Genomic DNA, 135,963 nt, shown 5'->3' on the forward strand with positions numbered 1-135,963 from the left:
TTGCTGTTCAGGTGTTTCTTTGCCAGCGTGGGAGTGTGTCTGTGTGCGTTGGGGTGCTTCAGCGTGTGTTTATACTGACAAGCTGATGTCCCAGAAGCAGAACAAATGCTAATTTAATCAATTGGCTATAAATCCTACTGGCCGCTGACTCATGGGTCTGCTGCCCTGGGGACTCCGACAAAAAAACCCTACCAGCGCATTTTGCCTGGGGTACACACCCTCCGATGCCAGCACGCACACACATCCAAGCATCCATCTTCCATTCTCATCTTCCTGTTTGCGTCCCTGCAGCACAAGGAAGAGGAGCCACAGAGTACAAGCTGATATGCATATGTTGATATACTGAGATAATTGCTTTTTTTTTTTCGCCACCCAGTTTAAGTTCCTCAGCTGTCCTCAGAAACTTGGAAGATGTACAGAGCCAGACTACTACTTTTTCAGTTAAGATGTGTGGGAAAAAATTCAAAGACGTTGATCAAGGCTTTCTGAAAACAAAAAAATAAATTACTTTCCTCAGTCTGTACTTTCCATTGTCTGGTTGGAACAGCCAATTGTATTCAAACTATAACTGTCTAGTTGATGACTGGAGATAAAGTTGAAGAATTTGTTCTTCGATTTGACAGCCTCACTGATCTTGGTTACAATCCTCCCAGTCCATGGTGATGTGAAACTAGCTTACGGGTGTTTTCGCAGCTGATAGTCCTGTAGATTTGATTCGACTGGGGACCAACATTGTAACTGTTAGGTTCGAATCACCTAGAACATTGAAAAAATGCAAGAAACAGGAAAAGACAAGAGAGTTATATTCTTTTCACTCGTGAGGAGAACGGACAGAGATGTGCTTCAGTTACAATCTCCACCTATTCTGAAAATACATTCTGCTGCACCTCTTTTTATTGAAAATCATCCCTAGTTACAATCCACGTTTCAGCTCTTATCAAAACATATGCAACTGCAACGTGATTCACAGTTTCATAAGATAAACTAGAACATTTACTACGAACAGTATGACTGAATAAGGCTAATCAGCAAAATTACGCTATAAACTATCTTATTATTAAACATGAAGAATATAATGTCCTTCTGCTGAGCAGCCGTCTGATTAGAACAAGCTGGCGGCGGCTGTCTCTGCATCCTTCAGCAGGGCCTCCTTCAACATACTCAGAAACATACTGATTAGTATTTATATACAACCAAACCTTTTGAGCAACCAGTTTGACCCCTCACCTGTGGGGTCGCTGTACCAAGAACCACTGAACCACAACCTGAAAACCTTTGAAGAAGACACTGATCACCACTTCCTTCTTCACAAAATGTAAACAAAAATGGAGTGGGGTCAGATTTTAGTGGGGGTAAGATTTCTTTCTTGCCTTTGGCAAAACACCACAAGCGATTTCTCCCACTAACACTAGACTCACAGGTTTGTTTTGGTTGTATTTACCCAGAATGCTGTAGTTGCTTGGCATTCACCTATGCATTCGAACTGCACAGCAGAGAGAGTTGGACTAAAGCGGACAAAGAGAACTGGTGTGAAGGAGAGTGGCGCTGGTGATTGAGCAGTTTCAGTTTAAGTGGTTTCTGGGTTTTTGTTAACAATCAAAACAAATTTGGTTGTCCGGGACATTTTGGGTTAACTGATGGTGCAGTTCTATCTCCAGTGGGTGTTCCTTTGTCTTCCATTCAAGACAATGAAATGGCCTTATTACAAAGCAAAAAATAAATATGTGTTCTCTCACCAAGAACATTAGTGGGAGCTTCAGGCAAAATTATGCCAGAAGCTACATAAAGTGTGTGGGCCGAACACAACTTCCAGAGGGACTCCTAACCAAGTATTGGATGGGGTGAGCCAGTATGCTTGTTGCTTACCATGAGTGCGTGCAATAGATCCAGATTATATGTCCTGGTTAGCATCCCAAAACTAATTTGGACAGCAGAATTATTTATTGGGAGCATATTCCCTTGTAAATTTGGCCTCTGCTCTTCACATATTTCTGACACACCTGCAGTTTCACAAGATCCACTTTTGTTAAACTTGCTGATACGGCGTCTCCAGCGGGAGTCGACTTGGGGGGGGGGGGCTTTTTTGGGCAGCGGAAAATAAAAAACGGAGATGCAGAAAAGCGACAGAAAGTAACACAGAAACAGAGGTGACAAAAGAGAGGAGGAGGAAGCCGCCTGCTGCCAGCAGCGCTGCTGGATGATGCCCACAGGCTCTGTTCAGAATTCTGCGGGGCCTCTGCGGCCCCCGTGCTCCCCATCAATCTCCGCCTGCTCTGGCAGGCGCCAACGGCTGCATCTTAATCTGCAGGGGCCCGACGTGAGGACGGACAGGTCGCCTGGGCCGCGCAGTAAATAACCCGTCTGTCCTCTTCGGTTCCTCTGTGCGAACACGTTCACAGAATATTTCTCCACAAATATTCCTCAGTTTCTGACTTTTGAAAACATCCAGAGGATTTGTGTTTATTTTGTGGCAGTGATTTTTTTTTTCTCCAAATCTTACATTTTGTTCTGAGAGAATGTATCATTTCCAGCAATACAAAAATATTGTACTTTGTGTAAATCTATATGTCTGCATCAAACCCTGAGATTGGTGCCATAAATTCATCTGATGACAAACTATTCTGAAAGTTGTTCCATCCATCTGTGGTTCTGTTACTCTCCCTACACAGAGACTCAGAAGGGTCTCTGACCACCATATCAAACCCTCCTACTTCTCAGGTTGCTTCAACAAGGTTCACAAGGTTAATTGACCCACATGGTGACATGATATTATTGACATCTTGATGTGCAAATGAGTGATGGAAAACCAATGTTGGCCCAAGGTGCCTCTGACAAGATGAATGACAAAGTGTCATGGCACAAATCAGCAGTCTGAGGTTTGCAGAAATGCCACAACTGTAGTTCTCCTCAAACTATTTGGATTAGGAAATACTTGTGATAATGTATCTTTCTGTCATTTTTAGGGATTCTGTTGCATAAAAATGACTCCTATATCTAAACTGATTGTAGGTAAATGTATCAGTGTGTGTGATGAAATCCGGTCTTGACCCAGATATCCGTCAGTTGGAATCACGCTCACAAGCAGAAGTACATGCGTGTCATTTCCTGTCCGGTGGTAGTCTTACTCTCTGCGACGATATGACTTTGAATGCACCTTTCACATCTGTCAGTTGTGAAAGGTGTGAAATGTGTACCTCTCTGTTCCTCTGTCACACACAAGCGTGTACACGCACCCTCGCACAAAGCGGCCATCGCCGTGCGTACCGGCGACGGTGGCAGCGGTGTAGAACTGACACAAAAGATGCTCCATCACAGCGACACGGTGGAGGCAAGCTGAGACGGCGGATTAGAGGGCGGCTATCTCTGGCGCCCAGGGCCCTCTGGAAAATCCGGGATGCGACCCGGCACGAGTCGCTGAGCTCTGAAGCTGCTCCGCCCACAACCTTTGGCGCCGGCCCCCAGAGAGGATCAAACCAACCTGCAGCCCCGCTGCGCTGATACCCCCCCTCCCCATCCTGCTTCTGTTCCCCACCTTCATGGGTCAAAGGTCATCGAATCCTCCCCACCCACCACCCGCACTTGCTCCACTTGCTTCGGGGCAGAGCACATTGTCTACCCACTAGGATGCAGGTTACCATGGCAACCTTTGAACTCTGTAGCAGGAGTCGGGGAGGGATAACAGCAGGGTTTGCTGGGTAAAAGGGCTCTAGATGTGTGAATTGGCAGCTTCTCATCATATATATATATATATATATATATATATATATATATATATATATATATACATGCTATATATAAATATATATAAAACAAGCCTAGCTGGCCACAGTTCTACTATAAAGACACACTTTGCTCCTTTTTGCTCCTGTTTGACAGATGACCTTATGGTCTGTGTCACTGAGCTGAAGCGTCTGCCTCTGTTGGGAATAATAGTGTCTAAAATGACATGTTATGACAACGAGAGGTCTAACACACTCGCACACAAAGGACTGTGGATTTCCATCTGTGTATATGTTACCTATCGCATTCCTACTGCATGAGGTGACTGGAAACAAATAAAAAGCTTCCGCTGAAGGTTTCGTTCACAGCTATTTCATTTGTATTTCATTTTTACTATGCTGTCTGTGCGCTATGCGCTGTTTGTGCAAAAAAAAAAAAGAAACTGAAAAAAAGAAGTGCCAGTTGGGATAATAGTTTAGTTGAATATTTCCCCCAAAATGCTGCCGCTCCCAAATATGAGGAACGTGTCGCTTCAGTGTCTGAATAAGACAAGACTGATTATGAACACCAACTCTGTGTCTGAAATATGAATATACCTGAAATATTACTATAGCTCATGTAACTGTTTATATTCACCACCTTGATTTTTACTGACTCATTATGTCACCAAGCTTATTCAGGTGTGATTTTAATTTGAATATTATTACATGGAAACAGCATAATTGCAAAATTGTGTTTTTGCGACATGAGCAGAATATTGAAGACGTTTTGTCATTCGAAAGTCACCACCGTTTTCTGATGAAACCCAACACACAGGACATCGGTAGCTCAAATTGAGCTGCTGCTCGATTGGTTATGAAATCAGGGGGAATTTTGACATTTTCAAAGCAGTCAGACAGACGTGGGGTCGAGGATGAAGGGTGAGAAGATTTAGCTAGAATTGACCAGAATCTTGCTGTTCATGCTTCACAAGAACAAAAAAAAGACAACGTTGGGTTCATTCTGCACTACAGACAAGGTCCCACAAGGCTGCCTTTAAATATATATCTATAATCACTGCATGAAGTCTCAGAGAGTCATTTTGACCTCATCATTTGTTCTTATAGGGGAAAATGACCAGACGTAGGCGGTTCTTATTACCTGATCCACTTTCACCTTGAAGCAACTCCTGCTGCCTCTAATCTTAAACCTTCTTGATGGCTCTTTGCCGACTGATTCCCAGCACGTTGGATGTTTTCCTTTTCTGACGGACTTTGACCTCACTGGCCTTCTTAATTACGTCCTCTAAGACATTAATTTCCAAACTTTTCAGCCTTATTTCAAACCAAATAGCTGTCATAAAGATGGTCATAACAGTCAGTTACTCAACAGGGGCTTAATTTATCTGGGGACAAAATGCAATATTTTTTCAATCTAATTTCGCCCTGAGATATAATCTCCCTCTATATACAGTGACGCCCCTTTGCGGTAAGCACTGCTCTAGGGAAACATTTGGGTATAATGAACTCTACGGGGTTTTTTCCCCCTCTTACTGACCCACTGTCACCATGTTCTTATACTCAGAATGAGGAATTAGTGCTGAGTTGATAAGTGGATTTGTTTTCTGACTGAATTTGATTGACTTGAACTCATCATGGACTGCCACGGTGGACCTTAGAGGGCCAAACTGCAGACCACCGCTTCCGTGTCGCGTTACACAAAATATATTTTCTAAAAAAAGAAGAAACCCCCCCCCCCCCCCAAACTTAAACAGTCTTAATCAAATTAAAGAGAATAAAGAAGCCAGGAATCTAAGTAGCTGGTGAGATTGGTGAGTGGAATAACTAAGGTGGAGAAATACAGTTGGGTTCAATGAGCTTGATTTCTGGGACAATTAGCTGGACTAAGAAACTGGAACCAAAAGGAGAAACAGGCTTAAAGAAAAATCTATAAAAAAAAAAATATATATCCATGGGCATGCCGTGGTGGCGTAGCGGTTAGTGCGACCCGTATTTGGAGGCCTTGAGTCCTCGACGCGGCCGTCGCGGGTTCGACTCCCGGACCCGACGACATTTGCCGCACGTCTTCCCCCCTCTCCTTCCCTGCTTCCTGTCAGCCCACTATCATATAAGGGACACTAGAGCCCACAAAAGACCCCCTGGAGGGGTAAAAAAAAAAAAAAAATCCAAATACACAGGAAGCGTAACATTAAGAAGGACATAACCCTTACTAAACGTAGAAATGAACGCCAAACCTAAACGGCACTAATGAGAATGAATAAGAAAACCAAAACACTGACACAAGAACGTGACAGGAATAATCCAAAAGAAAAAATTCATAATCAGGACAAATGAATAAAGTATGAATCTAGACATGGCAAAACCTACCAAAAATAAATAATTTCTTTTGCTTTTGACTTTTTGTTGTTTGTTTGTTTGTTTGCATGCGTCGTCTTCTGTGGTCATGGCTTGACTGTTTCGCCGTTGCATTTCGTCTAATTTGTGTTCATCACATCAGGAAGTGAAAGGTGTAATTTATTTCCCGCAGCCGTCTGTCTGTCTGTCTGTCTGTCTGTTTGTACGGAAGAGTGGAAGTGACTGACAAAGCAGTGATTGTTTCGCAATGAAACTGAAAACGAAATCACATTTACATTTTAGACTTTCTCCGTGTCTCAAGATTCGGTCGAGGAAAGAGAAAAAAAAAAAAAAGAAGAAAAATCCTTACCTTGATATATATCCACTGAGAGGTGACTTATTTAAAGTGCTTATGGCGATGTGATTAGACTTGAACATATTTAACCTTTAAGTAAAAATGGGAGTGATGGGGGAGGGGAGCTGCTGGGAGGAAGAAGGGGCCGACTGATTGAGATTGGCTGATGTGGCCTGCCGCCTCCGGCCAGATTAGCGGGAGGTTTGGGTCGGTCAGCCATCGCCGGCTCCGTGTTCAGATAAACTTTCCTGCCTCACAGCTGCCGCTTGAAACCGAGCCACAGTTTTCCTTTCTATCTCTGAAACTCACATCTTCACATTTAAGGACCTGGCTTATGAGATACAGAGCCAGAGAGAGAGAGAGAGAGAGAGAGGGAGAGTATGAGAGTGGGGCCCTGTATCCATGGCAACCCCAGCCAGGTGCGCTGGTTCATATGCAATTCAGGTAATTCAACACCACAATGAAAAGCAGCATGCATATAAGGTCAGTGGTATTCAAATGCACCACGTGTTCCTGAGCTCTGTGTTGACCTCCCGGCGCGGCCATGTGACCTGATCTCTGCCACGGCGCCCCCTGCTTGACTGGCATCTAAAGGCAGACGAACAACGTCGACGGAATATCATTCATTCGCTGGGCATCGCAGCATCAACGCAGAGACGGTTCACCTAACGCGAGACGCGCGTGTTACATACACCGCCAAGAATTGGACTGGGCCGTGATTTTTTTTCTCTCTATATATTTGCATAACTGCTTGATTAAAAAGAATACACGGTGTGAGATACACTGTACAAATGGAGGAAGAGGAGATCAAAAGAAGGGAGAGACAAATTAAGGAGAGTGACATGGAGGGCTGGATGTCGATGGGGGTGTTGGAGACTTGCTTTAAGCCGGGGGCTTTAACAGCTGGGTTTAAGGGGAGAGGAGAGGGATGGGCTTCGGATTGAAGTCAGGTTTCTGCTTCATGTTCCCATCCTCCTCCCACTCACACAGCGCAGTGCCTCCTTTCAGATTTCTCTTGATTCATTTTCTCGGTTTTGTCACAGTTAAATGTTTCAGGTCAGCGAATAAATTTGCAAACTGCCAAACAACATCGTGCCAAACAAGTAGAGCTGCGTTTGGTATCGAGTAAATACTTGGCCAGTATAAATAGTATGATGCTTTTTATTATTTAACTGTCCCTCCAGGGTTTTTCTTTGTTTTTTTCTGAGATGATGTTGATCACGCAAAATCAACAGATGCCCACATTTGTTCCTTGCGCAACTGTGAGTTTATTGCAAATTTACTGCAACAATGGTCAAAATCATGTAGTGATGCTAAATCCCACCTGGAAGATTTAGGAAACAATTTCTGTCACATCCTGGGTTGGTTTGATTATTTGGTTCTAGTCTTTTTTTTTATTATCTGTGTTCCTTAGTCTCCATCTTTGATTAGATCAATTTGGTTTCTGTTTTACATTAGTTCAGTTCTTCTTAGTGATTCTAGTTTATTATGTTTTATTTCTTGTGTCTAGTTATTCCTTGTTACTCTTAGGTTACAAGGAATAACTCTCTTCCCTGACACCTGCGGCCCGTTAGCCAATCAGCCCAGGTCCTTTGTTCCAACATTCACCCTCAAAGTATTTAAACCTTTCTCCTGCTCACACTCCTCCTAACCATAATTAGCCCAGCATCAGAGGAGAGCTTCCCTTTTTTTTTTTTTATCAATGAATGTTGCACCTGGAGATTCTCTGTTGCAAATTCTATGCATGTTTTCAGTTTAATTATATTTTGACCATTCATTCACAAGAAAAATGAATGAATGATTGCATCCTCAACTGCACCTTTTCGTGTGCTTGCAGCTGCGGTTTAGTCGTAGCAGCTAAAATCGGGAATACATCCAAAAAAAATAAAATAAAATTGCCTCAATTTTCTTGAAGAAAACGGAAGGGTTTTTTCTTTAAATATTATCTATATATATCTTCCAATGTGGTGTAAGGGTGGGTTTATTAAGCCCAAGTATTAATAGAAATGTTTAAAAGTTCTAAGTTAGACTTGCTCCGAGTCATTTAGTACAAATTTTTTTTACAAAGAACTATAATGTTAAAAAATATACTGCAAAATCATAAAAGACTGATAATATCCCCAATCTCCTAGTTAAGGTAGATCAAGCACTGCACAGAGCTGCAGGCTTTTTAAAATGGGCTCTATAATTTGTTTTTCTATTGTTTCTGCTTATCATGTTAAAATATTAAGTCTTTTGTAGACCCCTATAAACTTCTGTTCTAAGTTTTAACAAGACAATTCCAAGGAAAAACAACAAGAACATCTAAAAGTCAGAAGTTCGATTTCTAAAACTTAAACCGCTCCTGAATTTTGCAACCAAAATAAAAATCCTCGACGTCACAGGTTCAAATCCAGGCCTGATGTCTTCCCACCTCTCTCATTACACACCTCCCTGTCTGACCACTCTCGCGTAAAGGCCACTAGAGCCAATAAAACCTTCAAAAAATAAAAAAAAGTGACAAAGAAATTGCCCTGTTGTGCGTCTGTTGATGGACCCAAATGCAGAGAGACAGAGGCAGCGAGTAGATGAATGTTTTAATAAGATAAACAAACAAAAACCACAGGGATCCAGAGTCAAACAAAAACAGGAACCCATGAGCAAAGAGAAAAAACAAAAAGTCAGAGAATCAAGGTGGTTAGCTAAGGCTATCCTAGCCGGTGGTCATCATTACCGGAAATCAATGCACAATCAAGTTTCTGACATGCAGTCTCGCAGTAGAAAAAAAAAAGGCAGCCTGGTGACGGATGTTTATCAGATTCGCTGTGAGCTCTCGATGATAACCAGGTGCTTCATTATCAGGGCTGGAAAATGCAGATTTTAAGATTTTTACTTCAAGCTATTTTCTTAACAGCAAGGTCAGATCAAGATTATTTCCACATTGATGGGAGTACATCAGCCAGGAGGAGAAGCTGAGCACGTCCACAAGTGTTGCTGGTGTGCGTGCAGGGCGCCTGGAAATGACCTCGTACATATGAACGATGGCCATAAATTGGACTGAAATCCCATTCCCGTCCTCGCAGGATTTGGACCAGCTGTAGCTGCTTAGGACCAATTTCATTCCCGCAGAAAGCATCCTCCTGCGCCGAGCGGCGAGAGTTAATGAGCACATTTCATGGCTCAAGTCAACAAGCACAGGAAGAGCAAGCATGTTGCGGTTTATTACCTGATAAATAATGCAGCCGTGGTCTTCTCATTCAAATAACCTGCTAATACAAAGCCTTGTCAAGCATTTGAAGGATGACTCGCGTGTATTTGATCATATTAGGCGAGGATTAAAGTAATTTGACGCGACTGGAGCGGAAAACGAAAATAAGGAAAGATCTTGCTGCCATCACATGGCCAATAATTGCAACTACAGCTCAATGGTTTGTTTTATGAAACTGAATGATTGTATATGTATATTCTAGTCTTAAATTGTCGCCACCACGACCCAGCGTGCAATGTATGTACCTCTACCAATTGCTAAAAAGGTTTCCTTTCCCCTTAAATGAGATGTACTTAGTTAAATGGATACAGTTTGTATATACAAGATGTTTTTCTAGCTCTCAATGTGGAGCATTAAGAAGACGAAGAACAATGGTGAGGACAGAGAAACATTTTTATTCGTTTTCAAACTAAACTCTTTAGTTTTGTAATTTTCGTGCACTTTTAGCGTCCCAGTCCTCCCTCCACTCCAGTAGGTGGCAGTAGAAGGAAGAATAAATAATAGCTTTTTATTTATTTTTTTCCGAGACAAACATGAAACGTTAAAAATTAAAACGTTTATATTTGCTGTTTCGTTGCATTATTTTAAGTAAAGTAAGCTAGAAAAGGCTACATTCTCGGTTATCCTCGTGTCGGCATTTTCCGTAACCTTTCGGCTTCACCCGCCGACCCTCGGAGCCTCTCGCCAGAGCTGATCCTTCGCTGTCGTCGTCCGCCTCGTCCTCCTCTCCGTGTTGTTGTTCTCGGTGACGCGACGGAGGTGTAGCCTGACGCGGTCTCTTACGTGTCGGTCTGAATAAAAGTGGAGCTCCGTAGACCCGGGAGTGACGAAGCGAGTCCGTGTTGGTAAGAGGACACGCGTCCGATGTTTGCTAAACAGATAATATATATGGCTGCCCGCTGACGATATTTGTAGCCAAATTTCCGCACAGGGCCAACAAAGAGATCATGGCGGCGGCTGTTGCAGCGGCGGAGGCTCACAAAATGAGTCAGTCTCTGCAGGCTGAGACATAGGTATTAATGTGGGAGTGGGTTGTTTTTTTTAAATTTAATTTAATAAAATGCACAGGAATTGGTTTCTGAACCACATTGCTCTTCAACGTTAACCTAGCCTTATTTTCAACCAGTAATGGCTCATGACGGATGAAATAAAGTAGTAAATGTGTCCTCTTGTAAAGAAAACAAAACTGGCATGCAGACATTTCCCTCCATGCAAGCTTCCAGCTAGCAACATAGCGGTATCGGCTAACACGAAAGCTACATTGAAATGCTAACACCAGGTTCCAACCAATGAGATATATATATTAACATTAAGGCTATGTAACTGAAGTATTAATATATCACAAATGAACTTTCGCTAAACTCTAGCGTCATTCATTGCAGCGATGTTAGCCACATAGCATGCTAACATTAATAGCAATGCTATCCCTAGCTGTTCGTTTAGCTGCAGGCTAGAAATAAAATGATGCGTAGTTCTTAACGCCATTCAGCAGTTTTGTTTGTTGTTGTTTGTTTTTTTTGCCGAGTTTTCCTGTAGCCCAGGTGAACTTTGGTGCAAAGTTTCAACTGTGGTTTTTCTGCAGCCACACCCTCCGTCAGAGCCACAACTCAACATTTCCAGAGCAATGTGGACGCAACTTTATCACTGGGTTTTCCTGATTGTTTCAAGCTTTGCTGTGTTTTTTTTTTTTATAAAAGCGTTGAGGGAAAAATCCCCCAAATGCACCAACCGATTCTTCTCACTGCCGTTACGTTACAATTGTAGCGCAACTATCAATGACGTCATTGCTATTTTGATGTTTGAAACGGACGAGAGGGAAATATGTAATTAACGCCCATAAAATGAAGTGCCAGTTTTGGAGCGACTAAGAGGCGCTGAATTTATTTAGGTCTTCAGCGTATTACTAGCCTGCAGTCGTCTGTTTTACAGACGTGGAATTTATTTCTTGCCGATTGTAGTTTTATGTATGCATTTAAACTTTTTCTTTTAAGTTTTCACCAGCAGAGGGCGTCACATTTTTCCCCGAGTGAAAGCACGCAGGAAACGGTCTTTTTCACTTTTCCGCCTGCCTTGTTACTTAAATATTGAATCATGTTCTTGCATATGTATAGCATATAAATAAACGTTGCAGCAAACCATTGGGCTGTTTCAGTGCTTCGTAGTAGCAATTAAACACTTAATAAAAAATAATAATAGCAGAATACTTTTAAATTATTATTGGAAAAAGTAGGTCTGTATTATCTGGGTGGCTATAATCCCAAAATGATATTAATTTTAATATGAATATTTCAGGCTAAAGTAGTTTTCAAAGATTTATTTGTGATTGTACAAAAATAGTAATAATATAACTGCTTTTTTTTTTTGGAATTTGTTTAGCTTGTAGTGTGTGTCATAATGTGGGGAAAATGCTGATAATATATATATAATCATTCCTATATATGTATTTCATTGACGGATTTCCTGAATAAAACTAAGCACTTGATTTCCTTAAAGATTTCAGGACGTTATGAATTAATGACAATATCTCATTTAGTAATAAATTGATGAATAAAACCCATTTGCAGGACTGTTTTATTAATAATAATAATAATAATGTAAATATTTCAGTTATAGTGGCACCACATGGCGTATTGTTGATTTTTCAAGCCGACCTTTTATTATTAGTTACATTTTCTGTACTGCATATAACTAATAATATCAACCAACCTTCCCCAAACAGTTTATTGTGAAGGATCTGTGGAATATGCCAAACTTGTTCCGGTTTTAAAAAGGTTTTGATTCGGTTTCAGAGCTGTACCGCCGTGAAACTGGATTTAAACCAAATTAAAATCACAGGTTGTTTTTTTTTGGTGGAAGCACATTAGATTTGTTCATGAACCCAACGAATCTTCAGTTTGTGGAGCAATTCTGTCTTCATGGTGAATTCATGGTGAAGCAAAGCAGTCCCAGAGCACCACACCGCCACCACCATGTTGAATTCTCAGTGGTTTTCTTCCACCTGGAAAGTGGGTGAATCAGAGGGAGGTTTTGGTTTTGATCAGCAGTAGTTTGTATTTTAAACTCATGTTGGTTCGGAGCCCTTTTTTCTCTGAACTCTTCCTGGTACACAAACCAAACATGTAAGAGCGCATACTTTCCCACAGCACTGTAGGACCTGATGCAATGTTTCTGTTCACTGCTGATTCTAGATGAAGATGGAAGCTGGTTCAGAGGTGCAGCAGAGCGGCGAAGCAGCAGTCTCTGAGTCCGAGGCCCAGCAGATCACCCTCGCCCAGGTAATCCCCTCTTTCCCTCCTTCCGTCCACCGTGGCCGACTTCCAGACCGCCGCTCGGGTTGGTTCGTTAAAGCCGAGCCGTTGGCATGCTGCTCTGTCTGCAGGCGTCCATCACAGCAGGCCAGGTGACCTCCAGCAGCCAAGGGGTCACCATCGTGCAGCTCCCCAACGGTCAGACGGTGCAGGTGCACGGCGTGATCCAGGCGGCTCAGCCCTCCGTCATCCAGTCGCCTCAGGTCCAGACCGTTCAGGTACGCCGCTAACTCGCCTCGCCGCGCCCGCCCAGGCCTCTGCCACTCAAAGCCCCTCTGCTCTTCCAGATCGCTACCGTGGAGAGCGAGGACTCCCAGGAGTCTGTGGACAGCGTCGTGGATTCCCAGAAGAGGAGAGAGATTCTATCCAGACGGCCGTCCTACAGGTCAAGAGAGGAGAGAAGAGGAAGACTTCTCTGATGTTTCAGCACCAAACCTTCAACATTTGCTCTGATCCTCCCAAACAGGAAGATTCTCAACGACCTGTCGTCCGACGCTCCCGCCGTGCCTCGCATCGAGGAGGAGAAATCTGAAGACGACTCGGGTCCAGCCATCACCACGGTTACCATGCCCACCCCCATCTATCAGACCAGCAGTGGGCAGTACAGTAAGTTTAATCGTGGGATGGTGAGCTTTGTGTGGAGGAGGTTCAGGTGTGGTCTGTGGAAGCTGAAGCAGCAGTTCCCTCTGCAGTCGCCATCACGCAGGGCGGGGCCATCCAGCTGGCCAGCAACGGCACCGACGGGGTCCAGAGCCTGCAGACCCTCACCATGGCCAACGCCGCCGCCTCGCAGCCCGGCACCACCATCCTGCAGTACGCCCAGACCAGCGATGGCCAGCAGATCCTCGTCCCCAGCAACCAGGTCGTCGTTCAAGGTGAAACCAGGGACACTTTGCTAGTTTACCAAACAACTTTACTGTGTTTCACTGACTAGATCAGTCGTCACGGCGCTGCGCCACTTCCTGTTTGTCTTAAACATATCCGACATGTCTGTCGGTTTCCTCCAATCAGCTGCTTCCGGCGACGTCCAGGCCTATCAGATCCGGACAGCTCCAACCAGCACCATCACGCCGGGTGTCGTCATGGCAGCGTCTCCTGCGCTGGGAACAGGAGGCGGCACAGAGGAAGTCACACGGAAACGGGAGGTCCGGCTAATGAAAAACAGGTGCTGGTTACCGTCTGGAAGTGATGCCAAAAAAAAAGTTTTGTTTTTTTTTTTATTTTATTTTTTAAGTAATACGAAACTTTATTGGGCCGTGTGTGTGACGCAGGGAGGCAGCCCGGGAGTGTCGCAGGAAGAAGAAGGAGTACGTGAAGTGTTTGGAGAACCGCGTGGCCGTACTGGAGAACCAGAACAAAACCCTCATCGAGGAGCTCAAAGCCCTCAAAGACTTGTACTGCCACAAATCAGAGTAGAGCGCCCACCCCCCACCCATGTACAGAGACTCCGCTCAGAGCCGCACCCGGAAGCCACTCCTCCTTTTCTACGTTTCCTGCTTTCTTACAAAAAAAACAACAAAAAAAACTGCTGAAAAATCTGACGGTGGGAATTACTGAGACATAAAACACACCTGTCCCCTCTTTACGCATCGCTTTTCCTTCATAAGAGGACAGTGAGCGTTTCAGAGCTCATGGAAAGCATTCCAGTCACTTGGGCCCAATCAAGCTGGGCTGAATCACCAGCAAAGAGGAAGTGACATCAGCCACCTCCCAAAAGGCCGGTCGCATGATAACTCAAAGGTTATGTTTCTATTCCTAACTTGCATTACTCTGTTACCTAATCACGCTATGAACTGTAGGTGGGTCGTTTTATCTCTGGCTTGTATTTTGTTTATTCTCAATTTATTTGCTTCTGTGACGCCATTTTTTATTTTTATTACTATTTTTTGACATATGCCTTTTTAGGACAAACAGCTAAATATGAACTGTAAAATGCAGCTTTAAGAATACAGTATTGAACTTGGGAAACATTTGAGACACCATTTGTCTTTTTCCCCCATTTTTACTAGAAGATAAAAATATCATTGCTAAATCAATGGTTTTTCTAGCTTTGGGGGGTTTTGTTTTCTTCTTTTTGGTTAAAAGTGAATTTAAATAACTGTCATGAACATTTAATTTTAAAGCTAGTTTTACTTTTTTTTTTTTTTTTTTACAAAAGACCTTTTGCAGTAAAAATGAATATCTGCATATAGTAAAGTTAAAAGTACACCTGTAAATAAGGGTTTTTTTTCTGTATTAAGACATAATTGGCAGGGTTTTTTTTTTTTTTATCAGGTTCAAAAATTTATTTAAATCTAACCTAATTTGAAAAAGTCATAATTTAATACAGAAAAATGGAGAAACAATGTGGAAAACTGAAATGTAGCCTAATAAAAGTTCAGACAGGTGACCTCGCATGTCACATGTCCAACTAATCACCCCTCCACCACCGTGCTGAACAGTTGATGCACTTAGTTTTTAACTCTCAACTTTTGAAATTGGGCCATAACTTTGATCAATGACATTATGTTTTAAAGACATGACTTTTAGGGCCAGTCTAAGAGAATGCCTTTTTTTTTTATTATTACAAGAATAGACTCATAGTATGAGAATAAACACAATTATTGTTATCATTATTGTTAAATTACAAAAGAAAAAATTATAATTTTAGTTAAGATCTGATGTGACCATTGTGGCAAGTTACTTTTTGTTTTTTTTCCTCTTCAACGTAGACTGTTTTTTTGTAATTAAAAGATTTTTTACTTAGTCTGGTCTTAACAATCTATATAAATACTTAGAACCTGGTAAAAAAAAAAAAAAAAAAATACTTGAAGATTTAGAGGGTGTACTTACTATTCATCATAACTTTATTTGCAAGCCCACTGGATAAACAGATTGCTTGTTTTATAATGTACAATATGCCTGGTTCCATATTTGGACAGTTTGGGAGGGAAGATGAGTCTCTGCAGTTTAACGTTCCATTTTATCCTCAACAGGAGCTTTTTTTTAAAAAAAAAATAAAGACGCCCACGTCTCCCCCTCTCATCTGAGGAGTCTGTAAGACAACAAAGCAGTGTGTGCACTTTCCTTGCTTTTACAATCCCGAGACATTTTTAAAAAAGAAATTTGAGAAGCTCAGAGCTAACCGCTCCCTGAACCAAACGCTGACGGGTGTTTGGTTAAAGACGGGATTTGGTCCAAATTTTACAAAACCCTGAAAACGAGATGTAAAGTGAGTCCAAATCGGAACAAAGCTGTAATTTTTATGAAACAGCATGCCATATTGTACTCTTATGTATGGTCATCAATTGGTATGCTTTTTTTTTTTATGTTGCTTTTTAATTTTTTTATTCACATTTTCTAAATGTCAACATTAACATGTATAACAGTGCATTTATGTTAGAGCCATATAAATGAGAGTTTTGGCAGCTGAAAATAAACGTGTTCTTGTTCTTTTCTTCCTTTTTTTTTTATTCTCTTAAACCCTCCTGGATTGCTTTGTAAAATATAAATCTGACTTGTCATAAATCCCTTCTTCTAGGGAGTCTGGACGCCTTGTACAGACGGATGTCCCTGTCTTTGTCGTAGTGGACCTCCTCCACGGTGAAGCTGCGCCTCAGCATGCTCAGGAAGCGTGCGTCCCGTTCGTAGCGGATCTTGCAGGCCAGCAAAACGACGGTGCTGCCCGAGCATAAATGCTCCAGGGTCCGCAGCAGGGAGGGGAAGGTCTCCTCCAGGTAAACGATGTCCGCTCCCAGAACCACGTCAAATCCTCCTTCCGGGAAACGCTCCAGGCCCTGACCCCAGGTCAGCTCCGAGACCACCACCAAGTCACCGGCCGGTGGGGGGAGGTTGGCCGCAACGTTGGCAGACAGGAACTCCAGGGCAGGCTCCCTGTCTGTGATGGTCACTTGAGCACCTGGGGAAAAAAGGGATGTTTTATGAATTATTGTTCAGCCTTTTTTTCCCCCCAATAATCAGCATCAGACAAATGCTATGATGTACACTTTAAATGCATTCATTTTCCAAAACATGAATGCTAACATATATATATATATATTTATCTGCTTTTAAAGACAGACTTGTAGGGTGTAAACCTAACATAAAGTGCTAAATATCGGCTTGGGTACTGGCCTTGGTAAAACACCAATCAGTCAGCTATGAGCTTACCCAGCAGAGCTGCCACGATCCCCACCAGTCCCGTCCCAGCTCCCAGTTCAACGACCTTCTTCCCCTTCAGCTCCACTGCTCCCAGCTCCAGATACATACACATAACAACCGCCTGGAAAGGGGGCAAAAAAAAACAGGATATTATCTCGAACCCCAATGGAGTTGCGGCAAAGCGAGTCACTTACTGCGTCCCAGACAACTGCAGCCACCCCCAGCCTCTTCCAGTCCTGAGCCAGACGGAGCTCCTGGTTGGCAAAACGGAATTGTGCTGAGGAGTTATGGAGTTTGGAAAACGCAGGAAGCGGGTTTTCCTCGTAAGGAACAAGGGCCATGCTTCAAATAAACAACATAGCCAGTGTGAAAACTCTTCTTCTCGCATCTTCATAGTTTACTGACTCAGTGGTGCCATCTTCTGTGACTTTTTAACATCAGCACCGGTCCACTTTTAAGTGTACATTTGTTTAGTTCTGCTGATGTTTCGGTACCAGTCCACGACAAAATACGGACTTCGGTCCAGACCGAACATCTATCATAATAAAATGTCTTAGATTAAACAGCACAAAGCTGTCTGCAGTTAATCCCATCGATGAACGAGTCGACCAATCACGTTACATCTTAAATAATATTACCCAATGAGAGAGCGTGTTTTTCTGAAGGCCGTTCGAGAGGCGTGGTATCTTCATTAAATTAATCATTAATCAATTAGCTTTGAAACGTTGTCGCTTCCGTTTAATTGGCGCTAGGTATTCAGACTAATAGCATAGTAATTAAATGTATTTAAGATGACGAGCTGAATATAGACATTAATATTTTGTCAGACAGCAAGTTTAAGCAAATTTCATGTTAAAGAACCATTCAAAAAGTGATTTTAATTCTGACCGCATCACTTTTTTTCCTCATTGCTGATTTACAATGTGCGATAGCCAGCTGCTTGCACATCTTTCTCTAATAAAACGGCCTTTGAGCGAACACATTAGGCACACGGCATTTTATTTTGAAATCCCAAAGTCGGAAGCTGCGTCTGAACGCGGCTGCTACGCTACCACCGCTGTGACATAGAGGACGTGTCTCCTGCAAATGCGACGAGATGGACGTTCTCTGTATTATTAATAGGCGCTTCCTTCCTGTGCTCCCGGTTGTGTTTGGAGGTTTTCCCCGCTGCTGAGTCCGTGTTCTGTTCCGGTGGGTCAGCCCGGGCCTGAGGCAGGTCCTGCGGCTGCAGCGGACATGGATTGACCCATTATTCCTCGGAAGGGGGAGCAACCGAGCCTGGGTAGAATTAAGCGTTAGCCGGACAGCCATGGAGGCAGATAGAAGAGCCTGGGACTGCTGTATCACTAGAAACTCCGCTTTGTTCAAGCAGATTGTATTATAAATAGTTATTGTTGGGGAAACTGGTGGTTTCATATATGCAAATTTTGGGAAAAGCATGCAGACGCCCTGAATATGTCGGCTGTCTGTGCAGAAGAAACCTTAGTGGTTCCATGCACCCCTTTTTGCAGCTAGAGAGTAAAATTTTCACTACACTGAATGTTTGGCGCCACGAAACTGATATAAAACCCATCTGAAGTTGTTATGTGTTTTTAAGTACCCCCCTCCCACCCCCTTTCCTTCCTAAAAGGTTTAGGTTGAACTTTGACCCCTGGAGTGCAGCGTTGTCAGCAGGAGGCCCAAGCTTTTAGTTATATGGGAACCAGCTCTGGCTGCAGCAGGACAGCTGTAGGTCAGCAATGGGAAGCTCCGTGTCCTGCTGCTTCTCTCCAGGGGAGAGTCCAAAACTCCGCCGGAGACACGTGGACCTGGACGAGTGTCCCATCACCACCACAGAGGACGTGAGCGAGGACACGGGCACCTACCTGCAGCACATCAGCGACAGGGAGCTCCCTGATGGTTGGTTTGGCTCGTGGGCAGGAGAATGCCCTCTGATGTTAACGTGTCACCATTAGTTCAATGAAATGTTTCCTTTGCAACAGAATTGGCCCAGGAGGCGAACCCATCAGACCATCCCAGAGCCAGCACCCTCTTCCTCAACAAGTCCCAGACGGATGGTCGGCATTCCTCTCTGTTTAGTGCTTAGTTATTATTTACTTGCCTGTCTGACTCATTTTGTCTCGTTCCAGTGCGGGAAAAAAGGAAAAGCAACTACATGAACCACGTAAGTTCATCAATTTAACCTTCGGAAACCCCCAAAATAAACCCGAGGCAAAAATTTTTTTTAATCAAATGTATAATTTCTTGCTTACCGTAAGCATGATTTAAAAATCTATTTCAGTCGTTCGTCTTATGTCTCAATATTTCAGATGATCATAACATTTTAACATTGGAGTTGGGTGCACCGATTGCAGTGATTGGCCGATCACCAGATCGTCTGACCTGATGATTCAGATTTTGTCCGTTAACAATTTTTTACTTTTTTTTTTTTTCTTCTGAAAAATGACTAAATGTAGCGACAAAGTCTCAAAGTTGGCAACAGTGGGGTGACTACTATTAACCGTACATGTGCAGGCGTGACCCAGTGGGCGGGCATCTCAGTCGGCCCTCTCCCACGGTATAGCAGAAGGGGACTGGCTGATTTTCAGACATTTGCAGAGGTAGAAAAGATCGGTGGATAAGATCGGTTTCACATGTAGGTATCGGCCGATCTCCCTAAATTCAGCACCATTTGAATTTTCTCCCCAACACAAATGGCGGCCCAGTTTTATCTTATGTTTAGGAGTAGCTGATGTGCATTAAATCCCAGTATTATCAGCATGAAGCAGAAAGTAAGCATTTGATAATGCTGGATGGAGATGTTTCGTATAGGGAAATAGGCATGTAAAAAAAAAAGCTAGGACTTTGTCAACTTGAAAAATCCTTGTTTTAATGCCGATTGTCGTTAACGTCCCAGATGTCCCCAGGACTCCTGACTAAAAAGTACAGCTCTTGTTCAACAATTTTTATCGACGACAGCACAGTCAGCCAGCCAAACCTTAAGAGCACCATCAGATGGTAAGCATTCTCACCCCTTTCGGTCAAAAGGCTACTAATAAATGCAGAGATATGATAGAAGCTTTTTTCTTTCCTCCTCGTGTTTTTTTTAAATTACCGTAATTCTGTCTTTTCCAGTGTTGCTTTGGCCATATACTATCACATCAAAAACAGGTAGGAAAAGTTTGGAATGGTGTCATGTATCTCTCTCCTTACAGCAAATACTCCCTGCACAATGCTACTTTGACATGCTGGCATTTGCAAAGCAGCCAATCCAGTAGCACCATATATTTTGCTTGGTGCTGATTTGCTAGGCAGTTATAAATGTTCTCGGTGGAGGTCTTTAACCACCACAAGTACAGGGGGTTTATGGTATTTCTTGTTTGTCCCATTTTTAAAGACAACTCTTGACGTTTAAAAGTTTAGCTCTTTGTGGTTTTGGGTATATTGTATCATCATCATATTGCTGTTCCTGCAGAGATTCCAACCGCTCGCTGGATATATTCGATGAGAAGAAGCACCCTCTGTCGGTAAGTCTGTAACCAAAGGTCAGGTCACTTGTTCAGTGGGATCTGATGAAACCGAGTCTCCCTTCCAACAGAGAGAAAAGGTTCCAGATGATTATTCTGTGGTTGATCCCGAACACAAACTCATCTACCGCTTCATCAGGACGCTCTTCAGCTCGGCGCAGCTCACGGCCGAGTGCGCCATCGTTACTCTGGTAAGCACACACATCTTGTATTTCTATATGTAAGATGGAAGGCTTCACAGTTTGGTTTGGGACAGTGGTATTCCCATTTGGATGATTTGTCTCCTTTCAGGTGTACCTCGAGAGGCTTTTGACGTATGCCGAGATGGACATCTGTCCCTCCAACTGGAAGCGCATTGTTCTTGGCGCCATCTTGCTGGCATCCAAAGTCTGGGACGACCAGGCCGTCTGGAACGTCGATTATTGCCAGATCCTAAAGGACATCACAGTGGAGGACATGTGAGTGCTGCTCCTCAACTGGCTTTCTTTTAAGATGGACTCTAGTTTTGAAACAACTGACGAGATCTTTGCGTTGGTCAGGAATGAGATGGAGCGTCACTTCCTGGAGCTGCTACAGTTTAACATCAACGTTCCGGCTAGCGTCTACGCCAAGTATTACTTTGACCTGCGCTCTCTGGCCGATGACAACAACCTCAGCTTCCCTCTGGAGCCACTCAGCAACAAGCGAGCCCAGAAACTGGAGGTGTGTAAAGTTGTTGTTTTTTTTTTTTTCTTTGGTGTGCCTTTTGGCCTTATTTTCGGGCACTAAAAGTTTTGTGCTTACACTTTCCGTAGGCCATATCCAGGCTGTGTGAAGACAAGTACAAGGACTTGAGCAAATCTGCCATGAGGAGGTCAATGAGTGCGGATAATATGATCGGTATCAAGAACTCTCAGGCTGTGCTTTCCTGAATCGGTCAATCATTGATCTTCCTAACCGGACGGAACTACTGAGAAACGATTTTAGAGAAGACAAACACCCCCTTCAGAGATTAATTGTTAATTTTAGAGGCTAAATATACAACACTATAACATTATTAATCATGTCGTTGTGTTAACTAAAAAAAAAAAAAAAACTTCAGTGGTTTTCTTTTCAAAGCATGACGATTTGGTGACGTATATTGGAGGAAAACGGTATAATTGCTTCCTAAAGTCGCACAAGTTTCTTTGTATCTCCTTTTTAAAATTATTATTATTATTATTATTATGTAATAGGGAGCAATATCTGGCTGCTGCCATCATGTCCCCGGCAGTATTGACGCGACAAAAACCGTCACGGACTACCCTGTGGCGTAGTTCTGCACACGGACAACAAGACGTTCTGCTTACTGTGTAGGCTCCTATAGCTGTGAGATGTACCAGACTTTATTTAATTCAAATAAATTTCACTCGCTGTTTCAAGTTAGGTGGAAAAAGTGTGTTCAGGTGTTTTTGTTGTTTGTTTTTTTAAAAATATTCAATACGTAGGTGACTGAAAGAAGATCCACAACAATGGATTGTGGATATATTGTGAAATTTCTTTGACTTTAATAAGTAAATAAATTCTGCAATGTATCAAGTTTAGATTTTTCATAAATGATCTTGTCCTATGTATTGTAATTAGGTACAATTGGCTAAAGTGTTTTGCGTTCCTTATGGATTCAGGTGGGTACATTTCTAATAATGAGCTAGTAGCAGAGTTAATTCTGTAGCGGTTTAAAATTTTTACTAACTTTTCAAAACACTTAGCACATTTAACTTCCACAAAGTTAATTGTTCTGGACAAATGACAAATCGCTAGTTTTGCAAACGTTGAGCTGAATAAAGTTCAACATCTGTGTCGAAGTTTTAGCAATTTCAAGTAGTCAGATGTGGAAGTTGAAGATTGTTTCTGTCTTTTTCTTCTTTTTTTTTACCCAGGAAGTTTAAAACATACAAACAGACAAAAGAGAACAAGATGTAAACATAAATGCAATATAATATTTTAGGGTGTTGTAAGACGTAACTTATGTTAAAATTAAATTGGTGCTCAAGGATTGTCATTTTTCAAGGGCAGATATAATTTGAACGAAGCTAGCTCTTTAGCATTATATTCCACTAAATACCTTGTTAGAGTAGCATGTTAGTGGAACTAATGTTTAGTACTTTAGGGTTAGCAGAACTAACTTTTAGTTAGAGGTGCCCACCATTGACAAAGGTAAAGGAGACATTTTCTGGATGATCTGAGATTAGCTTGTGATTTAAAGAATAAAAGACATGAATCATTGACTTCAGTCAGACTTTTCTTCTTGGTAATGGTTCTGCATTTGATAGCCATGAACAAAAATAAATTCCACAAATTTCAGGAAGAGAGGCAGCACCCATCCAATCTGGAAAAAGATTTAAGTGTTTGGGGGGGGAAACATGCTTTTGTTTTTTTGAATGTCTAAAACACCGCAATGGGAGGTAACAAATTAGATATTTACATATCAATTAAACATCAAAATCCAAAGTTTATTTTTTTTAATCTTGTGTGTTATTCTGATCCAGATAGTTCCTAAAGTGCATTTCACCGTTCAGGTAAATACTTGACCGCAAAGCCAAGTAAGGTTGTAGTACATACGATCAGCCACGGGGGGCCAGTGTTGTTCTGCGAAAGCAGATGACCTGACTGCAGGCAGGCGATAAGTCCATGTGTTAATGCGACATCCTTCTGACTCTCTGAGATGTGCTGCAGCTTGCTTATATCACCACTGTGCTCGCATTGCTAAAAGACATCCTCAAAATGTCGCTGAGGATGTTTCGTTTCTGACTTGACCTTAATGACAAATGCATAGAACTGAAAGGATGTGTCGAGTTTTATCTGTGGAAGGAGAAAAAAAAAAAAAAGAAGGAAACCCTTGGATATAAAACTGCTGGAGTGAGGTAGATGAAAGCTGTGATAATCTAGAATGAATAGTCCTTGTATGCCTGTGACTGTGTGTCCTGTAGGGATCACAGTGCCAGAGCAGCTTCATTAATCTCCTATATCATGGGACTTGTCTGAACTCTAAAAAGAGGGCCAGGGAGAACAAGCATGGCCTCCTCCTCCTTCCCCCCCATCTCTGAGGGACTCTCTCCGTTTACCCTCCACACAGTGGGGTCACTCCTCATATCACACGCTGCTCAGCTTCACAATGTCAGACTGCTGCTGCTGATCTGGCACAGAATGAGTGTGATGTGCCGCCGGCGCACATTTTCAGATCTTTTATAACCTTAAAAGTATAACCTTTTTGACTCAGGTTATGCTGAGTGTGTTGCGTGATTTCTATAAATTAGAAAAGGCAGAGATGTGGGGAAAAACTGCAGCATAAATATTGCTGTCCCTTCTGGAATCTTGAGGGAAGGAACTTTATAGACAATTCATAAAATAATCTTCAGACGCAGAAAGTTAGTGTTGGGGTTGCTTGGAAAGCTACTTTTTGCAGACGATGTAATGTTTGCTTCTTTAAAGGGGACAAATCATGTAAAAATCTACGTTTTTAGCCCTTAAATACATTTTTTTGTACTATGAGTGTCCAGGAGTAGAATTTTTTAAAATGTTTTCTCTTTATGTTCTTCTTCTTCTTTTCTATTATGGCGGATCGCAAGCAACTTTCAGGTGCATACCGGCGCCCCCTGCTGTACACGACTTTGTAGCAACACTACGTCCATTAAATTCTATTTATTTTATTTTGTATGAACAAATAATGCTTTTCTTGTTGGGTCATATTTTTTCAGTCTGACAATTTCCCTCTACTTCCTACGTTTTCTTGGCTATGACATCACCGCTGTGGAACATGACTCCTGGCTAAACGAGTTTTGTGAATCCGCCATTTTTTTTCCTTCCTCACAGTAATTTTGTAGTCCCACGTTCAGTTGTGTAGAAGTTGCTAACAAGTCCAAATGTTCGGTTCCTTACATGGCCCCCGCCGGCATCGGAGCCTCTTCGAAGTGTCCGGTTAAATGTCACTTCTCTCGGGAATGTTCCCACGTCCGTGGGGAAAGTCCGTTAGAGCAGCGCGCTTTGACGACATGTCTTCGCCAACCTCCGCCGGTATCAAGAGGCATTTCCCGAAAGACTTCATCTGGTTGAGGGTCAGTTCCTTTTCTCTATGGAAGCAGGGGACGCAGAAAAGCGGTAAGCTGCTAATAACGCTAAAAGGACAGCGAAGATAATTGTAGACATTCATTTTGTGCGTTGATAATAACGTTGGACTAGAAAAGGGTCAAGTGCTCCTTCTGTTGGCGAGAATCCATCCAGCCATCTCTGTGGATGGTAGTGGAAGACTGGGATGGTGAACTTGTGTGAAAAAATATCTGAGCCAGTAAGCAATGTTTTCTTCTTTTTTTCCCCCTTGCCTTACAGCTTAAAGTTGGAGAATGCCCAAATCTATATCTAATCTAAATGTAATGTTTTTTTCTGGTAAAAACATTAAATATGTTTTTTTGTGTGTGTGTGTCATCATTCAACACAGCTTTCTGATCCAAACTTCCACTGACTCATGGCAATGCTTCCAGCTCTACTCTGGCCCTGTCCACCGCTGAGCCAACTTCTGATGGTTCATCTCTTCTCCAATGAGCGCGACGTACAATTTGAATCTAGCTTTGCGCCCCTGGCTTCAGGCACTGGAGAAAAAGCAAATACCAGGACGACCAATCTGTCACCACCCCAACAGTCATTAGCCAGATGCCAACAGTCGGCCAGATCCAGAGAAATGCTAAATGGACCTGAGTCTGTAATGGAGCAGAGGGGAAGGTGAGGAGACTGTATGATTTCTCTGTTTTTACGACGGCGAAGCAGAGTAGCTGAGATGTAACGGCGGTCTGAACTATTGAAACGTCACACGTGACTGCACTGCGCTGCTGTGCTGGCTGCTGAGAGTAAACAGTTCGTTTTACAACTGCTTTGTCATCACAAAACCACTAATCTATAGACATGTTTTCATGCGCACAGCAGATAAGAAATGTTGGCTGGGCTCTTTTGCTTTATATGTTGCCGTAAAGACAGAATTGCATTACCCTCTAGAGCAGGGGTGTCAAACTCCAGTCCTCAAGGGCCGCTGTCCCGCAACTTTTAGATGTGCCTCTGCTGCACCACCTGAATAGAATAATTAGGATATTAAGGCTCTGGAGAACTGATCTACACAAGGAGGAGGTAATTAAGCCATTTCATTCCAGTGTTTTGTACCTGTGGCACGTCTAAAAACTGCAGGACAGCGGCCCTTAAGGACTGGAGTTTGACACCTGTGCTCTAGAGCAGTGGTCCCCAACCTTTTTATTACTGTGAACCGGTCAAGACTTGGCAATTTTGCTGCGGCCGGGGGAGGGGTGGGGAGGAACTGTCAGATAAGCTTTTTTTGTTGTTTGTTTTTTGCCCTGATTTTCCCTTTACGACAATCTTACAACATCCTCCAGTGTGTGGTGTGTTACTTGGTGGTGTGTTGAATATATTCAGCATTGTCTTGGCCCGATTATCCAGCCTGTGGGGTTTTCCCTGACGGGGAGCGAGAACGTAGCCTGTTGAATGTGACAGTTAGCCAATCAGAAAGCGCGGTGACGTAAGAATGGAGGGGAATCCTAAACAGTTGACATGGCGCAACTGAGAGTCCGGTGGACATCGGAGGTGGTATGTGGAAATGTTTATTACTATATGTAAAGGTTATTTTTATATATGTTTATTATATGTGGTTATGTTTATTCAGTTAAAAATGTTAACTACGAAAAAACATAACTCACCTCCAAATCATAGCGCAGTAAATAGAGCGGCTGCTCCCGCCTCTTTTATCAAACGCCTTTTCTTTATGTTACGTCTTTTATCGTTTAAATTAATCCACAAACTAACACTGCTGCTTCTACATCGTCATCCGTGTTTGATTATTCTAAATTCACGTATGGTATGTTGGTGGTTTTACTGGATTTTCTTGTGGAATCGGGATGTTCGTGAGTGGAATCGGTTCGTGTGGTGTGTTGCTCCTGCCATGTGAACCGATTGAACCTGTTGGACTTTTATCGGCTCTGTGGTCACTGAGGTTTGGAAAATTGGCCGACAATCCTTAAATCGGGCCGTGTGAACAAGACCTAAAACTCACAAGCTCTACTTCTCTCCCCTCGTCTCGACCACTGCCCTAACGTTCTCTGACTCTGGTCGCTATGGTGACGTTTACATATTGCTTCAAAATAAGATGCAGATGCGCCACTAAAAGGAACATTTTACTGTCCTGAAATTTTTAACTCACAATAACGACGAATGGGAGCCCTGAGCTTGTTTCTCTGCAACGAGACGGTCCCATCTGGGAGTGATGAGACAATGACACCCAAAGTGTTGCTTATGCACAGGGTGCCTGGTCTCTATGTGGCGAAGCAGTTTGAAGCTTCATTCCCTCATTAACGAGTCGGTCACCATATCATGCAGAGCTTGTAATGTGGGAATCACCTACCAGGATAAATCCATTCTCCTGTCTCTTCTCTGGGCCTTTTCACCTTCACAAAGAAACTTTCCAAAGACATCTGATCTGTTTCTTACTCATTATGCTGCTTGTGGGCCAAATGTTGGCGCGCAAGACGTAACCGAGAGAATCCGGTTAAAGGATTTTAAAAATAAAAGATCCTCCAGACTCAAATAATACATAAAACGGAAATATTTAATTATTTCTTGCGCGGCCCGGTACCAATTGGCCTGGGGTTTGGGGACCACTGCTCTAGAGCATGCAGTGCGGCTCGTCGTGGTCACAGTTTGGTTTTCACATTGTTGAAGATCTATGAGGTCAAGTCAAAGTGGACAGAATTCATAAAAAGGCCCATCTTCCCTCAGGATCTAGGTTTAATGGTCCCCTGTGTGCTGGGATAAGCAGGTGCATTAAAGTTTTGATGACCTGCTGAGCTGTTTTCTAGTGCTTATTTCTGCATAGTTCAACTAATTTTTATTTGATTTTTTTTAAGTATCTAAAGGAAGAAACTTCAGATTTTATTATTGTTTGGTGCGATTCTACCACAGCTTACCATGGGCTCCGAAGTTAGATTGTGAGTAGGGCTGCACTGATTGCGGTTCTCTGGCTGATCAAAGATTACAGATCTTTAAACAGCCTGACCTGCTGAATCTTTTGGCTAAATATAGCCAAAAGCCAGTAAGTCAGGAACAATGGGGTGACTATTGCTCACTGCAAAGGTGCAGACATGAGCTGTTGGGGGGATCTATCAGTCAAACCTTTCTCACAGGAGAGCAGAAGACGACAGCGGTTGATTTTTAGTCTTTTGATAGGGAGGTAAGATCGACTTCACAGGTAAGTATTGACTGATAACCGTTCTCCCAAAATTAAGGAAATCAGAGCCGATAAATCGGTGCACCCTTGTGAGGGCATTTTTTGCCCACAGCCATCTTCAGGTGAAAAAACAGACTTTGGAGATGTGTGCGAGGAAGTTGGAGTACCCAGAAAGAATAGGGAGAGAACCCATATCTATCCACCACAATGTTTCAATGCTGTGAATCCACCACATCCCCAAGTTCCTCAGCTGGACTAGGTAATGGTGACCATGGAGACTTTTGGAGTACAGTGAATTCAATGTCTTGTTCAAAAAAACCAGTTGCATTATTGTGCTGAAAGGGGCCAGTAGAAGATGTGTATACTGGTGTCGTAAAAGGATGGACATGGTCAGAGAGTCATTGACTTTTCATTTGACATTGACAAGTTTCGGTGAGAATTATCCTCAGTTTCTTGTTCCTAGTGGTCTAAGTTCCTGTGGTCTTCCTCTGGTGGGCATATTAACATTTTCTGTTTCCATAAACCTGAGAGGTGCTTGTGCATCAAAATCCCAAAAGATTGTGAGGTTTTTGATTGTGAGTACTCAAACCATGCCACGTTCAAAGTCCCTTAAACCCCCGTTCCTTCTCATTCTGATGCTTCGTTTGACAAGCATCAAACGGCAATTTGCCTTCACCAAATCTAGATACATAGAGCCATAGGGTTTCTGCCATGTAATAAGCTTATGAGCTGCTTCTGTAAAGAAGCAATTGATCAGGTGCACCTAATGAAGTGGCTGGTGAGTGGATCTTTATGAGACCTAAACGCTCCATCGAGAAGTCTCATCGTTCACGTCTGCCTCTACTTTAGTCATTTTGTTCCACTCCCACTCGCTCCCCTTTCATTCTGTATAATCCTCTTTTGTGTGACTCTTTTAAACACTCTGCTTGTTTATTGTAACAATTGGACCTGCATCCATTCCCTTCACAGAGGAAGTAGCCGGATACTTTCGTTTACCATTGCCTGTCACGAAAGAGGCTAAATGTGCAGGTTGTCTTTTCCTGAAATTGCCGATGGTGAAGAGTTTGCTGTAAGAGAGAAAAGCTGGGATGTCTTTCTTTTTGGCCTGTGTGTACACTTGTGCATCTCTGCAGCCTAAGCTACAGCTAACAGGATTAGACATGGCTTACATAAACGTCTCCCATGGCAACAGTGCACAGACACCAGGAAAAGACCAATTCGTTACCGGAAAGCGTCGTCCTCACGTTTGGTCCGCTGACTGACGGTCGGTTTTCACACATCTGGAAATTTCCTTCCATTTATCCCATAAGCAAAATGACTGTTATAAATATATATTGTTGGTGCAGAAACTGGATGGAAAAGAGCTTCAATGTGTTTCTCCTAGCTCTGTGTGCAGCTTGCCTCTGTCTGCTTGTGTACACGAGTGTGTTGTGACAGTCTGACAGTGCTGCCTCAGGTTCTGTCCCATTGGATAAACCAAGCGGTTAGAACGCTTCATTTACTAGAATTCCCTCAGGGAAGACGCATCGCTCACTGACTCTCCTAGACTCAGACTCTGAAGGACAATCTCTTCTCTCTTTCTTTTGATCACTTTCACTGTTAGTGGTATCAAAGTCCCTGCTACTTCCTTTAAATTACAAAGTCTTCACTCATTCTCTTTAATATTTGGCAGAATCACTTTTTAAATTTTATGGCTTGGGTCAAATGTTTTGGGTATGGATTTAAAGGTTTTGTATTTAAATAGTTTAGTAATTTTTTTTTTGTTTAATTCAATGCTCAATTCAGATTTTTATCCCCTGAAGTTACATTGTTGTTCATACTACTAAATAAGTGTGGCCGCAATCAGACTTCATGCACAAAAGAGTGTAGAGGTCAGACAGCAGCAGAACCGTTTACCGAAGTAATGGTGGACGGCGCTTTCTAATGATCAGTTTTAAAGTTGTTTAACACTAGAAATCACAAGATCATATGATAAAGTTAGCTAAGGAAAAAATAAATCACTGCTTGTTTAACTGGTTTGTGTCAAGATTTACTGCTGTCTTCTACATCTTTTGATGTAGAAGACAGCAGTAAATCTGGCTTCTTCATTGATGTGAGACAACTATTAGATATGTATCTGATTTAGTATGACATATGGAAGCACAAATCTGATTCTTCAGGGGATGAAAAGGTTGGAATTGGGCCATGAAAAAGTCGGATATGTGTCACATATGGGCAAAATAATTGGATTTTGGTAGCATTTGCCTGGTGTGTGAACTTAGACTCTAGTGTTACCTTCCCTCGGTCTGCTCCCTTCCACAGCCGTTAACAATCACCAGATTTCCCTCTCCTGTATCTAATGTGATTTTCCACTCATCTCTCCCATTATTGTCCTTGTTTTCCTTCACAACAGCCTTGCATGTCGTTGTTTTTCTCAGTTATTCAATACTCTCACTTCTGGCTGCATCTGAGGCCTTCTAAAACACAAATATGGCATCCTCCTTTCTCTTCCACCTTGATAATTTTGCTATTCTTTCATTTTAGTTTCATCAAACCACACGTTTTATGTCAGTAATTGTACCTTTAAAGTAACCATGTGGTCTTCAAGTATTAAAAGTGGGAAACAGCTCTTCTTTTGCCTGGTTCTCAAACTCCTTTAGAAAGGGAAATTGATATGTGCATAAGCACCTCTATATATGGGAAGAATGCTCACATTAAAATGGTATATGTCTGGTGAAATAGTTGTGCTTTTAGGAAAACCTAAAACCGTTAATACTGAGAGATTGTAAGGTAGTGTCTTGAGCTGAAGAACATACACACTGAAAATGGAAGTCAAACCAAAATGATCATTGTAATCATAATTGTAAACAGGAAAAAAAAAAAAAAATCATTTTGTTGTTTTAATGACTGAATTCCACCATAGGACTTCAACAACTAACTGCCAAGCATGGGGCAGCAAAATCTGTTACAAATAATAACATCATCAGCATAAGTGACCAACCCAAGTTTGTGTCACACTGGTTGAGGAATTTCATCCCATAGCGGTGTGTGGCCAAGCTAGTGACCAGCATAAGGACAATGTATCAGGCTGTTTTGGTTGTGTACGATTCTATACACAACCGAGTCTCCTGTTTCTTAAATAAATAAATTATGATATTATCAACATGTCTTTCTTCTTCTAACTTCCATCTCCCGATTCAATAAACGAAACCAAACGTTAGTCAGTAGCAGAATGAGCTGTTTGGCATTGGTAGACCCAACGACTGAACTGTTCTGCCACTTAAATGATGTGGCTTCATTTAAGTGGCTTTCCAACAGAGTAAACCCTTTTTTTCCCCTAAGAAGCAACCAACCAAACACCAAATAACTTCTTTATTTTTGTGTTCAGTTCTTTATACCACATAGTAAACACTTTAAAGAACTCTCACAGAATCTTAAATACCAGCTTTTTGATTAGCCAGAAGAAAATCAGTGCTGGCCATTGTTCTCTCCCTCTCTGGCTTTATGGGTATTTCCTCTAATCTTTATCTCCAGCACTGCAAATTGCCTTTATCCCGATATCACTCTGCTGAGTCTTTCTTTACGGATGAACTGCATTGCGCTGATCCGTCACTTTGCCTCACAGTATAACGGAGGCTCTGCAGCCAGTATTCAAATACAAGGCTGTGATCGGTGATAAATTTGTATAATTACACAGAGTAAAAGCTTGTGGTCTTCCTATTGATTTCTTTGCTCATTTAGGGAATTAAGGAGTCTGAAAATTCCTAAGCACAGCAGACAGAGCCAGGGGATTTCAATGTAGAGTCCGTCTTCCAAGGTGCATTCCTACTGTCAAGAAAATCCGAGCTCATCCCACTTCCCCATGCTGGAGATTTTAGTTTAACAGTAATAATAAATAAAGTTATCTTTAAAATGAATCACTCAAGTGACATCAAGGCCCAGCAGTAGACTTAAGTGTCAATAAAGTTAGTTTAACAGTAATAATAAATAAAGTTATCTTTAAAATGAATCACTCAAGTGACATCTAGGCCCAACATTAGACTTAAGTGTCAATAAAATAAATCTAGTTGTGTGTGTTGTTTTTGTCTCATGCAAACTTTGCTTTAATTCTACTTTTTTCTATCTAATCATAAAAAATCATAGTCAGTCAGAGAGAGTCATTAAACAGGAAAAGCAGGTTTCCTGGAAAAAGAGGAAGTTTCCAGCCTGCAGATTTATAAAAATAGCTGAGACTATTTTAAAGCATGAAAGTTTTAAAAAATTAAATCTAAACATTTTGAGTAATTTGATAAGATTCAAAGTAAAATACTTATATTAATATTGATTTACTTGTAATAATACTTACACTTATATTTGTGAGAACTACAAGAAAAACAAGTAACTGTAACTTTAGTAGTAAATAATTAGAATAATAGATTATTCTTGGTTTCTTTTCAGAAAACATCTGTAATAACTCACATTAAGATCATAATAAGAGTAACTAATAAGTTATGGTTATAAAATCATAAATGAATGATAGATCAGAGAAGCTGAAGAAAATAAATGTGATATAAATGTGATTTTGACATTGAACTTGAAATGGTGTAAAAGGTTGTAAAACTGCAATTAAACATCACTGATATGTTGGAGGTAGAGAGTAGGTGAAAGGTGACAGGAAGGGAAAAAGGGGAACTAACAGGAGAGCAGAGATGATCAGCACCTTATATGGAAACAGGAGGTTGAGCAGCCCTGAGACATTGGCACAGACATCATGACATGATGTCTCTTAAGACAGTGACGGATATGAGATCATCTGTCTAAGCAGACAGATAAACCCTATATAAGGTGGGTGCAAAAGAGGAACCTTTTGTTGGATCCTCCGGGCAGCTTCGAGCCAAGATCGAGATGGACAAAGAACTCTGCAGCTGAAGAAGAGCCGGGGCCACGGAGCCGGAGACTGTCCTGCACATGGAGACCAACCCGTCTGGCCCACAATCTGTGGCTTCGAATCGCACTTCTCTCATCGGCTGGGTTCTGACCCCAAAGACAAAGATGAAGACAAAGACAAGGAAGAAGAACTGGTGCCTTTTTTCCTGCCAGCACCAAGTCCTGTGTGACCTCAGCATCCATGCGGAGAAGAAGTTCATCGGACCTGCGGAGATCCTGGCCTTCGCCGATCAACATCTTCCTCCTGCTGCCACACCTTCTTCATCATCAAGCCAGGTCTGGGGTTCGAAACGCCAAACTCCGTCCGTCTCTCTCAAAGGTTCCCTTTTTTAGTTCTCAGTATCAGCAGTAGGGAAAGATAGACTAGATGATTGATTTTACTTATTTGATTATTTCTGCTACTGAATTAAGCTGTACTGACCCTTGCAAAAATGCCTTACTAATAAAATATTTAGCATAAAGAAAATCTAAAAGATGTTGTGGACATTCAGTTAATGAGTCACCTTAAAGTTCTTTGATGGTTGTAAAATAGCTGTGATGTTTGATTCTGGAGAGGAAGAGGTGGAAAATGTTTTTAGGTTGCTGGTAGCCCATATTTAAAACAACATCCTTGGGACTCGACCGAGTCACTAAAACCTACCTGGTTCAATAACAAATGCAAGTTGCAAAATAGAGAACGAGCGACCGTTAACAGGTGTGCTCTGTGAAACTAGTTGGCTGTAGGCTGCTCAGTCTGGCTAATTCACAGGGGGAAGAAGGGTGGGACACCTGGATGTAGGCCGTCAGATAACCAGGCGAATCGTTTCTCGAAACCAGCTTAAACAGAGTTTACTTCAGTTCTGGACAGGGTAAATCCCAGCAGATTTAGGAAACTCAACGGACCCGTTAGACGGAGAGCTGGTAGCACATCTCCCCTCTCAGAAGAGGAAGTACGAGAGTGAGAGAGTAGAGACAGAAAGGAGGGGGGGGGGTGTTGCGCAACAACACTACATACGACAGAAATTCTTACTCCAATTGAAATGAGAATTCAGATTTATTACTCTAAGGTTGGAAATGACGTTGGATGTTTCCTTTGTCCTTTCCCTCTCCGAATAAATCAACAGCAGCTGAAATGTGTCTTTCTGACATTGTCTTTCCTGTCCTTCTCAGTGTTGACAGTACCTCTGAAAGGGAAGTGTATGATCGGAGCACCGTGTTCACCTTGAGATGTCTCCCCTGGCACTGGTGTTTTTGTTGACCACAAGGGGGTCTTTAACCTACATAGGTAGCTACATTAGCGGGGCTAAAAGCATGCTGGAAAACAGCCAAGTCAGCAGCGGGATGTGTGCTATGAGCTGAATCCTTTTACATGGAGGTGTGTGTGTGTGTATTTCTGTTGGTGAGTTGTAGAAAATCTTCCCTCAGGCTTTTTCCAAGCTTGCTCCACATGGAAATGGTTTCGATTCAATGTCCTGCTTCGCGGCAGAAGGCTAGCACCGTGTGATGAACAGAAGGACTGTAAGAACGCAGCATTTTAAGAATTCAGAGTTGTCTTTTGTTTCACTCTCATAACAATCGTGATAAGTTGCCACTGCCCTGACAACTCCTGTAGTCTGAACAGATACACCAACCTTCCCCAACTTGCTCAGCTGAAAACGGCAGAACATGGATCAGTGAAAGACAGAGAGCTGAGACTCTGGTCAATTCTAATTTGGCTTTGGCCTGCAGCTGATGGCGACAACAACGGATCTGTTGAGTTGCATTGCGCTACTGTCATCTGGCTGATACCTGATTGCTGCTTATCTGGGATGTTTGCATCGCTGATGACCACATAGGAAACACTGCTGAGCTAACATGGGTCGCCCTCAGACGAGGAAACTTTAACAATACCTACGCTAATAAGGCTATGACCGTGTAGCATACAAACGCACAAACTGTTATAAGTTGAAAAGAAAAGTCTGGTTTTACGTTTGTTGGAAATTATTTAGGGTGAAAAAGGATTACATATTTGAGGAGATTAAAAGGCAACAATTATTGTCAGGATCTTGGGTTTGAGTTTGTTTTGGGATTTGTTAGTTATTAGTTTGGCCTTGTTTCTACTTTTATTTCAGGCCCTTCTTATTGATTTTATTTATATTGTTTTCTTCTTTGCAGTCCTTTTCTTGGTGATTCTTGTTTTTATTATGTTTCCTATGTCCAGTTATTTTGTTAGATTTGTTTTCTGATCCCCATTGTACTGTTTCTTGCTCCTACGTCACTTCCTCTCTCCTCAGCCTGCCTCCTGCTCTCTCCTCACACCTGCAACCCATTAGCTAATCAGCCAAGGTCTTTCGTTCAGCCTCACAGTCATTCTCAGTCACTTCTCGCTGGTTTCTCCCATTTCTTTTCCGATTCCCATGCATTTTCCCTGTGTCTCCTTCCCTGGGTTTTCATTGTTGATTACTTTTTGTTCAACTCTGGCTTCTCGTGTTTTTTGTAAGTTATTTTTTCCTTTTCAACTTTTCCTTAAATCTTCAAAACCACTTCCGGTTCCGTCTCTCTGCAGTTGGGTCCAACATCAACCGTTGAGAACATGACAATTATAAAATGTGATCACCGATGTAATTTCTGGTGATATTCAAAGCAAGTGCCAAGATGCCCAGGTCTGGCAAGTTACCATTCGACAGAAAGTCCCAAGTTTTAATGACCTAGCCACAACGTAGCGATGGCCTCTGTATCCTCCACCACGTCTCAAGACAAAAATTATGATGTATCTCAAAGATCAAATGCTTGAGAGTGGATCTGTAGTCAATGAACTCTATGTACCTTGGTATCAATACCTTATCAATGAATCCTCCGAGGCTAGTTTTGTTAGTTTGGTAGAAAACGTGACAAAACAACGCTTGTGACAAAAAAAGCGCAACGTTTTATACCTTCCAGTTTATTGGGCTATCGCCCCATCTTCAGGGTTGTGAGGTAAATTCCAGACCACCACCGATCCAGTACACTGAGATCCGCAGCTTACCTGCTAATGTTAAGACTTCCTGTGGTTTCATATCTCTGGGTGATGCTGGAAAGGCTGGTAAGGGTCACGTGTGTGTATGTGTGTTGGTGGTGGGGGTAGGTGCGGGAGGGGAGTAGATGTTTCTAGATAACTGAGTTTCCTTTGGCAGCCAGCCCCAGAAGTGTCACCGCCCATAGACCTCCACTCTAAGTGCACTCAGGTGCCTCCCTGTCCCTGAGCATGATTTGCTCCCGCTAAAAATGGACCTGTCACCTGGAGGATTTTCCAAGAGCAGGCCACAAAATAAGACTGCATGAGAACTGAAGACCCTAATCCTGGCCTTCTTTTTAATTATGAAAAATCATACGTAGGATATTATGGCGATTTAGACAAACGTAAAGTGCCTGCTACTACAATGCTCATGTGCCACTGAGATTGACTGATTAGGGCACCTTCACTTAATAGACCGAGTCATTGATTACAGGCCAAAAAGGGGTCACCTCTGTCTCTGCGGTGCTTTTTGCTGGATTAGATCTAATGAAGCAAGACATTTCAGAAAAAGCACAGTGTTATTTATATTATTATTATATAGTTTTACATATGACCTATGAGTCTGGACTGACTTCATTGTCGTACAATGTCAAAGAAGGATGTAAAATTTGAGTGTGATCCTTTTGTACACCAACTATTTAAAGATACATTTTTTTAAAAACCTAAATATAGTGATTCTGTATGATGAAGAAAAGTAGAAAAACTGCATATTTCTGAGCTTAGTCTGTGTTAGAGAGAAACCTGAAGAAAGGAGAGAAATGGAAAGCATATTAGTGTGCATGTTGGTGAATGATGAGGTGTGCAGTGGGGCCTAATCTGCTATGTGCCCTGTACAGTGCACACTCTGCGCACTGAATGTGAATGGGCTGCTGGTGCACAAAACTAAACCATCCACCTCCTTCTATCTCCTGTTTGTCTTACAGCCACCATTCAAAGTTGCCTGACTGTTTTCAGCATACCTGTACCTTCCAGGCTAAAAATGAAACCTTTCATATCAGTTTAACTGTCAACATGGGTCACATTTTAGTGCTATTCCTTACATTTAAAGACCTCACAGATTCTTGGAATGGTCTTGTCTTTATATCTGATGGCTAATGCTAACAACAACACCTAGCCTAAGTATTGGGATCGTTTCCTGAAGAGTTTTTGCAATGGTAATTTATTTCAAAAATGCTTGAGGTGAGATCCAAGATGATCATCTTTTCATCAACCGGAACATTTGAAAAACTACCACGTGTACACCAAAATGTTAAGTTTATGCTTAGTTATTACTTATGTTTTCCTTTCTGCTATAAGTCAAATTTCTCTAAAAATGAAATTAGAAATGAAAAAAAGTGTCATAAAAATGAAGACTTATGACACTGTTATGCAGATCAGCGTAAAATCACCATAAATGTTTTGACTAATTGTCAAAACGTTTGACTGTCAGACCTGTAAAACTGAATGCTGATGTTTTTATGCTTAATTTTGTTGATTGCCAGAATTTTCCTAAATGCAATACTTGCCTTGCCATTTTAATGTGAAGTCACAGCGCAGAACCTCTATTGGACTGGGAATAATTTGGGAGAGTCATTACTGTTAGAAAGTTGTACTGTGAGACTTTCCAAAGACACCTAAGCATAATTCTTCATCAGTTTGTCCCATTCTACCTCTGTCTGTTTTTGAATGACAGGCTCAAAACAAGCCACTCATCTGTGAACCTTCTGTAATTGTGGCTGAATTAAAACAATTCTGCACAGAAGAGTTGGCCAAATTCTCACACGATGACGTGAAAAACTGGAGACACTGATGGAAGAGCCACTGTACGCAACCAGCCTCAGGTTTAGGACACTTTTTTTTTTTCCCCATAGGTGCATTGTATGTGTTGCAACAATCATTACCCCATACTGTACCCTTGTAAGGTTTGCATGTAATGGAAAATTAAGTCATCATTACACTGAAGACATTGATAATCACAATTAATAATAATATTAGGAGGTTTTAATCTGTGACCTGAAACTTAAATTAATGTCATAACAAATTTAAAAAAAATAAATAAAGGTAGAGCTCAATTGCACAAGTGACTGCACATCGTCCTTCTTTTCTGCATTTGATGGAAAATTCCCATGTTTCCAAAGACGACAATAAAAAGTCACTGAGATGGAAGTATTACTGGCAACTAGCACTTTTTCACAGGCTTTCCAGTCAAAGGCATAGACAGCTTGACAAGCCAGTCAATAGAAGTCAGCAGTGATTATGCAAGTTGCTTATGCCTAATGGGTAAGGTCAGCACATTGCCAGAAATGGGACACATGCCCAGTCTCACACTGGGCAGAACATGTTCCTCGTTCATTCCTCCTGTAGAGAGAGAAACGGCACTGGTGAAAACAGAAAGGAGGTTTAAGTTTGCATAACACCTGTGCAGACCAACCTTAGAAATATATTTTATTTTCACTACATGGCATAGGGTGTCATAGCTGTAGTTAAATATCACTTTGTTGCAGCTTTTGCAAAGAAAGGGAAGTAGATTATCTTGTCATCAAGGACATGACAATTGAAAGGCAAAGTAGAATAAGTTTTAGCCAGAGGATGGGGTTTCTGGGATTGGACAATTGCACTTATAGGACTGTTAAGGTCCCATAGGTTTCCATTAGTCGTTTGGGCGATTGCTACTTATGAGGTGCTTTCTAATGAGGACATCGTGTGAGGTGGTACAGTCACATGTCGAAGGTGTGAATTGTTATGAAACCTCCCTGAGGAGAAAAATCGAGGCTGTTTGATAGAAGACACCTGAGGCCACCTCCTCTCTTCCTGGTTTATGGCCTCCTTAACTTTTCTTTTGAAACCCTTGTTTTTCTTGTATAGCAAGTCTGCATTACTGTTCCCAAAGGAGTGTCTCTCATTTTAGAGACCTAGTCTGAATCACCTGAATCTAAACCCGATGAACTGGCCCTTCTATGTTTTTGTCCATAAGATTCATTCAACCATGCTACACCACAAAGCCTGAATAACGGCCCAATGCTTGAGACCCCCTCTAAAAATGCTTATAACTGCCTAATTTAACTGTTCAAACATGAAATATACCTGAATATACATTAATACTCCAAGTGTAAATCATCTTGACACTTCCACAGAAGCCAGCATCTTCAGGCTTCCTTATCACCACTCTTGGGTTACAGAGAGTCAGCAGCAAGGCAGTTCCCAGTTGCTTGTACCTGGAGTACTATTAATCCCTTTGTAATATTTCTAGTAAAAACTAGGGAAAAACCTAAAAAGAACAAAAACATTGGTTACATCCAGCAAGAAAGGAATAGTTTTTGTTTCGATTTTTACAGTATTTGCCCACTATGACTTGTATTGTTTCCAAAATGGAGCACACTGCATCAGTACATTGTACACAGACCAAACTTGTTCTGTTAGATCATCAAAATTATTTGTTTGCTAAATCCTGGAAAAATAAGACAGAATTAATTTTGAATCTTTCTTTAATATTAAAAGTTTACGTACATTTCCTTAGTTGCTAGTGAATTGCCTTTTAAACTGTATTATTCGGATGAAGTGTTCTGGTTATGTTTTGATAAAATTCTTATAATAGCGAAGAACAAATATGGCTCTTTCTTACTGTGTCAGGTTTGAACGGTGCTTTGCTTGCATCTGTTTTGTGAAGAGCGCCACTTCCTCCTGTAGAAAACGTGATGCTGCCACCACAGTGGCACAGCAATAAGGCTTGTAAGGTTACTGCCCAAGTGTAGTGATGGTCATTATGACCAAAGACAAATTCTCCAACAGTGAAGGTATTTTTCTCTTACGTTTCCAAGCTACAATTGTCTTTTTATGTTGGTTCCGAAATAATGACTTCTTCCTCACTGAGCCCATGTTGGTACAGAACTCAATTCACTGATGATAATGACCCTCTCCTACTGACTTCAGTCAATATCTTGCCATAGGTTTCTTTCAACTGTGGTTTCTTGGCATTGTTCCATAAAGGCAGATTTGCAGAGGCCACAGCTAGTAATGGTTCTGTTGAATGTTTCATCTACCTGGGCTGTAGGACTCTGCAGCTTCTGCAGAGTTGCCATTGGCCTCTTGGCTGCTTCTCTGATTAAATCTCCACACATTCATTAGGTGGCTTCTGCATTTCAGGATACTAAAAGTAAAATCAAAAGGATTTGAACTTATTTTTCTAGGATCAAAGAAGGAACCATTTGTGTTCCCCCATTGACCCTGTAGGCTAAGCAAGCTTTGGTTGACAGAAAAGTCTCCTCTGCATGGTTTATCTCCTTTGCTCATTGCTTTGATGTGTTGTGATTGCATTAGTGTGGCAGTGGTGTGCTGCATGGAAAGGGGTTTGGAGATTGGATGGAGGGGGTGGGGGTGTAGCAGAGGAAAGCGTTCTGCAGTGAGAATGTGCTCCCACTGAAGCGTAGAGAGACTGCAGCAGAGTGAATGAGGCTGTGCACCACCTGCAGTAGTGTGTGTGTGGGGGGGTGCACTCGTGTGTGTGTTTGTGTGTGGAAAGAGAGAGTGTGGGAGAGATAGTAGGAAATAATCACCCAAGACACAATGATTCAACACCATGCCCCTCTCCTCCTTTCTGCGACCCAGTTCTTCTCAGACTACAATCGCCAACCTGCGCCTGCATCGCATCAGCTTCAGCTTTTATCCATCCGTCTGCGTGTGTGCTCAGTTTTCTAAAACACACTCCCCTCTCCTGCTTTTCTTCCAGCGACCTGCTGCTTCCCATTTTGTCATTCCCTTCCTTTCCCGTCCTCTCGCATTCATCCATATTTTCTCCTGTGAGCTGTTTTCCATCCCGTCTGTTGCTACTTGATGCATACTTTTGTTTATGTCATCATTTTTAACTCAAAAATATCCCTGCAAATGCGGGTTCCCCCCCCAGTAATCCATCCTTTTCCTTGCTCCCCATCATTCCCCCACCCCCCACCCCTCCTGACTCTTTTGCTCCCCTCCTCCCGCTCTGACTGAGTAAATGCTGCAGCATCACTGCATGTATGTGTGTGAGAGCGTGTGTGTCGCTGAGCAGCACGGAGCGAAAGAGATGGACAAGTGTGTGTAAGCGGAGTGTGTGAATGCGAAGCACCGGCGATCCTGAGCCTGAAGGGGTAGCCGTGTGATGAGAGAGGGGCGTGGGGTGGGGGCTGTTCTGCCTGCGAACACATTTGCCAGGACAGCGTTACATGCAGGCGAGTGTATGTATGTGTGTGAGGAGGAGAAGTGAGTGAGGGTATGCCAGCGTAGGTGTAGCGGTGTCGTCGATCAGCAACGGGCTCTTCGCATTATGCAGCCGATGGTACTGAACACACTTTGAGGACTGACTCATCCAGACCAGGCTGAGAAGACGAATGGATGAACAGACAGGGAGACATTTTTTAGCTCAAACAATGCTCCAGGTCCTCCAAGATCGTTCTAAGGTCTAGTCCTTTTCAGGGATTTCTGGTAGCCCCCCTTGTTTCCTTCCAAATTGGAATTGCAGACACACAGACAGACATCCAAAATTTCCAAATCCTCCTGAAAGGAACATAAATCCTCAATCATTGTCTGACTCAAACACTTAATATTTGCTCCAAGGATAGGACAAGGGGATCTCCTGTCTTTCCATAGTCTTGAGGACGGTTACAGGATCCTTTCCCAGTACCAAGAGTGGGAGATAAGAAGGCTGGCAGACAAGACGGGACAGACACAGGCATGGCTCGCCTCAACTGGTGCCTGGCTGCAGTCATTAGCTGGGGCAAGTTCCTCTTTGCCTGTTTCTTTCCTCTGCGAGGAGCCAAGCGAAACAAGGTAAGATCTCGATGAATGTGCAAGAAGGGTAGTAGGAAATGACTGACTTAAAGGACTGTTCTCCAACTGCCTCTCTGCTGCTTAGGATCTAATTGAACTGATCAATCTGCATGGAGTCTACTTCAGGATTGGTTCTGTTCTCAATCAAATTACCCAACCGTGACTTGCATTCAACTGGCCTTGCCTAAACCACCGAAATGACGTAGCTGCAAAAAATGAGCTTGGCAATGGACCATTGTCTCTAGAAGACCATTGTCAAAGTGCTCCAAGTGCTGATTCAAGGTCAGTGTTATATGTTCAAGAGGTCTTCAGATGGCTAACTTTAGGTGAATGGAGAACTTTAGTGATTGGATTTAAAGATTTGCCATTGAAACTTCTGGCAAATCCTGCTGCCAAGGAGGGTCACCTTGATTTGAAACCTGCAGAACTGAGATGCACCATTATGGGAGCATTCCATAGAAAATAACTTGCGGTATTCCCTCATTTTTATCCTGTTTAACCTGTTCTTAGTCTGTCATGCTTACAACATACTTTGTCAGTCATGTGTCATATTTGTAAGGCCAAGCAGAGTTCATTGAACAGTAACCAACAAGCCAACATGCTTTAGAGGTAGCTTAACTGGCAATCTACGCATTTTTCATTTATTTGATTCATCAGATTATGAGTGGTGTAGCAACTATTGTTCTGGTAACTTTTCCAGTGACATCAAGAAGAGGGTGCCAGGTGTTATGGAGGGTCTGTTACTCAGGAAACATGAACAAAATCACCGTATCGCAAAACGCCCTTAGCAGAATATAACCACAACCAAATCGTCAATTTTGGAAACATTCCTGTGATTCTGAACATGAGGGTTTAAACTTGCTGTGATCCTCCCGTAGTGTCATTACATAGTCTGCTGGTGACGCTGTAGCTCGCAATGCTGCAGGCACACGTCTCTTCCAGCACCAACACCAAGAGAAAACCCACTCCCCTCCGCGGCACCACCACCACCCTCGCCCAATTGCCGCAGCTCCTTATCTCTTCGCCCGCACTCATTCCCACCACTCTGCCCTTCCTTTCGACGTATTCTCTTGTAGCGTTTGTGTGTGGAAATCCACTCATAGGTCCTGTTTTCCTCAGTTCAATTTCCATAATTTCCATGTTTTTACTTGCCTTGCAGTAATGACGCATAATTCAGCAAAAATGTTGATTGCTTTACTGAAAATACCATTGCTTGTTCTCAAAAGCATAACCTTAACACTCCAACCTTTAGTCTTTTGAGAGAATATTCATGCAGCCTGCATGATCCGTTTGCATGTCTTAACCCTTATATTGTTCAGTAAGGGCAGTGTGAGCTTCTGTCAGATGTGTAGATATTTGTTATGGGGTTTGTCAGTAAGAATTTGTTTTACTAGAAAAAATAATATAAGTAAACCATTTTATTAATAAGTTTGGGTCTCGGCGAGAGACTGCTTTGTCTGGACAGTTTTCTTCACCAAAAATGGATCAGGACACAACAGGTCCAAGGGTACAATGATCATTTCATGTCAAGTTTAGCTTCTCTCGGCTTGTTTTGGGTTTTCATAAGTCTTGTTTGCATTTCAATCGACATTTTCCACGTCTCCTGATTGTAATTTAAATTTAGATGTAATTTTGGTCATTTTCTTTGTCAGCCTCTGTCTTTGTACTTGTAATGTATGTCTCCTTGGGGGTTCATTTATTAATTTTTGATCTGTTTGTGGTTCATTTGTATGCCATTATCACATTCTTGATTTTTTTTTCTCAATCTTAGTCATCATTTTATTTGGTTATTTCACTCCCATCTAGTCCCTTCTACGTCCCTTCTGTGATATTTGGCTTCCAGTTCAATACTCAAGCAAGTTGCTGCATGACAAATAGATTTCCGTAGCGTCTGCAGTTGCCCCGTTGAGCTGAAAAGCCGACTGGGAGGTGAAAGTGGAGAGGTATGGTGGCTCCACATCTTCCCTCTGAGGACTGCTGTGAGGTGTTCAGTTTCCATGGCAACGTGGCTCAAGCAGTCCCCACATGACGGGGCCGGGTTACTACAGGAGACGTGATGCGTGTTCGGCCGTGGATGTGCGGTGGTTTTCTAAGAGGCAGGCGGGGGGGGGGGGGTGATGCTGGGTGAAGATTTCATCCATATGTGTTACTAAGGCGACACTGCTGCAGCTTTATGAAGGAAGCAACCTCTCCTTCGACATCATTCTGTGGCGTTTTAAGCTTGTTTTTCCCTTCCCCTTATTATGCTCCTTAGCTTGATTTACTTAGCTTTTACTTGCATCTGTATTAGTTTAATAAATGCATCCTTGCCCTGTAAATTCCCCCCAGACAGCAGAAAGGGAATTTCCAGGCCCACAGAGCTTGATGGATTCTTTATTATTTTAGCATGAATGTTTAAAATGTGATGGATTCTTCAGCAACAGCAGGAGATTCCTCTTCTCAAATAGATTTTTTCTAACACATATTTGGTTATTAATTAATCTACCCATGTCTGTGTACGCAAGTTTGAGTTTTCACATGCTTTAAATAGGTAGCAAAGATTGTTAATGATGTTTTCTGGGTCAGAATCAAGAGTTTTACTGGTTCAAGTGCATTTGTAAAGCAAAGCTTACTCAGCAGTTTTGGAATCAGTGAGTTTTGCTGTTGAAGTATCCTTCATAGTGATTATATGAGGAATAACTGTGGAAGCAAACATGCAGTCAATCTGCTGTTGACTGTTTGGAGGCCACTAGGGGCTGCTAGCAACCCAGTTTAGAGCAGAAAAAAAACAAAAAACGTAGCTGTAATGCATCAAACACATGCACCAAAAATCTATCTGAACAAAGCTTCCTAGCAGTTAAGTGACTTCTCCAGCATTTCCCTAATGCCGTCCTGTTATGTAAATACACAGGCAGAGGCCGCCTCGCTCATAAACACACACACAGAGATAATGTGTCAGGTGAGCCTATAGATTGAGGTAACTGTTACAGTGGAAGTGATGGAAAGCAGCGTGGATCAATAGGGGGTGTTTTCTCAAAATGAATTGGCTCTTAGCCCTTTATGGATCTGACTGTGGAGTGATGTAATGTCCCTGTGCAGCCGGGGTGATGTTGATTCAGTGCTGCGGTTTGTGCACACAAACACATGCATTCTGCGATTCTTTTCCATGTGCAATGCAGTGTATGGATGAATATTTGGGATTCTAGCCTTTTTGAAAAAACTGATTTAAATGGGTTTTCAAACAGAATAAGAAGGGATTGTTAAGTTCTGATTGTTAAGTTAAGCTCTGCAGTCGAGGAGTTGGCATTTTTTGTTTAACTTTGAAAACATTTAGCTTCCATCCATCCCTAGTGGGGTCGGAAGGTGCTGGTGTCTATTTCCAGCTAACGTTCCGGGCGAGAGGCGGGGTACACCCTGGACAGGTCGCCAGTCTGTCGCAGGGCAACACAGAGACAGACAGGACAAACAACCATGCACATTTAGAGAGACCAATTAACCTGACAGTCATGTTTTTGGACTGTGGAAGCCGGAGTACCAAGAGAGAACCCACGCATGCACAGGGAGAACATGCAAACTTCGTGCAGAAATACCCCGGGCCGGGAATCGAACCCAGGACCCTCTTGCTGCAAGGCAACAGTGCTACCAACTGCGCCACTGTGCAGCCCCGCATTTAGCTTCCCCTGAATTAATTTTAAATCCCAAAACGCTACTTTATTTGGCCTTTTACTTTCATTTGAATAAAGTTCGACATCTGTTGAAGTTTTTGTTAGCCATTGTTAAGAATTACACATTTATATTTATGATCTTATTTTGAAGTGGACACTAACGTATTGGACATTCTGGTCCAATACGTTAGGTCAGTAGAGTAAATGAGTAACAAATAATCCTAAAAAAATCATAATGACAAAAAATGTCATTATGGTGTCACTTACTAAAAAAAGCTGCTGAAAAACTATGAATAATTTGCTCATTTAAATGACTATTCTTAACCTTCTTATATGTTTTATGGAATTTTATTATTTTTAATACCTTCATGTTTTATAGTTGTTTGATTTTGCAAAAAATTAAAATTCCCTAAAAATACATTACACCGCATAAAAGTTAATGCTGACTTACATTTGTCATTTCAGCAGAAAGGCTCAGCTCAAGTAAAAACAGTGCTAAGTGTGAAATTGTCTCTTTTTTTTTAAACATCCTGTTCTGGCATTTCCAGAAAATCAGATATAAGTTTATATTATTCCAGTACTTGTTGGTTCTTGTCACAATCTTGTGTAATAAAGATAGCACTTTGCAAATGTAGAATTCATCCTTCAGATCTATTTTGAGTAGTTATAAACATAGCTTCATATCAGTCAACGAAGAACCAATTAAGAACCACCTGAAGAGCAGTTTGTGCAAAGTCCTGGCCAACAGATCTTGCAGTACATGGTTGCAGTACAGGTTGTATACATAATTGTGTATTCATTGACACATGGAATCCTGTCATCCAAGATGCATGATCATCTCTGAGCAGTTCTCTAGTCTGCCTTCAATAGTGGACAATGTCAGAAATTCATCACTGAATTTTTGTCGCCTTATATATTTTTAAAAAAACAATCATGAACTTTCTACAGTTACTGTAAGAAACACTGATTTGTTCTTGCGACATCTACTAATGAACAATGACGGCGGCTGTTCATTCATGCAAATGTGTGAGATTTCCACTCATGGGGCCAAGAGTCTTGACAATATGGCATCATATTGGAAAATCTAACATTGTCCTTTGCACTTGTTTCAACAGCATGTTGAGTACAAGGAAATAAATTGCAGCAAAATTTACAAAGTTTGTTTTGGTGTAGTTGAAGTTTGAGTGCCAAGAGGACAACAAAACACAACATCTAGATGAAGAGAATGTAATTGGAAGCTTGTTGGTGAACTTCCTGAACAATCATCAATAGTTTGGAAAAGCTGTTTTTTGGGTCCGAAGATGTGAATGCTTAGCCACCTTTCATTGGTAGTTGCTTGCAAGGCTTGTTGAGGCAGTTGGCGGTCCTTGCTGTGACATCATCCTGACTCCCTACTGGGGACAAACCCTGTCGAGTGCCAGAGTGGGAGCGGGAAGTCCAGAAGCCACATGAGTCCTGCATTGTTTGATGAATGAATGTCGTCTTTCATTAGAGGGCTGAAAAACTTTAAAAGTTTGGACCAACCAACTCTGAGATCCTGAAGTCGCAAATTCCATTCCTTTCCAGCTGGTGCATGAACAAAGAAAACCTGTCCATGTTTACATTTCGTTGAATGTAGTTTGTGTTTACTGTCATAAGGGTTAGGAGTTAAGCTAACAGTAGGGTTTAGGGGCCAGGATGTTGGAGCAAATAATCTCGCAAACATATCAGCCATAAAGGAAAGAGAGTTTTGGGGCCCTTAGCACAACTGTCTCTATGGCTCTGTGTTTTGAGGGCTTGATGAAGGTTGAAGGAATGGACATGAGGATGTGATGATAAATTAACAGAGGCATGGCAACTCCTTTAGACCACAGACTTGGTAGCACTTTTCTCCATATGCAAGAAATCCTAGTAAAGGTCTTTACCTATAGCAGCATAGCAATTCCTGGCATTACTGTACAACATTTGTTAGTAATCTGAGTTTAGAGACTTTGCACAATAATAACTAAATTCAAGATAAACAAATACATATAGGGGTATGATATCACATACAAATCTGTATATCTGTTGCAAGGAACTATTCTGATGTACTATATATTGTGTAGGCAGTTGGACTGGGCCTTGGCAGAGTCACAGCAGCCAGTTTGTCCTGCAGATATTTCACAGGAGGAGAGACGATTTGGAAACAGGAAGGGGCTGCCGATGAAAAATTGAAGTGACATTAGCGCAGACATGAGTGAGCATGCTTCCAGGAGAAAAAATGGAGGGAAGGAGAGGTGAGGTATGCGATGCAAGGAAGCTAAAAGTGGGGTTGGAGGGTTGGTCAGTGAATAGAGTTTGTATGTGCATGTGTGTAAAGAGAGGGAAGGGGAAAGGAGGGGCTAACAAGGATCATTTGAGGAGAGGGAGTGTTTGGAGAGAAAAGTAAAGGTTAGCACTCACCTCCTTCCCCCAAAAAATGGAATGAAGTTACAACACTTCAAGAGGAAAGGACTGCAAGGCAGAAGTGAGCTAGAGAATAAGAAGGACAGCTAAAAGAAGTAGGAGAAGGGAGGGCGCTCACATGAGGGAGACTGACTAAAGCCAAGCAGCACTGAGTTTGTTACTCCTCTGTGCATCTCAAACGGCTGGCATGGATCTGTGTAACCAGGTTTTGGGTGGAAACGCTTTGAATTTTTGGGAACACTGTGGATTCTGGCTGTGAGCTTGGATAGGATTTTTTTTTTTAAAGGATGCCTTCTGTCTCTCTGTCATTGCCCTCTGCTCTGGCCGGAAGGGCCAGGACCTGGGTCTGCCTCTCCTGCATGTTCTGGGTAAGAGATCTACATTTTGTGTAGCACATTTTCAGAAAGACAAAGAACCTAAACTAGAAAGGGACATAAATTAGGAAGGATATTTCTTCACAGTTGGCTTCCATGTTCAATTAAGAGGGTGTTTGTGTTTAAATGTAAACTCTGAGGAAGTGAACAGTTCACAATAAAAAGTTGCTTTAGAAATCCCAACAGAGTGTCCACTGATGAGTTCACTTGAAGCATTAATGTTTTTTTGTCCCACAAATCTGGTTCCATATTTGCTTTGGAAGTTCAAGGACCTGTACGTCCCTTCTCACTCATCCCATCGCACGTCAAATTTATAGTAGACTACTCCGTTCGGTGGTCTGGGCAGCACTAATCCAGTTGACTGTTCCTGTGGCGACTTGCAATGCCGTGTTCTCGCGTCTGGAGTCCACGCGGCCTTGGCACTGGAGCTATTTCTGGGCTCTCCTGTATAATTTAATCTCCTTCTTCTATCTGGGACTGACTGAGTGCTTCAGGAACCAGGGGCTTTCCACAGAAACACGCCAAACAACCCCTTGAAATTTGTGATACACATCAACTTGGGCAAAAGACCTTTAACTCCTGTCTGTCTTTTTAGATCTTCTTTATGTTTTTGATTGCATTTTACAAGGTCAAGACTTTGCGTCATCTTTTTACCTTAAGTGTCTGCCAGTAGCTTTAGAATTGAATTAATGGTTTCTTTAGATTGCAGAATGTGCACACACAGTATGCAATAATGGGAGCCACACATGTACATGAGGCATCTGTCCTACTTTTCTCCAGCTTGCAGTGGAGCACAGCGCTATTTAGATGCAAGTGGCAAGAGGCCGGGTGGAAGGAAAACACTCCCATGCAAAGCAGAGTGTTGAGTCGTCCAGATGGAAGCCTTCAATAGCGCATCAAGAGCCTTTACACCGACAACAGAAAGGAGTTGAACGCTGAGCAGGAAAGGGATGATGTTAGGAGGTGTGACATCATCAACAGAGAGGAAGAAGAGTGGAGAGGCTGAGTGACGTGTGAGAAGCTGCTTCTCAGAAAGCTCCTCAAATACATGCTATTAATAATTTATCAGCCCCACACACTGAGAGAGAATATTAGATTTGACAGAAGAGGCTACAAATGCCAGCTAGTTCCTACAGCGCTGGTCAAATACATCTGTGAGCTCATTACTGTTGTATAAAATGCAAAGCAGCTTAACAAAACTTACTTGACATGTGCAAAAGAATCTTGGGAATGAAAAAAAAACTTACTCAACAATTTGCTTTGAAATTTGTTAAACTAATAAAGTAATGTCATAGCTTTGAGAAGAAATCGCTTTATTGTGTCCTATATATCGAAATCTCCATTTTCCAAATTTTTTTCTGGAATTTTTTATTCATTTGTCAAATTTGTCAAAGGGTACATAAAAGAATGGATTCTGCACTGGTTCTATTAAAACAGACTAAAATACGCTGTAGTTTCTGCTAGCCAATCATGCTAATTGTTAGCAAGCTAACCCTACTGCCATTTCTCTAAATACCACATTCACCCAGCTACCTCTATGCAACATTATTTTAAAATCATCACTAACTCAACAACAGGGGCTACTGGATAGCAAAATAATAAATAAAGTCGACCGCTGAATTTTCACTTCATTACTTCATTACCAATATCTGCTTTAGCACATCAGTACTTCCATGCTAACAAAAATATGTCTCTAAGTAATACATAAATATTACTGTACATATATAATGGGTTTATCAGTTGACAGTGGTCATTATTAAAAAGCTGCACAATAAGTAAGCAAAATAGACTTGCCATAATGTTAGCCTGCTTACATAAATGTTACCATGCAAATTCTAACATTACTCTGAATACTACATTGTCCTAATGATGAAAGCAATTGTTTATGTTAATTCTAAATTAATCAAGTAACATCGGCTGTTATCAAGCACAAATTATGGAATATGAAAACACCAGCTTGAGCAATTAATACAACTACATAGTCAACCACATTGAGAAAACACTTGTGTAGAGCTGTGCAAAAAGAAAAAAAAAAGCTGAGTAAATGCTTGGATACCCACAGCTGAACAATTACAACTCTAATCACAACTATTCCAGACAGAAATGTTAAGGAATAGGATTTTCTATTTTGAAATATCCTGGTTTAAGATCAGAGATGTTTTGCAAGGGTCCCAAACAAGCACCAAATCTAGGGAGTTCAATCAGTTTAACTTTAGATAACTGGCATACAGGGCCCTAATTCCAGCATGTTATTACAATCTTTACTGAGCTCCGTGGTGGAACAGTTGCTACCACTGTTGGCTTCCAACAAGAAGGTCCTGGGTTCAAATCCCAGTCCTGGGACTCTCCAGGTGGACCCATGGAGTTAGATATTTGCCTCCAGTTACCTGGCATGGATAGTTGGGTACGGACAATGAATGTAAGGATACTTTAATATTTAAAACATTTTCTTGGATAACCAAATTAAACAGACTTTCAAATCCCCATTATATGAGCTTTTCCCTGAATGGACAGTAAGTCACTCCTTTTACATTCCTCAATTCTTTTCACCTTCATTTAACTCAAGCCTCACAATTTCAAGGCAGCTCAAATAAATATTTCTTTTCTCTGCTCTAGTCAAGTTCACGGCAGCTGCAATGCTGTCAGGCAAGACGTATGGCACATCCATCATGTCCTGAGTTGTCTAACAGAGTCCCTTATTGACCGACCAGAATCCCCAGAGAGCTCTGAAAATCAATCAGCCTTTGATCGGACGGTTACTGCCTGCCAGGCCTCTGTGTGTGACACCTCTGTTTGAGTTTGTGCACGTGAGTGTATGTGTTCTAGAAATTCCATTTTCCTCTTGTAATCATGCTAGCCCTGCCTTGTAATCAGCTTGTGTTGAGTGAAGAGATTATTGAGTGATAAATTTACTATGGATCCTCCTTGTGTGGCCGTGGGTGTAAGAGTTCCATAAAAATACCACAGAAACCACGTTAATAATTTTCTTTTAAAGTTAAAAGGCAAAGCTTGGAGGTTTTCTGATGATGTGCAACATCATCAGAAAACTTCAGACACACAACCACCTCGACTGACTATCATCTTACCTGCTTTACATCCAGTCACCAACATCTCCAATGAATGTTGAACGTCATGACTTGAAAAGGACAACAGAACCACATTATCCACAAAAAACAAAGGTGAGAACCTGAAGAGACCCTCCATGACTTCAATTTCAGATTCTGCTTATGAACACCATAAACAGTAACTCTTATTCTTGATAGCCTAAGAGGTAATCACATTTGAACGATTGATCAATTTGTCTTTTTCCAAATTTCTGGTGACACGTTATCTTGGCCATTGCGTTCTTATGTAGTTGCGCTTGATTTTCATTTCCCTTCAGTGCGCCATCTGGGATTTCTCCCACTGGATCTCTAAGGATCAATTTCAACCGAACCAATCAGCGAACTGTAGGAAGAGTTGTGAACAGTGACTGTCTTAGAACTGTGATCTGCCTGTGGTTGTAGTTTGGCAATGGCAGCGGAGGAAGTGAACAAAACCATTAAGTCCGCTTTTGGCCAAGCTTAAGAATAGTCAGTCGAACAAGAAGAATACTTACGACATTTTATTGCTTGCAATGACATTGTGGCCTACTCTTCACGGGATTCAGCAAAAGTCTTTTCAGTGGCTGATGGTTGTTTACAGCGTTGAACGAGGAGCTAGTTTTTACCAAGCCAGTCACACATTGGTTCAGCTTATAGTGTTCGTTTGCACAGTTTCTGTTGCTCATTCTAATGATGTTATGAAGTTGACAGCTGAATGTTGGCTTTTTGATGCTCACAGTGACAGAATTGTACTCAGACCCAGTTCTGGTCATGACGTCCAATGGGACGTCATGTCCTGTCTTGGTTCCAGTTTCACTAGAGCTTCTTCCTTGCTCCAGGTTTTTTTTTAATTTTTTTTTTTTTATCTGTGTAACTGTGCATGAATGCATGGCCAACATGGAGTGAAGACGTTCCTCAGAGGCTTTTTGCTGTCACTCTGGCTAAACAATGCTCTGTGTATTCATGACCAGGTGATTTATATCCATTGTGACTCAACACCTCCCTCCAGACCCCCAGGCCACCATCAGCTAGCCCTCAACCCAGCTTTAGCACCCTTCCCCTGGGCACTGTGAGATGCTCTGCCCCCATTTCTCATACTGCAGTTTGAATTTCAGCCCACATACCTCAGTAGCTGCCAGATGAGATGGTTTCTCTCTCCCTTTAGAAGTCTTAAATGTCAAAAATTGTGAAACTTTAACATGGGGATGGTCACAGGAAATACACAGCTAGTAGATCAAGACTGAAGCACAGTTCTGATCTGTATTTTCAGCACTTTTCTTACCAAAACAACTGTATTGCCTGCATGTTTTGAGTAGTACTCGTGGAACTGTGTGACATCGCTGGACGGGTTTATCATTCTAGAAAATGAGCAGCAAGTTGAGTTCATGAAACCTAACAGATCCATGTTTATGCTCCAACACTTCAAAATTCCAAGCTAAATGCACATTCCCATGGGAAAATATTTCATGAACTGTCATTGGGCTGGAGCGATTAACCTGATTAATAGTGATGAATCAGTCTTTAAAATAATCACTAAGTAATTTAGTAATAGATTGTTCGCTACAGACTCGAAAAGGTAATTTGCTGATAACAAAGTTGTTTTGAGTTAAAAGGATTAATTGTGACAAAAAGCAAAAACTGAAGAAATCAGAAAGGATTAATTTTTCACAACCTTAAACTATACTACACTTCAGATAAAACAAGGTAATTCCTTTACTGTCTCAGATAGGGATCAGTAGTGCACCAACAACTTGATTTGTAAAACCTGTTCAGGATAATACTCATTGTTTTAGTCGATTTATTGGCGCAGATTTCCTTAATTTTGGGAGATTGGTGATTGGCCCATACTTGCATGTGAAGCTGATTTTTCCCCCTGATCTGATCTACTTTTCAGCAAAGGTCTAAAACTCAACCACTGTCTTTGTCTGCTGTCCTGTGAGAGAGGTTTAAGTGGTAGACCGGCTCACCAGGTCATGTCTGCACGTTTGCAACATTAGTTGCTGTAGTTCTCTGTATAACAATAATTCACTGTTGTAAACTTTCTTGCTATACTTAGCAGCATTTCAAACAAAAAAAAAGGGTATCAGCTAAAGTCGGAATCAGCAGAAAACTGCAATCAGTGCTCCCCTATTTTCAACTAGCTTGTAATATTTTTGAACAGATGAGGCTTCTGGAAATCGGATGTTTGCTTTTCACTCCTTTAGATCACACACAAAGAAACGTTGTGTTTGAGATGTTGCATTAAAGCACTCATTTTTATTTCAGACAGTGAAAATATAATTTTTTTTTGACATACAATAATTACAAATATCTGCCTTCAACTGAATGTGACCCATGTATCCCTAAATCTCATTGAAGACATTCAAAAAGTTAGAAGTACCTGCTTCCCAAGATCAAACAATGTAAAAAGCTGCAGTGTGTGTTAGAACATCAGCTGTAGCACTTCTTAATGAATAATTCAAACACTACATCTTTGTGTTCGTTTTAAAAGTTTCTTTCTTTTTCCCTGAAACAAGAGTCAGAAACAGCAGAGCTCATTAGCCAGTATGCAAGTCCAGGTTCATTAGCTGCAGAGCAATGATCATAAGCAGGCCAGACTTGATGATCACAGCACATTGATCTTTGGCTCTCTCTGTCTAAACCTGATATCGATCGCACTGCACACATGCACAAACAGGCTGCAGTCAGGCTTTCACACTCAAAGGTAAGCGCTTTCATGTAAAATGACACTCAGCTGAGTAAAAAAAGCTTTCCAAGGCAATTTGGCTCAGTGTGAAAAAGTAATTACTCCCTTTAAATCATGCATTGTCTGTCCGTCTAGAATCAATGCGAGTGCTACTTAACGTCACAAGTTTGGACCCATTGAGATTACTGTATCTCATGCTCTGCTGTGCACACGCTCTGTCTGCACTGATGGACATTCACCCACCTTTGCAAAACTGAATGCTTGAAGTGGTTCCAACTGAGGGCATCCTAACCTATTTTCTGATTAATTCATCTATTAATGATTTGACCACTTGGGGGCACTAACAAAATCCCATAAATAAAGGAAGTAGGCTAAAGATTTGGGTGTGACTTTGTTTTGTGGAGAACAGGAACAACGCCATCGACATTCATCATCATGGAAAGGGTTTGGGACTTTTGTGAACCATGAAAGCCGATATCCAAAATACAGAATCATGGAACAGTATCTCCCAAAATCAATGACAACTCATCCCAAAGGTATGCTGATGGTAGTGCTTCACTGCCATCAGCATACGTGATATATGACTCCTCAGTATTTGGAGGATTAGCTGTGATGAAGGGAACCATGAATTTAGCTCTCTAGCAGCAAGTCCTGCTAGAAAGAGAATGTCCGGCCACCAGTTTGACTTTAATGCCAAACACACTTGGGTTATGTGACAGAACAATGATGCCAAGTACCTTTGGAAGCCAAGAGCAGATGTCTGGAGTGACTTTGTCAAAGTTTGAACTTTAGCTCGATGGAGATGAACCTTAAATGGGTCGTCCATTTAGAATAATTCTGCAAATATGATTGGGTTAAGATTGGCAGCTGTCGCTTAATGAAAGTTGTTCCTGTGGCTCAGAAAGTTATCAGGTTTCAAGGCCAGCTTACCTTCTTATGTTATGATGTTATGATACTTGCTAGTTATGATGACGGGTAATTCTTTTACCCATCATAAATGTGTCATAATCACAACGAAGAAGGTCTCCTAAGGGTTTGTAACCAGAATAATTAAACTTTCCTTCTGTCTTTATGTTCTTGTTGAAAACGAGTAAGGATTTTTTTTTAATTGTTCCTTAGTGTTGTTTTTATTTTAAAGCTGAATCTTTAATTTGTGGCTCTGTTTCAGTAGAAATCTACTATCTAGTAGCTTCTGATGAGCTTTTCCTCCATGTTCCTCTACTTCTTACTCAGCTGTCCAATTTCCTGATCACACGTCTAATTGCTGTCTAATCTTCCTGGATTAATCAGTGACTGGTCCAAAGTCTTTCAGTCTTGAATGTGCCTCTCCACGTATAATTTGTTTTCCTTTCTTGAATGCTTGACCTGCCAGAAGTGCTATCTTTCCAGTTAAAGTCTCAGAAGCTCTTAGGAAACTGCACACGTTTCGTTCCACTTTGGTTTCCATTCAACGGCCAACTTAAGGCACAGAAACAAGCAGGGAAGGGACTCGCACTCCCATCTCAGTAAAATGGAACTTTAATTAGTCAATTTTTTTACAGTCTTAACTTTTTAGAACCGTGGTGAAGTTTTGTTGTCTCCATTTCCCAGATTAGACTTGAATGTCATGTTCTCTCATCTTTCCCGTTTGGAGGAGGAGAAAAACTGCTGTCCAGTTAGAGGGAAATATGCCTTAGATGTCAATTTGAAAATGAATGTATAAATGATCTTTTACGTGCAACAGAATGGAGAACAATGATTTCTGAAGATGAAATTGAGCAACAGCAATGACATGTTGATATATATTTATGTAAAGAATTGTTTTACATATTTACTCGGGTAGGCTACCTTTTATGAAATCTGGTTTCTTCACTCTCTCCTTCTAGTATCTCTCCTTGGCTCTTCTTGTTTTCTGCAGCTCGCAAGTCTCACAAAGGCCAGCATTGTTCCCAACAGAATTTCAATTCGCTCCAAATTGAAAGCAGGTGTTGCGCTGCGGTTTCATCCAGTAAGAGGGGTGACCGGCGGGTCGGGCGGGGTCCGGACTCCTCTCTTTCGGTGGCGTGTCCCTCATGCCATCATGATCATCCCAACCCGGGTCCTCAAGGCACACTGTCCTACATGTTTTAGAGGTTTCCCTGCTTTAATGTGCTTGATTCAACTGATTGCAGTTCAACAAACGCCTGTTTGTCATCAATTGAAATCAGCTGGACTGAAGCAAGGAAATACCTTAAACATGCAGGTCAGTGTGCCTTGAGGGCCAGGGTTGGGAAACACTGCTCTGCACGACTCAACCATACGCTAACAGCAACTCAAGTGACTGAAATTATCAGCAGGGTTTTTTTTTTTTTTAACATTTTCTAGAGTTGAGTATCACTTCAGTGTCGTATTTTATTCCGAAATGTGCTTGCTTTACAGCGCTCTGTTTGAGAATTCTGCCTGAGCGTTTGAAGGGCTGCATGGTTTGTGTCAAATGACCTCATAATGCAAGACGATACGACACATCTTTACTTCAACATGTCCCGCATTGTGTGCTAAAGACCCATTCCCCCAATTCATGCAGAAAGACTTCCCTCTTACTGGGCAATAAACAAAACCATATGTGGAAGTCTTGGAATAGAAAAAGTTTGCCGGCTTTAAATATGGGAATGAAAATGGATGTGGGTTAGCTTATGTTCATGGATGTACATTATTGTTGGGCATCAGGGACGGAGTACCTCAAAGTGGTGCTCCTCTGGATCACGATGATTTACTGTCATGTTTACACCTTCCTTCAATGACAGCGTGCTTTATCTGAGGATGGAGTTTGGTTCAGCTCAAAATGAACAGAAAATAGATTGGGGGAAAAACGACTAAACGGATATAATGTCAGACAGAAATAAGGAGAAAGGCTTTTTACAGGGTTCATATCAGTCCGTGTCCGGGCAGAGGGACAGAAGCTCGCCTTTGAGACTTCCTCCCTCCCGTCTCTTCGGCTCTAAGTGGGGTCGCGGTCGAACTAGCGTAGCGATGCTTTTCATTAGCTAAGTGCAACTGCAGGAGAAGAGCGAGCCTTGATTTACTGGGTCTCCTCTGTACGTGCACACACGTACACGATCATACTCTCTTCTTGTTCCTTCTTCCTCTCCTTCTTTTCCTTTAAACCATCTTTTTTTCCCCCCCCCGTCATCTACATCCATTTCTGCTTCGACTTCCTTGCCACTCAGCATGACTCTCCTGTACATTGTTCCTCCTGGGAATCTCCTGCAGCCTGCAGGGGAGGAGCGCATGGGTTTCCAGTTAAATTTGGCGACGTGAAGTGACTTTTGCAGCAAGGTTATTACTGGTAATTACAGGAAAAGGGTTGTAGTTTGCTTTTGTTTGTAGCTAAATTTAAGATCATAAGGCTACATAGCATATTTACCTTTAGACAAAAGAAAAGTTTAACCCCTTCCCCCAACACAACTCACTTCTATTGTTTTGCTCTTGTTTTTTTTGTTTTTTTACTGAAACCTATCTAATTAACTCTTGTTTAAACAGTGACAGTAAATTCCAGATGTAGCTTTGCTCACACACAGCTAATGTTTGTGTCCCCGTTTTCTCAATACTTCCTTGCCTGTGTGTGTCTGCAAACTTCTGGATGTTTTTGTTCTCCCATTCTTCCCGTCGCGCCTCATCCATCGTGGTGCGACAGGGCGCGTTGACCCCGGTTGCCACAGCAGTCAGGTAACCATGGCACCTGGCTGTGACACAGCTGGCCGCGTGTGATTGGCTCAGCTTTCTAGTGGCTTTCTGCCAGGTCATCTTTAACATCGGGGCTGTGGAGTGGCACCGAGGTGCTTTGAGTTCTATTTATGAACCCAGACCGGCCCTGCACTGTAAAAACCCTTTGCGTGGACGAGTTGGTAAAAGCACTTGGATATTTATTATAAATTTTTAACAATATCGACTAATTGGAAGGATATGAATAAACAATAAAGCCTGAAGAAAGAAACTTTTTAAACTTCTGTAAAATACAAGACGAAAAACGGAGTTTCTGTTGTGAGGCACCCAGATTTGTTAAATGAAATCATTAGATGAAGATTTACAGACTTTAAAGTGAGATTGTTTGGTTGGTTTACGTGTCAATTGTAGAGATTTAAAGCAAAAGCAATGAAGGATTGTTAAAGGTGTTACTCCAACATTTTTCTTCATAATTCGTTTGCAAGAGTCCAGTGTCAGGACTGATGAAAGAAGTTCTTTCTCTTGGCTAAAAATGTTTGGTTTTTTAAAAATCCAGACACTTAGAATCCGACTACCAGATGTGAAAACACCCTGTTTGATTAAACATTTGTTCCATTTTCAGCTGCTGCGGTTCACTTTCACTTCACTGTGTCAAACTAACCAAGCTAATTGAATAACCTGTTCACCTCCGCCCCTGTGGTGGCGCTGCACCAAGAACTATTGAACGGAAAGACACAAAAACCTCTGAGGAACACGAGTGGAACTTCTTTAGTCACAAAATGTAAACAAAAATGGAGTGGCATCAGATAATGTTGCTCCTCGGATGAATACAAATGAAGGGAAAGGAAAAATATTTAGTTTTTTGGAAAAATGCTGGGTTCATGAAGAGAATGTAAGGGCAGAAAATGATGAGTAGTAAAATCCAAGAGATGGCAGTAGTGTAACATTGATGGATGCAAGCTGTCATTAAAAACTAAAAAAGAAAAAGAAGCAGTGTCAGATTTTAGAGAATTTTAGAGGATTTATCTTTGGTAAAAGTACTGGACTTATGTGTTAATTTTGGTTGTATTTACCCAGGATGCCCTGCGTTGTATCCACTTCCTGCTTTTGTAGCAGCATCCTTATGCATTCGAAACAAATCAGAGTTCACTTCAACTGAACCGACACCGAGGTCTTTTAGAGGGAACCAGAGTTCATATTTTTATGAACACATTCTACACATTCACACCTCCCCAAACAAACCAGACTTTCTAGACAGACTGACTACAGTTTGATCAAAGTGGACTAAACATGGAGTCATCATCAATCAATCAAATTTTTTTTATTTATTTTTATTAGTTTTGCAATCCCTAAAATCTTTACTGGCATTGTTTAGCCACCCCTATGAAAATGTTTTTGGGGAGATACTGATTTAAGACAATATGTACGGCACGAATATCAGAGGACCATAAATGGTTGCCCTGACGAATTCCAAAGATGAAAGAAAAACTTTACCTTCACCTAAATTTTCGTCAAAAAGACCCTAACCTTGTCCTTTCTTTCTGCACGTTTTGTTTACTTGCTAGTTTAAGTCCTTCAGTTTTCACAAGAGACATGAGTCAGCTCTGAGTGTTCAAAAACAGCTCAAAAATCTGCAATAATTAAAGACAAATTTCTGCTAGCATGCTGTTTTCTTTAACATGCTCTGTCCAGCTCAGTGTAGCCAAAGTCAGGATTTCTCTCCGGAGCTTTGGCGAGAGTGTCACAGTGTGACAAAACCCATTAAGATGTGGGCAGATAAGCAAGTAAAACGATGAGAAGCAGACTTTTGAAAAAAGAAGAAGAAGAAGAAGAAAAAAAAGAAGCTCTGAGCCAAATTAGATGTGGGACATAGAGGGGGGGGAGAAACATGAAAGGCTAAAAGAAAAATGAGCTCAAATATGATGGCGCATAAATAACTTTTATCAAGAAGTATGCAAGCTGAAGGGTTTCAGCAGTTTTCTCAACGGTAAAGATGGTGTGGATGAAGAATAATGGTACATACGGTAGCAATGGGTGAATTTAAGCTGGAAACAGCAGAGTATTTATTGGGAGTGTTTTCAAAGGCAAAGTGCTAATAGTACTGAAGATTGAAACTCTACCTTCATCTTTATGAATGTGTAACTTGGGGAAAAAGCGAAATAAACAAAGGAAAGTTTTCAATTAACTTGATTTAAAATGAAATGGACTACCTCAGAATTCGGAGTTTAAAGTCAGAATTTTAGAAATCTCATTTAGACAGACCAGCTGTGGGTCAGAAATCCTAGAAGCGATATCTATAGACCTTCAGTATCCATTTGGCATTAATATTTAATGAACCTTGTAATGGTTAGCTTGTTGTTGTTTGAGGCCGTTTAACACTTGGAGGAAGTACAAGTATCGCTTCTTCATGTTTCCAAAACGCTCATCAGTGTTTCCTGTAAAGTTACGGCGTTTATTATAATATGTAGCGTTAGTCATTTATTTTTAGCATTAGTTTGTTTCAGTGAAGGAGGAATCAGTTTTTCACTCAGCTGAGCACTAACGCTAAATCGTGGAAGCTGCTGAAGGAGAAGCTAGAGTCATCGCTGACTGGCCACATGTTACATATCCCAGCTTTTCTCCCCGTCAGCGGTGACTCGCTGAAACAGTTTGGCTCGGCCATGGAGGGAATCCTTCCTTCATTTAACCTGTCCAGGTGACAGCTGGAACAAGATGCTGGCTCCTAGAGCCCAGAGCGGCACAGCTGCACAAATACACACAGGAAACGGCATCAGTACTATGAGTCAGAAGACGGCCGCTCAGACACAAGAGAAGAGAGAAGGAGATCTCAACGGGTTGAATGTGCTCTGATTTTTTTTTTTTGTCGAGGAATGAAACACTTTGAACAAATCGAATCAGAGCAGATTAACATGCAGCTGTTTGGCAGGAAAAACTCCACTTTAAAGCAGTTCTTCTTTGAGAGTGAATGAGATAAGTCATGGAATGGACTTGTTTAGTGTCTCAAGGGGATTCTCTGTGATGGATAAAAAGAAAAACACCGAACACACCACAACTGCTGTCACCACCTCCGTTTGTGTCAGCGCTATTGTCTCTGATTGCCCTCTGAAGCTGTTGTCCTCTGGTTGCAACTCCAGGACTTATTGGAAATATAAAGATGCAAAGCGTGTTTCCGTCTTTTTATCCGAGTATTTTTCAATGAATTCTGTGACAAAGTTCCCTAGGAAGTCCTCATCCTGAATCAATCGTTCAATTCAATGAATAAAATTCAATGTATGTGAGCAAATGACTCCCCGTTCACTTTTTAAAATTGATTTATTAGATTCAATTGTACTTAAAACAACAAAAATCGTCCTTTTTAATGAAAAAGAATTCCACAAATTTGTGTTTCTTTGTCTTTGTTATGAAATCCTTTTAAAATTTGATCAGTAGCAGTAGATTATCGATAAACATGTAGATATAGAGTATTCTGGCTGATTCTGAATCTATTTCATTTTCAAATTGCGCTAATTTACTTGTTGACAATGACAACAAGCGTGTTCGAGTAGACACTGGAATAACTCTAAGGTGAGTCATCGCTTCGTAAGAGACAGTTAGCCAAAGATTAGCGTTGGTGTATGCGTGGAAATCCTAAGAATCAGCATTGTTGTTTGCTGTAGTATCATTCCACGTCAGCGAAAATGCAGATGCATCATTTAAAGCCTAAAATCAATCAGTGCGCATGTAAATCCTCTCTGTCAAACGCTACGTTAGTGACAGTAGAGATCTGGTTCACTGAAATCCAGTGACATCAAAGGCCCATACTGTCCAGTGAATAAATGCATGAAATTATCAGTGAATATCTTGTTCCGTTCTGTCGACTGAACTCTGCTATTTTCCTTTTTGTCGTTTTCCTGCAGCCCGACGAGCTGGAGGGCGTCCACACACACACCTTCAAGCTGAAGCCGTTCAAGAAGGCAAAGAGTTGTGATATATGCAAGCAGGCCATCACTAAAGAGGGTCTCATCTGTAAAGGTGAGTGTCTGGGATTCAGTCTGTTTTTTAAAAAAAAAAAGTGATTATTTTACCTAAATCATCTTTTGGCAACAAGTCTTGATACTGTTTAGAGGCCTGTGTTGTTTGATTTAGGACTCCCAGGTGGGTTTGGGGCCAAAACAAGTCATTCCTTCATCTTTGTTGACAAAAACGTCACATCCATCTGAAGAAACATAATCTCAAATCCCAAAGCTGCCACCACCATGTTTCACAGAGAACTTCATGTTCTTTCAGTGACATTGATTTGAATTTGGAATTAAAAAGGAGGCTTTTGGTAAGTTTTAGTCTTTAGCGGTTGCCTACACAAAAAAACATCGACTAACGTTCATATACTTCATTAGTAAGTAAGATTAGTAAGATGCAATCAAATATTGCATTATGGAGAAGTTACTTGTTCCACTATTAGTAAGTGTGGAGAAAATGCCCCACTATCATACAACTGCTAGCCATCTAGACTTTTGTACACATTCTCCTCCAGTCTAAGAAGAAACACCGTATATGACATACTGGTACAAATCATGTGGTGTGAATTCAGGCAAAATTGGTGATTTGATCAAATCAACAAACACGTCAGGAAGGAGAAGGTTTGGGTCGGTTTCAAACCTAGCTGTGTTCAACTTTTGTAAATACTTCTGCCTATGAGCTCCAGCTTGGTGAGCTACTTCCACAGATGAATTAGCTTAACTTGAACAAGTAGAAATCAAGGCTACACTGGTAAAACCAACTTGGGAAAACAATTGCAGTTACTCCATTCAACATTCCCGTCCCTCACTTCTGATGTCTGTCATGGCGCTACAACGTGATTAGGTGACATACTTGCAAAGGGTCAATATCAAAATCAGTCAGCCGAAATGGTTCAGGTATCTAAGTTCCTTCTGTCCTGGGAACACCTTAAAGTCACCTAGCGTACTTGGATAGAGACACTAAGCAGAAAGATGTCTGAGCCTGGAAGGATGGATGAATGGACAGATGGATGGATGAATGGATGGATGGATATATGGATTGTCCTGATGATGGCAGTAAACATCCAGCTAGAACAGCTGATCTTGACTAACCTAGATCAATAGGTTCTCTGATGATCTATTTGGCCTGATCTTTACATCAGACACGTTGACTGTTTGAAAGCCATTGTATGTGTCAAATTTAAACACAGTTTTAGCTAATATTGCTTTTCTAAACAAGCAGAAATATGACTCAACTCCTGCATGCAAGTGTCACCAACATGCTTTGATTACCCAAATTTTTCATTGTCCCTCCAAGAGAAATATTTGCCTTCCTCATTTTCTCCCCTTATCGCCTTTCACACATCTTAAGTCGATCTCTCTGTCACTTTCCAACGGCGTCATAAAGGCAGCAGCTTTAACTGAGGCTGAGATGAAGAGTGTAGAGAAAGAGGATGGGGCTTGTGAAGGGCTTTGGCTGAGGATTTGGTGTTTAAAATTAGCATGGCTGCTGCTGCATTAGCCTAGATAAGAGGCAAAAGAGAGGGAAAAAGGGGGTGAGGGGTGGAGTGTGGGGCAGAGGCAGGCAAAGGAGCTAAAATAGGGGGAGAAGAGAGGAAATAAGGAGTTAGACCTGGAAGAGCAAAAGAAAATGAGGACACAAGAGAATTATGTTCTCTTTCATCTTCTTTTTTTAATCATCATACACCCTAAAATACAGGAGAAAACGAGCTGAAACCCAACAGAAACTACATCCAGAAAGTAGCAGGTAGCTTGGAGATTTTACCTCCTGCATGATGTATTCATCGCTTTTCTGTTTGAGATGACAAGAAGAGCGAGAAAAACGTTGTAACATTCAACGTCCAGATATTTTGTTGTTAATTGACTGATTTCGGTCTTTTGTTGGCTGAACTTGTGGCAATAACATTTGCTCTTCAAAACACCAACAGCTTTTAGGCAGTGTGATGGAGTGGGGCAGGAAAAGCGAGACTTGTAATGACTGGATGCAGTGAGGTCGTTTGAGGGTCAGCAGGAGCAAAGCAGAGCTAAGAAACAGGCTAGCATAGCCGAAAGGTTAGCTATGCTAGCCATAAAGCACTGATCATAACCATTGGTTTGGCTAATGCTAGTGCGCTAACTACAACCATGATGATACCCAACGTGCCACTGACACATGTGTTACTACATCATGTATCATGTATCGCCCTTTCACTCATGCTATCAGTTCTATAGATGTTGATGTAATTGCTAACTGTGTTGCTAATGTTGCCTATTTGACCATGATAGGGTTTTTGTCAGAAAAGCTCATTTTAAATAGTTTACTGTAATTCTACAGCAATGCATTGTGGGCACAGAATGAAAGTCTATTGCTGCTGCACATCACGGATGGAAAGTGAGAGGAGAGAAAACGAGACTGCTGGGCCTTAATTAATGGACCTTACCACAGGGGCCGCTTTTCATTGGCTGATGCCCATTCTACGTAGTAGCGCGGCTACAACGTGCGTGGGCGTCTCACAAACACACTTAGCTTCCCGTTAGCTAAGTACAGCATAATGGCAGAACTGATACAACGTCTACACCTTGAAGCCTGTCTGCTACACAGTCTTACGTTAGCTAAACAGATCAATATACAATGAATTTATTTTAGGGGAAGCTAAGTAAGATAAACTTTTTCAAAGCTAGCAGATAAACCTAGGAGATAAACAAAAATTTATCTCCACTATTAGCACATTAGTGTATTAGCGGAAGTGTGCCTCCTACTGGAAATACCAGACTTTAAAAAAAAGACTTGTATGTCATTTTTGCTCTTAGAAATATTTCTTCTAACATTCAGTAGCAACAAACATTCATACAAACTTTGCATGAATGCCCAAGGCGCCATTCATGCAAAGTTTGGAGGGAAATACTGGAACTGGTCCCATATCTCCACTCTTAGGATCCACTTTCATGACCTTTTTCTCTTTTGAATTCGTGTGTCACCTTGTGATGGTGAGAGCCATCTTGCTCATATCAGAAACAACTTGATATACACAGAGGCTTTCCTCCTCGGCTGGGAAGTCAAACAGGGCTGTTGCAGTGTGAAACTATTTTCTAGATCCAAGAGGATGCGGAAAAAAACGTGAAGTCACTTCAAAATGTTAACAGAGCCGAGCTAAATGTTTCCTCTCTGCTTTGCCTTTCTGATTGAAATAATTAGCAGGCAGCACTTCACCAGCACAGCTACTAAGTAATTCATTCATCATCATGACACAGGTTTACCTAATTTAACCTGGGAGTGTTTTGCTACTACTCAGGCTGTCAGAAACCTGTTTAACCAGAAAATATACTTTAAAATCTCTATATGTTAAAATAACAAAATAAATTTAAAGACAAGGAAAGTGGTTGAATGCTGCTTTTGTCCACTTGAGGGCAGCACTGTAGCATCCTACTCTCAAAATTGGAGCTGGAAGTTATTTAGCAATAAAAATGATTCTGCTTTTACACCATGCATATGCTTGTGTTTTGTTGTTTTTGTTTGTAAGCTACTCAATAATCAATTAATAACCTGCCTCTGTTGTTTCAGCATGCCGCCTGTCCTGCCATAAAAAATGCGAAGTGAAGGTAAGACCCTGAGCCTGCTGCGCTCTTCCAACCTGACCTCTTCACATTATGAAGAAACATTGTTTGAACAAAAAGAATTTATTTATTTTTTGTTCAAACTTTTGCGAGTAAATAAGGAACTGTAATTTTAATTTTTCAAAGATTATTAAGTTTGACGCTAAATTGAAAAGTTGACGAACAAAGCAAAAGTCTCTTTATAATTTTTGTTTATAAAAATCTAAAATGTTCTAAAACTATTTCAATTAAATGTTTTATATTTATTTGTTAATTAATTTCCCTGATTTTATTCTATGCATTTTGGATTAGTCAATATTATTTACTTGTTTTCTGTAATGTTTGTGTATGTATTTAATTATGTCTTTATTTTTGTGTGATATGCATTAATTTATCTTTTGTTTAGTTTGTTTAAGTGACTTTATTCTTTTATTTACCTGTATTTATTGATCTCTTTATGGGTGTCAATTTATTTATTTATTGGACCAATTTTTTTTCGTACTGCCATTTTCAGGATGCACGTTTCTCTATCTGAAATGTGCGTCCTGTGTGTGGCTACAGGATCCTTCATGGCCAGCATCAGGCCAATCTGTGGGCGACTTTCATTCCTGCCCATCTCTCACTAAACTCCACCAAAACGAGCAGTTGTACCAAGCTCAGGCTTTGATGCGTTGCAATCTGTTGTGATCAGCAAAGCCTTGAACTCCCTAATCAGCCATAGAGTACTTTCTAGCTATGCTGCAAATATTCCAACATTTATTTTTTTTTAAGCGAGCTGGCAGCTCACTGCCTTGAGTGCTCTAAGGACTGAAAACAGAGGAACGTTCGTCCTACAAGAGGAGGAATAAACCCATGTGGGGAAAAGTTTCGACGTCCCAACAATCAGCCGCACCACAAACAGGGAATGCACAACGAGAACCAACAAAACAAAAGCAGCAGAGGCATGACGGACGGACGAAGGAGGGAGCCAATCAGACGAGGGAATGAGCATAACTGAGCGTGTTTTTTTTCATTGGGACCGAATGGGAGAATTTAAAAATGAAAAAAAGTCCATAATTAATTCTTTCTCTTCTTTCTGAAGCCATGCTTACACAGAAATATCATTATGTAAACAACAACTGTGTGTGCAAGGCATTCGAGGAGAAGAATCTGCGAAATACCTCAGAATCCGAGCGAAGCCGTTTGTGGCGTTAGAGCGGGTAATCATCAGACGATCATTACGACTCATTCCTCTGGCGGTGACAGACAGTGGACAGGAAAATATTTCTAACAGAACGAAAAGACATATCTTTGTGTGAAAATTTTGGATAAAAATGTTAAAAAACTTTTATTTTATTAAATCTAATTGAGTCAAATAAAAGTAATCTGTTGGAGTTTTAGTAGGGACCCCATATGAAAAAATGTTGACTGATTTCCATATCTGATAGAGCCAATATATCATCTATCCCTAATTTTTAGGCAACAAAGAAATTTCTGTCTAATTATAACTTTAACTCCATGTCGTTGATTCTCAATGATCACCCCGGAGTACACGCTTTAAAGCAATAATTCAGACTTTTTTGCAAAAGTGATCTGTGAAGAGATTATCAACAGTCTGATTTACCTGCAGTGGATTACTCTGGAGCAACATTAGCTTAGAGAAACCGCAGCAAATCTGGTGATACTTGTGTAAGAATTTTCGAATGATGGAACTTTTTTGATATGAGTTGATTCAAAAAATTCTTTTTATGGTGTTTGCGAGAATTGTGAGAGTTTTGGGCTGGGAGTTGTTTCGACTTGGCAGAAATTCACTTCGACTGACTCGCTACTAGCTCAAACGTCCGGTGAACGTCATATTCTCCTCTACAGAATATCAGTTCAGATTTTTGCATTGAATTTCTTCACAATTCCATCTGTTTTTAGACTAATTTCAGTTTACGTGAACAATGCTGAAGTGCTGAGATTGCTTCACTTGATTTCAATAATTAATTTCCCTGGTTTTATTCCAATATTGCCTTTTCTTTCTTATTTGTTTTGTAGATCTTGGCCTGACATAAACTTGGCATTAACACAACCAAACTATGCAAGTAGATCCTCCAAACAGCATGCCATTAAATACTCAGAGTGCAGTCCTCTGTTTTATCTCGTTAAGCATCAGTCGGTCACATCCTCTCTTTTCTTCTCCTGCCCTCTACGGAGAGCCGTTCTCATTATTCCTCCTGATTTATCCCAGCCGCGTCCCAGACAAGCCTCCAGGAATGCTGTTCCCGTGGTTTGTCGTGTTCGCTGTTGCCGGCGGGTTGGAATACGCAAGCGAGGTTTGGCCGGGAAGCTTAGGGAGAGAGAGGAATGATGGGAAGGGGTTGGACGAAAACCAGCGAGAACGTATGAAGTTTAAATATTTGCCATGCGCACAACAATGCCCGAGATTAATTTTTCTCAAAATCACTTCTTTTTTCCTTTTTTTCTAAAGTCTAATTATTGTATGTTTATGTTTCTCGCTAAATGAATGCGGTCGTCCCTGACATTTTGCACGTTTTAATGCTCCCATTCCGTCTCGGCCACAGAACAAATTTCCAGGTCTTACAGTCGTATATTTCAGAGAATGAACAGTATGAATGAACACGGCGGTTACCAAGTGGTCGCAATCCATGAATAGAATGTTAAAAAGGGAGCTATAAATGCATAATGTCCAAACTGATACGTTTGGCTTTACACTGACTAGTTACACATAAAAAATTTTTAAAAAAACACAAAAATTTAAATTTGCGGTGTTGGTGAATTCAAATATAATGCGCAACTAAAGTTTATGAAGTGTGGACGGATCCACCAGCCAAGACGCCATCTCGCAACACAATTTTTATTGTCAAAAATAAAAGATAATACAGATGATTAGAATTTTCTTGCATGACCCATAAACAGCTGAGCCCCAGTTTTAAGGTTAGACTGGGAGTCTTAAACTGTGAAACACTGAGGTCAACAGTTTGTAATCTAAGCATCCTGACATTTTCATCCACATCCGCGCTTGTGTGATGTGTGGAAACTGGGAGAGGCCTTTAATTAAATGCTTTGCAAATGACATGCTCTATAAAGTGGCGTTAGGGGACACATAGCTGGAACACTTTGGGCCATTTAAAGCACCCTTTGTCTTGTCTTTATTCGCAAAAAGCTAAAATCGAGCCGGAGACATAAGAGCAGATAATTATACAACGTTGATTGACGCTGAAACAATTCCATTCTACTTTACTACAGCTATTATTTTAATTCACAGAGTATATAACACAAAACCTATGACAAAACTGTCTTTGATTCAGAATTGTACAGAACATTAGCATGACTGAACTTATATAGAACTTTATTAGTCATACCAAACACTCGATACGCTTGTAATAGCATCATCAAAACCAAAAGAAAACGTGATTATTGGGTTTTTTAAAAATCGGTTTTGTAAGAAGTTTCACATACAGGATTGTACACGACCCGAACCAGAGCACACCAGCAATTTGCCTTTTAATTTCCAAAGCCTTTCATTTGTTCTTTTTGCTCCACCCTTGACGTATATGACACTGAATATTGAACACCCTAAAATAAAAGTCTTGTAGAAAAAGTCTGCAGTTAAGTAAAGGAGAAGCACATTTAAGCAGTAAAAGCTTATCTTAGGTTTAGCATTCCCACAAGCTCGCATTTAAGCTAATGTTGCTGCTGAGCAATGAGGGGGTTTTACTGAACCTACACTTCCACCTAACGCAGCATAGAGTAGCAAAAATCAGTATCTAAAGAAAGGCGGCTGTTTAAGCAATACCAATGCAAACAATTTGTAACAAAGTTTTTACCTTAAGATGCAAAAAAGACTATTTTTCCCATATTATTTAGTATGCTTCTAGCTTGTTGGTTAGTGCACACTATAAATAGGATCAATATCTCAGTAGCCAGTTGGGCGTATATAACAAATAGTGTGGAGCTGTTAAAACTTTACACAGTAATTACTTGTTATGGACATTGTTCTGACTTAGGAGAAAACTGGACATAAAGCTAAAGTGCTATCCTGTGTTCAAACTGGTTATGCTAGGTTACTTATCACCGGGCCAACATGGTGGCCATTATCGCCAAAGATAGATTGTTTAGATAGTGGGTTGTGCAGCTGCTTCCCAACAATTATTAAATAGCAAGCGTCATTATGAGCTTAAAGGGTATATTTTTCATAACTTCGTTATTATGTGAAGAACATTCATAGATTCTGCCATCACTGATCCCAAAATCCCCTCTTCAGATTAAGCCCTGGACAGGCACTCGTAACTTATTTTTAGTAAAGTTTGAATATTTTCTCCATCTACGGTTCTCATTTTGATCAGACGTATCTTCCAAAACAGAGAAAGTGGGGCGAGACCAAAAGCGGCAATAAGAACTCTACGGGGATGAGGAAGGTTCAGAAATAAATAAAAAAAGTACCCATCTGAGCATGAAAGTGAAAAGGGTACGACCGTGAGGGAGAAAAGAAAACCGACGGGACGCACACACATGCACACATTGAGAACAACCAGAGCACAAACCTCTTCATTCCTCGGCCGTGCAACACAGAAGGAACTCTGTTTCCCCGGTACAGACGCGTCACTTCAAAGAGCCGCCGCCGCTGCCGCCGCATGCTTCCATAGCAACACCCTTCTGCAGTACAGACGCAGCTACTCTCCGGTAGCTGAGAGATAGTGTTGGCAGACAAATGGTATAAACGTTATAATAACCAGGCGCTAGCTGATGACTGATGGGCTAATTTACCTCCGTCATCATCTGGAGGTCAAGAACTGAGTTCACTTGAAGAGCTGAAAAACCCAGAGGGTGGCGACTACATAAATCCTCCATCTGTCTTTTAAAAAGGAGAACTTTCTGGTGGTCTTTGCAACAGCCAGTAGACACGTATTTATGACTTTTGAATGCGTTTAAAAAATAAAAAACTGTTTTATTTTCATAAGGTGCATATTTCATTGTTAAACAGTGGACAAAAACATTAGGATAAAAAATTCTGTCTCTGAATTGTGACCAAACGAAAAACTGATTTAAAAGATTAGCAATATGTTTACAAATACAAGAATATGCACTATGCAGATATCTTCTACTCCCTTTCTATGTAACACTGTGGTGGTAGCATCATGGTATGGGTCAGTTATGTTTTGCTTGTATTCTTTGGTGGGTACATAGTCTTTTGTTTTTCTAGAGAACGTTTTTTTTTGTAATTGGTAATTCTATGTAATCATCTATCTATGTTTTTTGGCAAGCAAACTGTCCTGTATACAGTCCCAACTAAGGACTGACTGCATATACTGCATATGACTTTTCAGTCGGATAACATTTTTGATTAAAAATCATCTCTTATCTCTAGTTTTCTGAGAAACTAAATTGCGGGTCTTCACTTGCAGTTTGCTATAAACTAGCCTGGCCGTTGTCTTCCTACTCAATTCTGCAATCGCCTGTCAGTGCTCCGCCTGGGATTTCTCCCATTGAGATCAATTTCTCTGGTTAAAATTCTGCAAAGAATGAGTTGCGAACGATGACGTCGATTTTCCACGTTGTTTTAAGGCTGTATTCTATCTATAAATGGTTGTAGTTTGGCATCAGAGGAAGTGAATGAAAATGTTCAGTCTGTGTTGGCCCCAATTCCAAAGATTGAGCATTTAAAATCGGAGCAAGACAAATGTTTAAGACATTTTATTGCTGGTAAAGGTATTGTGGCCGTTTCCGGAAGGTCTCATCGAGTTGATGCTTTACATACGTCACAGCCAAACATTAGCGATTAGGTAAAATCAATAGTCCACACCTCCTCGGAGCAATCGTTTCTGAGGGTCAGACAAACTACAGCGTGCATCTAGACCTAATATTGGATCAACATTTTTGCTGACCTCAAGATCTTTTTAACATTCCATCAAATGCATTTTCAATTCAGTGAATCTATATTTAGCCTAATTTGCTAAGCTGAAACAACAACAGAAGAGTTGTAGGCTTTGCCTTTCCCCCTTCTCTGTAGAGTCAGCAGCTTCCAAAGAGACCTACGAGGGAAAGAAGGGAGGAGAGTGTGTTAGCAGAAGGAGGAATACAGAGGGATACAGTTACTGCCCCCGAACGACTTTTGCTCTCTCATTTTGGGTACCGGAGTCTTAAGGAGCCCCTAGCCACTTTCTTGGCCTTATATAGTGTCTTTCGAAATTTCTTGGCAGTTGACTGGGAGGATCCGAAGCCAGCAGTAAAACGAGTGCATCCTGGTCCAGTCCAGAGGCTGAGCAGACAAGCCCGTATTCACGTAGACTCAAGTTCAGTAGCTCTACTGGCACGCGTTTGGGATTACTGCTGTTGTTTGGAGTAAGGGGGAGGAGGAGGAGGAGGACGGCCTCTGCATTACAGTACTCGCTTTCTTGCCTTGACTCTCTTAGAAGGGGTGTGAAGGCAGGGAGTATGTAAAAGTAGCGAGGCAGAAAGCGACGGCGTACAGGCGTGCAGGTAAGAGTGTTTATGGAATGTGTTGTCAGCTTTGACAAAAGGTTTTCTCTGGGTTTTTTATATAGAATAGGTAAAATAGGTGAGTAAGCTGTACAGCATCGACCACGAGAGGCTCCTGCATGTCAACTCCAGCAGAAGCGTCCTTTTTTTCCTCGGGATGTTTTGAATGTGGGCTGCTTTGACTCAGCCATGGGAAAGTTTCTCCCATGGGAACGAGGCAGGCCGAGTTCACAGGAGTTGCTGTTGGAGGGAGGGCGGGGGGGGGGGGGGGGCGCTTTCGTGACCTGACGAGCGGTGATTTGTGGCAGCGGAGTCGGCAAGAGACTGGGAGCAACTGGTCAACGCAGCAGACAAACGTGTTTTCCCTTCTCCCGGGAAAATCTGCTGTAGCATTGCTGAGGAGGGATTTCATTCCCACTCTTTTCCTTCACATCTCTTCTCGTGCTTCTCTTCTTTTGAGAAAGGATGCTGGCAGTCGGTCACCTTTGACCTCAATCTAATAAAGGCATGGCAATAAAATATGATTGATTTCACTGAAAGGGCCAAAAGTTGAGAGAGAAACAGTTGTAACTCTAATCCTATCCTAAGTCTTTGGCCAATGTTTCTTACTTAACCTCATCCTGATGCTGCACTTTTTCACTTGCCAAATCTCAAGGGCATTTGTTGCTTCACTTTAGCTCTCCCAGAGATTAATGTCTTAACAGTACCCCGCAAAGACTGACTAGCTTCATAAAAAGTGAAACATTAACAAAATTCGGTTAAAACTGCAAGCTCCTCTGGCTTGCAAAATATATGCTGAAAAACTGTTATATAAGCATTTATGCTTAACCGCTGATTCACACCTGTCAATAAGTGAAGAACAGTGAGGGTTTTTTTTCAGTAACTTAATATATTCTGGTATATTTTTCCCTGAGGCGGTCAGATCAAACGTAAAAGTACACATCAGGTTCTCAGCTCTTGTTTTATTGAGTTTTTTTTTTTTTTCCAGCTTTGATGTTGGCTTGCAGTCGTTTCCCCTTCCTTTGCCTTGTAATTAGCGGTCAGGCGAGAAACGGCATCCTGCCGTCGTCCCTAATTAAACTGGAACTGATAGGCTGTCCGGGACATGCCGATCAGCACCTTCCAGTAATGACCAAAACATGTGCCGGTCCACAGAAGCCCGGCTGTTAAAAGTTTGACAAATTTGCAGACGTTTTTATTTCCCCACAAAGGAAATAGGAATCAGGTAGATTTTTGTCAGCTTGGTGCCAAATACTAGAAGTCTCCCATGACTGAATCCCAGATCAAATGTCCAATGATTATACATAGTCATGTTCATCTTGCGTGAAATTTCAAGGCAGCCTTGACAATTTCCATGCTTGCTTATGGCGTGTTAGCCATGTGGTAGTCATTTAGTTCTCATTTCAAAAACAAATCCCTGCTGGTGACATCCAAGGGTTTGACAATGGATTTGTGAAACAGACGACTTTGATGTGAATAGAAAGAAAGCGGCCAATTTCAAGGCAGCAGATTTGGTGGTTTTCAACCTGTATCCAAAGTGAGCCACAATCACACATCTGATATTCATCATTTCCCTGTTTATTGGAGTGTTTTGTCGTCTATCTAGTGATTTAAGCTGTAACCAGGGGTAAAACAGCCAAGCCACAGCCTGCTCAGCTCTCACTTGATGATCAAATAGCTGCCTTCTCCATGATCCGCAGTTTTTGGCCCCTCGCATGTCCACTACAGAAAGCCGCACTCGGCTCTCAAAACAAACAATGGCATGTCGGTTTGAAGGTGGAACGGTGTTCGTGCCGAGCTCGCCGGCCTTCATAATAGCTGCACCACCCTGGCAATTCGCTGCGATGAATCGCATCGTCAATAACTGCCTGTAAGTTGTGGCGAGGTTTGTCTGACCCGTTTAGAGGAGACGCGAACGCTGCTTGTCACCAATTTCCATGCTTGCTTATGGCGTGTTAGCCATGTGGTAGTCATTTAGTTCTCATTTCAAAAACAAATCCCTGCTGGTGACATCCAAGGGTTTGACAATGGATTTGTGAAACAGACGACTTTGATGTGAATAGAAAGAAAGCGGCCAAAGATTGTTAGACCATGACCACACTAATGAGTGGACCACCTCTGCAGCACCTGGTATGTCTAAATGTGTGAGGATTTGTGAGAAATGACATGAATATAGTTTTTAACAAAAGTAAAACTCTTTTTTGTTTCTTTTTGGTTAGTGGGCCTACTGTCTAGTGGTGGACAAACTCACGCTAGTGTGCTAATGGAAGAGCAAATTTTTTATTTAGTGCTTTTATGGTTTTGCTAACATTTAGCACAGTTAGCTTCCCCTTATTGAACTTTTCCAGATGCATTCTAAAGCACTGATTCACTTGGCTTGGGGCAACATAATAATAATAATAATAATAATAATAATAATAATAATAATAATAATAATAATAATGATATAATAATGATATAATAACATAATAATCATCATAATGATAAGAAGAATAGTATAATTATAACCTAATAATAATTATTATGCCAGGCATAATAATTAATATTATTATTTATGTACAAAATCTTTTACAACCTTTTTTTTTATTTTGCTGTTATATCTGTCTGACTGTTGACACACCATGTATGGCCTTCATTAAGGCCATTAGCGATGGTCATTCATACCTTTTACCAGTTTTTCATGTGCCTGGAGTTTTGGCCTTTTGTTTCTGGTAGAACGTTTTAAATACCAGGAAGTCAATGTATAAATCCCTGCGCAGCGGACCCGCTTGAGCTTCAGTCCTTATTTGGCCCCGCGTTTAGAAAGAGGAGCATTTTCTTCCTTGGGCTCGCCGCCATCAGTGTGGTAGCAGCTCTTGTGTGGGCAGAAAGGAGCGCCTGAGGAATTCTTAGTGCGGTCGGACCAACGGCGGGCTTATTTAGTGGAACCCATGGGATGATTTATGCACGGTGGCAAACGCATGCTTTCTCCCATCAGCTTGGGTCATGTTGATGTGCTAAGATCACAGTAACAGTTGAGCTAGCAGGTCAAGAGGGCAGGAAATGTCTTGGAACACCACAGCTTTGGAGTTAAAACCTGAATGTTAGGTAGAGAATATCAGTTAGAAAACCCCAAATGAAGACAAATGTTGCTGAAACGCACAGATCAGATTGTCCTTTCTGAAATCATTTAAACTCTTGGTGATCTTGAACCTTTGTATGAAAAGCACTAAAGTAGAAAGAATCTCACCTGAGAGACTTGACCTTTAGAGTTGAACAGTGACCGGCCTTAACTCTCCTCTGTTTGGCCCCAAATGGGGCATCTTATCCAGTCTAAGATTCCAGAAGCCCCCCTTGGGTCTTTCCTTTGACCTCTTGTTTTATTCCTTCTCAGATGCCCCTTGTGACCCAATGAGAGTATAAGCTCCCTTTTCAAGTTTCTGTGACTTGTTTGTGGTCTGCTAGTCACTATGACTCCTGACTGGCTGGGAAGTAATTATGGAAAGTTCTCACAGTCCTTAAAGTGACAGAGTTTAGTGTTCCATCTGCTCAAGCTATGACTTGTAAAAAAAAATTTTTACATCTCGACAGAAAAGAATGTTGTCTTAATTACAAGATGTTCACATCAAGACAGAAAATTCTAGAAAATCTTTAGTTCAAAATATCAAAGTAAGATTCACTGAGAGCTTTAGCTTCACATATAAGACACCGTACAGGTCCAATCTTGTTCAGCTGAAATACCCTTCATGAGAAGCTCCTGTTCCCATTGACCAGCGTCTGACATCAGCCTGAAACATTTCACTTTCAGCTGTCAGAGGTTTGAGGGGTTCCCATGTATGTTTTAGTCGCGTGCGACTTTTTCCTTTCTTCTTCCTTAACCAACCTGTGACACACTAAATAATTGTGGTTCCTAGTTAGCCAGGTCAAGCTGAAGGAAATCATCCCCAAACCATGACACTTTCAGCCCCATGCCTCACAGGCACTATATGGTTCTTGTCCTGGAAGATAGTAGTTGCTTTATACCAAACCTAACCTCTGTAATGGTGCCCAGATCATTCAGCTTTACTCTTATCTGTCCAAGGAATTTTATTCCAATCCTGATCTTTGTCTACTTTCTCTCTAGCAAACTGTAGCCTGACCGCCATATCTTACGAAGAGACCAAAGGTTTCCTAGAAAGTTAAACATATCCTGTCGTTGGTTTTCAGAGTGAAATTCCTTGGACAACCAGGACAGAGCATGCTGCTACATGTTTATATGTCTCCACCTGTAGACTTATATTACTTAAACAGTTCAGTATTGTTAGAAGTGATATTAATTATGAATGTGTTCAAATCTGTTAAAACACACAGACACTCATTAGGTGCCATGTTTCACATGGGTGCACCTTTCTGCAGTCTCCTTGAAACACACGACAGTTCCCTCCACTCTTGTTTGGACATTTGGTAAAGATGTGGGGGAAAAAAGTCTCGAATAAAATTATTTTAGTGCTGGACCTTTGACCTTTCCCCTTTGCACAGTCTGTCTGGATAATCCAGAGTCTTGGGAACTCTCTTTTGCTCTCTTCTCTTTGATTTCTTTCAAAGGTTTTCTGTGCAGTTTAGACCGGGCCTTACAGCCTCAGGAAGAGACAGACCCACAGCATCACAGATCATCCACCATACTCAGCAGTGGACATAAATTGCTCTTTTGTACATCCAGCAGTTGTTTCAGGTCAGACCCTCCTGGAGTGTTTGTGGCTGAAAAGCTCCAGGTACTCATTGCTTTGATTGCAGATAGAGCCAGGTTTAGTCAAGTAGCAGAAATCTGTAGAAAGGTACCACTCTTTCCTTGGATCCCTTTTATCTTCTTTATCTTCTTCACCTTTTCGTACTGTTTCCGATATTTGTTCCTTTAGAGCAAACCGCACACCAGCGACGACTTGTTGACCGACTCTTAAATGTTGCACGCCGGCATGCTATGGGTGTGATTGCTTCTTATCCAGCTACTGGTACTGTTGATAACTTTGATTGCAAAGTCAATGAGCTCTTTGTTTTCCCACAACAAATAATTACGGCAGTTTCCTTCCTGGCCGTGCCTGCTATCCATTGATAGCGTGCTCTCATCCTTGTGGTTGTAAATAGCCGTCAGCTCACAGCATGTTGGGATACCAGGTGTTATAGGCTCCCACTTAACTCTGTTTCCCTTATGAACTTCCCCTGTACGTGTTTTTCTGTCCACACTTAAGTAAATACAATCAGATGGTAGCTATAAGTTGCCATAGAATACTTGTTTATGCTCTATAATCAGTGATTTTAGGCACAGGGGGAGATCCAGACTATTAGGAGCCACTGACTTGCCGTGGGTAATGTAAGAAAACTTTTCTGACATCCAAATGGGCCGGTGATGGCCGGGTTGCTATTAAAAGATGCGTCATGTTGCTTTGCAACATCAGGAAATCAACACCCTGCTAACGTAGAGGTGACAGTAAAATTAGGGTACAAGCGATACTTTTCCTAGCAACAGGAACTGGCTTGTGGCTTCACACAGTAGGGTGTTGGCGTGTGTGTGTGTCATTTAGTCTCATTTGTTGGGAGGCCTACAACTGCTGTTTACAGAAAACATGCTGTGCAGCAAAAAAAACAGCAGAGAAAGGACAGTGGTTGCAAAAAAGAGCAAAACATACAAGAGAACACCACAAAAGGAGCAGCTGTTGGAGAAGGATGCAGACCAGGGGGACCAAGAAAGGCTTTGCTTTAAGGATGTGTTTGTATCTTTGGTATTTAAGCTTTAAGTTTTCACATACTCTGTCCTTTAAATATTGGCTACATATCACTTACTGTTAACCTTATGGTGCTGGCTACTAATCAGCAGTATTAAAGTTATGACTCTATCTATTAGATTTGCCTCCCAGATAATTTCCCAGATGACAGAAATCAATAAAAAGGCCATAACTAATCCTAATTTTGTCGCACAATAGTTTTAAACTCTTACCTTAACACCCTAGCAAATTAGCTTGCTAGCTAGTGCTAGCTTGTACAATGAACATAGTAGAAGCGGAAACACACTCAAAAACCCCATTTTTGTGTATTGCATGTGTGATACTGCATGGGTTGGGTGTGCTTTATATATTATTTGTGAGGTACCTACATACATACTAACAGACAGATGATATTATACCTAGCAACCAGTAGAGTACCATGTACCCAACACCTTCATTCCAGCTTTCTTTGTTTTTTTTTAACATGTTTGAGATAAATCTTTCACTGACAGGAAGAGCTTCCTGCCTGCCAGTTGAACTCACTCCCGCTTTCCGCTGGACTCAAAATTTGTGGCAGACAGCAAAGTGTTTTGACAAGAACCATAATCGTGGAGCACCACAGGGTTCAGTGCTCGGGCCAATTCTTTTTACTGTATGTGTTTCCAGACGGCATGGGATTATTTCCACAGTTGTGCTGATGGTACTCGACTATATCAAATCCATAAGTCCCAATGTCTTGAAGAAATAAAAGCCTGGATGAATCAAACATTTTCTGCTTTTAAATTCTGAGGCAGGAGTTGTCGTCTTGGGATCAGACTATGTTTTTACTATGTAGCTAACGTTACTCACGTTAGCTACAGATTCTCTGTTAATAAAGGCTTTTTATGTATCCAAAACATTGTTACCTGCTTCCATTTGGATCTGGAAAAAGAAAGAGAGAACATTTTTTTCTCATAAAAAAAAATAAATCAAGCCAACATAGTAAAATTGACACATTTAAAGCCATAAAGTGACCTAACAATTAGTGCTGAACAGATTGAAGCAACAAAGTTGACATATGGAGGCTTGTTTTAGAGATCTGTAGGCAGCTGGTTTTGTTTTAGACCTGTTTGTTTTTCTCAAATTAATAGCTTGTAAAGTGAGGCTGGAAGCCCCCTCTAAAGGGCACAGAGCTGTATGGGGGGCCGTGGAAAATCAGGGCAGGATTATAGAGTGAAATTAAGGTCAATGAATGTGATTTATGTTGGGAAAATAAACAAATGTCCACTGGTGCTGTTGTGTTGAGCTTATGTTTTCACTGTTCGCTGTTTCTGTGACTTGTTTTTACCCGCCTGCTCTCCTCACTCATCGGCTATCTTTTCGTCTCCAGGTCACCACATCATGTCAGACGGCGGCCAGCTGTGAGCCGGTGAGTACGAAGCCTCAGCACGAGTTTATCACCAATCCTGCGATCTTTGAGGAAACATTCAGACAGTTACTGGCCTCGAAATCCTCTACACTAATCCAGGAAGGGACTTCCTGGAATTGTAGTTCAAATGGGTCAAAGGTCGGCGTCTATGAGCGCGAGCGCTTCCCCCTGTCTGCTCAGACTGAAGCTTCAGGGGTGATGAAAGTGGTCGGGATGTGGGCCGAGATGAATATGAAGATATTGGGATGATTATGATCTGGGATTTTGACACATAAGGGTCACAAAAAATTAATAAAAAACACCAGAGACTTGGGTCTGTCATTCCTATTAAAACTTAGATATAAATAACTTTAAAGACCAGTTGATAGTCATCTACGATGAAAACAGATTTAGTCCACAAATTATAATAAAGACCTTCATATTTGAAAGAGTGGAGGCTTTTAAAACTGGTCATATGGGTAGATGCTCAGGGTGGCAATAGAAGGGGGAAACTCTTCTCTGAAGAGACACATCCTCATTAGTTCCAAGTGTCTGAAGGAACTTCAACACTAAGCTGCAGGAGGAGGAAGACTAGCTTCAGCCAGAGCAATTTTATTTCTCTTTTTTTTCCCTGTTTCCTAAGGGTTGCAGAAAAGGATTTATGCCCCGTGGCGCAAAGACTTGACTCATTTTCATTTTAATGAGCTTGAAATTGAAGTTTTCCTTCTCTTCCGCGAAAAATGTAAGCTCAGCAAACGGCGATTGGAAGACCAGCAGATTTCCAATTTCTCAGCTTTTAGCATGAAAAGTTATGTTTTCTGTTCTTTATCTTTAACATTAGCCAAGAATTGGATGACCAAAGTAGAAGTGCGGCGACAAGACATGGCCCTTTTGAATCTTTTATCCCAATTTCTTCTTTTCTTTTCTAACCTGAACATGTTGTTTGTTCCTTGTGGTGAAATAAAGTCGGTGATCTGCTGACCCTTCCTCTGTCTCTGCAGCCTCCCACTCCACAGCTGCCGCTAAAGCATGTAGATACACCGGTAAGTCTTCTCATTCGTTAATGCTGCTACTGTTAGTGCAACTCTGATCTGTGGAACAAGAATTATGCAAAACTTGTTTATTTGAACACATGGCTTGAATGGTTTGGCATCTGTCCTTCCATCCAGTTCCTCTGGTCTGACCTAAGTCTTCCTTAGACTTAGACTTAGTCTTCCTTAGACTAGGTCTTCCGTCAGACTTCCTGACATCAGTCAGGAAGGCAGTTTTAAAACTGAGTTTTTAAAACTCTTTTCAAATCTGTCCAGATATTAAGTAAATACTCATATCCGACGTGATCCGAGGTGTTTTCCTGATCTTTGTTTGCATGAGGAGTGCTGCTAATGTGGAAGAAAAACTGTTTATTTAAAGCAGAAGGAAGAAAAACCGGAACATTTGTTAGAACACAATTTTCTTCCCTTTTTTTTTCTCCAGAGTAGAGCAAACAGACATGAAAGTGGCACTGATGTCTCGCATCCCTCGCCTTCTCTGCCTTTTGTTTCTATACGAGTCAGCGTTTGTGTCAGATGTTACCCGAATAATTAGATCAACGATGACTCAGAGCAGCAATATAAACACAGATGGTTCCCTTTGTTCACCAGCTTTTATAGAAACTCTCACAAAACTCTGCAGAATAATAATAATAATAATAATAATAATAATAATAAGACTCAGTAATTATCGTCTTTCTTGCATCCTCAGCAACAGGAATGTACAAATGGTGACTTTCATTTTCTCTCAAAAAGAAGCTCAGATTCATTTTCATATTTCCTCCCAGATATGCTTGGTTTTTCATTCAAAGTATCAGATCGTTCCTCGGGGGGGGGGGTTTTGGTACGTCTGTGGAGAAGGTGGAGGTTTTGTTGGGTTCGTTTCTGCAGGATGTGTCCATGGTGGTTTGGTGCTGAAACGGCCCGTTGTGACCCGTGGCGGCTCCGCTGAGGCCAGATGAACCAGACTCTTAATTCCAGACGCTGTTGACCAAAACGAAGCTCGTCAGACAGGGAAAACATCGGGTCGCTGGTTTTTCCTCCCACATTCTCAGCATTCTTAATCAGTTTCTCCACACTGAGGCGTAATTCAGACGGAATATGGAGTTGGATGGGGAATATCTGCAAAAAAAAAAAAAAGGAGGGAAGAAAAGTTCAAATAAATGCAAAGCAAAGACAGAGAAGGCAGGAGACGAAATGCAGCATGATGTATCAAATAATCACTAATCAAGACTGGCTGACGCAGTGGCAGTTCTGGCATGCATGAGGCCCTCAGTTCCCAGGACCCACCCCTTTCCAATCTGGGCCCATATTAAGATCAGAAAAGGGCCAGTTGCACCAGAATCTACTGATAAAAAAACTGCAAAAATATTAAGAAATTGCTGTGTCTGCATTCGATAAGTATTAGAATTAAATAATATTGAACATGTTTTGAAACTGATCAGTTCCTCTAGGATTTTATGATTGATTTATTATTATTTTTTTTTTAAATTTGGCAATCAAAGCCACTTATTTGTGGAGCTAATTTACAAATATTTCCAAAATACCTTGCAGTATTTGCAGTAAATACTGCCGCAAACAGTTATTAACTGTTTGTTAATAACTGCCACCTGCAGGTGGGAGTTAGCATCACATAAACCCAATGTTTTAGACTATTTTGGTGGAAATAGTATTAAACAGTAAAATCACAATTAAGCATTATCCCAAAAACATGAGGAATCTGTTGATTTTCCATGATTGTGGATTTGCGAAAGGCTGGAGAGATAAAATCTGCTTTGATTTTATTCATACAATATTATTTAAGCACATTATTGTCATGTTAAAGGTTTTATTTACACATCCCTCCACAGAAATAACTACACTGCACCAGATTTCGGCCCTGGGCCTGGAGTTTGACACATGTGGCTTACATAGATGGATTAATAGATTGATAGATTTGATTGGTTGGTTGGATGGATGGATGGATGGATGGGTGGATGGGTGGTGACTCCATCCAAGTTTTATAAAAGTATTTCAAGATGATAGCATTTTTTTAATCCAAATTAAAGTTTCATCAGTCAGACGGCTGATGAAACTGACTGCTCACCACTGTTCACCATGCAGCTGTTAACTGTCAGAGCTGAATTAATGCATTCAATCGGTTATGGGCGTTTCAGATGCTGTAATTTTTGAAGATAGCGCAATGGCCTAGTCAAAGTCAGGACTCAAATCAGATTAAGCGGCTGCACCTAGTGTGACTGAATTAAAACTATTCATGGCTATCAGGAGGTGTGAGGGGCTGCATACGTTTTCCTGGTTTATTGCTGATCTTCCGTAATAAATGAAATAATCATGTGAAAAGTGATTTTTGATTTTTCTCAGGTTATGTTTGATTATTTGAAATATTCGGTGGCAAATACTGCTTTTCCATATTTATTTTCTCTTGTATTTTGTTCCATTTCTTTTTTTTATATTGTGAGCAATGCAGCACTGATGTTTCTGTATTTGCTTCTGATGCCAGTTTTTTTCTGTATTTACTGTGGTTCGCTTAGAATATATGAGCTCGTGTTAATGGCATTTGTATAATGTTTGTATAGAGTGTTAAACTGAAAAATAAATTATGATATTATTATTAATCACATTTTCTAAATTGTTCAAATTTCAGGGATTTTTTCACGTTTTTTCTCAGCTGAATGTTTTATTTATTTATTTTCAAACAATTTCCTCCATCTTTACACTTAATGCTTAACATTTCCGAGACTTCATGTTTTCGTGCTTCTTTGTTCCAGGTTTGACTGTTTATTGACTCTTTCCTACCAATCTGTGGTAGGCTGTTAGCACATATAATCACCCGGTGACACAACATGATGTTTGCAGATGAATCTTTTCTCTTCTGTCCTTCTGTTTCTCTTAGGGATCGACGAGGTCCTGCAAAAGTGTGGAGATTCGGAGAAAGCAGTCGGGGTAAATATTCCATATTCACGTTGTCCAGCATATTCCAGTGCCTGCTTCTAACAATTCTTCAACATTTAATAATTAGCTGCACTTTATCCTCCCTGTGGTGTAAATATGACATAAGACTATTTGTAGAGTAGGCTTTTCCTTCTCTACCAATAGGAAATACCTGAGAGCACGGTAATTAAGTCGTCGAGAGCTAAAGGTTCAACTCGTTCAAATGACAAACTCAACTGTTGATGAACTGAGCGACGCTGTGAGCTCTGGAGAAGCCGAGCTGCGCAACATGGTCCAAAGAGGCCCGCACCCAGAAAACACTGCGAAATCCATCAAAAATACCAGCTGATTTTAATCAGAAAAAATGTGGATAAATCCCAATCGCCACAGGTCGGAAATGACGTGTTTCCATTTGGCAGATTTATTTTTGGAATTCAAATCTGCGCAATTTTATAACCAACTGCAGCACAGCTACGAGCGACATCTACATGCTAACTGGTAAGCATGGCGGAGGATCTGTGCTGCTGTGGGTCTGTTTCTTTTCTAAAAGCCTTTGTTAGAAAGTCTCTGAAGTATCCAAACATTTTCAGCAAAATCTGGTCATCTCTCGGTGAAAACTGGAAAAGCGTTGTTTATGCGGTTCAGCAGGACTTGGGGCTAAACAGGCAGGGATCTTCCACCGCCGTGGTCTTGATAGAATGCCTCCTGGATGTTTCTTCTCATGCCCATCGGTCATTCAAGCATTTCTGCTCAGTGGAAGAGGCTGCGTGCTATCAGCAGAGGTCGAGTCAACAGTCAGTACAGGAATGTAAACCGTAGCCTTTCCAAGAAGCACATGGCCGAGCTGTGGGAGTTTAGATTTGATCAAGTGGATGTTTGTCATCCGTTCCCAAGAGGAATGGAGGATTTTCCCCAAAGATGTTGCAGCAACTGTGAAACACTCAGATTAGGTGTCTGTGTCTCTGCCGCACAGCGTGCTTCAGGCCATGGAGGAGAGCTATGAGGTGGACCTGGTCTACATCACCGAGAGGATCATCTCCCTCTCCTTCCCCGCCGCGGCCGACGAGCGCAGCTACGCCAACAACCTCAAAGAGGTGGCCACCATGCTGCGGTCCAAGCACGGCGAACACTACCTGGTGAGACCAGTCCGGGCCCAGAACCCGTTCTCCGTCGAGCTGAACCGCTTTAATGTGTCGTTCTTGTCTCGTTTACCTCAGGTGCTCAATCTGGGCGAGCAGCGGAACGACTTAACCAAGCTAAACCACAAGGTACGAACACGGTCTGGCGGAAGCAGAGGCCGCGCTTTCGAGAGGAGTGACAGTGAAATGTGAAAGGTGAAAACGGCGCTCGCGCTTTCCGAATGATTTCTGGTTGATCCGGCTCAGGTTCTGGAGTTCGGCTGGCCGGATCATCACGCTCCGGCGCTGGACAAGATCTGCAGCATGTGCAAAGCCATGGACACGTGGCTGAGTGGAGACCAGCGCAACGTTGTGCTGCTGCACAACAAGGTGACCAAACACTCAGGGGTTAGAATAGGTAGAAAGATCTGTGAAAACGCAAGGAAGCCAGAAAATAAATTCATTTTAAAAAAATTTATAAGTATCGATTTTATCGAAATTACGAATACATATTTTATCCATAAAAAAGTACTGCATGTATAAATTCAGACATTTTTATGGATTTATTATGTCATTACATAGAGCCTTGCATATCCCATTAGAACTAATTATTTGCTTAACTTACATGACCTCCAGACATTTTTCTTTCTTTGACATTAAATGAGAATAATCTTCAAACAATATTTAGAAAAATATGTATTATCAAAAATAAATAACTAATTTAAAAAATGATTTGTTTTAAACCATTTTTGAAATCTGAATATTCTGTTTTAGATCAGCTACACTTTAAAAAAGTTTAAAGTGTAGCTAGATGTCAGGAGTTATCTTATTGCTTTCTAAGATAACTAAATGATTTGGCTTTGAAAGCTTCTGATTGGCTAACTGAAACAGAAATGGAGGTACACCTGTAGATGTACTTTAGGTCAACACCTCAAACACACTGCTTCCTGCCTGGTGTGACATCATGAAAATTGTCTCTGAACTTTCAGGAAGTTGTTTCAGTATGTCCGACATGAACTTCACTTTAACTCAGTCTTCTTGTGTGTTCTGCGGTGTTGCAGGGGAATCGAGGTCGGACAGGCGTAGTGGTGGCTGCGTATATGCACTACAGCAACATATCTGCAAGGTACGCAACATGTTGTCATTGCACCTGTGCTACTTTCTAAGCTTCTGTGTAAAGTTCACAATGCTACGGTAGAGGATTTGAGGCTGTCGCTTTTTGCAAAACTGTCATTTGAGTACTTTGATCTTTCAAACACCCCCCTTTTTTTTTTTTAGGGGGACGTGAGGACAGGAGTAACAATCCATCAAACGAAGGCCTTGAATATTAAACACCAATGTGATATTTTAGCTTAGCAGCCCGTCCTAGCTAGTTTATTTTCCTGGCATTGTGAGGGAAAAATGTCATCCATGTTTAATACAACCAGATGTTATAAAATGGGCCCCAGAAAGGAGGACTTAAAGCCATGGGATATTTTTATAAACGTGTGAAAAGAGTTTTGCTTGTCTTATAGAAAAAAAGGGACGATTTTGAATTTAAATCTAGAATAATAACATTTGTGTGACTTCATGCCATGCAGTGCTGACCAGGCGCTCGACAGGTTTGCCATGAGGCGATTCTACGAGGACAAAGCTCTTCCTGTCGGTCAGCCGTCACAGAGGAGGTAAATTATTAACTCCCTTTATTTTCTATAACTACTTTTTATTATTAATTCCACTGAAGAGTTAACATTAAGACACCCTTCGATCAGCAGAATGAGACATCCTCCAAATCCTGAAAGGCAGTTTGATTTATTTTTTGTTTCACTGTATGTACACTACCAAGAAAAACATATTTCACCACTTTTAGCACATTTTTTTTTTTTTTAGATTTAAATGATTTTCATCCTCAACGAAATGTTGTTTTCATACCAACATAACTTGAGTAAATTGAGGAATTATGATATCAAATACATGCAGAAATATTGAACCCTAACTTTTACGTTTTACGTAATTTTATTACATGACAAATTTCCTTTTATTTTTTAGATCATTTGAATGCAAACCTATTAAATAAACCTTACATGATTCATGTTCATTAGCGGAATAACGCCCATTTATTTGAATTTTTTATGTATTTAGTATTATTAAAGTATAGTTATATTAAATTAATAATGAGTGTATTTCTTTCAAATACATAAAGTATATTGTTTGAATTGCATAATAATCAAGTTACCTATGCAAATGAAATTGCATATACAGCATTTCTTTGAATTACGTTTCAGTTTTTGATATTTGTCACTCTGGAAAGTGTTGGAAGGTTCTTTCAGAGGGAACCACAATGAGAACCAATTAACCAGACAAAAAGTTAGCTGTGCTAACCCTAAAGCACTAATCATAACTATTAGTTCCACTAATGCCAAGAGTGCTACATGGTATTTGGTGGAAGCTAAAGCTAAGGCACTAAATTCATGTTGATAACCTGCCTGCGTCAATGTCACAGCATGTGTTATGACATAGTATTTTGCTCTCAACATTTTCAAAGTTAGCAAAAATGCTAAAGCGTTAAAGGAAAAATTAGTGCCACTATTAGCGCATTAGCAGAAGTCTACCCACCACTGATGAGAACCATAGCATTAAGTAACCATCATATTGCAGCTGTAGCTCCTTCGTTCTTCGTCTTGGTGCTTCCATGACATCTGGGGTCAGGCTAATTGAACTTCCCAGACACCAAAACATCTGGTCACTGACAGGAGAACAAGGAGGATGTGTGTACCTGGAGACCTGGAGGTCAAGGTTACCTGCGATAAAATTATTATTAGCATCGTTAACAACCAGACTATACTAACTCAACAGACACCTAGCAGACCTCCATACACATCCATCTATTCCATCGGATCCTAAAGAGGATAAAGCAACGTCATACTGAGACTGAAACTGGGTTAAAATTGCAAAAGGTAATCCAACTGATAAGGGGAAGAACCCTAACATTTGGGAGGAAGATAGTTAATATCTGAAAATTGTGTTTTGGCCTCTGAGCCACTGAGACAATGATGTCTCTAAAGTCTTGAGTCCAATTTTGTTTTTTTCGTTTGTTTTTTTCTTAGAGCATATATTTACACATTTTTACTGGAACATAGAAAGTTGGTCTCTTAATGTTGCCCTGGGCAGCTGCCTATAAAACTGACCCCATGTAAAACCACCACCTACTGTTGAGTGGAGACAGGGGAGCTGATTGGAGCCTTGGGGCAGACTGAGGATGCCCATGGTATGTCTGCAGGTATGTGCAGTACTTCAACGGCCTCCTGTCCGGAGACATCAAGATCAACAACAAGCCACTCTTCCTGCATCATGTCATCATGCACGGCATACCCAACTTTGAATCCAAAGGCGGTGAGTTTCCCCAGCCAAAGGTCTGCAGGAGAGACGCAGCTTGCCACCGCGTCTCATTCGTCTTGTTGCCGTTTCTTGACAGGATGCCGGCCCTTCCTGAAGATCTACCAGGCGATGCAGCCAGTCTACACATCCGGAATCTAGTATGGAAACTTTTCTTCCAGTTCAGTGTGGTTTGGCTTTGAGTCTGCAGAGAAACTAACCCTTGATGTGATTCCCAACTGAAAGAGCTTTACTGTCTTTGGTTTTGGCAGCAATGTGCAGGGAGACAGCAACACCAGTATCTGCATCACCATAGAACCTGGGCTGCTTCTGAAAGGAGACATCCTGGTAGGACTGCAATCTTTTTATACTTATATTGTTATATTCCATATGTTGTAATAATTCATATTCTGTTCTTTGTAGCTGAAGTGTTACCATAAGAGATACAGGAACCCGACCAGAGACGTGGTGTTCAGGGTCCAGTTCCACACCTGTGCCATCCACGACCTTGGGGTCGTTTTTGGGAAGTCAGAGCTTGATGAGACCTTCAAAGGTGCTATTATCTGTTATTAATAGTGAAATTATACGCATGGGTCATAAAATAATTTCTTGTTGCATGTTAACATAAAGATCAAAGTCAAAGGCTTAATTTTGTCTGACTGCAGGAGATAGATTGCCTAGAGTTTCATAATCAACAGTGCCCTCTTCTGGTCAAACTGCACTATTGAAAAGCTAATTGCTCCATAAAGTATAACTGATTTGATTTGGCTTCATAATTTTCATTATGCGATGCTGTTTATTTCTGTATGATAAATTTTAAATTAAAAGTCTTCCAATTTTGTTTGAAATAAATTAATACATATATTTTTTACATTCTTTCTCAAATGTATTGACATTATTTCATCTTACATTTTCAATAAAAATAATTTAGATATGCAATTTTAATAACATTTTACAAAGAGAATTTATAAAAGCTATTTCTATATATTGATGTGATTATTGTCTGTAATGACCAATAGCTTCGAATTAAGATAGCATTAGCAAAGCATGGAAATTTTAATGCCAATTGTTTTTTTAATACAAAATAAAATAAGGATCTTATGAAAACACGTTTTTTTCTGCTGCATTTAAGATTTATTAAGATTAAAATTTTTCGCATTTTAATGGGACCCCAAACAAAATACTGTCCTTTCGAATAAAGAAATCCTACAAATGCAGATAAAAAGAATGATTATGTAATTATAGCTTACGTTTTTCCCCCTTCAATGCAGCTAAATTACAGGACAACCTTTAATTCTAATTGTGTATTTATCTGAAGAGGAAAAACAGTCATTTTCTGCCACATTTTATATCTCACAATCAAATTATTTCCAGTGTTGTTAATAACGGGAGGATTCCTTTATGTTTCTGCCGTGTGTGCTCCCACACCTACTTCCTGTTCATTACAGCCATGCATATCATCACCATCTGATGAAATTCCACTTTTCATAGCCTGACTGATTCACTTCAAACTAGTAGACGGAGAACACCTAATTTGAATTTTTTGTGACATTTCAAAAGTTTGCTCAAACTTTGTGTGTCTATTTGATGGAAACATAGCCAGTGAATGTTTTATATCAGTATGGTGGAAATTTAGCCAACTTTTATTTAAATAATTCTCTATTTTGAGCCACATTGGGGACTTTTTGATCACAGATTTAAGATCCGCCTTTAAATAGGACACTCCATTAGGCCAACAGGTTCAGGTCGTGAAGCAGCAGACCAGACCAGAGCATCGCTACCAACATGTCTGACTAAACTCTGACCTAAAATGTCCACAGAACATTTGACGACACGTCCTGGTGATTGAGAAGCGTTTGGCTCTTTATGTCCCAACATGTTCTGAATCAATTATTGTCATACCTCACCAGTGTTACTAACTTTCATGCAGTACTAGACAAAGATTCATGCTCCCTTCTGCCTTGTGTTTGTACAGATGGAAGGTTTCCAGAGTACGGGAAGGTGGAGTTTGTTTTCTCCTACGGACCAGAAAAAATCAGAGGTAATCCAACTTTCTAACCACTTTGAATGCCCGGTTTACCCATCAGGAGATAATTGAACTAAAAATGCTTTTCTAAAATTTCGTACGCTAGGTCTGGACCACTTGGAGAACGGGCCAAGTGTTTCTGTGGACTACAACACCCAGGACCCCCTGATCCGCTGGGACTCATACGAGAGCTTCAGCCATCCCAGTGAGGACGCAGTGGACACCGAGAACGGTATGTCCTCACACACTCCTTACGTGGACATTTTCTGTCTCCGAAAGTCCTCCGCTTTATAATCCAAGTTAATTATTCGTTTCCGTAAGATAGCAGATCATGTATACATTTTAGCAAATACTTGAAACCAAAAGTTTGTCAATTCAGAATATGGCCTGAAAGCTTCCTTCAGCCCCCTATGAAGGGTGTAGATATGTTCTTAAGCTTAAAACCAAATTATTATTATTAGAATTAAAACTAAAAAGCAAAAACTGATCACAAAGAAAAGAAGCAACAGAAGCCAGCTCCAGATTTTTGTTGCCTGTGAAGCTTCACACCCCCTACTTGTCCTCCTCTGTCCTGTCATTGAGTTCTTTAAATAGCCACTGCAGAAATAGGGGGCCGTCAGTCACCCTGCAACAAGCTAACCCCCCAGACTGGGGGACTGTTGTAAACTGAAACACCTACTAGGATCAGCTCCAACGAGCTGCTGAGCTCACGGCTAATGTTTCCGTCGGGAGTTTGAGAATTTAAATAGAAACTAAATATGTTGCGGAAAAAGTTGATGATATACCTGGAAGCTCCATGTAGCTCTCGAGTTCTGCAAGCTCTTCATGAACAGAGCCCTCTAGTGGCCAACCAGATATACAACAGAATAGAATAGAAATATATTTCATTGTCTCACATTTGGTGAGGTGCAGCAGCAACAGCAGCAGCATCAAGCTATGTAGAGTCACACAAAAAAAAATCAAAAAGTGTTAAAAACGTATAAAAAACAAGATTTGAAATAATAATAGAATTAATAATATGCTGTACATGATCGTAACATATATGCCAAGCAGTCATCAAAAAGGGCCTACTCCAATACAAGAGATCTGCAACTGAGCAAAATGATTTTTTTTTTCATATATAAATATTTTGCATTGAATTAAAAAGTATTAAAAAAAACAGACAATATATGAAAAATGGAAAAAGGTGCAGAAAACAAATGTGCAGTGACAGAAGAAATGTTATTTAAAAGCATTTGCAGGTATGTAAATACTTATTGATGGTTCTACAGTGGGAGGAAGGCTCTGCTGTAACGCTCTGTTGCGTATTTGATGCAGCAGTTTGTCATTGAAAGAGTTGATATGTTGAATAAAAAAAATGCTCAACCCATTTCTTCACCTTGAAACTTTAAACTCCAGCGTATTTAAAAAGGTTTCCATGTTTGAATATGCTTATGTTTGATTTTATTTTCAGTCTTGCATGTAAAATATCATGTGCTGGGCGAAATGGGATGGAGATAGAGCTGGAGAAATGAATGTCCACAAATGCTCTCCATATTACAGAAGTTGAGTTTATTTGCGAAGCTGGTAGACAACATGCCGCGGTGACGGCAGCTAAAAGCACGACTTTTTATTCTTAATGTTGGTAGAAATGGCCTTCCGTAGATTTCAGCTGAATAATGCAATGTGAAGAAGACTTTCCTGCCATCTCTTAGCATCTGATGATCTCGCTCGGTCCCTGGGCTCCTTTCAGTGATGATGAGCTCCATGATTACTGCCATAAAAACCGGCTCAGACAGGAGAACTCGTGAGTCTCGGTAGAGCTGGACTTGGCAGCCTTTCCCAGCCTTCCTGTACCGCGTTCCCCTTCTTTATGAAGGCGCTGTTTGTTTTGTTTTCAGCAGCTTTCAAAGAGCCATTTCATTCTTATGCACGGCCCCCCGGGGAGCCGTTGAGGTTGCTGCTATGTTGCAAAGAAGGTCAATGGGAATTGCCAGGATTCCCAGTTCGGTCCCAGCAGAGGGGGCTGCAGTGTTCTCAGAAATAACTAAACTCTTCATCAGTTCAGTTATATCTCTATTTGGATTTTTTTTTTTCTCTGCTATGCTGGGCTAACGAACAGAGAGGCCTATTTTTACAAGCTACCGCAGGCTTCACTTGCAGAATCCAGACCTCTTTATTTGTGCAGGTGCTAAATGTACGTTTCATCCCTGAGGGGTTCTATATGAATGGAACCCTTTAAGGTGTCTGCATGGTTGGAGAGCATAGCGTTTCAGCTCAGTGGACTTTCCAGGGTTACATTATAACTGCTGTTGAATTTTGAGGAGAAATCCCTTTTTTTCATGTTAGCATTAGCATTAGCACTACTAACCTCTAGGAGTTAGAGTGGTTTCTAGAGCGCACAGAGTTTTTGTCTGGTTATAGATATCTTCTATTTTGTCACATTTCAATGTTTCAGCTCATCAAACTAATCTAAATCCAAAAAGGCAGTTTTAAAAATATTATTTTATTTATTAGGGTAAATAACGTGAATCATAATCTTCCAGAGTGACTGATTTTAAACAATTCCAAGGCAGTGATGGAACACGATCTTTCCCAGTTAACAAATTTAATCACTTCTCTTTCGCTGGGATTTCCTGTTGAAGTGTGTGTGCACGCGATACAGTTTGTGTGCTTCCATCGCTTCATAGGCAGTCCTGTAGTTTGGCAGCAGCTGCCAGCCTGGAGGTCAGCGGGGTCAGAAGGCCACTGCTTGCGCCTCAGAGGAGCTTGTTTACTACCAACACCAGCAAATCAGCTTCGAAACAGACAAACTGGGTCATCCTCTGGAAGGAGCACAAGGCTGGTCTAAAATCCTTCCACTGCAGCTCAGAGAACAGACTTTAAAATATGTAAAGCTGTTGGTTTATAAATCACTGAACGGCATAAAAAATCTGCTGTTGTTGGATCAACCTTTCAGACCTCTCAAATCTTCTGGTTCTGGTTCTGCTCTGCATCCAGAACCAGAATCAAACATGGAAAACCAGCATTCAGCTTCTATAAACCACAAACGTCCGGAAAACAGCTGAAACGCTGACTTCCTTTAAATCAAGGCTGAAGGAACTGTCTAGAGAACATAATTCTAGTCTGCATTCCAACTTCTTCATTTCCTTCATTTTGACTCGGTGATGTCATTTTGTTTGTTAATTATGTTCTGTTTTTGTCACACAAAGGACTCTGAACTGCCTCATTGCTGAAATGTTATACACAAAAAACAAAACTTGACTTGACAGAACAATTCCATCTTAGACTCTTCTGTCCAAACAGCATTATCTTTGACTATGCTCTTCCTTGTAAATGTAGCCATTAAAGGGTACTTTTGAGTTTTATTCTTTATTTATATTTCTAACAACTTTCAATGTTGTTAAAAATACTGACAATTTAAGAAGGATTAGGATAGAAAAGGTTAGGCCTTGGTCTCCATCCTGATCTGTACTAATTTTAGGGTAGGAGGTAAGATTTAGATTTATGATGTGAATCATATTTAACTTAAAGTTAGGGAATGTACTGGCAATGGTTAGGGTTACGTGTAAATGCAGTTACAGAAATGAACGAATGTCAATTCAAGGTCCTGATACAAACTTGCGTGTGTGTGTGTGTGTGTAATACGTACACTAGATCAGTGACGTTGCAGGCAGACTGTGCCTCCTTGTTTACTGCCCTCCGCCCATATTTGGCCGGGGCTGAGCCCTCAAACATGTCTGGAATAACTGCCCAGAGACAGACAGAGACAGACAGACAGAGAGGGACGAGGGACAGTGAGGCCCCGAGGGGAAAACAGAACACTATTCCAAAATTTTGTGTTGTAAGTGAGGACATTTTTTTTTCCTGTGATGTTGAAGTTTGGGGATATTTTTCAATAAATACAAGTTGGAAGAAATTATGTAGCGGCGCTGACAGCAGGACTTTCTGGTAAGTGTAACATAACTCATATTTTGGAATCTAATTGGCTGCTTACATAAACGTGCAATAAAATTATGTAAAATGAAAAGTTGGATAATATATATTTTTTTATAAAGAAATACTGCATTTCAACTTTCTGCTCAGTCTGGAGCCTGCGTGTCTGTTTATCATGTTTCCTTGGCAACGCTGCGTCCTGTGTGTTTGGCGCCCACACGGTACCAAATGAGTCATGGAGCAAGCAATTTGAGTGTGGAACATTTTATGAGCAGGCGGCAATTTGGGTACGCCAAAACTATTAGAGGCGCTGATTGGTGCGTGCAGAGACCTTGGGCTGCAGGACAGGGAGAGCGACGAGGAGCCGAGTCTGGGAAAGAACAGTGAAAAATGTGAGATGCACTGCAGAGCGATTGAGTTTGTTGCAAGGAAATGATGTGGCTGCATTTAATCAATAAAGGTCTATTCATTAAGTTGGGTTTATCCATCCGAGCCGAGTCCGTAATGCTTCTAGCTGGACCTCCTGCTTGGCAGCATTGGGAGTTCCAGCTGCAGGTTCATATCAACCCCACAAATCCTGCCAACTTCCTCCTTTTCATTACTGCATGTCTGCATCCCGCCGCGCTGCCCTGCTGCCGCTCTGCTTGTCGTTTTGTCCCATGAAGTCGTGTTGGAATGCGTTGGACGTCGCGTCTAATAGATACATTTGGTATATTTTCCATTTTCTGCAATCATAACAGTTTGAAGTGGAAAAATGGAAGAGATTTTCATGGAAACCACTGAGCTATTTTTTCCTTTTTCGTTTGACAAGGCTTACAATCCACCTAAATTGATTCTAGTTGTTCAGCAACTGAAATGTGGACGTGTTTTAATAGAGCCTGCTTATAGAAAACGGATTATTATTATTATTTTCATTTTCATTTAACTTATTGTTAAATAAAAATAATGCATAACCTCCAACATGTTCTGGTTCCGCCTGGTAAAACTGGTAAAAAGTCCTAAAACCAAGTCTTTGGCTTCCTGGCAGAGGCCACCAGATTTTTATTTAAAAAGAGTTTGATACCCACACCATCGCTGGTCCGCCACCGTACTCCACTGTGAAGTGCTTTTCCATATTCTCATCCTGTATCTCACAAACAAAAACAGTCTGGAGTATAAGTGGCAGAAAAAGCTCAGTCTTACATCCAGATGGAGACAATTTGAAAAAGAAATGATTGTTTTGACTGTGCATCCGCATAGACCCAGCGTTTGGTTCCAGTTGCAGTTTAATTTTTTTTATGTATTTGAAATACGTTTAAGATACATGAATGAATGTATGTATTCAGATTAAAAATCTGAAATATTGCTCTAACTGTAGATACGTGTATAGTCTACTTGCCTAATCAGAATCAACACAAATCTTTCTGTCTTTCCCATTTTGGAGAGATAGGAACAAATCTGGCACAAGTAATTATCTTAAATTATTAAAGACAACAAATACTTCAGTTGCACATTTATCTGATTTCTTATTTATGTATTTTAGAAGAATAACTGGGGTCCTAATGAATGTGGCACCAGTGATTTGGTGAAAACCGGTTGCTGTAAACTTAAACAAGAAAACATCAAATCATTTTAAAGCTTTTTACACATCAAGAATTGTTTTTCAGCATTCTTTGTTAAAGGAAGGCGAAAGGGTTAAATGATTTCCAAACATAGACACAGATATGAGCGTCCAGATGAGCTGCATGCAGATGGAACAATGAGTGACGTCTAAATAAGGTTCATGTATTGACTATATTTACAAATAAAATTTCATTTAACAATAAATTGAATTGTTTCTGATGTGTACTTAATTAATTCTATCCTAATTCTTCTTAATTAAAATTACTTACATTTTTTTTGGATAATCAGATTTCCACCTGAAGGAAGCTGCAGCGTACATTTGGTGTTCCCTGTAGCTATTTTTACCAGGTGTTGAATACCTAAAGAGGGCAGTAGAAGTCTTTCTCTTGGGGGTAAATTTGGTTCTTCAAAAGCTCCCAGAGAATCGGACATGTAGGTAGACAGCGAGCAGATGCAGTGTTTTGACAGGCGACTGAATCCTTGTGAGTGAAAGACAGATGAATGAATGGACAGATGCATGGGGGGAAAAAATGACTCCAGTTGGGAGCACAGCAGAACCTACAGGGGCAGACATGCAGACCAAATACCCTCACATGGTCCCGCCTGGCTCCATTTAGTCTTCTATCATATGCAATAAGTTTCGTGCACGTCTTTCTCTAAAATTCATTGCGTCTCATGATTTTCTGGGAGTCCAGCGTGGCTGGAAGTCACAGTTAGTGACAGACGGTCCAACGGATTGGTTTTTATGACAGCCACTAGGTGACAGACAGGCTGACGGATGGACAGATAGGTGACATCATCGTGAAAGCGAACTCGGAGACGGACTCAGACAGAGTCGCATCACGTCACTGCATACCGTGACAGCTGGACGGTGACAGACACGCTGAGAGGCAAATATAAAACTGCAGTAGTTGTCCTTGTGCCAGTCACCGATACGGCGGCCATGACACCTTTTTCACTCCTGTCACCTCATCCTTCACAGGAACGTTTCTTTGTGGCTGTGCCAACATAAGAGATTATTAGTAGCTTTTTTGTTCAATTTTGGGTTTTTTTGTGTTTTTTTAAGGTAAAGTTTAGCTCAGGTTACTGAAATTGATTCATGTATCACGTTTACAGGAATTGACTGGGATATTTCTCAGAACTGTAGTCAACCCAGTGACCCAGTGATATGGCAGCAATAATGGATAATAATGGAGAAATATTAAGAGAAAAAACGCATTTTTTCTCTTAAACCAAAGAAGCTAGTTAACACTTGACTGATTACAATGTGACTCACTAGCGCGTTCATCATTTTATCAGTCATTAATGTCTAATATCAAGCTATTTTTTATCACTATAGTGAACAATTAAAAAGTACCGATGATAACAAGCAATATAAAAAAAAGTGAAAAACATTTCTTACGTTTTTATTGGAGAGGTATGCTCACTCAAGGCTAATTAGCATGTGGTTAACTATCATAGCAGCGAAGCATAATGTGACACCAAACTCTCTTTAACATTATGGCCCACAATTATAGAGCAGTATTGGAACAAATATGAGCTAACAAGAAAAAAAATATTATTAGTCATAAACCAAAGAGGCTAGATAGCACATGGCTAATTACAATGTAACTAATAAGCATGTCAATAGAGATGCAGATTAACAAACTGTTTTAGGTACCCATTGTAAATCATTACATATATTTCTTTTTTAGCTACAACATGAAACTAAAATTAAAGCAATTCATTTTTTTTTGTTTAACCAAAGAACACATGGCTAAATATTACATGGTCAAGTAGCGAATAATAACAATGTGGCAACAAAAGTATCTGGCTATTTGGCGTAACTACGGCATCATGAAGTGATTCCAAAAAAAGGAAAGCTTCAGTTTAAATAACAAAGTACAGTAGTTTAAGATCTTACAAAGTTTAATGGTTTACAGATTTTTTGTTGGTCCAATTGATGCCTAAAAAAAGTAATTTGGCAGAGCTTGTAAAAAGTCACAACTTAAAAGTGTTGGTGAGCTTTAAAGGGCAAATGGTTTTCTTAGATATCCTGTGAGCATATGGGCGTTCATATGCATTTATACGCGTGCAGGCATGCATGAAATCAAACACCATATCCAATGAAACAACTATAGCTCCTGTATATCCTAACAGGGATTTAGATCTACCACATGGACCCATTTTGACTTTATATAATTGTTACACGCACTCCTTTTATTATACATATGCATATGTGTATATGTGCATATGTATGTGTATATCTTTTTATATGTATGTGTGTGTGCATATATATATCCATCCTGCATATGTATATATGGATGATGGAAACAACACTTGTTGTTTTGGAGGTGCTTTGGAGGATTTGTGTGTGATGCTGTGAGATATAATCATTGCACCTGTCATGTGAAAGAATGTAGAACACACACAGGTGTGTATGTTAATAAAAATGAGATACTGACAAAGCTATAAGTACATTTTTCTTTCTTTTTCTTTTTTCTTTTTTACCTAAACAGACTGAATTGTTTTAAGTACGGTATTAAAATGTGCACTGGTACATGTAGCCCTGTTCTCTGAAGCACAAAGATGCTTTAGACTTTGCACTCATTCTCTAGAAAAGGAAGCAAGTTGTTAGCTATTTGTGCTGTGAGTCAAGCAATCTAAATTGAGCTGAGCTTCAGTTATTTACTGACATCAGAGGAAAGGTATTTGTCCTATTCCAATAGAGCACTGTTTGTTTTGTCATTTATAATCAGGGTCATTACATAGAATAGCTGGCAGTAGTGCCATCTGGCTTTAACATTACATTTAAAAAAAAAGTGGGAGCAATGATGTGTTGCTGTTCACAAAGTGAACAATCTTTTAATTCCCATTGCAGTATTCAGATTGGAGATAACTAGTCTTCACCTGACTTTCTATACAAATGCCAAATGCGGTAACGTTTATAAAATATTTAATATATTTTCAAGAGCAGTAATTGCCTTAAAATCAACATATTCCATTTATTGCTAATATATTTGTTAATTTAAGGTGAGACAGGTTTCCAGGTCAAATCCCAGATAAGCCTCCAATTCATCCAATTCCCATTTTTCAGAGAGAAATGCATGATATGAAAATAATGAATGATCTCTTAAGTCTCAAAAGTCTACATAGACATTATTATGTTTTTTTTCTATTTTGTGTAGAATTTAAATTAAGACAGGGCTTAAAGGGCAGTATTATGTAAAATTGTCTTTTTTTGAGCTTTACAATATGTTATAATGTTCCTTTATTTAAGAGATCCTTTAATCTCCCCTGGTAGCCATTCTAGATGCAGAAACCAGTGGGGTAACCACACATCATGCAAACCACTTCTAAGAACGATGTTAAAGGCTTGAAAGAGGAGCAATGTTGTGATGTAGTGCCATTAATTTGTGAAGTCAAATATCTTTATATATGTACTGTATGTATGTGTGTATGTATGTGTGTGTGTTTTATATTACCCACTTATACAAGTCAGCTGAGTGGCAGAAGGGAAACATCAAAAACATGAAGGGCAGTGGTTCCTGGTGACTGAAATGGAGAAACACTCTTTTAAGCCAAAATGACAATACATGTTTTCCACAAAGAAACTTTTGCAGAACAGACAAACCAGAAGATAACTTCTTACCCATCTTTCCGGAACTGTAAACATACATCTATGATACAAAAATAATAATTATGGCTTCATTGCACCAGCTCTACTCAACAGAGTTTCTATTCCCGGCTCTCATTCTGTCGTGACATTTTTTATGGCACTGTTATGTTACTTGATTTGCTCAGCCCTAGTTAAGTTGAGTCTTTTTTTTTTTTTTTTTGCCACTGAGCTTTAAAAGATAATTTTCTATAAACAAGAGCAAGGACACTGCCTCTCATGTCAAAGGTCAGAAGGTGGACACATAGCCAAAGAGGTTGCATAGTGGAGAATACAGCTACACCTAAATTAAACAAAATACCAAACCTTTATGCCTTGAAAAATATTTTAAATGTAAAGGAAAAAGGCAAGCATTAAATGAGTTGGATTTTATTGACACGTGGTACAGGGAACCCCCAATGGCATTGGCGTAGGAACCTCAGTTTGTCCAAAACAGCATGTCTTCCGGGACAGCTGGGTAATGCTGGATGTGGTTACGGTGGTGGAGTCCCCTCCCCAGCTGCCGGGAACAGTAAGAAATCATCCAAGTGCCAGCTCACCCCTCCTGGCAGCTTCAGTGGTAGAGTTCTACCTCACTCCAGTGGAGCACATGTTAGACGATGTTAGGTTGTGACTCAGGACGGAGGGAGAAAGTCTTGTTCGTCTGGGCCGAACGATCGACTAATGTACAGTCTGCCTCAAGATGAGGAAATATTCTTGGATTATACATTGATCTAAAAATTCTCCTAGTGCAGGTAAGAAGGAGGTTTCTGCTGAGTTTATTACTACGGCATAGCATTGTTGTGATTTTGCTTTTACAATCTAAAAGTACTGCTTTTTATAATGAAGGAGTGTTCGTTCTGGTTGTAATTAGTGCATTATGTGGTGGACCAAACACAACTCTTCCTAGACAAATTGTAATCTAAACCTACATTTATACTTTCATAATGTGTCAACATGTAGAGCAACCGCAGGGACAAACTGTGTTTACAGCCTCCTCTCGTGCCGCTTATTCTTGTTGCTACTGCATCCAAGAACTTGTTGTTGACATGGGTTTTGAAATAGCTACAGTCCGAGCGATCCACCATCTGGCCCCAGAGGGAACGTCCCCCACATATGAGCCAGTGTCATTATTATTTTCTGTCACTTTGCAAATGCAACCTGTATTATTGAAGCCAACTTTAGTTTAGTGTTTAATTATATCAATATGGTTCTTTAAGTTAACACTAATATGGAATTTCTGATAAACTGAGTTTTGCCTTTTGGAAGTGTAACCTAGATCAAAAATATCTTTCCCAAGCCAATAACTAGTCAAATGCAGCAGAAAGTAAAACGTTCTCCAAAATGTTTGTAACCAGTTTGACATGACTAATATATTTTAGCAGCCAGGAGTCAACCTGAGGAAGATTGCTTCTCCTCACCTAGTTCATCTCCAGGCATTCAAGCTGGCACTGTTTAAAATGTTTCCATTTGTAGGGCACGACCCTAGCTGGTTCATGTTGGCCCCTACGGGCCTGTGCTGACGCAACATGACAGGAGCTTCAGAACTACAAATTGGCTATTAATAGAGCTGAAGAGGTTGTGTTGCTGGTAGACAGGACACATGCAGAACCTTTGGACTGAAAAAGTTGGATGCAAAAGGGTGGCCACTATGCTTCTGGTTAGAGCAAATGTACCACTTCATGAATAAAGTTGAACTTGTCCTTGACATCTGCTTTACATATGATTTTCTCCTTTTTGTTCTTTCAGAGGTTGGTCATACTCAAGGTCCACTTGATGGAAGTCTTTATGCCCGGGTCCGAAAGAAAGACTCCCTGGAGGGAGTTGTTACCATTAATGGCCTTCCAGTCCTTGAAAACTCCTTGACGAATACAGAGGGCTCATTGCAGCAATCTAACCATCACCTCCAAAAGACTGAGCAGTCCCTTCCAGTGGCAGGCCACACCTCCCTTCCTGCCGTAGATCATACCCTTTCTGTAAGCAGTGACTCAGGAAACTCTACCGCATCAATCAAGACTGATCGAACTGATGAGCACAGCCATTCCCTGCACACAGCTGTAGGTCACAACAACTCAACAACAGCCCACCCAACACTTAGCCCCCAGGAGAAACGAGAACTAGACCAGCTTCTTAGTGGCCTTGAGCCACCGACTCAGCGCCAGGCTTACTTGTCCACATCTACCAGTCCAGGGGGAGGGGTTCGACACCTGGTTCCAGCGCAGGTGCATGTCAACGGGGGCCATACCAGGATTCTTAGGGCACCCTCAAAAGAGGAGCGTGAAACTGATATCCTTGACGACGAGCTTCCTAATAGTCAAGAGGGCAACAGCGTTGATAGCTTGGGTACACTCTCATCTTTAGAGGGTCAGGCAACACCAGCGAGCCTCTACTACCAATCACAGACACCTGTTGGTGACCAGAACGACGGGCCATACCTTGAGCGAAACGTTCTTGGGGAAAAGCTGAACGAAATGCCTGTACATGGAGTGCAAACTCCTACAGCAATGCAGGAGAGGTCTGTAGATTCACCATCATCGCAGGTGGGATACAACAACTACCAAAATGGAGGAGGAATGTACCGTTCACAGTCCATTGGGATTCAGCCACCCAGTAGCCCTGAAACCAACCCTAAAATGATGCCCAAGGCCCCTGAAAGGAGTACCAGTAGTCGAGAGGCAGTTCAAAGAGGTCTTAACCATTGGCACCAGCATAGTCTTCCAGATGATCCCTTTGGGCCTCCTCCTCAGTCAACCCACAGCCTCCCTCATTTCCCAACCTCTGCCTCACAGCGAGACATTGAACAGTCCATAGAGGCACTAAACATGCTAATGCTTGATCTAGATCCAATCAACTCACATATGTCTAAGTCCCACAGTGCACCACCTGGAGATAACACCCTCAGTTCATACCAAATACCCTTCTCCCAGACCCTGGCAAGGCCATCCTACCAAGGGGATTCTGCCATCCATGGCTACAACAACTTGGGGTCAATGAACAGCACCTCTCATCAGCGGCACACTGGGAGGGTCCCAGCAGTGCCAAACCAGAGTCCCGTCACGGAGTCTCCAACATATTCACCCCAAAGGTCCAACACTGGTTACCCATACCAGAACACCACCCCAACACACACCCCTGAGCCCTACCTCCACACACGCCAAGCAACCCATCAATATCCCATTGATACTTCTGCTAATCTCAACCAGCAGTCTCCCCAGAAACTAATAAACTCAGCAAGCAGAGTTTCACACTCCCCTGACCTACAGGGGCCATCGCCTTACCCAGGATACAGCACCTCTTCTTCTCCTCTTCCTACCCTCACACCCCAACCCAAGGAAATGTCTCCTTCTCCCTTGCCAAGAGAGCAAGATGCAGAGGAGGAGAATCTGAACTTGGAAGGCCTGGTTGCTCACCGTATCGCTGGTAAGGCATTCAGGTTTTATGTTAGTTGTTGAAATGATCAATTCACTACAAATGGAGTGATTTATTTCAAGTGTTTATTTCTGTTCATTTTTATGATTACAGTGTTTACATGATACAACTAAAGGAAAGCCAGAAAATTTTGATTATTCCATAAAACCCATTAAAAAAGGTTTCTTATTACAGAATTCTTTGTGGACCTGTGTTCATTTCAATGAACTGAAACAATTTTTATGTTCTGGGAAACTGAAATATGGGTTTTTACTAAGTCTAAACACTAGGGAACAAAAAAAGCACTTAAAACACACAACTTTGTGTGTACTTTGTTTTGGCTTTTGATTGACATGACTGAAACTCCTGAACTTTCCTATGAAATATATGGAAAGTAAATATGGATAATTTTACAAATCAGGATTTAGTCTTCCATTTTTTCCCCTTTCCTTCTTAGAGTTTACCTGAGGTGTTTACAAAGTACTTCCATTGATGTTTTAGTGTATAACTGTGAGCTTCTCTATTGCAAGATGTTTTTCTTTATGTTTACTTGTAAAAACGGTTGGGATATAGGAATAGTGCAGGACTCTGCATGATGTCACTAAAATGTTTCCTGACTGCTTCCAAAGTGCTGACAGAGACTTAAAGAAGACTCACGTTGTGTGTACCAGAACGTGAGCAGTTTGTATTACAGATCCACGGTGGAGTTCTGCACCGCAGTTCTGACCTGGCCACATAAAATTAGCTCTGCGGCTGAAACAAAGTAAAGCTGGTGACAGCAGAGATGGGAAGGAGAGTAAGAATAGCCAAGCATGCAGGAGCTTCCATTCATTATCTGCATTCAGAATGCACTGTTATTTAAATAAGCTCTCTGGTGCCTCCTAGTGGGGGAAGGGTTTCCAAGCTTATTTCCATATTTGATTTCTTTCTTTTTTTTGCTTGTTTTGTTTAATCCATCTTCGTGGAAAACCTTTTGCTGTCATTGCATCTTCCTCTGCACCTTCCTCACCCTCCTTTTCCTCCACCTGCTGCTTTCCCCTCCATCACCTGATTTTCCTCCCCTGGAGCAGAGTACAACGCTCGTATTCGGGGCATCAGTGAAAGCATGACATCCCAACAATCTGACCGCCATCGCTCCTATTCCTTCTCTGGTTTGTCCATTTTTCCCTCACTTTTAATTTTCTCATGTAGTTGATGTATTTTTCCTGCCTCGCTTATTTATTTTCTCCAGTCATGTAGTTTTACTTTCGACTCCCTTCTTTTTGCCCAATAAAATTCTAATCAAGAATTTGAGCTTGGCTCTACCAGAGTTAGGTGTGGATTGTTTGCTTGTGGCTTAGCAAGTTGCAAAATGTTCTACAAGCTTTTCTAGAAAGCATATCCTGAGTTCTGCAGTGACTATCTTGGTGGGTTTCAGGAGTTCGTTCCAGAGGAATGACCCCAGAGGGGACGCAGGAGACAGGCAGGCGCCGGACCACGAGCGAGGGACACTACCAGTCTGGTCATGATAACGTCTCGGCGTCTCATTCGCCGGACTTCGCCAACAACCTGGCTCTGAATCCAGGTGGAAGACCCAGAGAGGTACAGTCAGACACCTGATCTTTGGGTCAAGCCCAGCAGAGCAGACTGTAACTATTGCCATGGAAGTGATTGTAAATCCTGGATTTACGGGATGACATAATACTTTTGGCAAACTAGCATACAGTAAACTGCTGCCTATTTGCTGTTTAGTGTTTGCAGATTTTTTTGTGGAACATAGCTCCAAATTATTTGCAGAAAATGTGCCTATCTGCAACTTTATTTGTAGACCACATCTGAAATAATCAAAAGTAAATTCAGTACTTGGGAAGCTGGTGTTTGCAAAGGACCATTTTTTTGTGTGTGTTTATTTTGGCAATAATTGTCTGTATCCCCAAGAGTGGATTTAAGGAAGACATTGGAAGTTAGCATGTGTGATAGCGCTACAATGGTTTCCACTGTGTGTATTAATGGACTTTAAGCACACTATACAGGTGGTATTTTTCCAGATTATAATGACTGTTGAGAAGTTCCGTCTGGCAATACTTTTTTCTTCAGGGTCTTATGCACAGTTACCGGGAAGCATTTGAGGCTGATGAGATTGGTCGCCATGGCAACAGTTCCTCTTTTGAAAGCAGTGGTAAGAATTCTTTTGACTCTTTCAATTAGGATTTTAAATTAGATTTTAATGGATTCCTCTTTATTTATTCTTTAAAAATGAAATAAATTAAATCAAATAAAAAGACAATACATGAAAATTTACACTTGGTTGCTGGGTTACGTAAAGGACAAAGTTTAATAAAATTGTATGTTGCAAATAAGATGAGATTAACATTTATGCAACTAAAATGCCTTCATGTGGCAAAATATAAACAATGAAAAACCCTAGAGTTCAAATTAAACCGGGATCATAGGTCAAAATATCCAAACAATTACACCAAGACCGCGTTTGTGTCATTACACATTACGTCATACATATAAACCAAGAAATATGGACGGAGAATTGCAGAACTCAATTAAATTTATTCATAAAATTAACTTCAGGTCAGTAACAAATAAAATGCAGTTTCTCCGCACAATCTTGTGCATCTCACACTAGATCAACTGAGGTGCCTAAAGATTCTCCAGAATTTCTACAAAATTCTCCTGAAGTACTCCCAGATTCACATGGTGTAACTCCAGCACCACCAGAGTCCTTCACCCTCAAGCCTGCACACTCCCTATTGTCCTTTGGACACTGTGGCTTCCTTCCTGAACCCCACGCCTCATAATCCAGTTTTCACAATTGTAATTTATGTCCAACATGAAAATTCTGCATTCAAGGAATTTTCGCATTCTCATTTTCACACTCTCAGTTGTCGACTTTCTTTTTGGCCAGGAAATAAGCAAAATGTGCTTATTTATTAAGCAAAATTTATTGTGAAAAACTCCAAAGCTCAGCGTAAATTACTGAAATTTATTCAAATATATCTGATGCTTCTTGTGTGTGTATGTGTGTGGGCGTGGGTGTGTGTCTGCTGTGTAACAAACTTAATTTCAATGGATTAATGTTGCTAATTCTGTTTTTTCCATTTTCATTTAACCCGTGTTGGGCAGAGACAGAACCTTTTGCTGCAGTAACAGTGGTTTGAATCAGTTTTTTATTTTTTTTAGCTCGATCTACTCCAGGTTTGACGAAGACGCCTCTGTCTGCTCTGGGACTGAAACCTCATCAACAAGGTGGATCAGGTCAGTGTTCTAAGGACCAACTCTTCTCTGTAGCTGATCATCAAACAAATGTTGATTCCAGACACAGATAACTGAAGTACATTCAAATAGCAACAGATTTGATTTATTTAGGGCCTCCGTGTGAGGGTTACAGTCCCAAAACCACTGAAGATCAAAAGGAACAAAAAGTGACTGTCGTATTTGCAAAAAAAAAAAAAAATCTTGAAGATCTCAAAAAAATACATATTTGCTTTCATATTCAAAAACCCCTCAAATTAACTGACTTAAACTCCAAGATTCCTCCACATTGATGTGAAAATGCTGAAAAAGCTGTTTAAATTCATACCTACTCCTGGACATGCTTCTACCTTCCTGTTTTGAGCTCCTGTCTTCTTTTTTTGTTCTTCCTTTTTGACTTGCATTGCCGCCAGACTCTGATTGTAGTAATGCACAGCAAGGTAGGGACACTTCTGCTTTGAAATAGTTTCACATTCTCCAGACCTTTTTTTTTTTTTTTTTAACGACCTTGTATTTTATTGCAAGTAAACGTTTTCTTTTTGAGTTCACTTTTTTTGTTCTTTCTGTGCTTCTCAGATAATCGCAGCACTGGGGACCCGAGACCACAACCATTCACAGCTCCTCTGTCCTTCAGCAGTCCTGTCCACAACACTGACGGGTGAGTTTTTTCCACTCTGACCTCCCGCAGTTTAGTAAACTTAAGCATTTTCAGTAGGTCAGTATTGCTTAACCAATTTCCATGCATTGTCTTTTCATTCTATTTTTATTACACTCATTTTTTTGCTTTTGCTTTATTAGGCACCACTGCCATTTGTCATGTTGGCGTGTTGGGTTACTTAATGATTGTATTTAGAAATATAATGAAAGAAAACAAAAGACAGACATTCAGATGTGATGTACATGTTCAACATTTAGCCCAGTTTCTGACATTTAGATTTTACTGAAGCTGTTTTACTGAAGATTTTCAAGATGGACCATAACTAGACCGATGGACTGTAGCTACGGACCAGATTTGTATGATCTGATGCATAAAGTTCTTCAGATACAGCCTGGTTCTACAACCTGAATGCTAGACAGATTCTGGCTTCTAGATGGCAACAAAGTGCCTCCAATACCATTCTCCTTCAACTTGACTGCATTAAAGATGCAAATTAGCGATAACAGTCAAAAGTGAGGCTTCTTAAAAATTTGTGCTACACTGTCATAAGTCTACTTGGAAAAACCAATTGAGCATACCGTACTGTTTGATAACTAGGAATGTGTACTATAATTATTCACTACTTTGTTTTGGTCAAAAACATAAAATCCCATTAATATAATTTATTTGTATAAAGAGGGTTGTAGCAAAATAAAAAAACAATTTCAAGGGGTGTTAACACGTTTGGAAGGCAGTGTATGTAGGAGAATTTTGTAAATGTGAATATTCAGGAAAACATACAGTATAAGTGTTTTTATTTTTCAGAAGGAGGACTGGTTCTTCAGATAGCGCCCCCCACAGTCCCACCTCCCCATACGCCAACAGACCCGCATCCCCTGAGGGCTCCCAGGTCAACATCATGGGTGTCCACACGGTCCCCGGCAGCCCGAACACCCTCCACCGCACAGTGGCCACCAACACGCCTCCCAGCCCTGCCCTTCAAAGACGCCTAGGTCAAGCCAGCCCCTCCCTGACCAGACACCAGCCCCTATCCAGCCCTCTGATAGGTCGAAACGCTAAAACCGCAACCGCCGCCGTCCCCCCGAGTCCACTGATGGGGCGGCGCGCGGCGTCGAGCGGCCGCAGCACACCCGATGAGCTGGGGGCTGCCTCTCGTCAGGGGAGCGCCCAGCCGTCTCCCACCCCCGCCTTCCCCGTCTCCCCACAGCTCCCAGAGAAGAGACACATGTCCAGCGGAGACGCAGAGAGGACAGACAACAGGAACCTGACGCCGGCCAGCGGTGGCAGCACGCCAAACCTTTCCGGCACACATACCCTCCCAGACGTCTCCAAGTCCATCTATGGTGAGACACGGGGCGGGTTGTGTTAGCTCGCAGCTGGCTTGTGTACACAGTAATCATCTTTCCTGTTTGTTTTATTTTAAACAGATGGTTATCCAGACATTAAGATGAATGTTAAGTTTGTCCAGGACACTTCTAGGTTCTGGTACAAGCCAGATATCTCCAGAGAACAAGGTGAGGGCTCTAAATACAGCCAAACCCAAAGATTTACAAATACTGTGCAGAAAAAAAAAACACACAAGGCTTTTTTTCCACTGTCTGACATTTAATTTGATTCCAAACTTTTTCTGTTTAGATTAGAATTACTAAAATTATTTTTGATTTGCTAATTGCCAGAATTTGCCCAGGTGATTGTCTCGTGGCCTTATTTGAAAATAAAATAAAAAATTACCCAAAGTAATCAATAATAGATCCATGGACTTTGGTAAGACTGACTCATCCAGTCTTACCAGTTGCCTGAAGGTGGCACCTCATCTGTTGGAAGTACAAACAGCTTGGAAATATCCAACCATCACATGGTTCACGAAGGAGACAGGTTGGTGCGAAATGTCCATATGAACCCCAAAACTTAAGATGCTAGCTGAAACTATAGAGAAAGTGTCACTATCAGCAGTAAAAGGAAGTCCATGGGCTGAAAGGCCGCTCAGAAAGCTTGGTGCCGTTACTCCAAATGCATGAAAGACAAACAAAATGTTTGTCAGCTTCTAAATTTGATGTTAAAATCTGCCTTTACAAAATCTCTCTCACCATTCTGCCTTTTAGATAATTTTATTGACCATAAAGGCCTTGAAATCTGCTAACAGTTCAGTCTGATTTAACGTCGGATAGTGGAAAAAAACTATATTATGGCATTTTCTACAGTGTATGTGAATATCTTGTCTCAGCTGTATCTAGTGGTATACACCAGTGTTTATCTAGTATTTTCTTTTGTATTCTGACTTCCTACATCCTCTTTTCAGCCATTAGTCTGTTAAAGGACAGGGAGCCAGGAGCATTCATCATTCGGGACAGCCACTCTTTCCGTGGAGCCTACGGTCTGGCCATGAAGGTGGCCTGCCCCCCACCAACTGTCCAGCAAAGCAAAAAAGGTAAACTCAGTGACATATTCAGCCCTTTTATGAAGTCTGTGTCCTGTTTTACTCGCATGATGTCATATATTGTGAATCTTTGGTAGCTGCCGACATGACCAACGAGCTGGTGAGGCACTTCCTGATTGAGACCAGCCCCAAAGGCGTTCGCCTGAAAGGTTGCCCCAATGAACCCTATTTTGGTGGGTCGCTGACCTTTTGCCTGCGTTGGGAGTTCTTGAATCCGGCGGCCCAGTTTCACACAAAGATTTTTTTGTGTGTGTGTATTTGCAGGATGTCTCTCTGCTCTGGTGTACCAACATGCAATGACTCCTCTGGCTCTACCCTGCAAGCTGATGATCCCCACCAAAGGTCAGGAACACCCTAACGCTGTCTGATTCTCATGATTTTCGAAGACTGAAGAAGTGACTGTTGCCTTCATTCTGTGATGTACTTAGGATTTGTTTTCTGATAATAACCACTTACTCTCCTGACCTAAAGATCCAAATGAAGAGGCGCTGGAACTTGCTACACCTACTGATCCAGCAGTTGAGCTTCTCAAACAGGGAGCTGGTAAGGATTCATGGACATTAAGAGTAGAAATGTAGTTTTTATTAGCATTTCTGAGGGATTCTGCAGCTTTATCATGTAGTTCTTTTATAGTACTAGTCTTTTTTTAACTAGTCATTGCAATGGGAGACTTTCTGGAAACAAACCTTCAAACAAACAAGACAGCAAGCACTGGTCAAAGTCCCTAGAAACTGTTTTTATTATTATTATTATTTTATTTGGCAAAGAAGACTTTACGTAAAGTGAAGCATTTAAGGTATTTATGTGTAGAGTAAAATTAGACCATATATTCTAGAAACATTGTCTTAAATGTTGTTACCCTTATTTTACAGTTCAGAAGGTTCCTGAGGAAGCCTATGGTAAATACTGGTTTTGCACGGTTTTTGTAGTTATGAACATGCTGTAATGGAGTTGGCTTTAAATTATTCCTGAAGATATTTACTATTGCATGGACAAGACATGCATGCGAGTGACAGTAGAAGAATATCTGAGTGTAAAGCCTCCAAAAATTTCTAAACAGAAAGCAACTGACTTGTTGTTCATTGAAGGACTTCATGTTCTCATCCAGACAGTTTTTATAGTCCCTATTTCGGGCCACGATCAAGTTCACATCTTCCCAGTTCGCTCTGGGATCTGTTCAACTGCAAAACCTGTGTGATGGAAATTTACACTAAAAGGACAGTTAAAGGGGACATATCATGTGAAAATCCACTTTTGTAGCCCTTGAATGAATGTAAATTCATTCTCTAGTGGTGCTGTGTAGATATCTGTATGTTCTCTATGGGTTATATTTTGCAGACTATTCATTTTTTCTATTCACTATAATGTTTTGTTGGCTATGACGTCACTGCATTTGCTACGGTAGGCCTACTGCTAAACCAGGTCATGACTTCATGACCTGGTTTAGCAGGCTAGTTGTCTTCGTTCTCCTGCTCTGGGTCAGACTCTGGCTCAAACACGTAAGGTTGGACGGACAAGTCTTCCATCCATTGCTGGCATCTTTAATAAACTTTGGAATAAAAAGTTTCTCTGCCGGTAGATAATCATGTCGCTGCAAAAATGGCAGAAAGCGCTGGAATGGAACGCTGTGCATGAAATATCTCAAACACATAAAAGAAACCCTGCAGCAAAACGAGTTGTTCTAAGATTTGCCTCAGACTAGGGATAAACATTGTCCCCAATTGTCAAATAGCCTGTTTGACAACAGGTTGACAATGGGTCAGTGGTTCATTGACCCATTGGTTATTGGGTCAATGACTAATGTGACCTTAACAGTCCTATTAGTGTGATAATTCTGCCTACATCTCAGAAGCCTGATATTCCAAACTCAGGATGAGAACTGAAGAATCAGATGTGAAGGATCTTCGAGAAACAAGACGTACAATAGCTTTCTCTTGAAGCGCTTTGGATTGTTGTGTTCCAAATAACTGGAAAACGGCATAAAAAATGCTCACATTTGACTGTTGAATGTGCATGATTGGCTCGTCCAGTACATTCTGCTCTTCCAGTCGTCCTCCATCAGCTGACACTGACCTGCTCCCATTTTGTTTATTCACAGCATGTAATGTTCTCTTCATCAACTCCGTGGACATGGAGTCACTCACGGGGCCTCAGGCCATTGCCAAGGCCATTAGTCAGACACTGACAACCAACCCACTCCCAGCGGCCACCACTGTCCACTTCAAGGTGTCCATGCAGGGCATCACCCTCACTGACAGCCAGAGAAAGTAAGGATACTACAGCGACATCTAATAAATAATAGCATAAAGGCTTCCACATATTCAGGCGTGCCTTAAATTCTCTGCGAGCCGCACAGATGCCACAATGCCCACGGCCGGTTGGGATTTCACAGTCGAGTTTTGCAGTTTGCATAGATTTCTTCTAAAAAATTTGTTCATTTCCCATAATCTGAGTGGATACCAGCAAGTGTTGTGAGCTAGCTGGGCGCCCAGCCTCGTTTCTTCTCAGCCTCTAGCAATCTAGCAGCTGCGCGTCCTTGCGACTCTCAACGCGTCCCAGCTCTCGACCTTATCATGTCGCCGTCGCACACGAAAACAGTTTGATGTGAACATGTCGTTCAGTGGACGCGTATGCAGGCGTAAAAATTCATCTTTGCGCGAACGTCCACTTTGAGTTGGCCTCGAGTATGTGCAGACCTCCGCGGAGTGAAGAACGCCTGAGTATATGTGGGCCTTGCGTCTTTGGTAATAGGTCATTTATGTCTTTTGGTACAGAATTTTCTTCCGGCGACATTATCCTCTCACCACAGTTACATACTGTGATTTGGACCCCCAAGACAGAAAGTAAGAATTATATTTCACAAACATTAGCAGCATGTATGTTGACGACCACCAAGTTGTAACACAATATAAAATTCCTATTTTTGTTCAATAGATGGGTAAAAGAAGGAGGTGGATCAGTAAAGTAAGTTCACATTTCAACAGCTGAGTTATTGTTATACTTTAGAGTTTAAGCTAAGATGGTTCTTCTCTTCCAGGCTTTTTGGGTTCGTTGCAAGGAAACAAGGAAGCACAACGGACAATGTCAGCCACCTGTTTGCTGAGCTGGACCCAGATCAGCCCGCCTCGGCCATCGTCAGCTTTGTCTCCAAGACTCTGAAGCGGTGAAACCCTGAAACTTCAAACGGCAGTGGCCGGGTTGCAATCTGCCATCATCGTTGGCGTCTTTTTTTAAAAGGACTCAACGTTGTCCTTTTTTCTTTTTTTGGGGGGGGGGGTTTGTTTTCTTTGTTCTCGCCTTCTCTTTTTTCCCTCTCTGCCTTGCTGGTGTGTCTTTCTCGAGAGCCGCCTCCACCCGGAGGCGTCGGCACAGTGCGGAGCTGGCGGACGTGCGGAGTGGAGCTGAGCACGCGACAGGAACGCGACATTGTAACGTTGAGTGACGAGGACATGTAAGAACTTGTGGATTTTTTTTTTTTACGTTCGTTTTTATTGATTTACCAAAGGTAGTTGCAATACAAGTGCAAGAATGATGTAGCTAGTAAGCCATTAATATTTTTTCTCTTTTTAAAAGATGAAGTGAAACAAAAGAAAAACAAAGACAAGATGAAAGAAATGCGGTTTCTCTTGAACTTTGATTCTTCAGGAAAAAAAAAAAAAAAAAAGGTGGAAGACGTTATGCATGTTAGCTTGATCTTTAAGCTCGGTTCTTCTACTTTCCACAAAAAAGTAAATGTGAACTACTTAGAGGTCATTTTATGGGTCTGCTGTGTGTTGGAAAGGGCTTTGCAGTGAAACAACTGATCTAAACTGTGCATAGCAGACCTCATCTACTAAAAAAAAACAAAAAAAAAACAAAAAAAACCTTTAGGGTCATTTTGTGTCGGTGCAACCACGCTCGCATTCTTTCAGCATCCAATCCTTTAAAAAAAAAAAGTAAAAAAATTTTTTGGGGATAAACTCCAGCCTGAAATCAACAAGCCGCCTAAAGATGTGCAGACAGTCTGTCCACAAGATGGCGCCACTTACCCTTCCTTACAGACTTCTTCCATCGGCACCTGCTCTGCAGCAACTGTTCTGTTTGTAAGACGCTGCCACAGAAAACACACTGGAAGCCAGCGGGAACCGGCCCAATGACCTGGACCTATGCACTGTTGTTTATGCATGTTATTGTCCCGAAATGCACCTCCATCATAGCTCCGTTTACCATCACTGAGAACATTCTTTGCCATGTGTGTACAATTGAAAAAAGAAGATAAAGAAATATCTACATTTAGACAAGAGTTACTTACGCTTGTCAAAAACTGCATGAAATAGACATTTTTTTTAGTCTTTTCAGAGTTCTGCAAATTTGACAGATTATTGAAGTAGCTATTATGATGGCAAGTTTGTATATTTATTTTTTATTAAATGACATTTTTTTTTGTCCTGTTCTGTTCCATTTGTGTCAAAACTCCGGTTATTTATTTCCTGTTGTTATTGGTCCATTTAAGCCCGACGTTCTGATTTTTGTTTTCTTTCACACAGTCCTCCCATGTTTGAACTATTCAGGACCTTTAGAGACAAAGGGAAAGGAAAATGTTTTTAAAATGTACACATTTTTGTCTGCTGAGAACAGAACGAGGCTGAACTATATGAACCCAGTACAGTTTTGGGTTTCTCTTTTTAATTCACACTGCAAAATTTGACATTTTAGTACCTTATAGAACAAAAGAAACAAAAAAAAACTAAATGAAATGATTCATTTTCTGTTCTTTCTTTGTAGTTACGTCTTACTGATTATCAGGGAATTCGACTTTTGCGCCTTTCATAAATATTAATTTCATGTTTCACACTTGAAGCAAAAAGGATGCTGACAGCAAATATTCTGATTTTCTCCAGTTGTTCTTTTTTTTTTTTTTTCCCCCAGGAGAGTTTTGGGTGTTTCAAAAAGTCTTACCCTCACACTTTTTTTTTTTTGGGATGAAAATTAAAAGAAAAACTACACGCAGCCTGCATGTTGAGCATATGCTTAGACTTTCACAGTGCAGTATTCATATGATAACATTTGAAGAATATTTTTTTTTTTTTTGCAGATCACTTCATGCAGATTTTGTGTCCTTTTAGGTAAAGAAGTAAAAACGCACAATGTGCTTTAGTTCACGGGTTTTCTGAATGCGATAAAATGACGTACAAATTGCTGTTTCCCCCCCTTGCATCAATAATCGAAAATATTTCCTAATAAGAACCAGAGAGAGTTAGGGTTTAGTTTTCCATCATGTTGTTACATTACCATGTAGGGAGAAAGGTGAAATAAAAATGTATTTCACACACTTATTGAGAATTTGCTCCACCATTCACAAAAATGGTTTGAAACAAACAAACACACATTTTAGGAAATAAGAAAAAACAGTGTTGAACTCATTTTAATTTCTCAGATTTGAGTAGTGACATACTCAAACGTTTTTTGTAGGGGGGGGGGTTAATGTTTTTTTTTTTGTTGTTGGTGGTTCATCTTAGCCTCAAGCCCTTCCCAGTGACAACCAGAGTTCAGGTTTCGTTGTCCCATCAGCAGAACGCGGAACAGGCTCACTTGTTTTCGGTACAGAACCCAAATTTGTGTTCGTTGCAAAAAAAACCCCCCAAAAATAAAACCTGGAAGGTTTTACCGGTAGAGTGGATTTTGGCTCTTTTCATTTGTTTCACTGTGTGACACGAAGATTTCCTTTTTCAACAAAAGAGAAAAAATACCGAATACATGCTTAATCATTAATAACGTTAAAAAAAAAAAAAAAGCGTCGTTTTTTTTTCTTTTTGTGTTTTTGAGTCAAAATAGTTCTTCATTAGAACTTGTTCTGTTTTTGCTATGTAACTTCACGGTGTTTCAGTAATTTCGTTTCAGTACCTTTTAGGACAAAGAGAGAAAAACTTACAAAATATCAAGATTACTTTTCATAAAGAAACAATTTTTATTTCATGTTTTTGTTTGAACCTATTTTTTTTTTATTTTTTTTTTTAAACTTTAGAGCAAAAAGAATTGTTAAAAACTAGCTTAACGCCTGCTCGTTGAACACACATCAACTCAGTTGTCATTGGTTTGAGCCAGATTTACTTTTGGTAAGAACCGTCTAGTTCAAAGTGAGTTTTTTTTTCACTTTTAAATGTTGTCAGATTTCATGTTTAGCTACCTTCTGGAACGACAGAGGGGGGGAAAAAAACAACACACTGTGCGCAATACCTGCTTGCTGACCACATGCATTCACAATAAGCTAATAAAAAAAATTGATACTGGTATAAATGTACATAGATATACTTCTTTGAAAGGTGACATAGAGAAAAAGTATTTATTTTTATTGCTTTGTTCCCTCATGATTACTAATATATACATACTGTATATTGTACAGTCTCGATAAAGACAAAATGGGTTGAGAAAAAAAATAAAACTTATTTTGGCTAATGATTTCAAAGTCTGAGGATTTTGAGATGTGTTTGAATATATGGTGTACATTACTTTGTACGTTTCTTTTTCATTGTATTTCTTTTTTTTTTTTTCTTCCGTTTTGCTTTCTCTCAGAAAAGAGGCGGGGCATGAATGAGCTAAAGTTGCATGGACAGAAACCGGCGAGCGTTTTCTCGCGTGCAGATGCATTGTAGAGTTTAGATATTTGTTGTTGTTTTTTTTTTTCAAAAAAAAAAAAAAGGAAGTTCAGAAGCCAAACCTTAATGCAATATGCGTTCACGCTGGTTCCATTTATCGTTTTGCCAAAGACTCTGTCGCTTTGCGTCTTTTCGTGCCGCTTTTTCTTTATACCAAATCGCTTTTCTGTTTCCAATTTCTCCAGTTAAATTTTCTCATCAGGAGAGGACACACACAAAATGTTATGGGATGTACAGTTTACTCACTCTGCCACAAATTTGTTTCTGTTGTTTTCATTTGTTTGTACGGAGGTCTCAGCGCTCCAAAAATGTGTCTGCCTCCATCCCCTGTTGAGGAAAAAGCAAGCCTGCTGTGCATCAGAGGAGCACAAACAAAGCACTTATGTCCACAATAGAGAGGAGTGACATACATTTCGTGTGGGTGTCAGTGCTGGAGGTCAATAAAGTTCGACGTGTCTCATGGCGATGCTAAAAGCTCCACAGCTGCAGCTTTGTCCGACTGCCAAAGGTCTCTTTCGAGAGTCAGCGGATTATTTATTCTTATTTATTCTTTTAGTTCACATTTGTATCACTTTCTTTTTCTTTTGCGTTTAAGCGTTAGCGATGTTCGGAATGTACAATGGCGCTTTATTGAAAGCGAGGAGGGGGTGACGCTGGGCTTGATTTGAGAACTAACGAGCTTCTTCCCGTCTGTAGCCATTTTTGGAAAGGAAGAAGAAAAAAAATGCCATAATTAAATGTTGCCTAAATGAATATTTATATTGAATTGCATCGTATCTGTTGGCTTTGAGTCAAGAGTTACCATATGTAATTAAAAAAAAAAGATTGTTTGACTTCTTGTACAGATGGCATTTGTCTGTTGTATGAATGTGTTGCAGAGGATGTACAAAAGAGTCTCAGATTTTGTTGCTCTTGTCATTTACATTATACTGTCATGGCTAAGCTGTTCCTAAGGAGAAAAAAAAACATTAAAGCAATACAGATCAGTTACATCGGAGCTATCTGTGTGCTTTTCTTTGTTTCTTTGTGACTTTTTTCTTCTTTCCGTGTTTTGATTTCAGCTTTTACGCTACGGAAGCCCTGAACGGCCGAAAGTGTGAAAATGGCGGTTTCTCGCTAAAAACCTAATCAGGTACTGAGAAGAGGTTTTGGCTCATTTTTGGTAATCAAATCAGCTTTTCCCTCCTGGGAAGGATCTAGTTTAGCTCATTCATGTAATTCTTGATTTGTTTTTGCGTCGTACATATATTTAAGAGAAGAAATCCCTGCATTTCAGAAGCTTCATAGTTTGACCCCAGAAACCAATCTCAAAATATGATGATTCTTTATCTCAGGTTCATATCGGAAATGATCTTGCTGGAGTTACTATGCGAAGTCAGCACATTCAGACTTCAGAATGATTTGAACACAGTAATCTCCGCAAACTAGAACAAGAATAAAGACATATTGCAAGAAGAAAATAGTAGTATTATGTGAGAAATGCACAAGAACAAAGTCACAATATTCCGAGACGTTTATCAAAATAATATGAAAATAAAGTCATAATATCACCAGCATAAAGTCAATAGAAGAATAGAGTGATATTATAAGAACTACACAAAAAAAAAGACATCTTGTGAAGTTCTACTTTGGTATTGATTTTACAACTTTACACATCATCAAATATTTATCAGTGGAAGGACTTTGAAACGATTCTGTTTCGAAGAACAACTGAGCTGTTCACTTCAGAGCTCCATCAAAGCTGTTTCTCTTTACAACGACTTTTACCACTTTCTTCTGCCAATGTTCTGACTTTATTCCCATAACATTATGACTTGCAATTAAAAATAGAAATTCTCCTAGTCTGGCCCTAATAATCTGTCAAAGGAAACAATGCTGTGTAAAGTTAATGGCAAATACCTTGAAAACTGAGCAACTTTCCAAATGGATTTGGACAAATAACTAAAAAGCAAAATTCAGAGCAGCAACGTCATAACGGACAGACACATTTCTGAATCTTTCCTAACCTCAGAGCCACTGACCAGAATTTCCCCCCGGGTTTAAAGCTCGAGTCTCGCCTTACTTAACCAGAGCTCAGAGAAAACGAGGGAAGGCGGTCGTAAACGTAAAACACGACGAAAATGTTCGCTTTCTCATGGCTGCAGACGGTGTTCAAACGCCAAACTATGCATGACACATTTCCCCTCTGACGGACGGCGTGGGCGCCGTCGCTCTCATTGCACTGCGTCACATTAGGAGCTGGAAGGGAGGAAATCGCTGGCTGAGATCACTGATGTACAAAGAACACGCCGCCTTTCAGACAGAACGGAGCGAGGCGTCACAGCTGGTCGCAGTTGATTCGAGTTGACCGTGAATTTAACGGCCAACTCCGTTTGACTGTCATTTATACTCTCCGTTTCCGGCAGGTCCCCTTGTTTTGGAAACGTACAAATCTGTAGTTTGGTGAAGCAAAGCATTAACTCCTCATAAAAACCTACTTGAGGGATGAAAACAATGATTTGACAAGCTGTTCACCTCAGCTACTGCATAGTTACAGCCAAAGAAATAATCACAAAGATTGAAATAACCGAATGTGACAAGGATGAAAGATGCCTCTAATGCCTCTACTTGAAAACTGTAGCAAAAAGATCATGTTGGGATTATTAAAACCACTAGACTCTACATGCAGGAGCTTCCTGAATCATTGAGACTTTGAGGGAAAAGCAATTCTTAAAATACATCTTTGATTCCGATGCCGGAAAATTGAGAACACAGTTACAAAACAAATACCCAAATAAAGACGGGAACTGTTGTCTAGACGGTAAAAAAAAAAAAAAAGTTCTTCCGAGGCCATCACAGCCCCCAAACCTCAACCTGTGGGGTAATCTAAAGATTAGAGACATTGTGCCAAAAGACGTGTTCAAAAGTCGCGCTTTGAAGTTCTAAAATGTTTTGGCAAAATTTTTAGTTGGATGATATACAACTGAATTACAATATCCATTTCTGTGAGGCGTTTTACACGTACCAGAGGTTCCAGCAGTAGCTTTACCAAGACTTGTTGGGATACTGTGTATCAGATGATGGGAATGTCCACCCTCAGGTGTTAGATATGTGACTTCTTCTAACACCTGATGCTAATGATTGCATTTTTTCTTCAGCCTATCACTGCATTTGGAAGACCTTACAAAATAAATGTCCAAGAAATTGGACATCTTCAGGATGCAACATGGTAGGAGGCCCTCGACGACCGGAGTTGTCCGACCAGAAACCTTAGCTAGGCGCGGCATCTGGATGTTAATTAAGAAGTTTTGGAATCGAGCCTTAAGAGGGATATTATGTTTTGACCAATATGGTGGCTTCCAAATCTTCAACAATTAAAGTTAGAGCAAGAAGAAGCCTTAAGACATTTTATTGCTGGCAAAGATGGCAGCTCAGCACTTCTCTTATCGTTTACAACACACCCGACTTCCGGTAAGCTTCATAGCGTAGCCTTCTTCACACATTCCATCCGTCACAGCCTCGTTAAAGATTGGGTAAAAATATTCAAATGTTTCAAAGTTCAATAGAGCGCATGCCTCCAGGCAGCAATCATTTCCGTCCAGGTCGTCTGGATGAAGCAGAGTGAACGCGATAGGATAGACTGAAAACATCTTAATTGAGCAATTGTCTGTTTTCATAAAAATCTAGGAATGCATTTTCTTAAAATCTACCTTCCTCCACTCCACGAATCCACTAACTTTGCGAACGCACTTTTATCGAATACACAAGGTCAGATTTGTTCCCTGTTTCGTAAAACACCCGATGAACCGCGACAGTCTCCGTCACGGTTCATCGGAGCCGAACAGTCTGCCAGAGGTCTCACCCAGGTATGACCTTCCCACACAGAGCAGACTCCCGTGTTTTGGAAAAACCTGACCCCTGAACATTCAGATGTCGCTGGACTGTAAATATTCCAACACGGGGGGAAAATTCCCTTCGTCTGCTTATCAAATGGAAAATCAACCTGCTTGTTTAGGTTTGTGCTCCATCTCCGTCACCGATTTCCCAAAGAGACCTGACTGCGTATCTGTTCAATAGATAGGAGTCGCAGATGTAATCTCTCGGAGCAGAACAGAAGGTGCTGAACACTTGTGAACCTTGATGCTTTTTTCACACCTTCAGAGATTCTTGGCATTCTGATTTTTGTCTGTGCACTCCTGATGGTAAACAGAAGTCTTTCAGGAAACTATTAACAGTTAATTAGTGATGTAACTGTGGCTGTTTGAGCCAGAGATAATCTTCTCAGGAGAAGCCCTGATTTAGCCCGTTTGAAAAAAAAAAACTCTCCCACCTCCTGTCACATTTGCTCTCTGACCAACTCACAACTCCTCAGGGTTTCCTTAGGATAACGGAGCCGGGGTCAGGTTTGTTATGGGTGGAAACTGGGCTTCTCCTACACCCGGCTTTTGCTTCACATCCACATGTCGGTCAGGAAGAAGACGTCGACTCCTCGGCCCCGAGACGAGCCAGCTGCTCTCCAACCAAAACAGGCTCTGCGAGGCTCGCCCAGTCCCCGCAACAGCTCACTGATTCCCTTTTAGCTTCACGCTCGTGTGAAATCTCTCCACAACAGTGAATGTGTATTGGAGTCTCGTCAGCTTTTTTTTTTTGTGTGTGAGTGTGTGTGTGAGTGTGTGTGAGTCTGCTTGTCCAGACACATTTTCAGTTTGACATGCAGAGATTCAGATCTGATCCTACATCCAGCAGGACCAGGTTTGTGAGCCTGAGCAGAGTCGCTGAGGCTTCCCAGTCAAGTGAAGACTTGGAGCCGGGAGGAAACATTCAGGTTTCATTGCAGACCTCAAACCCACAGCAACAGCAAGCTCTCGAACTTGAATGTGAGTTCGTATGACGAAGGTTTTTATACCATTTGTCTTGTGAGGAACAAGAAGTAAGGAGAAACATCTGAAAATGTTTCTCTTTACACAGGAGACCTAGCAGACTAGCACCCCACTCAGGGATTTTAAAGCACCCTGAAACAGGTCAGCATTCAGGTAGATGTTGTCATGTCTTCTATGTGTACTCTTAAGTTTTCTTTTTTGTGTTTGTAAATGGTAAGGTAGGCACCGGGCTTGTATTAGTTTTATTATTATTATTATTATTATTATTATTATCATTATTGTTTAGTGTTATTTCATTGTGATTCTTTTTGTTTATCAAACTCAGTTGGTTGTAGTTTTTAGAGTGGGTTTTTTATTAGATATTATTAGCTAAATATTGTTTAGTTTTAGTTTAAGTTTCATTAGTTAAAGTAGTAGTTTGTGTTTTCATATGTTGGCTGCATTCATGTTACAATTTATTCCTTAGAATTTAAATTTACTATTAAAGTTGAAAAAGTGTTTGATTATTAGCCAATAGCCAGTGGTGGATTAAGATGAGGTCTTAATGGCTCTTAACAATATGTTTCATGTAATGATGACAATATGAATGTATCTCCAAATGAACTGCGTATTAAATGACTGGATTATTTAGGGAAAACAAAAGAAACGTAAGCTCACCTCTGACGTTTTCTCGCTGCTAAGTTAGCTGCAACATTTCAAAGACAACGTCCAGCCAGAAATATCAGAATAAAAGTTCTTCCTGTCCTGTACCTTCAATCGTTTAACACGTTCCTTCCTCCATGTTGTCTCTCTCATGATGGTGGAATTTACACCTCAACTGAAGACAAACTTTTAAAAAATGGAATTTAGGAATGATTTCCCAATATTGCTAAATATATTGTATGATTTCTCAGATTTTCTTTCCACTCCCAGGAAACTGGGAAAGAAAATGAAGCTTGGGAAGCTGAATTAGCTCGACGTATTCCTACTTTACGCTGTTGGTTGATGTTTCCCGAAGCGACCAATCCGGGCACGCCATACGTTTCGTGTAGCACAAAGAAGCTTGCATCAGCAAATATTTCTGAACTTCTTTAACAACAATTCCCATGACCACTTACAGACCATGACCATGCTGGTATTCAAGCATGGTCATGGTCAAAAAGATTGTTTTCAATCTTTGAGTAATCGTGGCATGAGATGCCCCTTGTCTTTGAATCATAGCTTAAGGTATATTTGGTGTTTGAACAAATAAGACGGGTGTCATCGTTTTCAGAGTAGGTCTGTCCACTGCTTATTAGATGCTTTGTTAGAATATGTTCTCATCTTAACTTGTCTTTGAGTTATTTTGTGTTATGTGTTCATGTTTTCTAATTTACTTTGAAAGGTATGGCTGCAAGTTCTGCATCCTGTCGCTTTTTGTTCATGTGCATGTTGTACTGCTGTTGTCCACTGGGGGCAGTGAGAGCGAGTTCTTGCGTGTAGGCAGCGCTGTTCTAACAAACAAGGAAGTGAAGAAGTTGCTAGCCTGAACGTTAGCAATAAAGTGAACACAGCTATCTAACGGAAAGAAGTGCGGTTCATTGCGAATATGATTACTGAACAAGAAAACGCGACATGTTTGATCTATGATTAGTGTTGGCTCACAAAAATAGTCAGAAACGTAAAACATTTGAGTCACTAGTCTGAGGTCACAATTTAATCCTCTTCAGACGCTTGTAAGAACTTCCTTTAAGAGGTGAAATTCTTGCGGCAGTTTTTCTCTTTTAAATAATTTTCCGCAACATGATTTGTAAAAAAAAATAAATAAAAAATCCTTCCAACGCATCGAGAATAAGAGGAAACCAGAAACTATCGTTTGAAGCAAAAACCATGAACATGATTTCTTGAAAAAAAAAAAAAAAAAAAAAAGGCAGAGATAATTACCGCCATGAATGAATATGACCACCACGTTTAGGCTCCCTGTTTATTCTGCCCAGATTCCATTACACGGTCATTATTTAGTCTGCGGATTCTGCCAACGGCAATAAAAATGGAGACGATCTCATCCGAGGGTGGAACAAACTCTTCTCGTTGCAATCACAGGGGAGAGATTATGCAAACCGTCTTGTCTTCACACCAACAGGCCTCCTCTATGGAAGCCCGTTTCTGCCACTCTGTAAAAAAAAAAAAAAAATTATCTCATTATAATGAGATAGTATCTCAAAAATAATGAGATACTATCTCATTATAATGAGATAATTTTTTTTTTTTTTACAGAGTGGCAGAAACGGGCTTCCATACTCCTCCGGTTTCTGCCGATTTTAAAGGAAGGTTTTTGACATTAAAAGCAGCTACCCCGATTTTTCATGAACTGTGCCTGTTGTTTTCAAAACGAATGAGAATCTCTACATCTTTTCATTTGAGAGAAACTGTCTTGCAAAGGGCATGCTATGTTTTACTCGTAAAAACATATAGCCTAAAACATTTTTTTTTTTTTGTCCTTTGCCAATTACAATTTTCACCTACTTGAACAGATTTGTTCCTTATCCGTAACTAAAACAACACAAATCTGAAAAAGGTACAAGCGTGAACGTTGCATCGCTATAGAAAACGAGGGGGGAAGCTAAAAATTCATTCAGATTTAAAGGAGGCATCGTGAACAATGACTGCCATCTAGTGGTCAATTTGGAAATATCAATGCTTTTAATTGCAAGGTCTTCTAAATATTTATCACATAAATTGGACTAGACTGCTTGAAAAGAGCACGATGTTTCTCTAAGGCAACATAGTGCTGAATATTGAATTCACCAGCAGAATAACATTTAATGACATTAAATTACAAGAAACTAATTAAAAACTGAATGTCCCAAAAAAATGTACGTACAAATACGTTAAGTCATTCTTTTAGTCGGCTTTTAAGTGTCTAATAACTTAAGTAAATAATTTTATCAAGTCTATGATTACCGAACGCTAACAGTCCTTATAAAAGTGATATTAGGCTACCAGCTGTCTGTTATTTGGCAGGTTTTACAGGAGCTCATTGGTTGTTTTGATGTCTTCAAGGCGGAGTCAAGAGCCTCCTGCTACGAGGACGTAGCCATGTTGGGTGTTCAATTGTCTTAATTTTGACCCGAATATGTTGCCATAGAATTCCAGTTTAATACCCAATTTGTGGTCTGAACTTACAGACACGGGGTTCATTCATCAAGCATGTTGCATTACTCAAGGAAAATCACTTTTCTTTTGGAAAAGCTTCCGCTAAAAAATAATAAAAAAAAAAAAGAAACTGGCAAAAGATCTTCAAGCCAGCAATTTCAGCAGCTGCCAAAGTCCCAGATGAATCAGCGCCGTTGGTCATCAACCCTGTCAGCGATACAAACTCCTGCCGTGGCATGAAAAGCAAACACACGCCCCAACTAGGCTTGGAAAGGAGTTATATATATATATATATATATATATATATATATATATATATATATATATATATATATATATATATATAAATAAAGCATAATTTAACTTTTCTCTCAACAGCAACTGTCAAGACATCCCCTTGAGGGAAATACTCAACCAACAACTGCACCTACAGGTGTCGACACTGGAAGAGTTTTATTCAGTAGCTCCCAGCTGTGAAAGATAATAAGCAGAAAGATGTGTGTGAGAGAGAGAGGCACTTTTTTTTTCTAAGCTGCTGGAGGGGAAAAAAAGAAAAAAGTACAGTTGTACCCGTTGGATCCTAGTGGGCTAGGACTTTGAAAAGCTGAACGTCGGAGGAAGATGGCTCGGTCAACTTAAAGGGAGAGCAGACGTAGCTTCTACAAAGAGAATAAAAACAGCTGAGGTCGAATGCTGAGATAACAGAAAATAACGCAAAATTGGATAGTAGGTGAACGTAGCATTGTGAGGAAAAGTGGACACAATCCAAAAACACAAAATCTTACCAAGTATTTTTGGTCTAGTTTCTGGTATAAATATCTTAGAAGAGTTGAAATAAGTCAAAACGTACTCAGAACTTTTCAGGAAGATATAGGAAATTGCTTAAACTCTATAATTCCTTAATATTGGGTTATCTTGGTAATATTAGTATCTTATTCCTCCACTGCCAGTGCACTGTTTTGTCAATGGTAAGGAATTATTGATTTTAAACAAGCTGCATTTCATAAATGTCGGATGACGGATTGAATTCTTGGATTATATTTTTTCTACACTATTTGGGTTGGAGGCTTTATGTGAGTCCATTGGGCTTTTTGCCTCTTCCTGCACTGTTGTTATTTTCTAAATATCTGTGACCTGTTTCACAGATATTTACTAAACTAAACGCCTCTGTATCGCTGGACATTTTCTTATAAGTTTGTTTTGTCTTATTTCAAGTGTATTTCGATATTTCCCCATAAACCGGACCAAAAACACTTTAGCTGATTTTGTGTTTTTTCACGACTTTCTGTATTTTGGTTATTTATTAAAGATAGACATATAAAAAAAAAAAAAATACTAAATAGTCAGGAAAAAAAAACTAAATCCACACAACGGATTAAGCATTGAAGTAAAAGTCTTAAAACCGGGAATAGATGAACATGGAAATATGAACATGAACCTGCATATTAATAGAACCAAATGGTGGCTCAGTTGGAGCCTGAAAGCATCGATTTTTTTTCGAGATGTGAAGTTTAGCTCATATCTTCCTGATTGAAACGAGAAAGTTCACGTCTTCTTTATTCCTGCTCCGTTCCACGCTGCTTTAGCCAGTGATGATGCCCAGACTGAGCTGCTGTAGCTCGGCCATGCAGTTGCTTATGGCCAATTCTGCAAAGTCGCGTACGGCACATAGTCTGTCTGCAATGTAAGCAAAGAAATCCGGTGTGAATACAGGAGCCCTGACACATCTCGCCGTGGAAGAGCTGGCACACACAGGAGGTCAACGCAATAAGACATGAGAAAGAACAAAAAAAAAAAACAACCAAACTCTGGCTGCTTAAGGGACACATTTGTTCCAAAGAGCTGGCCAAAGCGGAAAATATTTGGCACCAATTTAAAGTTTGTCATAATTTCCGAGGAATGTTCAGGGTGTCCAGTAAGAGTCGTGTGAGGCGGCGGGGGGGGGAGGAGGGCGAGGGGTGAAAATCACAGGCTTCAACGCATCAGCAGCTCCCTGACGGCTGGGTGGGAATGCTTGTTTTTGTCTTCTCCAGAAGCGTTTGGATAAAGTGGCTGCCGACGGAGACGCTGATGACAGCGTTGCACTCGGCGCATGGGTACACACATTCTGGTGGCCCTCTTTAAAGTTGGACTGAGAAGTGCTTAATGGTGGACGTGAAAAGTCTACACACCCGCTGTTAAATTAGAAGGCGTTTTTTTTTGTTTGTTTGTTTTTTTTATATATATATATGTACAACAACAACAACAAAAAAAAGTGAGACCAACACAATGTCAGGGTCTTCAGTTGTTTGAATTGTTTTGGGGTTTGTTTAGTATTTCTAGTGTCTTTTCTTTAATTAGATCATCCATGTTTCTGTTTTAGCCGAGTTCAGTCCTGTGTTTACTTTAGTTTTGTTATGTTTCATATGTCTAGTTTTTTTTTTTTTTGTTAATGTTAGATTCAACTAGTTACCCATTTTGTGTACTCTACCTCTCCCCCTGTGCCGGTGTCTCTCTCTCCCTTCACACCTGCAAACCGTTTCAAATCATCCATCTGTTCCTTGTTGGGTAATTAGCCTCCCCAGTATCTACATATGCAACTCTTTCTCAGTCACTCCTGTTGTGTTCACCTGGCTCTTTTCTTTTACCATTAAACCGTCACCCTCATGTGGGTCCACTTCAACATGACACATAAATTGTTTTTTTTTTTTTTTTACCTTTTCCTACTATTCAAATATTCTATACTTTTTTGTTTTACTGTAACAATCTCTATTTAAATAGCATTACCAATTATGAATCCACAGAAAAGCGGCATTTTATCCAGAACGTATTGCATAAAATGCAACAAAAATCTTTTTTTTTTTTAAATGGGAACATGTTTAGCAAAAATCACTGTAGTGAGTCATTGACATGGTCGTTGGTAATAAATTCAGGATTTTGTTTAACGAGATATTAAAAAAAAATAAATAAATCAACAAAACTTGCGAAAACAAGATCTATATCCAATTAAAACCAAACTATTTGTTCTTCAAACAGAACGGTCGTAATTGCAAACAACCAGGTGAGCAGAAGGAGCGTCACATCGACGCCCTTCGTCTGTTTAGCAAGCTGTAATCCATCAGGGGAGCGTCGTTTGACCTCGTTTGTAACAAGAACATTTCTTGTTTAATGAAATATGAAACTCAGCTTGTTTAAAAACGAGAGCTTCTCTTGCTTTGAAACTCGTTTTAATGAGTTCCGCATCTTCTCACAGCAAGGAGATGATGAAGAAAATAAAACGCAGCTCTGTGAAACGAAAAAGAGATAGAAAACTTGTTTTGACGATAAAAGTTTCTTGTGATGACGAGACGCTTCCGTAGACATTCGCCACAAGTGAACCCAAAAATGTCCTTTTCTGTAAACGGCCTTCATGTGTTGGTCGGTTTGTCTCTGCATTTAGTGGCAGCAGGATGCAGCTCCTTCAGCTCACTATTACTAATCCTGCAGCTTGGTTTAGTGAAACAGACTCAACTGAATTCACTCACATGGAATTAGTTGTCTTGGTATTTGTTATCGTGACTCCAAATAAAGAGTATTCGAACACGTTTGTCTGGTCTTGCTTTGGTTTCCTCGGTGGTTATGTTACCCTGAAATTGTCTTATGAAAGAAAACTGAATTTTGTACCTTTGTAGTGAGAGCGCTGATGTTTTATCTTGGTGGCTGCAGTTTCCATTTCCCTTCCCAGGCGTTTTTCTTTTTTGGACAGGTCGAGATGTCGTTATGCGTGTTTTCATACTTGCAACCCTCCCACTCAACCATCTGCTATCGCGCAGCACATTGGAAAGTATTTCTCATGCACAAGTTTGCTCGGGGAAACTCTGGGATTGCGAGTATTGCAAAGTATAACGGAGAACGCGACAAAATCCGTCTTTTCACGCCACGTTTTAGTTGGCTTAGCCGCCTAAAAGTGAAAACGAAATGGGGAATTGTGGAGCTGTGCCAGGCATGATAACAAAACATCCCGTCTTTCCGCTCTCTGATCTGCTCTGAGGTGATCTGTGGGCCTGTGTTTGGCAAGACACTTGCACAAGGCACACGCAGCATCTGTTTGCTTTGGACACTGGCGTTGGCGCAAACCTTGAAGCAAAAGGATAATATTTCCTCGTAATTAATTGTAGCTCGCTCCACCGCTACACCGGAGGAAGGAAGCTGGTTGGAGAGCAGACGGCAAGTGGAAACTCTGCTTCACTGGCCTGGTTGAGTGGAATCAGCTGGATGGATTTTGTCAGGAAGACGTTGTATGCAAAGAATAAATAAATTTAAAAAAAAAAAAAAATGTACACAGTAAATGTAGCAACTGTTTCTATTAAGCCTGACAATAATACAAGATTTTTTTTTTTTTTTTTGCCCCCACAACAATGGAGGACATGCAACAGCACCTGGTTTGGATGTTAGTCCAAAGACTAAGCTGCTCCAAAACCTGGACTTTTCATTTCTTTCTTTTCTCTAGCCAGTTTGGTGAAAACCATCCCGCTGTCCGACGCTTTGCTCCGTTCAGAGAGTCTGGACTCCTGGATGTTGGGGAAAACGACCTGTTGGCATTTGAAACGATTGGATATGATCTCAAGCAATTGCGAACGTTTAGCCATGTTGTATGTACTTGCGCTTGCTTAACTGTGAAGGAAGCCATTTTTGTTAGCTGCAAAGTTGGTGCCGAGCTGAACATCATCTTTGCCAGCAATGAAATATCTTAAACATTCCTCCTGCTCTGACTTTAACTGATATTTTTAATCATTTCCAACGAAGACTGAATGTCTTTGCCGTTGCCAAACTACAAAAGAAAATGGATGTTGTTCACGACTCCTTCAGTTCAGTCAAAGTTCACCCGGAACAACGGAGCGCAGTGGTAGAAATCGATGTAGCGGTTGTAATTGTAGTCAGCTGTCCAGAAAAGTTTGAGTTTGATCGTTGATTTAAACAAAATGCACTAAAGCATTTTGTACACGATTACAAGAGTTCTGCTGCCGTACGTTCTGTAATCCACTCCTATTGTCAGAGGGTGAATAATCCGACATCCTCTCTACAGTCAAGTGCATCACTCGAATTGGCCCCAAAAATAGTACAAGCAGCATAATCCCTGAGATATTACAGTGCCGAAAGCTGTAATCCCGGAAAGCTTTAAGGCTATTGCTTTCACATGTACAAAAAACATAAAAGATTAAAGTTTGACTCAACGTGACTCTACAGCAAAAACGGCAAACGTTCGAGCATCTCCGTATAGCACTCGTCTTATGCAGGCCTAAAACCCGAGTCTGCGTGTTCACGCTGCAGCCGTTTCCGCCAACTCCTGGGTATGATTAGAAGAGCTTCCTCTCTTTCAAGAAGTGTGGCTCAGACCCAATGTGTGGCGTGTTAAATCAGGACTACTGTGGGTAATAAGACATGCCACTGACAGCTTTGTGAAAGGTTCCAATTCGCCTTAGGATAGAGGCTGATTGTAACCTCTGTAACTCTGTTTTTAAGAGTACTTGAAATATTCACAAATTTCGTCTTCTACACTGTACGATTAATACGTATGCTAATCCTGCTCTTTGGGACTGTGGTTGTGACTTTTTAGCAGTCCAAATCACCAATTTTTGTAGAGATATTTATAAGGAACTTTGCAACTTTTTTTGGCTCTAGTGGCATTTATTTCAAAGTGCTATGATAGGAAAGTAGGTAATGAGAGAGAGGGAAGACATGCGGCAAAGGTCACTAGGTTGGGTTTCGAACCTGCGACGACCGCGTCAAGGACTAAGGCCTCCTTATGTGGGTTGTGCTTGACCCCTGCACCACCACAGCACCCCTGATTTTGTGTTACTTTTTTTTTTTCTCAAATTTACATACAGAAGAAAAAAGATGAGGGGGGAAAAAATAACAAGGATATGGTTAGACATTTATAAAAAATGTTAATTTCCATCCATCCATCCATTTTCTGTTCACCCTTGTCCCTAGTGGGGTCGGGAGGTGCTGGTGCCCATCTCCAGCTACGTTCCGGGCGAGAGGCGGGGTACGCCCTGGACAGGTCGCCAGTCTGTCGCAGGGCAACACAGAGACAGACAGGACAAACAACCATGCACACACACACTCACACCTAGGGAGAATTTAGATAGACCAATTAACCTGACAGTCATGTTTTTCGACGGAGGAAGCCGGAGTACCCGGAGAGAACCCACGCATGCACAGGGAGAACATGCAAACTCCATGCAGAAAGACCCCCGGCCGGGAATCGAACCCAGGACCTTCTTGCTGCAAGGCAACAGTGCTACCAACTGCGCCACTGTGCATCCCAAAATGTTAATTTGATTTTTTTACATTTATTTAATTTTTTTTACCCGCCATATTGATCAGACAATAACGTGAGAAAAACCGTCACTTTTTTCTTTTTAAACACATATACAGGTAGATGTAAATCTAGTTTTGTTAGCTTCTATGAAAGCAGAAAGATGACTTTATTCAGTAGCGCCTCGCGCAAGCAGCTTGTTAATTTTGGTCGAAGAGAATAATGCACCCTTATCTTTTAAAGCAAACTTCTTGTTAATAGTGTTTGACCCAACGTTGAGTTGCTCTTCAAAAATAATAAATGAATAAATTGGATTCGGCGCCTGACTTCCATATTGAATGCGTTATGTACAGAGGAAACAAAAAAACTGGAGGTTGACATTTCTGCCAAACGTGGATCACTAAACTAAGCTTGGTCTGATTTAACTTCAGACAAATTGCTATGGCAGCGTTATAGGTCAATCTCCAAACCTTAATCAGCAAAGTGAGTAAAAATGCAGTTATTGTAACATTTCTATAGCTGCTTTACAACAACCAAGCAACCAAATTAATGTTTTTGCACTAGGTCGGACCATTTCCTCCATTCTCCCCCTGCAATTTTGTATTTCTGAAATGTCCTATACAAGTAAAACAGCCTTGCCTCATGTAGCGCTCATGCTTCCCCACGTAGCTAATGCCAAATACTGCAAAGAACAAAGTTCCTTCTATCCAGGACATTTGATGCCTCGCAAGAAATCTAGAGCTTCCGAGAACTAACCACGCCCACTTTGCAGTTCTGACCAATCGCACAAGGAGTTGTTGGATCCCACACGAGAAAAAGCCTTCTGCCCCAGATGATGATGTCAGGAACAAGCTGCAAGAACAAAATGATCATTCTGTTGTTTCAGGCGTGACGGAGAGAGAGAGAGAGAGAGAGAGAACGTCTTTCAGCATCAAGTTTCGATAAATGCAGCCGCCAGTGGTTGCTATGGAAATTCCTTCTTGATAATCACATTATCAGTGTAAACATTGAAATTGCTCCAACTTGGAATCTGAGGCAAGTCCACCAACACCATCCATCCAATCTGACTGAAGTTGATGGGCAACCGGGCAACGATATTTTGGGTTGTAGGGAATCGAACAGATACAAAGAGAGCAGCACGTTTCTTTTGTTTTCATTCCGGTCAGGTGACTGGAGTCATTTTTGCACATTTGGAAGGATTTCATCAGGGCACAATCTCCGCATCTTGATGCCCTTCCCCCCCAAAAAAAACGCAGAAGCGATGATCTCCGCATTTCTGATAGGAATCTGCAACGTTCGTGGAAACTTTTCCATTCGCCCATTGCCAAGGGCAACTTGTTGTGTTGCCCTTGGCTTCTCCTCTTCAAGGACAACAAGTGACGCAAACATGCCTTAGTTTGTGCTACCGTCGCTTTTTCTATCCCATTCTGGCACAGCATCATATAAAACCTTAAAGACGGGGTGCAAAACAAGAAACTGGTGTTTACACAAGTTCGTACAAGAGAGCGAATGTAACATAATTGATGCTGGAAGACATGAAAAGGAAAGCTTGAAGGGTTTTTAGGAGATATTAGAGGTGAGTGTGTGTCTGCCATGATGAGTCGGGGCAAAGTCTTGGCCTTATTTGCATCTTCAGCAAAATAATTTCACTTTGGGGCAGATTCTGTTCTCTGCATAAACAAAATGAAACCCCTCATTTAGTATTACATTCCTTATAAGGCAAACGTTCAAAAGTGTCAAAAAGTGACATATTTACTGCTGGATTAAAACTTACAGAGAGGTGTGTGAGCGTGATTTCAGCAAATGACTTTGACTTAGATTACAAAGGTTTAATTTAGACAAGAACAAAACTGAATGATCCCATGATATGGTTGTTTTATTGATCTACAGCTCTGAGATCAAAAGTCAGAAATCTGCAAGAAAACAAATAAAACAAACAAACAAAAAAAAAACATTCTGAGAAAGTAAAAATTTTGAAGAAAAGATAAAAAAAAATTCCGGAAACATCAATTCCGAGAGAGAAAAAAGACAAACTGTCAAAATCATGAGAAAAATTCTGGAAAAAAATTCCAAATTCTGAGGAAACGGTCAAAACTTCTGACTTTTGATCTCAGAAAATTAAAGCCAGAATTTTTCCTCTTTTTTCCAGTGGTCATAATCTTCTTCCACATTCTGCCAAATTCTGTCAATGTGAAATGATATTCATCGTGATTTAACTTTAAGAAGTACTCAGTTATTACAGAGGCAGCTGTTTATTCATCTTTTAGAGGTTTGTTACTGGGTTTTAACACATTTTACCATAACCGGCCCTTTAAGGACATTCATAATGTCATTATGGCCCAAAATTAAAATGAGTTTGACATCCCTGTTTTAGAGCAAGTACACAAAGAAAACACTTTTTGGTATTGATATATACAAAAATCCATTTGTTAGTTTGTGCAGCACTTCGTAAGTTTTATGGAATGTCACATAATATCTATTTGTATTCAAACTGTTTGCTTTTTTGTCGGAATAGCACTTTGTAAGTTTGATAGAATTTCATGTAACTTTTCTTTGTATTAATATAATCTTAGAGCAGAGAAAGAGAGCACAGATGTACGTTCAAGGTCTCCCCTCTACTCTCAGAACGTCTGTTGCAATTAGTCGCACGCCTGAAACAAAACACACACACACACACACACTTTCGTATCACATTCCGATGACTTCATGTGTACAGGAGCTGGCTGACCCACAGTATTAGCTTAAGGCCCACTAGATTGCGGCGTGTCCTGCCTAATGCTCGGGGTGTACATGTCCCAGAAGGTAAAAATATCATGTTCCTCTTTCTGTGGTGTTTACGCTGCAGGAAAACGTCCATAAATTGGAGTTTGGATAAAGCATGACTCCAGTTATTTTCATTGGCCAACAAAAAGAACTGGTTGTCTGTTACATTTTTTTTTTTTTCTCTACACCTGTTACCAAAGGTGGGCTAAACTAAACAGTTAGCTGTGCTAGCCCTAAAGCACTACTATAAGCATTAGTTCTTTTAATGTACTAAACCAACACGCTGTTTAGCAGACACTAATGCTAAAGCACTAAACGCCATGTGAGATGTCATACTCGACGCCCTCAAATTAGTTATTGCACACCTAAAATAGATGGTTCCACTACAGGAAGTGATTCTTTGGAACAGACATTTCACTCGTGGTGTCAATTATAGAAACTGTCAGGAAGAGAAAAACACGCAGGAACGACGACATGAGCGCTTTTCTTTCAGCCTGGTGGCGAGAAACTCTAAAACATTCTTATTTGATGCTCCATTAGTGGGGATTATTATTATTATTTTTTTCTTTTTTAATTTTGAAGAAGAAGTAAATGAGAGGAAGCATGTCCGGCACTGCGTAGCTGTAGTTATACAAACGAAGGCGTTAGTTTAGTCTGTCGGAGTCACAGTGGCCCCAAAGACCACAGCGGGACTTATTCTGGGAAAGACCCTTTACAGAAGCTTAACCATCACTTATTGCATTGTGCTGCGACGCCAGCTGGACCCGAAACAAAAGGGAAGTAGCTTAACCTCAGCTTCGGCGTGTCCGGGGCCCCCAGACGAGGGCCCCGGAGGCTCCCGGCTGTAAATCAGAGCGGTTCCTCGGAGAGTGTCCCCTCCCCTGTGCCAAATTCATCCATCGTTCCTCGTGAGATGTTCTGCATGCCCATCTCATACGAGCAGAAACCGTAGATTCTGAGAAAGCGCTCTCGCATGAGTGATGACGGTGTCTCCGCTGCCAGGTCTCTTGCTTTCCTGGAAATGTTTTTTTTTGTGTGTGTGCTGTTTTTCCGACGCAGCCACAATGGAGTTAGGGACTAGTTTAAGCAAAGCCTGATTTCTATTTATTTACTCCTTTATTTATTTATTGTAGTCGACATTTGTCAATAATCACTGTGCACGTTGAAATGCGACCACATTGTTTTTGGATTTGGGATCCTGGAAATGCAGGAGTTAAATTCCTGATGGGAGTCTGTGTAAACCCTCTAAGGGAAAGTTCAGGCTTCCTTTCAACTAGAAGCTAAATCTGTCTGACTGAGAGATATCATTCTTTTTCATAAAACCTCAGCTATTGCTGCATGAGTTTCTTTTTTTACTTATTTTAATATTTTGGATCTATAGAAGCATAAAAAAGACGACAGAATCGCCATGGCAGCGGAACGCCACGGCTTGTTCAGCACCCGATTGATCAGGGCTTCTTCCTGTAAAGTCTGGAAACGTCTCAAATTTATTTGTTTTTCAGCTTTTCAGAAATTAGTGCGAAAAATATTTTTATTTTCAAACTGTATTCCCCATTCAACTGTCTGTGTCTTTTCATCCTTCCCCCCTCCTTGTGGCTCTCTTTCCTTCCATGCTTCCTTTCCTGTGTCCTTATGTTCTTCCTTTCCCGTTTCTTTCTCATATTTCCTTTCTTCATTCCCTGACTGTGTGCTTCTCTCTTTCCAACCTTGTTTTTGATTTTTTGTTTTTATTTAAGCTTTTAAAAATCCCTTTTTCTCTCTATCCTTATGTCCTTATTTTCTTTCCTTTTGTCCTTCTTTGCTTCCTCCCACCTTTCCTTGTGTCCTACTATCCTTCATTGTGACCTTTTTGTTTTCTTCTAGCTTTCCTTCCTTGCCCTCCTTTCTCTCCTTCTGCCTCATTGTGTCCCTTCATCCTTCTGTCTTTACTTCATTCCTTCCTCATTCTTCAATGTCTCTTTCCTTTTGTTCATTCTGTCAACATCCTCTATGCTTGCTTCCTTGTGTACTTTTTTTCCACTTTCTCTTACTCCTTGTGCCCTTCTCTCCTTCCTTCTTTCCCTCTGTTAGGGCAGTCAATCTGGGGTTTTTTTGGTTTTGTTTTGTTATGTTTACCCAGTTTCATATTTAAAGTGTAGAGTCATTATAATTTAATTTCATAGTCAGTTTTTATATTCATTTCATTATAAAATGAAGTGAATATAATGAGAAAAAAATCAGAGAAATTCAGGAATGTAAGTCTGGAAAATTCTGGAATTTCCTTGTATTCCTGGGTTTTGTCAGGACCACACAGATCCTAACCAACACGGCCTGTCACATTCCGCTTCCTGTATTCGCCCCATCACTCCACACTCTCCCCCCACTTCATTAAATGCATCATTTGCTGCAGTTTCTCCAACCCTCATCTTCCTCTGTAGTCCTCTCTGCCAATCCAGGCTCCCTGTCGCTTTGCGGCTTCGCATTTCCCAAACACGCATCACCCCCACGTGCAATTTAATGTTTGTGACTGCAGTTCCTGTGTCGTGGAAATAAAAGTTGCAGTGTCATCTTAGCGACTCGGTGAATCAGACGAACCGCAGCCAGATGGTTTCGAGTAGCGGGGGAGTTTTGGTGGAGGGAAGTTCTGCCTGACAAATGATTTGCTGCCTATCTTTACTGTAACCTGTACACAATAACATCATTGATGCCGTACAGCCATTCATCTGCTTTCATGGTACTTCACTTCCCGAACATACAGTAGAAACCTGGCGGTGTGGTCATGACCCATGAAATCCTTTTTTTCCCTCTGGGAATTTCCCCTAAAAGAGCAGGTGGACCTGAGCTCCTGGGATTTACCCACTTCAGCTATTAACTAAAAACAAGCTGCTAGCTAGCAGAGGGTATGCTACCATAAAGAGTCAAACTGGCAAAAGTTTTCCATCCCTTACTTCCTTTACTTTTTCTTACACGTCAAAACCACAGAATTCTACGTGTTGTTCCATCCCGTAGAATCGCTGTAAAATATTCTGAAGTTTTTGGTTGTAACATAACATTTGGGACTGTAAGACAACAATCTCAAACGTACCTTTTCCTCTGTGATTTTCCCCTTACATGTGGGGAAAAGTGAACACGCACAAGTTTCAGTCGCAGTCACCAAGACAAACATTCTTGGATTACTCAGAAACTCTGTCCCGGCTGTGCTCCCTTAACTCCGACTGCGTTCTGGGAATTGATTTTTATCTCCAAATGAATGAGTCTGATGTTGGGGGAGGGCAAAAACCTGCTGGATCAGCACATTTTCATCAGTTTGCTTGTCTTTGCTGCTTACAGTAAGCTCTGACTGTGCCATGAGCGCATCAATCATCAAAAGGCCTAAAATCAAGTCCATACACATTTATTAAGAGTCGGGGATACTTGGGGCTTTTACTGTAAATCCACTGATGACAGATTTGACACATAAAAAGTGGAGAATCTGTATCCAGTTTGATCTTCGGTGCCTGAGTCAATAACTTTTAGAAGCACCTTTCAATGCCGTTCCACCTGCAGGTCTTTTATTGTACGTCTCTACTGGCAACGCGTAGCTAAAGAAAGTCCTAGATTTCCATATTGACTTCCTGTGGCTTTCTTTCTGCTGTTCTTCCACAAAACCCAGATTTATGGACTTGTCCTGGCTATAAATTCTCCCATCTGAGTCAAGGATCTATGCAGCTCCTCCAGAGTCCCTGCTCTCCTAGCTCCACGGCCAGAGACTGGCAGGTTTGCAGTTGGGTCACACTTTGTGTTGGCTTATCAAATGAGGCATGGGAGTTTGTGGTTGCCACAAAACGTGAGAAAGTTCACCGGGAATGAAAAATGGCACAGGAGGGACATTTTACTAGGCTCTAAATGACATTAGACTTACATCATTTAGAGCCTAATAGTGAGGCTGCACTTTATTTACTACTTACTTGCTATTTTCCTGCTGTTTGGATATGTTATGATTTAGTAAAAATATAGTAGCGAATATAGTTGTCAAGTCTGGTATAAAATTTACACGGCAATTCAGAAACATGAACTTATTGCTTTAGTGCATTAGCTTTCACTAATTACCATGTTGGTATAACCGTTTAGCATTAGTGGATTCACGCTAACCCTTAGCCTTTAGAACTCCTTTTGCCTTAATCCTAGCGTGTTTAGGGTTAGGGGCTAGGGCAGCTAACTTTTAGTTAGCTGTGCTTACTACTGTGGACAACCATGGAGTCTGCTCTCTACCAGTAATGTCTACCAGCTCAGGTCCACTTCCCAATGGCTCAAAAAGAAAACTAAAGGTAGGTTTTTGAAGTGGTCTAGTCAAAGTTTTGCCGTTGAAATGACTGAAGTGTTCTGGGATGATCCTAAACAAACCCTTAAGCCTCCCAGTGTGCCT

At 40.9% G+C, this 135,963-nt stretch overlaps 4 protein-coding genes across 6 annotated transcripts; 3 read left to right on the plus strand and 1 right to left on the minus strand.

The window, feature by feature from the left end:
* Positions 1 to 10,369: 10,369 nt before the first annotated feature.
* Positions 10,370 to 14,933, plus strand: LOC114140714 (cyclic AMP-responsive element-binding protein 1-like). The gene is made up of 8 exons (XM_028010842.1): positions 10,370 to 10,500; positions 12,844 to 12,930; positions 13,035 to 13,181; positions 13,251 to 13,348; positions 13,430 to 13,569; positions 13,656 to 13,838; positions 13,975 to 14,128; positions 14,235 to 14,933. The coding sequence occupies exons 2-8, from the start codon at positions 12,844 to 12,846 to the stop codon at positions 14,377 to 14,379; spliced, it is 954 nt and encodes a 317-aa protein (XP_027866643.1). The 5' UTR covers positions 10,370 to 10,500; the 3' UTR covers positions 14,380 to 14,933.
* Positions 14,934 to 15,659: 726 nt separating this feature from the next.
* Positions 15,660 to 17,591, minus strand: mettl21a (methyltransferase 21A, HSPA lysine). Its single transcript, XM_028010843.1, has 3 exons — positions 17,298 to 17,591; positions 17,113 to 17,224; positions 15,660 to 16,861 (listed from the first exon to the last, which is right to left on the minus strand). The coding sequence occupies exons 1-3, from the start codon at positions 17,442 to 17,444 to the stop codon at positions 16,464 to 16,466; spliced, it is 657 nt and encodes a 218-aa protein (XP_027866644.1). The 5' UTR covers positions 17,445 to 17,591; the 3' UTR covers positions 15,660 to 16,463.
* A 545-nt stretch (positions 17,592 to 18,136) lies between these two features.
* On the plus strand, positions 18,137 to 22,162 carry LOC114140713 (cyclin-Y-like protein 1). Its single transcript, XM_028010840.1, has 10 exons — positions 18,137 to 19,002; positions 19,086 to 19,160; positions 19,233 to 19,267; positions 20,000 to 20,100; positions 20,218 to 20,253; positions 20,558 to 20,609; positions 20,681 to 20,800; positions 20,901 to 21,067; positions 21,149 to 21,311; positions 21,404 to 22,162. Exons 1-10 carry the CDS (start codon positions 18,843 to 18,845, stop codon positions 21,518 to 21,520), a joined length of 1,026 nt encoding a protein of 341 aa, XP_027866641.1. The 5' UTR covers positions 18,137 to 18,842; the 3' UTR covers positions 21,521 to 22,162.
* Positions 22,163 to 40,747: 18,585 nt separating this feature from the next.
* Positions 40,748 to 115,553, plus strand: tns1a (tensin 1a). Of its 3 annotated transcripts, XM_028010871.1 has the most exons (35): positions 40,748 to 41,545; positions 61,334 to 61,448; positions 64,974 to 65,011; positions 78,557 to 78,595; positions 79,576 to 79,617; positions 82,496 to 82,545; positions 83,507 to 83,669; positions 83,751 to 83,801; positions 83,919 to 84,041; positions 84,713 to 84,777; positions 85,232 to 85,315; positions 86,911 to 87,023; positions 87,106 to 87,166; positions 87,278 to 87,353; positions 87,429 to 87,558; positions 88,981 to 89,046; positions 89,138 to 89,263; positions 99,932 to 101,602; positions 102,661 to 102,741; positions 103,008 to 103,171; positions 103,667 to 103,748; positions 104,762 to 104,836; positions 105,247 to 105,273; positions 105,410 to 105,491; positions 106,296 to 106,834; positions 106,919 to 107,005; positions 107,791 to 107,919; positions 108,006 to 108,101; positions 108,193 to 108,270; positions 108,400 to 108,471; positions 108,801 to 108,827; positions 110,027 to 110,195; positions 110,703 to 110,771; positions 110,863 to 110,892; positions 110,966 to 115,553. In XM_028010871.1, exons 1-35 carry the CDS (start codon positions 41,450 to 41,452, stop codon positions 111,093 to 111,095), a joined length of 5,046 nt encoding a protein of 1,681 aa, XP_027866672.1. In that variant the 5' UTR covers positions 40,748 to 41,449; the 3' UTR covers positions 111,096 to 115,553. The 3 variants fall into 3 exon arrangements, with proteins under 3 accessions (XP_027866672.1, XP_027866673.1, XP_027866674.1); XM_028010872.1 differs by lacking the exon at positions 102,661 to 102,741 and having other exon boundaries at positions 40,749 to 41,545; XM_028010873.1 differs by lacking the exons at positions 40,748 to 41,545; positions 61,334 to 61,448; positions 64,974 to 65,011 and adding an exon at positions 71,173 to 71,470.
* Positions 115,554 to 135,963: the final 20,410 nt, after the last annotated feature.

This window comes from Xiphophorus couchianus, chromosome 24, assembly GCF_001444195.1.
Source record: "Xiphophorus couchianus chromosome 24, X_couchianus-1.0, whole genome shotgun sequence".
Lineage (NCBI taxonomy): Eukaryota > Metazoa > Chordata > Actinopteri > Cyprinodontiformes > Poeciliidae > Xiphophorus > Xiphophorus couchianus.

Excerpts from the sequence above, each read along its gene's own strand:
- LOC114140714 (XM_028010842.1), top strand. The coding sequence starts at position 12,844 with ATGAAGATGGAAGCTGGTTCAGAGGTGCAGCAGAGCGGCGAAGCAGCA. Across the intron at positions 12,931-13,034 it reads AGCAGATCACCCTCGCCCAG|GCGTCCATCACAGCAGGCCA; the intron begins GTAATCCCCTCT and ends CTCTGTCTGCAG. Across the intron at positions 13,182-13,250 it reads CTCAGGTCCAGACCGTTCAG|ATCGCTACCGTGGAGAGCGA; the intron begins GTACGCCGCTAA and ends CTGCTCTTCCAG.
- mettl21a (XM_028010843.1), bottom strand. The coding sequence starts at position 17,444 with ATGGCCCTTGTTCCTTACGAGGAAAACCCGCTTCCTGCGTTTTCCAAA. Across the intron at positions 17,225-17,297 it reads CTGCAGTTGTCTGGGACGCA|GCGGTTGTTATGTGTATGTA; the intron begins GTAAGTGACTCG and ends CCCCCTTTCCAG. Across the intron at positions 16,862-17,112 it reads GATCGTGGCAGCTCTGCTGG|GTGCTCAAGTGACCATCACA; the intron begins GTAAGCTCATAG and ends TTTTTTCCCCAG.
- LOC114140713 (XM_028010840.1), top strand. The coding sequence starts at position 18,843 with ATGGGAAGCTCCGTGTCCTGCTGCTTCTCTCCAGGGGAGAGTCCAAAA. Across the intron at positions 19,003-19,085 it reads CGACAGGGAGCTCCCTGATG|AATTGGCCCAGGAGGCGAAC; the intron begins GTTGGTTTGGCT and ends CCTTTGCAACAG. Across the intron at positions 20,101-20,217 it reads CTTAAGAGCACCATCAGATG|TGTTGCTTTGGCCATATACT; the intron begins GTAAGCATTCTC and ends TGTCTTTTCCAG.
- tns1a (XM_028010871.1), top strand. The coding sequence starts at position 41,450 with ATGGCTCGCCTCAACTGGTGCCTGGCTGCAGTCATTAGCTGGGGCAAG. Across the intron at positions 107,006-107,790 it reads AGATATCTCCAGAGAACAAG|CCATTAGTCTGTTAAAGGAC; the intron begins GTGAGGGCTCTA and ends TCCTCTTTTCAG. Across the intron at positions 110,772-110,862 it reads TTGGACCCCCAAGACAGAAA|ATGGGTAAAAGAAGGAGGTG; the intron begins GTAAGAATTATA and ends TTTGTTCAATAG.